General features: G+C 36.0%; 12 protein-coding genes and 6 long non-coding RNA genes across 28 annotated transcripts in view; 10 read left to right on the top strand and 8 right to left on the bottom strand.

Annotated features, from left to right (window-relative positions):
• LOC110861582 (microfibril-associated glycoprotein 4) overlaps positions 1-79 on the bottom strand; it is an 8,162-nt gene extending 8,083 nt beyond the window's left edge. For 2 of the 9 annotated variants that reach the window (XR_004833223.1, XM_035844835.1), the window contains exon 1: positions 1-62. This exon is cut by the window's left edge and continues 272 nt beyond it. The gene's annotated coding sequence lies outside the window, so the exon portion shown is untranslated. The other 7 variants (XM_035844837.1, XM_035844838.1, XM_035844839.1 and 4 more) reach the window with 5 other exon arrangements.
• A 20,594-nt stretch (positions 80-20,673) lies between these two features.
• On the top strand, positions 20,674-28,172 carry LOC110861657 (neuroglian-like). Of its 3 annotated transcripts, none has more exons than XM_035844854.1 (13): positions 20,674-22,142; positions 22,393-22,664; positions 23,229-23,396; positions 23,591-23,708; positions 23,786-23,807; positions 24,205-24,353; positions 24,433-24,539; positions 25,935-25,954; positions 26,035-26,092; positions 26,153-26,697; positions 26,790-27,061; positions 27,150-27,209; positions 27,678-28,172. In XM_035844854.1, the coding sequence occupies exons 1-7, from the start codon at positions 22,070-22,072 to the stop codon at positions 24,513-24,515; spliced, it is 885 nt and encodes a 294-aa protein (XP_035700747.1). In that variant the 5' UTR covers positions 20,674-22,069; the 3' UTR covers positions 24,516-24,539; positions 25,935-25,954; positions 26,035-26,092; positions 26,153-26,697; positions 26,790-27,061; positions 27,150-27,209; positions 27,678-28,172. The 3 variants fall into 3 exon arrangements, with proteins under 3 accessions (XP_035700747.1, XP_035700748.1, XP_035700749.1); XM_035844855.1 differs by having other exon boundaries at positions 26,035-26,697; positions 27,678-27,830; positions 27,904-28,172; XM_035844856.1 differs by lacking the exons at positions 25,935-25,954; positions 26,035-26,092 and having other exon boundaries at positions 26,539-26,697; positions 27,678-27,830; positions 27,904-28,172.
• A 2,237-nt stretch (positions 28,173-30,409) lies between these two features.
• On the bottom strand, positions 30,410-32,649 carry LOC110861639. The gene is made up of 3 exons (XR_002549072.2): positions 32,566-32,649; positions 32,346-32,461; positions 30,410-30,851 (listed from the first exon to the last, which is right to left on the bottom strand). It is a non-coding gene; the product is annotated as an uncharacterized LOC110861639 (long non-coding RNA).
• Positions 32,650-34,395: 1,746 nt separating this feature from the next.
• LOC118433154 lies at positions 34,396-35,115 on the bottom strand. The gene is made up of 2 exons (XR_004833210.1): positions 35,053-35,115; positions 34,396-34,973 (listed from the first exon to the last, which is right to left on the bottom strand). It is a non-coding gene; the product is annotated as an uncharacterized LOC118433154 (long non-coding RNA).
• Positions 35,116-38,207: 3,092 nt separating this feature from the next.
• On the top strand, positions 38,208-40,724 carry LOC118433184. The gene is made up of 9 exons (XM_035844871.1): positions 38,208-38,654; positions 38,743-38,934; positions 39,008-39,084; positions 39,177-39,313; positions 39,388-39,481; positions 39,556-39,882; positions 39,955-40,099; positions 40,178-40,308; positions 40,387-40,724. The coding sequence occupies exons 1-9, from the start codon at positions 38,567-38,569 to the stop codon at positions 40,720-40,722; spliced, it is 1,527 nt and encodes a 508-aa protein (XP_035700764.1). The 5' UTR covers positions 38,208-38,566; the 3' UTR covers positions 40,723-40,724.
• A 4,601-nt stretch (positions 40,725-45,325) lies between these two features.
• Positions 45,326-45,698, bottom strand: LOC118433162. The gene is made up of 2 exons (XR_004833215.1): positions 45,559-45,698; positions 45,326-45,435 (listed from the first exon to the last, which is right to left on the bottom strand). It is a non-coding gene; the product is annotated as an uncharacterized LOC118433162 (long non-coding RNA).
• A 653-nt stretch (positions 45,699-46,351) lies between these two features.
• Positions 46,352-48,421, top strand: LOC118433142. Its single transcript, XR_004833208.1, has 3 exons — positions 46,352-46,503; positions 46,576-47,363; positions 47,632-48,421. It is a non-coding gene; the product is annotated as an uncharacterized LOC118433142 (long non-coding RNA).
• Positions 48,422-50,236: 1,815 nt separating this feature from the next.
• LOC110861644 lies at positions 50,237-52,885 on the top strand. Its single transcript, XM_022110775.2, has 7 exons — positions 50,237-50,527; positions 50,741-50,858; positions 50,960-51,018; positions 51,221-52,003; positions 52,066-52,516; positions 52,598-52,713; positions 52,786-52,885. Exons 1-7 carry the CDS (start codon positions 50,258-50,260, stop codon positions 52,870-52,872), a joined length of 1,884 nt encoding a protein of 627 aa, XP_021966467.2. The 5' UTR covers positions 50,237-50,257; the 3' UTR covers positions 52,873-52,885.
• A 371-nt stretch (positions 52,886-53,256) lies between these two features.
• On the top strand, positions 53,257-55,304 carry LOC110861580 (zinc finger protein 287-like). The gene is made up of 6 exons (XM_022110710.2): positions 53,257-53,675; positions 53,758-53,826; positions 54,048-54,331; positions 54,439-54,522; positions 54,592-54,687; positions 54,780-55,304. The coding sequence occupies exons 1-6, from the start codon at positions 53,357-53,359 to the stop codon at positions 55,191-55,193; spliced, it is 1,266 nt and encodes a 421-aa protein (XP_021966402.1). The 5' UTR covers positions 53,257-53,356; the 3' UTR covers positions 55,194-55,304.
• A 2,964-nt stretch (positions 55,305-58,268) lies between these two features.
• LOC110861619 (probable glutathione S-transferase 9) lies at positions 58,269-59,702 on the top strand. The gene is made up of 3 exons (XM_022110751.2): positions 58,269-58,537; positions 58,904-59,089; positions 59,208-59,702. Exons 1-3 carry the CDS (start codon positions 58,393-58,395, stop codon positions 59,528-59,530), a joined length of 654 nt encoding a protein of 217 aa, XP_021966443.1. The 5' UTR covers positions 58,269-58,392; the 3' UTR covers positions 59,531-59,702.
• Positions 59,703-61,476: 1,774 nt separating this feature from the next.
• Positions 61,477-63,231, top strand: LOC110861617 (hematopoietic prostaglandin D synthase). The gene is made up of 3 exons (XM_022110749.2): positions 61,477-61,741; positions 62,022-62,207; positions 62,605-63,231. Exons 1-3 carry the CDS (start codon positions 61,594-61,596, stop codon positions 62,925-62,927), a joined length of 657 nt encoding a protein of 218 aa, XP_021966441.1. The 5' UTR covers positions 61,477-61,593; the 3' UTR covers positions 62,928-63,231.
• Positions 63,232-64,485: 1,254 nt separating this feature from the next.
• Positions 64,486-66,843, top strand: LOC110861600 (glutathione S-transferase 1). Its single transcript, XM_022110731.2, has 3 exons — positions 64,486-64,764; positions 65,545-65,730; positions 66,268-66,843. Exons 1-3 carry the CDS (start codon positions 64,617-64,619, stop codon positions 66,591-66,593), a joined length of 660 nt encoding a protein of 219 aa, XP_021966423.1. The 5' UTR covers positions 64,486-64,616; the 3' UTR covers positions 66,594-66,843.
• Positions 66,834-68,484, bottom strand: LOC110861601 (glycine-rich cell wall structural protein). Its single transcript, XM_022110732.2, has 3 exons — positions 68,307-68,484; positions 67,496-67,534; positions 66,834-67,346 (listed from the first exon to the last, which is right to left on the bottom strand). Exons 1-3 carry the CDS (start codon positions 68,398-68,400, stop codon positions 67,030-67,032), a joined length of 450 nt encoding a protein of 149 aa, XP_021966424.1. The 5' UTR covers positions 68,401-68,484; the 3' UTR covers positions 66,834-67,029.
• Positions 68,485-82,709: 14,225 nt separating this feature from the next.
• Positions 82,710-84,652, bottom strand: LOC118433145. Its single transcript, XM_035844798.1, has 8 exons — positions 84,647-84,652; positions 84,315-84,348; positions 83,913-84,071; positions 83,726-83,827; positions 83,461-83,649; positions 83,307-83,392; positions 83,012-83,234; positions 82,710-82,932 (listed from the first exon to the last, which is right to left on the bottom strand). The coding sequence occupies exons 1-8, from the start codon at positions 84,650-84,652 to the stop codon at positions 82,778-82,780; spliced, it is 954 nt and encodes a 317-aa protein (XP_035700691.1). The 3' UTR covers positions 82,710-82,777.
• A 3,785-nt stretch (positions 84,653-88,437) lies between these two features.
• LOC110861642 lies at positions 88,438-89,846 on the bottom strand. Its single transcript, XR_002549073.2, has 4 exons — positions 89,801-89,846; positions 89,213-89,281; positions 88,959-89,132; positions 88,438-88,883 (listed from the first exon to the last, which is right to left on the bottom strand). It is a non-coding gene; the product is annotated as an uncharacterized LOC110861642 (long non-coding RNA).
• Positions 89,847-94,951: 5,105 nt separating this feature from the next.
• Positions 94,952-96,837, bottom strand: LOC110861614. Its single transcript, XR_002549068.2, has 3 exons — positions 96,513-96,837; positions 96,367-96,428; positions 94,952-96,177 (listed from the first exon to the last, which is right to left on the bottom strand). It is a non-coding gene; the product is annotated as an uncharacterized LOC110861614 (long non-coding RNA).
• Positions 96,838-100,226: 3,389 nt separating this feature from the next.
• On the top strand, positions 100,227-101,471 carry LOC118433164. Its single transcript, XM_035844827.1, has 5 exons — positions 100,227-100,422; positions 100,517-100,749; positions 100,818-100,959; positions 101,030-101,302; positions 101,381-101,471. The coding sequence occupies exons 1-4, from the start codon at positions 100,260-100,262 to the stop codon at positions 101,164-101,166; spliced, it is 675 nt and encodes a 224-aa protein (XP_035700720.1). The 5' UTR covers positions 100,227-100,259; the 3' UTR covers positions 101,167-101,302; positions 101,381-101,471.
• A 14,001-nt stretch (positions 101,472-115,472) lies between these two features.
• LOC118433158 (SEC14-like protein 2) lies at positions 115,473-119,481 on the top strand. The gene is made up of 8 exons (XM_035844822.1): positions 115,473-115,611; positions 115,678-115,854; positions 116,089-116,164; positions 116,238-116,281; positions 116,346-116,460; positions 118,504-118,710; positions 118,810-118,890; positions 118,976-119,481. The coding sequence occupies exons 2-8, from the start codon at positions 115,747-115,749 to the stop codon at positions 119,212-119,214; spliced, it is 870 nt and encodes a 289-aa protein (XP_035700715.1). The 5' UTR covers positions 115,473-115,611; positions 115,678-115,746; the 3' UTR covers positions 119,215-119,481.
• The last annotated feature ends 5,146 nt before the right edge of the window (positions 119,482-124,627 follow it).

The raw sequence follows: 124,627 nt of genomic DNA, 5'->3' as shown, positions 1-124,627 counted from the left end.
TTCACTTTTCTTACTATACATAAAACTATAGGAGAAATACATATATATGTACATATCACAAATAATGGCATCCAAATGTGAGTACATAAAGAGTAAACGTATTTAATAGAACAAACAGAGACGATCATTAATCTTGCACAAAGTTGCAGAAATAAATCATTCTGTAAAAGGGGACAGTGACAATCTACGCTTTGTGTTAAACAGGAATCCTCTAGACAATTGAGCTAATGTACGTATGTACAGGTCTGCGCGGATTATAATATAGAGTTGAGAATGCATATTATACTTTTGTTCGATGTTAATATAAAGTAATAGATATGTACATAAATACATGCATACATGTCCCATCTATGTGTGTACGTACAATCTCTGAGGGGGACAACAAATCTGCTGGAGCAAGGTTACAGCGAAATTTTGCGACAAATTAACGGACCAAAGTTCTTTTCCATATTTGTACATATATGGATGCACATAATTATTTGGTAACAAATGCTTAGATGCTTTCTATCCATACTATGTACATATGCTTATCAATAAGCAATAACAAAATAGAGTAGCGGAATATCTTATAAAAATAATTCTGCCGTATTCAGCTAAAAATAAAACAGCGGAGGATAAAAGTAGAGATAAGTATGTATCAATTTCCGAGAAAACATTAAGCTGTCACTATAAATATACGTTTATATGAATAAATACATACATAAATGTGAATTCATATTTAAGTGTGTATGTATTTACATATGCCTGTAGTTACATACACACATATGTAAAATACAATTGTTTGGTGTAACTAGACCGGACTGACTGGCATCTACATACATATGTACATACATATATAAATATGTAAATTAGCAAGAGTAATACTTAAGATGATTAATGTCTGATTTAGTGATGTCTTGTAAACAACCCATTTGCTTACGCCTGTTCTCAACCAGTTTTTATCATGACATATGGGTCATCAATCCCATTTTAATTATTCTGAACATCTTGATATTCTCCGATTGAGCAAATAAATATTCCTTTTTTCCTCTTCCAGACCAATTACTAAAAATACCCCTATTATGGAAAGGGAACCTCCCTCTGAACGTGCAGAAAAGCCGGTAAAGCACATGCAAAAAAAAACATTCGAGTAGTTTCATACAAACATCAATTTAAATCATCTCTATATAGGTGCATTTTTTTCATCGAAATGCAGTGCCACATCCCCCAAAAGGTTTCTATTGTAAATAAATGCAGACATGCATATGTACATATAATTCTCGAATTGTATTGCTGAATTTGATTTGATTTATTTTATTCTTGTTCAGATTTACTTATTGCCATTAATCCTCTAAAAATTCCAAATTCGAAATATATTTAATTGGTTATGCACTGGGGCATCTGCAGTTGTGGGAAATCCCGTCTAAAATTGTGACTGAACAGTTTGGTCCAAAGGCGCGGCACGTTCGGTCGAAATTGTCAGTCGCCGGATTGAGACAAATCATCGAATCAACTTGGCACGCAAGTCTTATCCCATCGCAGGCTGGTCTCACTTGGGAGCAGAAATCTATTTAGAAGAGTTCGGAATTTTAGAAAATTATGGTTTTCATAAATTATGCATATCTTTCGAATGGCAAACAAATCAAGGGAGACCGCACGTCAAATGTTTTCAAAATAAAAGAAAAATAAATAGGTACTACTTTGGTGAAGTCATAAACACATGAATACAGATAGGTATAATTTTACTCGTGGATTTTTAATACTGCACTCATCAAAATTGGCACTTTGCCCCATGCTAAAAAAACTTGGGGGGCTCAAGCGTCAATATTTTACCTTCTGGATCCTGAGCAGCCGTTGCGAAGATCAGTGACATGACGAAAATGACGACAAGCCCGATTTTCATTTTAGCGATTTTCAATGTGGGAATCAAAGTTTTCCTAGGAAATATATATAAGAACGACAATTAAATTTCCAAAATCAAATGAATAATAAAACATATTTCTGTAAGATGTAGACGAAATCGCGAGTAAAGATTAATGCACTTACTTGATGGATGGATTGACGGGAAGATTTGGAATGATTTTCAAATGGAAATGAGGCTTATTTTTATACCCGGCCAGGTAGACTCAAATTAGCAACTATTATTACACTTATGACAATATGTACAATTATTTATATTAAATACGTGCAATTATCTAGGCGTTTGTAGTAGCATAGCTTAATAAATCTAAAGAATAGACATCTTTGTCAATTCAGTAATTTATTTGTACTTCCACTCGCAAATTTGAGTTAAGAAGGGTTTCGTAATGCTAAATAAAATTATCTATATTCTAGCGTGCAATTCTTGCGCCGTGGCATGAACTGGAATAAGATTATTAACCGCAACACTTCAAATTTTTGGACATTCATTATCGGATTAGTGTCATTTCTATATTCTCCACTGGAAATAAATTTGATTAAAAATTTTAATCCAGGTTTAGTAAAATTTGAGATGACACAACTGAGGAGTATGTAAAATGTATCCAAAATTTTTAGATTTTCGACCAACAATGAGTAAACTTTACCATTTTCGGATAAATATGTAACTATTTCAAATTGTAACCAACTTTCGTGTTCATACCTATAGGTATGAACACGCTAAAGAAAGTTGGTTTCAATTTGTGTATACATACATATGTATCTTAAATACGAATCACAAAGTTTTATGAATTTCCTAAAACATCAACCGGTTGTTAATGGCGCGTTTGGTACCGGAAAGAGTCAGTACTTTGATCATGACTTATGCAAATATAAATATGTATGTATGTACTTATGTCATCACGAACGAAATGAGTGCAAAGTTGAAGTATGTACAACATCAATTCATACCGATGAAATAAGGTGTTCCAAAAAATATGCAGACGTTTCGAGGTACAGTATAAGTACTTAATAATATCTATTTAACAAGGGATATGTACCTCCGAGGTGCCGGTTGAATCCAGGGTTCCCACATATACCAAAATGCGATTTATGACGTAAAGTGAGCGAATTTACGTGCAAAAATCATGGTTTCTGCACTTTTCGCCAATCTGTGACGATATTTATGACGAGCGGGTGACCACGGTTGAGAGTGGACCCAAACGACAAAGCCTGCGACTCGGAGATTGCGAAGAGCTCTGGCGTTCAAATTCTTAATATTAATTAATAATAATTTTACTTTATTCAGAACTCTGAACAAAATCATGTGGATGTGAATTAGTGTCGTCCTTAGTTAGTGGGTGGTGGTGGTATTCATCAAAAAAAGTATATAGCCGAAGTAGAGAATTAAATTAAATGGATTACAATTGCACATCTTTCCATCGGAAGTAAATCCATTTCGCACTTTTCATATGTTGATGAGAATAACAATGCCTGAACATTATAAATGTATCTATGTGACCATATTTATATGTATTTATTTGAATCCCATTCCAATGTGCTTATCGTTTCAAAATCATTCTCTCCAAACTCGCTGCATAAATCTTCGCTAACATTATGTAATTCAAGAAATTGCAATGCTTTCTCAGTATCTAATGTCTCATTACACATGCAGTTTTTTCCAATGGCATGCATATCTCTACTCTCAGATATTAAGCTCATAAATTTACAAACTACTTCGTCATCTTTTTCCCATGGCTCAAAACTGGCGATGAGGTCATTTGAATTCTAACCTGTAAATAATCAACGAGATGCATATGTACATATATGTACATATTTACTTAACTTTCGTCGTCGATAATATGAAATGCTAAATGATGCAACATATGTATGTATGCAATTCTTTACAGTCGTTAGCACCGATGTACAAAGTCCCCATCAGTAATTACAAATCTACGTCGCCCAAATCCCTAGTAATTTGCACTTCTTACTTCGCCAATGCCACATCTATCTTAAACTTTTTTAAGAAATAACGACAGTCAGTCTTGCACACATCAAATAGTATTGCTCAATTTGATTTATTTGATTTTTGCTCAGGTTTACTTATTACCATCAAGAAATTTCCTCAAGGATTAAAAATTACAAAGTCCAGATTGGGGCAGGTACACAAATTCCCAACCCCTTCTGACCCAATGCTAACTTCTGTTTGAACTGAACAACCTTCTCGCGTGGCGCGGCACACTTCGTCGAAATCGTCAGACTGCGGACCGATGCAGGCTGCGGTTTCCAGTTGAATGTTTTCGTTCGACGCACACTGAAATTCTGTCCCATCGCACGCCTGTCTCATTTTGGGACAGAAACCTGTCTCATTTAAAGAATCCGGAATGCAATAATTTTAAATTTTGAAAAGTAACAGCACTTTAAACTCGAAATGAAGTAAACTATACTAAATCCAGAGTAACGCTTACTTTAAAAAAAGTAAAATTATTTTTAAGAGTATGTATCTAACGTCTTAACAAATCATTCACATCTTTCACCCATAAAGCATGCTTCAACTAGATTTGTATATAAATTGGCCGCGGAAGTCGTGGGGACATTAACACGGTAGGATAGATAAGGCAATAATTTAATTAACATGCACAGACTGTGGGCGTTGGTCTTCCGGTGGGCGCTTGGTAGGTCAGAGGTGAGTGCAGTCGGGACGGACTGGGATGAATGTTCCGGAAGGTCACCACACAGTTTGGGGGCGTAAGGCCGTATGTACGATCGGCAGCCCCACTTATGATGTGAGATACACGAAAGTTAATGTTTTATCGGATTTAGCACTCGAAATCGGTCACCGAAATATAATATGCGTCACCCCGAGAGTTATTGTTTTTACATAGCAACTAGTTATCAATTTATTTTACGTAGCCGTAGGATTTTACATTTAGGTATTAAGAAACCAAAATATATTTAGAGGTTGTAGATATTATAGAATTATGGGGGACTTTTAGGATGGCAGTTGTGGAGAGAGGAGATACGTCTTGGTAGACGCCGGAACTCCGTCTGCCAGGATTCTTGGACAGAAGACAGTATATGTCCTTGTTGAAGGAGACGATGTCCTTCAGTCGATGTATGGATAATTTGGAGTGACTGGCCGGTCGAGATATCAATGTATGAATATGGAGACGAGGAAGAGATAGGAGGGGAGGATGCATATGATATGCATAGTTCCCTCAGGACCCCCCGGGAAAGTAGCGGTAGTCCCTACCGTGGAGTGGGGCCAAAGTTGAGAGGAACGGGGCGAAAAAATCGGACGTGTCCATGTGGAGTTGTCGTCTTGGGGCGGCTGGATGGCCAGTGTCACCATCGTGGTAGATAGGGATGCGGGGAAGATTGTGTTGTCGGAGTCGTCATCATCCGACTTGAGGAGATCGTCCTCTTCTTGGGGTGGGAGTTAGCTGTAAAAATTAAACAAGATTGGACGACCAAATTAATATGTATTATGGTCAAAATATAAAAAATTGTAGGGGTTAGTAATTTTCACACAGATTTTTCGTCTCTTCGGCAGTTTGTTTGTAAAATTGACATGTACGGGAAAAAAAGCAAAAAAAAATTCGGCATATCTGTGTGACAAGATTATTATGTATACACACCAAAATTTTCGGGAATGATTTAAAAATTGACTCTTTGAGTTAAAATACGTGTGTATACTTGCAAACACATTTTGTGTGTATAAAAATTGGAAAGTTAGTCTGTGTAGATAAAAAGTAGTGTGTGTACACTAAAAAGAAAATTGAGAAATAAAATACAATACATTGTGTGGTATTGAGTAAAAAAAAAATTAAGGTAAAATCAGGGATTTTACAGTCAAAAAAAAATTAAAAAAACAACGAAATTAACAGAAATTGGTTTAAAATTGAAAAACAAGTCAATAATAAAAATATAGAAAGTTTTTTATGTAAACAATTCGGCAAGATTTCGGCTTTTTTCATTTTTAACGTCTAAAATCGCCTGGAGAGTAGCGAGATCGAGGATAACGCGTTCGTGTGCTACGACGCAAAATTGTTTGCTCTAGCTCAGATTCGGCTTCAGAATCATCATCAGAAGAATTGGGGACAAAACCGATCATCGAATCTTCGTTACGTGGGGTACCACTAACGACAGTAACGCTGGGCGAAGTACTATAAATAGAACAAGCAGATTCAAGTGAAGAAGAACCTGAACTACATGTATGAAAATATTGGGAATTTTGTGAATTCGACTTCTCTGAACTACGGGCATCATCATCAATATCCATTTGGGAGTTAGAGGTGTGAGAATTTGCATGTGAAGAAGGTCGGGAACCCTGTCGCGAAGGTGGCGGGACTCCAACGGAAGAGTTTGACCTGCTTGGGGCTCGAAAAATAGGTTTCTTAGTTAATCTGAAGTTGCTTTTAGAGTGTACATTCAAGTCAATAGAAAATTCAAAGTCATCAACCGAATCGACAGACTCGTCGTCGTCTTGGTCATCTGACTCGTATTCTGAGATGTCACCCCTGTACTGTTCATGTGGGTAAGGTTTAAGGTCAGTACCCTGAACTACTAAAATTGGGCAGTCATAATCAGGGTTTTCTTTTCGTAGGTCTTTTATCCCATATTCTGTATCATGTTTGTTGATTATCCGAAAAGGACCTATCCATTTCGGTTTACGTGTCATACGAGATAATGTAATAACATAGTCTCCTATTTTAAATTTTGTCGGCTTATGGCTCGACTCAGAGACTATCGACATAACGGCAATCGGCATAAATTGTTCGTCATCAACTTTTAAAAATGGACTGATTACTTGAGAAGGTAAAACGGGATCGTAACCGTAAACTAATTTGAAAGGAGGAATTTTTGTAACTGAATCCGGAACAATATTCTCGGCATACGCGGTAGCTGGAATTACTCTGTCCCACGTATTTGGTGATTTACTCACAAATCTTTTAATAGATGTCTCAATACTAGCAATTTTCTGTCGGTTTGTAGTTAGATTCATCGTTGCGGGAACAACCCAGTCAAAGTTAATACCTTTCTGGTTCCAAAATAATTTAAATTTGTCAGAATCAAACACGTCATTAGGTTTACAAATAATTTCAAGAGGACAAGAATGTCTGGAAAATACCTGTTTTTCCACAAAGGAGCGTATAGACTGCATATCAGAATTCTTTGCAGGCCATACTTCTACATACGAAGAGGGGATATCAAGAGCAATAAAAACATACTTATTTTGATGTGGCCAGGACGAAGGAAAAGGTCCGAGACACTGTAGAATAGTTCTTTGGAAAGGAATTTGGGGAGGGTGGGGGGGGGGGGAAAATTACTGCAGGAGTTACAATTTTCGGAGTTTTGATAATTAGTGGAGGATCAGTGTTAGTACTAGTATCCGTAGTGAGATTCGGGTGGGTATCAGTTTGTTGTGACTTAGTTTCAAGGATTACAGAGGAAATTGGGATCGGAGTTTCAATAATTTCAGGGGGGTCAGTGTTAATACTAGCGTCAGTAGTGTGGTTAGGTTGGGGATCAGTTTGCTGTGACTTACTTTCAAGGATTATTGCGGATATTGGGACAGTAGGAATTTTTGGGGGTTCAGCAAAATTTTGTGGTACTGCGGCAACAACAGGTTGTTGCTTACTTACTTTCTTGGGGGGAGGAACAGGAATCTTTGCAGGAATTTCTTGAGTTTCAGGAACTTTTTCAGCTTCCAAATTTATTTGTGTAGGTTGAGGGGGAGGTTGAGGTATATTAGGATAATTGGTATTAACCATTGAGGGGTGAAGAGAAACAGGAATATTTTGTTGCCAATTTTTGTCACATTTAAAATCAGCTACGCCAAATTGTAACTCTCTTTTCCTAATATTAATGGTAACGTCGTACGCGTACATAAAATCTGTACCAAAAACTAAATCATGGGAAAGATTCGGACAAATAAAAAATTTCCATAAAAATTGTCGGCCTTGAATATTGATTATAATTTCTGCACTTGAATTAATATAATAAACTTCATCATTTTTAACTGAAACTTTAATACGAAACGGAATACACGGAGTAATCCGGTGAACTGAAACAGGAGTCAATAATTTTAAAATTTCTGGATTAATTGCGGAAATACCTGCACCAGTATCATGTAAACCTATTCTTACAATATTTTCAATTCGTACTGCAGTGTGCATTTGTATCGGCTCATTCGGCTTATCGTCAAAACGTCTGGGAAATTTTTGGCCTAAATGATAAGTACAAGGAACTGAGAGTACAGTGGCTCCAGTAGAAGAAACACTCTTTTGTTTAATTTTTAAATCGGCTAAATATTTAACATCGGCATGTGTGACATACGGCTTATCGAAATTAGGAGGAGGAGATTTGGATAGTGGGGGGAAATGATGAGGAGAAAGTCGAGAATGGTTAGTATTATTCGTATAATTTTTTGAAGAATTGTTATAAGAAGTTCTGTTATTAGGACGTCGATAATTTACAAATTTATTATTATTATTGACAAAAGGAGCTAATTTCGCCCGAGGGACCCGCGTACCCAGGCGCATTAGTTTTCCGAATGATTATTAGAATCATTCCGAATTCCCTGGATTTGTTGATTAGGAGGAGGATTATGTACAGTGTTGTTGTGTCTTGGCTGTCGCCAATTGTTGTCGTGATTTCGAAATTGTCCATTATTAAAATTACGATTCTGATTAACATTGTGTTGGTTATTAAAACGTTGATTATTAAAATGTGGATTATTAAAAGGTTGTCGTTGATTAAAATTTAATTGTTGTCTAGGAGTAAAATTGTTGTGTTGTTGTCGTATAAAGTGATTTAATTGGTGGCATTGTTCAGTTGTGTGTGTGTGTGTGGACCATGAAGGGCACAAGGAAGGACAGTGGGGGGTTGTGGGGTAGGTTGAGAATTTTTCCGAGCTTGGTGTTTCTGAACACCAGCCAGAATTACACTGTCAGCTTCAGAAGAAAAAGCTTTGGGAATTGTTAAACTGTGTCGACCCAATAATTCGTCAATTTTTCGTAATTGTTCTAAAAACGCGTGTGCATCTGCACACTGAGAAGAAGTAAATTGTAATTGAAGTTTAATTGGAAGTCCCTTAATTAATTGTTCAACAATTTTACTGTCTGTCATATTAGGATCAATATTGCGTAAAATACTCAATTTAGAAGTTACATATTCTTGTGGATTAGATTTCTCAGCATAAACCAAAGCTTTGTTCGCTTGCTTATGTGTACTAATTTGAGAATCATGATTAAAAAACAGCTTAAATTCAACTAAAATTGCTTTCCACAATTCGTCATAATCATTGTTACAAGTGGTAACTAAATTAGTATTGTATGTAGGAACCCTTGATTTGAAAAAATCTAATGCTTGACCTTCTAAAATTCGGTCTAAATTTGTAGAAATCCATTTATTTGTAACATGATGTTCGGCTAAATCGGCAGTTAAATGAGCAATAAACTCATTTACGTCAGTTTTCCCGTCAAATTTACGAAAATATTTGATAACCTTATTAGGGTGTTCGACTGCAGGAGGGTTCGACATTTTGAAAAAATTTCCAAATAAAAATCCAAAAAACCAAAATTAAATCAAACCACTATTCACCAAAATTCAGAATTATTTCAAATAAAAACGACTTATTTTTTCACTTTAACTTAACATTAGGTTGCCTTTGCCAGTTTCTAGCAATATTTCATAATAATGAAATAAATTTGCATGTATTTCCCAAATAGAAAGAGATAATTGTGTGTACCCTTCTTTCGACCATAATTAGAATAATGCGGCATTAGAACAAAGGAAGGGAGGGATAAGGATACTCATGAAGGTTGTCCCTCGGCTTGATTGCCAAGGCATACCCACAACTGCTCGCATACCCAGGATCTGCAACCATGAACCCGCAGGCCTAGCCTTCGTCCCCTGGCTCACGACGACACGAGCCGCCGCAACATTGACCACCGTGGTGTAGCTTGGGTCAATGTGAGGGACGGTGCCTTCTTCGGAGTTGAGTATGGGTAAGGTAGGTTGTGAAAAGGTAGGTAGGTAGGTAGGTAAGTAGGAAATGAATTCAGATTTAAAATATGTAAAAATGGTCCTAAATTGGAATTTTGGGAAATGTTTCGACTAACAAATGCATTGATGTGTAATAAAGTTCAACCAAACTTTGAATAAATGAACACAAAGCGTAATATGCATGCATGCCAACACACAATTTTTCTTTTCTTCTTCCTTGTTAATTAGCATAATTGTTAGTAATATTTAAATAAGTGACGCTATTCTGATGAATAGAACTGTCCTAACAAGAAGTGACCTTTACAAGGACAAGTGTACGTAAAATCGGCTTATTTTAAAAATATTTCGGCATATCGGCATTGTTTTCTGTAGAAAACCGTCAATCGTCAAAGGCATAATAAATTTGAATGTATGTAAAAAGATTTGAAGGAAATCGAGTCATAAATAAAAGTTTTAAAAGGAATTATGTATGTACATTTGTAAAAATATTCCTCTCTTTTGAAGAATATGTCATATTTTGCTTAAAAATGAAAATTGAAATCTGTGTTCCTTACACAATGTGTAAAATATATTTCTGGATGTATGTATAACATCAAAATGTAAAAGAAATTGTTAAAAACCCGATTTATTGTACGTATGTATGTACTGATTTACGAAAAGAGAAGCTGGAGGCAGCTTGAGATAAGTTTGTAAAAATTTTCTAAGTTTTGTGAGAGCACTGGGGCATTGTGAAACAGGTAAGAAAAATTTGGGCAGAGTTCTGTTTCGATCTGACCACTTTTAAAATTTTTTCAGAAGCTTCTGAAAGAAAATGGGGTAATGTGATACTACCCAAAAAAAAATTTCGAAGGATTTTGTTTAAAAATTGCCTTTTTTCATTTTTAATTTTCAAAAAATAAATCTCAAAAAACTCTCTCAAAAGTATAGCGTCAATTTGTTAAATAAAAATGTAGAAAAAATATTTACGGCACCTTTTTATGATTTTCATCACGGCTTAGAAAGATACGAACCAGAAAATCCGAAGTTTTATGGAGAAGACGGCGTGGTCCACTCGTTTGGGCAGAATGAGACAAAGGGGCGTCCACGAATTCGGACGAGTTTTCGGGCAGAGAGGGGCGCAGAAAAAGAACGAAGTCAGGACATCACGTCTGTGGCGATGGGTCTGGTGTAGAGGTACTAAAAACGAACGATGCTGGTCCTACCACGTCTGTGGGCGTGGATCTGGTGTTGAGGTGCAAAGAACGACCTCTGCCGGTCTAACCACGTCTGTGGGCGTTGGTCTTCCGGTGGGCGCTTGGTAGGTCAGAGGTGAGTGCAGTCGGGACGGACTGGGATGAATGTTCCGGAAGGTCACCACACAGTTTGGGGGCGTAAGGCCGTATGTACGATCGGCAGCCCCACTTATGATGTGAGATACACGAAAGTTAATGTTTTATCGGATTTAGCACTCGAAATCGGTCACCGAAATATAATATGCGTCACCCCGAGAGTTATTGTTTTTACATAGCAACTAGTTATCAATTTATTTTACGTAGCCGTAGGATTTTACATTTAGGTATTAAGAAACCAAAATATATTTAGAGGTTGTAGATATTATAGAATTATGGGGGACTTTTAGGATGGCAGTTGTGGAGAGAGGAGATACGTCTTGGTAGACGCCGGAACTCCGTCTGCCAGGATTCTTGGACAGAAGACAGTATATGTCCTTGTTGAAGGAGACGATGTCCTTCAGTCGATGTATGGATAATTTGGAGTGACTGGCCGGTCGAGATATCAATGTATGAATATGGAGACGAGGAAGAGATAGGAGGGGAGGATGCATATGATATGCATAGTTCCCTCAAGGCGATGGGGACATTGTCACTCTGGCCACACGATTTGGCTATCAATGGTACAAATGACACCATGCTTGAAGATGCGTTAATTTTTTAAAGGTAATAAAATTTCAAAATTAAACAAGTGGCAGACCATTTTTTTAAAATTTAGTATGAATTTTGCATTTTCATCCACAGATGAATTATACACTCTAAATAATTTGGATTGAAACGGTCAACCGTAGAGGCTCTAAATATATTGCTCTGTTTTTGGGTAATGATTAAGGAGACGACGCGCCATGTTTTGTCACCGATGTCGTGTACCAAACACACGTGACGTCGTTATTTAAAATAAATTGAATATTTTTATCTGTTACGATTTTTATACATTAAAATATAGGGCCGGAAATAAAGCAGCGATAGCAGAAAGGAGGTGGAATTTTACCGGTTAGATCATCCTGACCAGCCGTTGCGACGATCATCGACGCGGCTAAGATGACTACAAGCCAGATTTTCATGGTGACAGGGCTCGCAAATTAAGTTTTTGCCAGAAAATATGGGAACTGCGATTAAATTTTCAAAATTACATAAATTCTGCATTTATTTCTTGAAAATGTAAGATATATATGTATAGATGAAGGCAGAATAGTGACAAAAGATTTACGCACTTACTTGATCGATGGAGTGACGGGATGATTTGGAATGACTTTTAAATGTAAATCGGGCTCCGTTTTATACCAGGCATATTTGCTTCAACTAATAAGTATTACACTAAATATTTATCTGTAAAATTATTTATATTAAATACGTGTCATTATTTAAGCTTTTTTAGTAACATTACTTAACGCAAACCATATTACTGTCGATTAAGTAAAATTTGTATTCACAAGTGTGCATTCTTGTATTGAATTGTGTCAAGCAGGGTTTCGTATGGAAAAAGTCTTGCCATTATCTAGGCGTTTGTTTTAGGATTGCTTAATTAATATAAAATATGTGTATTTACATGCATCTTTGTCAATTCTGTATTTTTTTTACCCACAATACGTAAATTTGTGTCAAGCAGGGTTTCTTGAGGTTCAAATTTTTCTAGCGTGCAATTCTTTCTTGATTTGAAGAACTGGAATAAGATCTTAATTTCGTTTCTATTATGTTAGTAAATGGCGAGAAATATCTATTTGCCGCAAAATACATAACGCTAAATCGGCGATTTTTTTTAGCAATACCTTCAACTATAAAACCGGCTTCGCCCAGTTTTAACATGTGGCGCAAGTTGATCTGCGACACTACCGTCCGAGCCGTCCCCAAGTAAAATACCTAACCTGCCGCGTTACGCATTTGATTAACAAGTGCAACCCTTGCAGCTTTTATTAACAATCCAATTAATGTCATTTGCATATTCTATGTATGCTAGAAACAGCTCAGCTTCATATGTGAATTTCCTAAAACTGCAATAAAATCAAAAAGTTGTTTATGGTGCATTTGATACCAGACGATGTCAGCGCTTTTATCCTAACTTATACGAATGTGTAGTAACTCACGAACGAATACAGCGTAAAGTTGAGATACAAAATCAATTTTGACATAACGTATTAAAAAATATGCAGACGTTTCGAGGTAGTAAATTTGTAATATTATATTAAGCAGTATATGTAAATAAAAGTACGGTGTGCTACATTTTAAGCAAGGTTTCCTTTTTCCCGTCCAAAACTATATTTTATCTAACTAGCTATTAAGTATTACTATGTATTAATTATCAGTACTACCTTGGCATAGTCATATGTACCCCTCGCGTGGTATTAGATATACCTTAATACTGGATTTCTACGAGTGTACTTATCAGAAATTGCACCTAAATCCATGCTAAAATGGGCAGAGCAAGGTGAGAAAAGTAGACATTTTACTTAATGTTGATCTTGATCAGCCATTGAGAAGATCAGCGACACGTGAAAATTACGACAAACCCGATTTTCATTGTGGCAGGATGCGCAAATTAAATTGTTGCAAGAGTAAAATATGACAACTGAAATTACGTAAATTTCAAAAATCACATGAATTATAAATATACAAATTTCTCTATATATTTAGACGGGACAAATCGTGACAAAAAATTAATTTACTTTCTTGATCGATAGATTGAGGGGAAGGTTTGCTTGGAATGACTTTCAAATCTATGTAAATGACCCCCCTTTCTATAACCGGCCGATTGCATCCATCCAGTAAAAATTAGGAACTAATATTACACTAAATGTACTATGAAAATATGTAAAATTGTATATATTAAACACGTGTTATTATCTAGGCTCTAGTAATAAAATTACTGAACATGAAGAATATTATTGTCAATTCGGTAAAAAAAAAGCCTATATTTACGTTGAGTATGTAGGGTTTCGTTTCATAAATGTGCAATTCTTGCTCGATTTTAACAACAGGAATAAGTCCTCGAGATCATTTTTAAATAGTACATATTTTAATACTTAAATCATAATAAATTACAATTTTTATTGCCAATTAAACACGTCGGTCGTGCAATTAATGCATTTACATATTATGTAAATACCGTAAAACCTCTATTTATAGCCGGGGCTAAAATCCAAAACTGAGGGTCACGGACCCGGCTAAAATTAGAGACCGGCTATAATTAGAGACCCGGCTAAATTTTGTTGCTCCAAAAATTTTAGCTGTTACAAAATCAAATATAATTCATGTTGACGCAATTTGAGTTTTCTAATTTAGCAAGATAAGCCATAAGTAACCCATTCACTTTTAATCTACATCTTGAAACGAAGCTTAGCAGGTTTTTTAAATTTTCTGTCATGATTATATTCATAATTAACCTGAAATTAATAGGAAAAAATTAGTAGTTCAACTTATTCGTTGATTGGCATAACGTGCAACATTTTTATTTAATGGACTATGAACAGAGACACAGAGGACAAGACAGGTCATAATTAGAGACCCGGCCATAATTGGGGACCCGGCTAAAATTAGAGACCCGGCTAAAATTTTGAAATCTTGGTCTCTAGACCCGGCTATATTTGGAGACCGGCTATAATTAGAAGAGGGCTATAAATAGAGGTTTTACGGTAGTTATATACATAGATAAAATATTCAGCATAATTATCCTAGTTAATTGACAAAATATTGAGTATTCCCAAATATGTAGAAATTAAGTATTTGCATGAATTATTCAGAATAAAATCAACACTGTTTAGTTTTTTTGCCAGTATTTCATAACGTGTCAGACTACGCAGCCCTTCTCCTTTTGTCTACGAACGAACGTTAAATCTTGAATGACAAAATCAAACAGATCGAATTTCACTTTTGCATTTCATCTACCCCACAAAATCCTCCTTCCTACACTATTTCATAGCAAACCCCGATCTAAATTCATAAATTCGTCTCTTTCTTGCATCAATGGTCAAAAATACATTGCAGTAATTTTTGTACTCGTAATTTTTATGCACGTAAACTAAACCCGTATACATATTTATAAGTCTAAAAAGTGTAATGTTGAAATAAATATTTGATCTTCATGCATAGTACATGAACTGACCTGACAAAATTGATGAAGGATCCAATGCTGTAATCTGACATAATATTCTCGTCCAGTTATGAGTGAGATGTGATGACGCATATTTTTGAGTATGTGCAAAATGCTGCCCCACCCAATCTGCAGATTCGCTTGGCCCGGATATGGCTTCACAAAGGCAGAAATTCCTCCAGTATTCGCAGGTCATTCAAAATTCTAACAAACATTTTGCAATAAATTTAGAATTTTTAAATTTCGTAGTATGTATCTGTTTAAAAAAGGTAAATACACATTTTAAATTATTGTTTCCATTTCCCCTTAGATTGTGTAGATATATACACAGATTAATATTTTTTAATAAGTAAAAGAGAAAATGTACAGGTTATCTTACCAGTTATCTATACAGAAGGGTTTGGCACTTACGTGGATACGAATTTGACCTTGAATAACCCCGGAACGGTTTGTCGCAGCGGGTCAAAATTTTGGACAGACGAGCATGGTATCCTCAGATAGTTGTGTGCAAAATTTCAGCTCTCTACTTTCAAAAATGCCTCCTCCACAGCCCCCAGAACTTTAAACACTCATTTTTATTCTTTTCAAACTCGGTCTAAAAAATTTTATCTCCACAGAAAAATTTTATTTTCAAGTATCCGAACCCAAATAAGGCTGTTTGACTTACATCGGCGGACTATACAGGTATTTCACTATTCGAAATGATTTTTATCCCCAATCTAGCTTCAAGGTCCTTTGCATTATCTTGGGTGAACTTTGCCGTCTGGGAAGACGTTGCGTGATCATGAAAATCGCCATATTTATTATTTTACCGCACAAGTTAGGAAAACTTTGTACTAAAAGCGGTTTAAATACACGGTCCACATAATACTTTGCAGGTTCCTTCATTTTTCGGGGGACTTTGATAAGTGGGAGGACATCACGACCCGACATTGCACCAACAACCATAGACTGTTCAAAAAAGTTCTCCTCACTGAAAACCACCAAATTTCTTGAATTTGTTTTCGGCATTTGTCGTGTAGTAAGCTCTTCGAACCCAATTAGTAACTTGTAGAGAAAATAGTTCTTGGTCAAATGTCGCTAAAAACTCACTCTCATTCCTTGACAGAAAATTTAAATAATTGTTTTTGTAAACACGGGTAAGATTTTTGTTGGAAAAAGTTGAAATGGCTGTCTTAACTTCTAAGGGCTGTGGGGGAGGCATTTTTGAAAGTAGAGAGTTGGAATTTTGCACACAACTATCTGAGGATACTATGCTCGTCTGTTCAAAATTTTGACCCTATACAACAAACCGTTCCGGGGTTGTTCAAGGTCAAATTCGTATCCACGTACGTGCCAAACCCTGTATAGCTTTAATGAACTTCTTTACGGGCATATGTAAATCTAATTGGTTTTTTTGTGGACGTATTTAGTACATAAATAATGTGAAATTATTCGCGTACAACTTATGTAATATGTTCATGTCATTCCATTGGTATAAACCTTTACAATTAATTTATCCGTTTTTTGCAGCTTGATCCGAGTGTATCCCTGGAAATTTGACATGAGAAAACGATGGCCAAATCATTCATCATTGGACACCATTATTTTCTTACATATATGTAGGTACATATGTGCATACACAGGTAAGATGATAAGTGACTTGACCAAAGCAGAGTGAAAGAAAATGTATAATTTAACAAATTAAATATTTCTGTTCGATTCGAAGTTAGCTTACTGAAAATTTTTATGTTCATAAATTTGCCGTTAGTTTCTACATATGTACACCACACAATATTTCCACAATGAAAAAATAATTTAAAATCTTCTGCGTAGTGGAGTTATTATTATTTATTAAAAATTGATGTAATTTAAAATTTAGCTAAACTAATCGTTAAAATTTCAAGCTAGTGCAATTAAGCTACATATGTATTTATTTTCTAGACCTAAAGATGCCACATTCCACGGGAGGCTGTGTTGATGGAGTAGTGATAAATAATGTCCTTAAATTGTCCTGGAAAGCAAATCCAAGCAATCCCCAAAGGAACAATCGACCAAGGAAAATAGCACTGATTTATCGTCACATTTTTACCTTGCAGGTAAAATACATAAATTTTACATATTTACATGGCAATTATCTACCAAGATAAGTAATTTTGAATTATAAAGAATTCTTCAGGGATTTCCTCCTTCCTGGGAATACTTTGGATTGATCATTTGGATGGAAGATCTCCGATCGACGCAGGAAGCGTCAATTGCAGAGGAACCCTAAGACAAGTTGCCAAGTTCGTTTATGGAGAAAACGTATGTCTGAACCAAGGTTGCATCATGTGTCCAGGTTTAATCTAATTTATGAAGTTGAAGAATTAAGGATAGTTGGACTTGTTATTGAGATATATTGTGCTGCTTCAATGGTCAGTTAACTACCAAGAATTGGCCCTAAACTTTTTGCAACGTCAAACCCAGCGTAAGCCCCTATTAGACTCTGACCATTTAAATTACCCCATGTCCGAACAGTAAGGCGCATATAATTATACTCCAATGCATTTGCTGCCCCTTGGTAGTAAGGATGACTTCGCATCCTCGGAACACTTGGAATTATCCGACTTGGGATACCAATTCAACCATTACCCTCATATCATATCGTATATCTTGCCTATGTACGCAAAACAGCTGGTACGTGTTTTGTGGAAATAATTACCCATCTACGCCTGCATTTTATGGGTTGGCGAGGGATTTTGCCAACCTGTGAAGCTCAAAATGTATATAAGTACACGCATAATCATCATCTTGGATTCCCCAATTGAATCGGGAATGTTTACGTCTTTTTTGGAGGATTAAGCGTCCTCGCTTACCTTGTCAACGTTTCGGATAGTTTGCAAATGCTCCAGATGGTTAGATGTTGCACCTTCAAGGTATTACCAATTTCTTTTACCCCAGATATGTTAATTTTGACAACGCGTTTTTCCTGAGGTTTATCGTGTGTCTGATGAAGACCATTCGGGCGCCATTAGATTTTGAAGATTATATCCTTCCAACTTGTTCCACTACGCTTTGAACATTTCTTCTGGCAATGATTTGTCTCCAAACAGGCGAAATAGGCTAATAATCGTCGAGCACGTACCCCCAAACCCTTGTCTGTTATTTACTTCAATTAAGGTGATAAACCCATACATTTCCGCCTAAATAATGTGATGACAGTGTGAAGTAATTAAATGGTTGGAGCAGAACAATTCTCATTAACTACGCTCGCCGGATTTTTGTCAATGACTGCATCATAAATTCGGTTAATATATGCTTTCGGAGGTTCCTTATTTAATGCAAAGAATGTGGTGCGAAGGTATGTATGTGCGAAAATGGGCATTAGCAATTTTTTTCCGCACATCGATGTATATGATTTCATTCGCCAGGAATTATATCATTTGCGTAAAAAAAATGATTTGCAGACTTGGCAAATGAAGTCCATCTATAACAAAGCCACCCAGTAATTATATTTATCCACGGCTACATAAACATCTACCCGTTGAATCATGAATCTGTTTCACATGTGCTTGATTTCTATCAACCTTCGTGCTTGGGGTATTTTTGATAGTCCGTTCCACGAAAACCCTCAGCGATGACACTTGCCTCGTTCATATTCTACAGGAGTGGTCGGATTCTGGAGCGATCCATTTATCCACTAAGTTTGTCAAAATTTGTCCCTGGGTAAACATTAAATCTTACAAAATGCGTGCTGTTGTTACTACTAACTTTTCTGCCTTAGAGGAAAACTGTTTTGCTTCCTCGGAATTGATCATCTCTTGCGCAATATCCATTATTAGTTGATCCTCTAATGTTTGGCAAATGTCAATTTATTTGACGTTAGGGAAAGCTCGAAAGTATTGCAGCTCGTATTTGATCAGGTATATTCCAGAAGACGATGAATCCCGTTGTTTGTTGGGACGGTCCATTTTTTTGTGTATGTGGTTCGCAAATTCCATTTAGGGTGAAAGATTTTTAAAAAATTGGTTAGGTTATCTGTGCTATTCTTTACATAATTTGGCTCGTGATCAAGAGGATCGTATAGTTGAAGGGTTCTTGTCTTCATTTCGACCGTGGAAAAGTGATTTCAGTTTTTTTCCCGCTATGAATTAAATTATAGAGGATGCGTACTTATATCGCCGGTACTTCTCTTTCTCCTTAGCTACATGGTCCTTCCCTAGAGCTTTAACCCTTGTCCTCTGCTTAGCTAAAAGTATTTCCAACATTTATTATGCGAATTCATGACACTTGATTAATGTAAATTCTAAATGTCTGTATGTAATGCTACCCAAATTTCCATGTTGGTCAGTTAAGATTTCCGAAACTATATTTCGAAATTTACTCTCCAAATTGGATGTGGTAATTTCACCACCCTCAGTTCCGGACGAATTCTGCATTTCGGGTCTGCAAACAATTGGTAAATGTTTTATGGAACTTACAAAATGCATACAAATCCTTCGAGGTCGTTTATCCTGCTTGCGAATTTCGGGAGTTTCTACTAATTTAATTATTTTACACAATTTTATAATAAAATATTGCATCATGATAAATGAATTGGCTTTTATACTGGCATACCTTCGTCTTGTTTGTTTGGCATTCTCGCTTTGCATACTGGGTTTGCTCGAGTTTTTCAGGTTACTAAATAAGTTTCACAATTTTTTAGGTCACTAAATAAGTTTCACGAACTAGTTACTATGATATTTTAATGAATTTTTCCAAAATAAGTTACTTACTTGCTCTGCAGAGATTTTATTACGCTGGGGTCTTGTAACTTTAGATTTTTGATGAATAACTCTGCATCCTCTCCAAATTTTGCCAAAAACGGTTTGCGTTCCTCGGAGTTAATCATCTCCTTTGCAATATTCATTCTGAGCTGATCCTCTGTTTCATTTTGGTGGATTTCAATTTGCTTGATATGTGGGAAAGCTTGATAGTATTGTAGCGCGTATTTGATTGTGTAAATTCCACATGATGAATAATCCCGCTGTTTAGGACAGCCTGGGAATTCCACCGTCCATTTTTTTTTTGCTTGGGGTTCGCCAACTCTTCTCTGGATGAAAACTTCTTCAAACAAGTGGGTTAAATTATCTGTTATATTCTTGAGATAATTTTTGTCGTGATCCAAAGGATCATACAGCTGAAGAATTCTGGTCTTCACTTCGACCGTGGTCAGCAGCCAGTGGTCCCCATGACGTAGTGGGTGCATGATGTGAGTATGCTCTGAAGAATTAATTTTGGAAGAGACTTTTGGGACAACACATTGTGCTTATGGCTGTCCCAAAAGTCTCCTCCAAATTAATTCTTTCAACTCCTTGTAGTTCCTTGAAAAAAATTCGGCGACAAAAATAATTTACCACGTCACCCCCTACTTTTGCACGCTTTATTCAATAAAAATTATATCACAGCGTTAAAAAAATTATTCGGAAAGGTACGCGGTGCAAAACTTTACGGCCTTTAATTCCCCATTTGAATAACATGTCCCAAAAGTCTCTTCCATATGTCGTAAAGTTTTGCTTTTGACTGTATCAACAATATTGTCGCGAAGTTCTCCATTTGTCTATTGTAATTATATAATGGAACATGGATAATAATTATGTAAATATGAATGTAAGCAATCAATCAATAATGTACTGATTATGATAAATATGTTCCCATTTTCCATAATTATTTTAAAAACCGAGTAGCATTACTTATGCGTCGCACAAAATTTGTCCCAAAGTTGTGGGACAAGTTTTGTTCTTTGCAAGGAAAAATGCATCTACATTTTTACATGAACTTTTTGTGAAAATATCTACGCCAGCAGCTTGTTTTGCAATCTGGAAAGCTGTCATCATAATTCTAAGAAATAAATCTCCATTAAGTATGATATTGAAATAATAAATACATATTTACATACTTAGTACACACATGTGACGTGTGATTAGTAAATATATACTAAGAATTTTAAAATTTCTGAGGTTTTTTACGAAAAACAATAAAAATCACTTTTTAGTACATACATATTGGTTTGTTTGTGAAGAAAAATATCCAACTGCATATGTGGTGGCAATTAATTAATTCTACACCAAACTAAAATGAATTAGCGGAAGCTAGTCACATCTACGAAAATTAAACCAGTTTAATTTTGAAACATGAGGTTGTCTGCCATTAGCTTTGTATGCAAAAAAATCTCCTCTAGTATAAAACAAGATGTATGTATTTATGTAAATTAGGATGGTGGATAAGATTATTACCGTCCGGTTTAGGGACGCTTTGAAGAGATCTACATATGTATGTACATAGGTAGTTGTTCACGTAGCCTGTTTATCCGAACCTGTTTCTATCTGCAAAACTGTTCCATTAATTCTAATTAATCAAGCTGGACGTTCCTCGCTGATTTATTAAATAATAATCTCCTTGGACACAAATGCAGTGCTAAATATATTCTGTCTTGTCTTAAAAGCCTTGTATCTTAAACTGGTAACGAGTGTAATACGATCTTAATTGTATAATTTATGCTAATACTATGAACATATGGGCACGTGTGTATTTAATTATATGTAGTAAAGCAACATACAAATGTATGTAGGTTTGCTTATATGTATTTGTTAGCTAGATAATCCTCACTTGCAAGAGTGTTTTGGTCGTGTAAAGTTCTAAATAAAATATGTAGCTCATACGTGGAAAAAAGTATTTCACAGCGTAGTTCATTCTTACATATTTGGGTCCCATCCGATTTCAATTGAATTTCAATTTCCAGTTATTTATTTTACTCCTTAGTAAAGGATACATACATAGGGTCAAAGAGGAAAATAATTACCATTCGAAAATAAATATATTCCGCAGAAGAATGCCATCCTTAATATTACCTGCATTCCTAATTCTTCTAGAGATAATTGCCTTCTCGCAAGTTACATCGATGGGTACAAAAAATATTTAATTACCCAATTTAAAATAATGTTACCCCTTTGAAAAGTGCATAAATTCAGTCCAAATTTTATATTAAGCTATACTAAATCTAGAGTATAATTTACTTTGCTTAAGTCATGATAAAATGTATGACTTATTTAATTTAGAATTAAGATGGCGGTTAATTTTCAAAAGGATAGCATTATTTTTAACATTGTACGGAAATCCAAATTTTTTGTAATTGTTACAATTTTTTGCATGTAGTCCGATCACCTCCATCAATAAAAAAGGAGCCTCCTAACGACGAGCTTCTTTTCCAAGTCCCCCGAAAAGGCGAGACAGACCAGCCGTTCATTCTCCAATGCGACGCAGACGGTGATCCAGCCCCTGCCTACAGATGGACGAAGAACGGAAAAGAGTTCAACTGGCTGGAACAAAATGGTAGGATTTCACAACGATCCGGAAGTGGCACGCTGATCATCACTGCCCCCAAAAATGAGGATGCCGGGAGATATCAATGTTTTGCAAGTAACAAGGTTGGCCAATAATATTTAAATTTTTTAAATAGCTTATCGATAACTATTTACAGGCTAAATAATTTTGAGATAAATTGTCACCGGAAGACATAAAAAGCTCTATCTTTGAGTAATCATTACAGAAATGTTTTGTCGTAAATCAAAATGAAGTTAAAAAATCATGCACCAAACAGTCATTACGTCGTTATTAAATAATAAATATTTTTATTCTGGAAAATGGGGGGAAGAACCTACCAGAAAATTCGCACAACCAATTTCCCAAACATGGGCCAAGATTTTTCTAAAATGTGCTAAAATTCCAGACCAATTTCAAAAATTCTGAAAAGGTTCGAAAATATCTTTAAAATGGTCGAAAATTCCCTGAAACTTTCAAAACTTTTTCAAAGGGTGTTCTCATCCCGGCTTTGTTTAATCGTTATCCAAAACAAGAAAGCACTGTAGTGCATCCGCGGGTTACGACTTGTCTACAAGTTATTTAAATAGAAATGCAAATCTGACCATGGTCATGTTGGAATAATCAAAGTTTTGTAAACTATTTAGAGTATTTTAATAATTTCTTGGTAGTTAGGGACAGCCACAAGTAATTCAGTAAATGTGAGGAAAGCTCAAATGGACTCCTTCAACACGGATGAGGGACCCCTCACCACTACGGCAGAAGAGGGGGCTCCGTTCAAGATGACGTGCGATCCTCCATATGCATATCCAAAGCCTAGGATCTACTGGATTTTGAGTGTAAGTTTCCCCCAAAGTTCAGTATGCATTACGACAAAATATCTGAGTTAGCAATTCATTAATGGGCGTAACTTATTTAACAAATTTACAAAGTTAAAAACCACCAAAAACAAAGAAATTGGCAAAAACGATTTGTAAAACTCAAAATACAATCCAATTTGTTTTATGTAGTCTAACTTCCGTGTAATTTGTAGACCCCGCAAGGAGCCCTTCTAAGTATCAACTCGTCTCGGATGACTGTGGACCCTGAGGGAACCCTCTGGTTTTCAAATGTAACTCGAAATGACAGAACCTCCGAGTACTGGTACACTTGTACGGAAAGTATTAATTTTTTGTAAAGTGTACACTGATAAATTCATTCCATTAACTTCCTTTCGTCTAATTTACAGGTTCCGCCTATTCATTATTCGGGTGAGTAGAGGGATATTCCTTGCATCATAAAATAGGTGTCGTAAGATTTGTTCAAATAGCGATTTTATAACATGCTCACTTCCTTTTTTTGAAAAAAATGTAAATTTTATTCAATAGACGTAATAATTTTTTTAGAAATTGCAAACTTAGAATCTTAGTTTTTTTTCTATGAAAAAAGATAAAAGAATGAAAATTCTAGCGTCATAATATTGCAAACCTAAACACTAACGATGTGTAGATGAGATAAAATCATAGTTTAAAAAATGCATGGCGATGAACATATTTCAAAATCACCATTTGAACCTATGTAAATGGAAGATGGCAAAGTTGAGACATAAAACTTTAAGTTCAAAACCCTCATGCAATGGAATTATAACTACTTTTTTGTCCCATACAGAGGTGAATATCGACTCGGGAGCATGGTGTCGTTACATGTCTTGCACACCAATAGTTCCTCCACAGCTCCGAGTTTGCAATACGTCACGGAAAGAAACACTTCGGCCCTTAAGGGAAGCTCAAAGTCGCTTTGGTGCATCGTGGGGGAACGTGAGAAAGATTTATTTTATGTAGCCTTGACCACTAGAAAAAAACTATGGTATTAATTGTAACTGTTCTTGCTTCATAGACCCCTGCCAGAGATACAGTGGACGAAGAAGGGCGCCTTTCTTCCCATTGATGTCCAATTTACTAACTACGGGAAGACGATGACACTCAACAATGTCGATTTTGAAGGTAAACCCAAATTATTACAAAAGGCGTTAGGACATGGTTTTGACGAATTCGCGGGTGAATATCTCTGGCGGGGAGTTGAATTTTGAACTGATTTTTGGTCAGTTGCAAGATAATACTCTCAAAAAGATATGTTTAAAATTTTAGGCCGATAGCTTTATAAATGCCCCCTCCAGTGCCCCCAGAGTTGGAAGGAGCCAAAAAAACACTTTCCAAACTGAATTACTCATATAGCATGATAACCTAAGAGGTCAGAGGTGAATGATTATTAATATTACCACCCTAGATAATCATTGCATTTAATTATAAAATAATCCACAATGAATTACATAACGTTGGGCCTCCATCGTCGCTGATACTTTTTCATGAAAAGTAATCAATCGGACCGTGCATAGGAAAATTGACCTGCTGACCTTGAATGCGGATCCACTCGGTCAAATGAAGATTAAGGGCAAAGCTCTAAGTGTCCCAAATAATATTAAATTAAACAGTGAAGATTTTGTGTAAACAGTTTTGGAGCAGGAACCTAGCGAATCAGCTGTCGCGGAATCCTAAAAAACTCGTGAACTAATTTGGTAAATTAATGGTCAAATTTTTTCGAAAATAAATTTTACTAATCTTTTTGTGTCCCTTACTGCAGAACTATTTTATCTACAAGGTGCAAGTGACAAAATAATAAAATTATTGCGTTTTGGTTAGTTAAATTATTTCTGAAGTTCGACATCGAAAACGACGGGAACTTTTCCAATAATTTTACAAGGTCTGATGAAAACTCAGTCCGTGGGGTGTAACCACTTATCAAAATTTTGTCAAAAGTACTTACAGTGCAATATACTATATGTACCTTGGATAAAAACCACGTTAGGGATTTTTAGCATAAAAGTCGTAAAATGTGGGGGCCTTGAAAGTGGAAGAGTTGCGTTAAAGAGCGCATTCCATTAGGACAAGTATGAAATTAGACTGCAAAACGGACTTAAAAGATAAACATAAGGCAAACGTGGTATTATATAGTGAAAAGCATGCTAAGTCCCTTAATAATAGTCGCAAAGACGATTTTTGCATCAGGACCTCAGAAAAAAATATCTTGTTCAACGCCATTTTATAAGTACACTGGTTTGGAAAACTAAAAAAGGACACCTCTCCAAATTTGACCTTGCCTCATTTCGCAGAGTACACAAAATCGGAAGCCAGATATGCTTACCTATAGTTTGAGACATGGGCTTTCACATAAAAAAAGTTAGAAATCTCTACGACTAAAAACCATCCCGCAATTAAGGTATGAATTCGTCAAAACCATGTCCTAACGCCTTTTGTAGTTATAATTTGTCACTTTAAAAATGTTGAAACAGAAACTCGGTAATGAACTTGAATATTTTTTTTATGATCCTAAACTTGAAGATGAAGGAGATTATAATTGTGTAAGGAAAAACTTGCACAAGCACAAGTAGATAAATAAGTAAATATGTATATTTTTATCTCGTTTGTGTTACGTTCTCAGGAAGCCTCGAACGGAGTTGGTTCGCCCATATCCTACTCGGTCCACTTGACCGTCAACGGTTGGCATCCGACATTTTTTTATGGTTTAATCTTGTCTTAATAATTTATTTTTCATTTAGCCGCCCCGTATTTCATTGTTGCACCAGAAATACAGAATGTTGCGAAAGATAGCAAATATTTGTATTTGCCAGGTCTTGGTAGACTACACTCTTAGAAATCCAGTGTCAAAATAATCCCAAGAGGTACTTATTCGTGTATGACTTGGCCAAAGTGGTATCGATAAGCAATACCGTGTATGTACTACTACCTAATACTTTCGTACAAAAGTTTGACCAAATCGGCTGCAAATTTTACGGCCCGGTATAATTTTAATAAGAAGCTGTAACAACTTTAATACTAAAAAATTTATAGTTTACCAGATTTCTAATAGTGTAGTTTGTCCTTAAATTAAAAAACAATAAGCATAAAAATCAACATTTTATCCTTTATCTATTTAATTGCACAGGGGAAACGGTCGAGTTTCAGTGCAACGGGGGAAAACCGGCCCCAGAAATTAAATGGGTCCATAACGGAAAAGATTTAGCAGAAGCAGAACCTAATCCAAGGAGAGAGAAAGTTGGAAGTTGAAAGATTATTATTCGAAACATTGCGCATTCAGATATAGGTGATAGACTTTGGATTACGTAGTAAATACATAATTACGAAGGGCGAAACCGTCCGTTGAACTTTCATATGCTTATCACTCATTGTGTGCAGGAAATTACGGCTGCAACGCTACCAACATTTACGGATACGTGTATAAAGACGTCTATGTCAACGTGATCACTCCACCTGCAGAAAGTACCGAACAGTTACCAAATGTTCCCACGAGGGGCGATCTGGCAGTGTTGAATGCAACATTCCACGAGATATTGGAGCGTTTTAAGACAGACGTTAAAAATTCGGCAGAGCTACTCAAGACCAGGTTGGATGATTGTAAAAATTTCACGGATAAGAATCACTCCAGAAGTGACTTAATCTCCCCAGACGTGAGTTTGGGTCAAAATTATGAACTTTTTATTAACTTTGAAGCTCCCCGCTTTGAATTTTTAAATTCACAGATTTCTAACCTTTCAGATGGCAGATCTTGTAGCGTCAGATTACCGATTGGGCATACTAATTTCGGAAGTTCGAATGGTATGTGTATACGCGCGGTTTTTCATTTTAGGGATCTTCCATTCCATAAATTGTCACTCGAGAGGGGAAGGGGGTCCAATGATATCATGCTTTGACATAATTTATGGACGTCTCCGTAAAAGGAAAATGTCACGTCCTCTATTAATTATATACAGATAAATACAGACATCTTTATGGGTTCAAAATATCACCAAAAATTCTGTATGACCGCAGTGCAACAATATTTAAACTCTGAAAAATCCGGCAGCCAGGCATTACCATATTTACCATTGTTAAGTAAATTTGTTACTGACTTGTGGTAAATTTTCTGAGGCGCTGGTATTAAATGTAACCGTGGGGTAAACATATATTACATGGCAGTACGGTTACGGACACATTCAAATAACCAGTAGGCAGTGGATGTCACCTAATTTTTTAGAGCGCGTCTCAGAAATAATAAGTAATACCTTTTTAATTATGTATATACAGGCATCTTTAAATGAGACATGCCAATTTGTGAAACAACTTCAAAGGTTTCAGCTGGACCGGGTTGCAATCTTAGATGAAATAAAAAATATTAGTTCCACTGTATTTCAAAGTACGGGCGCCATCTTGGACGCCTATGAGGGTTTGAATTATAAGGTACTTAAGTAATGTTTATATTTATGAGAAATTTATCATGGTCGACAAAATACCTGGTCGAAATTGTTTGCAGTCGTTAGCAACGATTTCTAAGGAACCGATGAAGGCCTGTGGGAATCATTCTGAGTCTGCAAACTCCACCATACGATATGAATAAGTAATTAATTCACACTTTCCTATTTGTCAGGTATTTTTAAAAGTATTCAATTGTTAAAATAAAATCATCTCCTCAAATTATCGTTGATGTTCTTCGTTACATATCGTTAATCATGAAAGGGCAGCTATGCATTAACGGAAAATCTCATGAGACATGTGAATCGATATTTAATATTTATTAAATAACGCCACAATATTTATGAGCTATGTGCGAAAAAAGACCATAAAAATAAAAATCTTCTCAACATTTGTATTTCGGAATATATGTATGTACACTCTACACTATGTAAGAAATTTTATTACCACCCGGTAAATACAGTATGTAACTTATTTAATGCTACGATTTTTAATTTCAAATTCAACTTCAATTTTCTCGAGAACAGGCTGATATTTCAAAATTGTTTTCATACCAATTATTCACCATATATTGGACTACATTGATGCAAATTTTCAAAGTAATGGAGATAAAACTGTTAAATCGGCAAATATTTTAATATCAAAAAAATGCGAATTGCACGTTACATAATTAATGCTACGGGGGTATTAGCGGTTCAATATTTCGTCAGACCCCAATAACTGATTGAAATCGTTTGGTAATCTAATCCACAAACCCTTCGGTTACGCTACGGTCGATGTTTGTTAACTTTTCTGTGATGACGGGTGTGCCGGGGAGCCGTGCTTGTCAGTTTTAATGCTGTCACCAGACGCTGCAGAATTTTTGGGTTATGATCGATCGAGTTGAGGTCAAGAAATTTGAAATTCAGTCCAAAACCTTTGTATCATTGTCCTTGATGCATTTTGAGATGATTTTTGTAATATTTGTCTAATATGCGACGTTTCTGAAAATAAATCTCTGACCAAAGTCTGTCTTTGTTGAGAATTGGCCAATATTTATTTCTAACAAATCAAGGTAAACCTCTTTGGTCATGATCCCAGCGACGCACGTCAATGTTACTACACTGAGGCAACATAAACTGCCCCAAAACTTTATCTCCCTGCAAGATTTCGAAAGTTTCACATCAGGATTTGGCGGTACAAATAGCCCTGATTTCCTTATCTCTGCTATGTTTAATAGCTTGTCTCAGAAATCAATTTCTTAAGACTTATTTGGGCTCCTTCCGCACTCTTATCGTTCCATCTGAGCTAAAAAGTTGAATTAGGGTCTAATCTGAGAACAAAAATTGTTTCCGGTAGCCATGGGATCATCTTCTCTTTACATTGCCCACGCAAAGCGTTTCTTGTGATTATTCGCTAAGATGTATTGTGTGGAATTTGGAATTTCCCCAGATATTCCTGCGAATATCAGCCTGTGTCTAATCATTCATAGTTGTACAGCAGTAAAACGGTCACTTTGAACATCTTTCACAATTTCTGGCGCGGACAGACAAGCATCATTGTCACTGTTTTTACAATCGTCGCGTGCGGGTGTGGTGTTTTACCGGGTTTACGACCCTGACGGTTACAATTCGCTACAGGTCCTGTAGTTTCCGTTTCTCCGGTGAGCCTTGGAACAGATCCTGCGTGTATTTTAAATTGTATCCAAAGTTTCCTTAAAGTTAGGCGTTATTAATGGAGGGAGGTCACTTTCCCAATACTTTGATATTGAGAACGGTGTCCTTTGTAATTTATTTATTTTAATTCGGCAGATTATTTTCATTTGTAGCAGAAATACTACAGAATTGTTTATCCGTTCGAAATTCTGCTCTGTATTTAGGAAAGACTGCAAATTTGTACCGGATGTGTATCGTAGCATTAATTATGTAACGTGCCATTCGCAATATTTTGACATTAAAATATTTGTGTATTCTACAGTTTTATCTCCATCCCTCTGAAAATTGGCCTCAATGTAGTCCAATATATGGTGAAGAATTGGTATGAAAACAATTTTGAAATATCAACCTGTTCTTGGGAAAATTGAAGTTGAATTTGAAATTAAAAATCGTAGCATTAAATAAGTTACATACTGTATATATGACTCTACTGTGCTGGTAGATACTACTATTACTGAGCAGCAACAACCCAATTTTGGCATGAGACTAAATACTGCCTTAAAAGTTAATGATAATGATTAAAATTGCACGATAAATTCGCATATTAAATAAGTTTTTCCTTAATACATAATTTTAGGAACTTTGGTTCAATCTGCCCCAAAATCTTTAAAAACCTACAAAAACCTACAAAAACCCACAAAAATTCCGGAAAAACCCACGGAGTTGGGTTTTTCTGGAAAACACCCCGGGTTCCGAACCCTGCTAAAACCATCATACATAGTTCCAAACAGTAACCGAAATTATGCATGTATTTAATGTCATCGAAACGCATATAACGATTCTCTTCTTTCAATGTCTCATCCCCCAAAGGTTTTGTACAAATAAATGTAAACATAAAGTCAAATTACTTATGCTAGTCACCTCATTTGCATATTTGGACGCATTCGCGAGACAGATAGTTTATTTCAGCATGAAATATGTATTGACAAAAATGGGCACAGTGAGATTTATGCAAATGTGGTGACATTTGCTCGCCTAAGTACATAGGATGATACATATGTACATAATCGTCGAATAGTACGTACTGCTCAAATAAATTTATTTTATTTTTTGTCCAGATTTACTCATTGCCATTAATCCTCAAACAAGTTCAAACTTCCAAAGACAATTGGTCATTGACCTCTGCACGTGCACCAACGCTCAATCCCAACCATTGTGACTACACAGTTCGGTCCAAAAGCGCGGCACCTCGCGTCGAAACTGCCGCCAGACTGCGGATTGGTACAAATCACCGTATTGGATTGGATATCCCCGCATCTTATAAGTGTAACTCCACCATCAGCAAGGCAGGCGTCTGTCATCTCGGAACAGAAATCTAAATGAGTCGGAAAGATTAGAAATATGATACATTTTGCACATCCTTCACCTGATGAACATGCTACATATAAGTAAATAAACAGGCGGAAATTGCGCGTGAAAGTTTTCCCGAAAAAAGGAAAATATACGCTTATCTAATTATTTTTTAATTTGACTGAATCTCGAATTTTAATTTTTAATTTTTCTATAAGCACACGTAAACTGGGAACTTGAAACTGGTATAATTTCTTGAATATTGTACATTAAATTCTACACTGTTTTAAATCTGGTATGGTCCATGTACATGCTGAAGATTCTTGTGCACTCAAACTCCGCCCTGGCTTAGGAGGAGAGACCCTCTACATGTCATCTTCAGATCTTGATGCCCTTTGGATATGTTGGAGTACCCTATGAGTCTACTAACACCCTGAAGTGGTTTGATGCCATGGCCCCATTTGCGCCCGCCACACCCACTCAAAGGTGTAAAAAACACGAAAAAAGCCCTGTTTTCGTGTACTTCAACTGTCACCAAAAATCCAATTTTGCTCGGATTTTCATAAAATTTACATTTTTGTGATCCCAGATACTTGTGTGATGATATCCAGTGGCAATCTCAACTTTTTTGAAATTTTGAAAATTTTCGAATAATAAGCAGACCGAAACTTTGACCCCAAAAAACTCATTGTTCCGGTCATTTCTACTCGGCCAACAAAAGCTGAAAATGTAGCTCTTCTCAAGGAGAAAAATCTGGCATCAGGTTGTCAGACTAGAAATGACCGAAACAAGGAGTTTTTTAGTGATTTGTATGTAGGCAAAAAAACCGCCGATTTTCAAATTTTGAAACTTTTTCTGCATCAAAATGTTTGTATTTATGGGGGAATTAAAATGTCAAATACAACTTGAGGTCTAATTCTTTTTTTACGGAGGGTACATTAGCTTTCTCATTTTTCCCAATTTTTTACCCCCATTTTTTAAGGGGGGGTGGTTGCATATAATTCAAAAATAGCTATGGTAAGGTGATCCATGCAACCGCAGTTCATTTTGCAATTTTTTAAATTAAATTCGGTGGCATCGATGCGAAATACTATAACACCGTATCATTCATTTCATCTCAGGTGTACTTTGATAAGTCCATACTGCTTGGTATCAGTTAAAATTGTGTTTCTATGTAACAGTGCACGTATCAAAATGACATGTTAGCCAGTGTTTCGGGTGCAAGTAACCACCTGCAAGAAATAACCGCCAGAAATTGGTTTCTTGCAGCTATTTTTACCCGCAAGAAATGCAAAGTGCAAGAAACTCCTTCCCGCCGCCATAGTTCTGTAGGCGCGTCGCTAGATGGCGCTGTGTTTCTTGCACTTTCTTGCATTTCTTGCACCTTGCATTTCTTGCATTTCTTGCTTTGCAGTGCAAAAAATGAGAAAAACCCGCAAGAAACGAAACACTGATGTTAGCTCATGCTAAAGAGGGAAGGGGAGGGGGGTGCGGAATGATATAAAAATAAGGATTTTACCTTGTGGGACTTGCGCATCCGTTGAGAAGATCAGCGACATGGCGAAAATGGCGACAAAGCCAATTTTCATTATGACGGGATGCGGGAATCAAGTTTTTCCAGAAGTGAAACCGAAACTAAATTTACAAAATCAAAAAAATCTAAATTAATTATATCATTTTGTTTTATTTTTAGTTTAAAGCTGGGAACACAAATTTTGACAATCAATTAATGCACTTACTTGATCGATAGATTGAGGGAAGATTTGGAATGATTTCCAAATGCAAATCAGCCTCCTTTTTATACGCAGCTCATTAAATTCAATAAAAATTACCAACTAATATTATGCATACATAGTTTATTAATAATGACGATACACATGTACATTTATTTATATTAAAGACGTGTCATTATCTAGGCGTTTGTTGTAGCGTTACTTAAAGTACGTACATCTTTGTCAATTCAGTAATTTGTTAAGTATGGTTTCGTACGGTGAAAATTCTAGTGTGAAATTCATTTTAAATGGCAAGACTAAATTAATTAAATCATTTACACATTCTATACACTCAGGTTTAAACCTAGGTGCATGTTGTACTCATAATTATATATGAGTGTACAAGTTGTTTATGGTGCGTTTGGTACCTGGCGATGTAAGCACTTTAACACAACTTATGTACGTTTATGTGTATGCAGAAATATACATATGTACATACACGAATACATAATAAACGAAAAGCATGCGAAAACAAAATGCAATATAGTTGAAATAGAGCGTTAAAAAATATGCAGACTTCTCGAGGTACACACATTGTACTATTAAAATACCTAGAAATGTCCGCACATTTTTAAGTTAGTAGGTATGTGCGTTGTGCTATGTTTCACAAATGTATGTACATAGTTCATTTTTAATACATATGCATATCTACCAGTGTTTCCCTTAGAAAAACCACCCGTAAGAAATCATCTAGCGGACGAAGTGTACTATAAGGGATTTACCCTAATCAGAGGAATCCGTGACTCTCTAAAGATATTGACCCGTAGCTGGCGCTTGTTTCTTGAGTTGCTCACAGTTCTTTCCTGTGTGAAATAAATGCGCAAGTAATGCAGAAGTCTATTTAAAATCCTTACGAATGCATTATTTAAATATATGTAAAATAGATTTTATTTTCAAGCTGTAAGAAAAATAAATAATTGACGGTGTTACTAAATAATGCCGTCGGACCTAACCTAACCTAGCCAGCAATCATTTAAAAAAATGATTATTTTATATGAATAAAAGATTTTATTTTTTAAATAGTGGCGTCACCTGCATGGGATTGGGATTATTTGGTAACAAAACGTCTCCGTAATCATTAAAAAAATAGGGCGCTATAAATAGTACCTCCGCGGTTGATTATTTACCTCCTAATTTTATTACATAAAACAAGGGAAGGTTGAGACGCAAAAAATTCAAAACTAGTATAAGTATGTACAAGTGCATCTTAAAATACTTTCCCAATATGTACATACATACATACATAAGATCAATGCACAGGATACAAAATTACAAATGTCCACTACTCGCTTGCCTAAAAGATGTAACTTCTTCAACCAGGTCACGAGGATACAAGATTAATATAGTTTGTTATACTTTTATTGGGCGTTTCGACACACAGAGTATAGATTCATACAGACGAATCGAAATCATGTAAAATTATATGGAGCCTGTTATCATTTATCACATCTTATTGAGGTTCAAGAAGAGGGATTCCGTTAACATTCGTTAATACTATTTTCAGATTTTAAGCAAAATTTGGTAACATGCCGTATGTATGCATACAAAGACAATGTTTTCCCCAAAAGTTGTCGCGTTATCGAAATCCAAATAAATTAGCACTTTTTTTCCAAAGACCGTTCATAAATTACTTAGCGCACACATTTTTTTAGACCCCACCGAATTAAAATGTGTCCCATGATCACTGGAGCCTTAAACCCCCCTCCCCCTTCTCACCTAACGTAATTTATAAACGACCCAGAATGCCATGTCGGAACAAAAGTTCCTTACAAATAAATATTCTCGCATACACTCTAGTAGAATATTGCTCAATTTAATTTATTTTGTCCAGATTTATTTACTTTGCACGGAAAGGATTACATAAGATTACCAAATATGTCCCCTATTAAAGTGGTTTCACACCTGCAGATCTGTGCAATCCCATCCTTTTCAACTGCACAGTTTGTCACAAAGGCGTTACACGTTTGCTCAAAATTGTCATCCTTCGGTTCAACGCAAGTCATCGATTTCTCTCGTCTTGTTATACAACTTGTTAGTTTCTCCCGTGTCCCAGAACAGGCGGCGTTCATTATGGCGCAGAAATCTAAAAGTAGGTCGGATCGTTAGAAATACAGGTGGTTTCGACTTGTGGTGGAAACTCTTTTGTCGAAAAAACGGGAAAGTTTTTGAGAATTTTTGAGAAATTGTTGAACAGTTTTCGGAAATTTTCGAGCCTTTTTAAATTTTTACGGGTGTCCTTATCAAGCGTAACGCTTTAGTCACTGGATGAGGAAAACGGGAGAAGGAAATATTTGATGAGAAGATTTGATATAATGAGGATAAACCCGATTTTCATTATGGCGAGATGCGCAAATCAGGTTTTTGCCAGATAATACCTGTACGAATTTCAATTAAATTTCCAAAATCAGATGATTTATAAATTTCCTGGTTTAAAAAATTGAAAGATGCACTTACTTGATTGATAGATTGAAGAGAAGTTTGCAGAATGATTTTCAAATGCAAATCAGTCTCCTTTTTATACCAGGCCTAAATACATATTTGTTCCAATTTGCACAGTACAAGCTGCGCTACTTAACACAAAACACATTTAATGAGCTTTATCATCTACAATATTAATGTGGATTCAGTATATTTTTTTAACTAACACGCGTAAATTAAAGTGTCGATTTGTGTCAAGTAAGATTTCGTACGGTTAAAATTCTAACATTTAATTCTTACTGGAGTTCGCCAACTGGAATATCATCTCAATAAATCGTCATCTCAATCTTGTTTCTATTGATTAAGTTAATAGACCATGAACAATACTTATTTTTATTGCAAATTTAAAATCGCAAATTCTTTATACGTCGTTCAATTAATGTCAATTTCACATTCTACATGTAGGTATAACTTGAATCACTCAGATTTGCGAATTTCCTAAAACTGCACGCACATCAACAAATTGTTTAGGTGTGTTTCTCTGGTACCCCACGATGTCAGCAAATTAGTCGCAAACTTATAGGCGTATACGAGGGGGGACAAAAAGTAATCGGCCTCGCCTAGAAGGAGGGTCATTTTGCCCAACTTTTTTTGTTGGAGTGAAAGATAAACTCATATGTATCTCAGATCTCATAGCTTAAAAATTCACGGTCACGGCCGAGTCGAGGAGATCGTCTGATGTGATCAAAAACAGCGAAACGAAAAAAAAACGAAAAAATTGAGCCCAGGTTTGATACGTAGATTTGGACCTTCAAAACGGAAACATGTACTTTATGCATTTAGTCACTGGGTAATGAACCTAGGTTCATTGTTATGACCTTGAAATTAGAAAAAACAACAAACAGTGGAAGCACCCACCCATAAAGGAGTAAACCGGGAACAGAAATTGCTATGATGGCTTTGGCCACCGGTTTCGGCACTCAGAAGGACTTCTGCTTCTGGACGCTTCGGCTCCGAAAACGACGAGACCAGGTGCCTGTTGTACCTTAATTTTAAAAAATTGAGCCAAGCCGTTGGAGAGAAAAGACGAGAACATAAATCACGTTGCTCACGAAAACGCTCACGACGAATTTTCAGTAAAAACTCCAAACTTTTCAAGGGTTACCATTTTAAACCAAAAAATGTCAAAATTCATCCCCCTTACAGTCCACACCTGGCCTCCAGTGACTGCTGTATATTTCGAAATTTTCCAAAAAACCTCAGGGGAAGGAGATTTCGACGATTGATGAGGTGAAAACAGCGTTTTTGACTTTTTTTCGAAAACATAAAATCGGGATAGAGTATATGAAATTTAGCGGACCAAGTGTGTTGACCTTGCAGGGGACTACATTGAAAAGTTGTAGAGCAAATACCCCAAATTTATTACTGGATCATGGTGAGGCCGATTACTTTTTGTCCCCCCCTCGTACACATGTCAGACAGGCAAAGTAGAAATAAGAATCAACCCATCACGATGAAGTAAATTAAGTATTAAGTAAATATGCAGACGTTTCAAGGTACAATGTCATATGCAATATGTAAGTAAACAAGTAAGTACGGTGTCCCACATTTAAAGTTCTCACGTAGCTCTTTATAATTACTTACCAGGGTTTGCCATAAACAAAATTCCTACGAGAAATGATTTTTTGCAAGACTTATTTCTTGCAGGAGTGCGAGAAATGCAAGAAGTTGTAACCTGGGTTAAATTTAATGCACCACCGAATAAGCTGAAATCTACCACAAATTTTAGCTGAATTCGCCACCGGATGAATTTTTTCCAACTTTAGCCTTTTCAGCCACCGATTTAGATGGTGGTTACCACAAATTTAGATGAGCTGCTATCACCATATTTAATGAGCATAGGATTATAAAAGTAATATAATTTACAATAATATGATTTATTTATTTGTAGAATACGTCTATATACATGTCTCTTTTATAAATACACCTGAAATTAAATAACCTAAGCGCTTTTTTAGCTTTCGCAACCCTACATTCTTACGCTTTTGACCAAATGGAACGGTTTTGGCTACTGGTCTAACATCATAACGCGTATTCTGAACTTCTAAACCAATTATTTCCTTGTGTCCATAATCTACGTTTCATGTATTTACGTTTTGTGGGTTCGATTTGCCGTACAAACGCGAAAGCGGGGGAAAGTTTTCGGGAATTTTCGCTCCATCGTTAGGCTCTGATTGTGGGAATTTTCGTCCCCCGTTGTCCGAGTATACATATTTAACATACATAGGAATCGGACTGACTGTATATTTCCTGTTCATTTTCGTTTTTAAAAGCATTTTCACTTGTGATTTCTGCCCATTTATATGCAGCATGTTCTCCAAGCGAGGATGTGCATAAATAATGTATTATATTTCTAACATTTCCACTTGTTTTAGGTTTCTGCTTGACGATGATAACCGCCTGCCTAGGTGATGCTGGGCTACCACTTCCATTTGTCATGGAAATCGAAGCCAGTTCGGTTACTTGTCTCGGTGCAAGGCCTGGCAATTTCGACACTAGATGCGAGGCTTTTGGACCAAACTGTTCCGCCATGAATTCTGATAGTCTTGCACATGTTTGCAGGTGCACCGGTCAATGACCAGTTGCACATAATTGTGAATTTCTTGAGGATTAAAGGCAATGAAATCTGAACAAAGATAAAATAAATATGCATACATATTTGAGCAATACTATTCCACGATTATGTATTTAATTTACTATGCTCTCACGTTTGTACACTACGATGTTGTGAAGTGTAACCCTCCGGTTTGGTTGAAAATTTAAAATTATGTGGTCCAAGTCAATGCAACCAGCGTTTCTTGAGGCAGTTTGTGCGATGGTCGGAATTTGGCTAACTTATTCGAGGTTAAAGTTTAAAAATGATTCAAGGAAATAGGAGCGGGGTTTGCTTTCTCCGCTTGTGAGAAATCTCCCATATTTTTAATTTTCAGCATGGTTAGGCGCCTCATTTGCATAAATCTCACTATGCCAATTTTCGGGCTTTCCCTGCTGAATAAAAAATGCATGAATGAGAAATTTTGCATCAAGAAAATTAAACACTCGTTAAAATGATTTGATTCCAGCTATAAAACAATCACTCACACACTCTTAGCAAACTGGTAATAATTTAATAAAAAATATTATTACCGAGGGTTTGGTAATAACCATTAATTCCACCACGGTAATAAAATCATTACCAGCTTTTATAAATTTTGGGTAATGGACAATATCGGTAAATGGTAATATTAGTTTTCCCCGAGTGGCGATGACTCCACTCCGCGAGGAATTGAATCAATGCCATATTGTGCTGACAGTCAATGCCGATGTAATTTTACTAAAGAGTAACAAATATACACCAAACGGTGTAAACAATTTTCATAATTTGGTATTGTAATATTACTGGTAGAACCAAAACTGTTACCACATGGACGGAATATTCACGCCATAGCCATCATCATTCCTCGTCATCTACTTTGTAGTTACCTTGGCCGTTAAAGTCAGCGAAGTAAAAATGACCAAATTGGTCAGAGTTTGTAATTTAGCCAGGGGAAAGAAATTAATTATTTCTTCTGGGGATTATGAACAGTTCTTGCGTAGTGGTAAGTATCATTCCCATTAAATTGAGAGCGTGTTTTAAATTTGTGCATTAAATAACTCAAAAATATCTAAAATGTGTGTAATTATTAGTGAAGACCAAATTTCAAGTCGAGACTGACAACGACATCATTTTGGAAGACGACCATGGCGCTGAAGTTGATGAGGAAGTATTCCCTATTCTGTTGGATCAAGGCATAATCCCAGCAATAACATTCAAAATCGTGGGGGAAGACGCAGCTAGTGATGGATCGTACACCCCTCAATGTCAACAAATTTATTACAGTGAGTTTTATAATCTGGATAATATAATAAATAACAATGAAAAGCAAAAGAAATATGTAGCGTTTTTGTGTAGTTAATAGCCCTGCGCCCATTTCGCCTCAATCGCCAGCAACTCCAGCGTCGCCCCAAGGGGAAGACTATTTTAAACAGGTACATACTTACTAGATGTATTTATATGTATCCTAATGGAATTAAATAAAATGCGGAATCAAGTAAATTTTAATGATGTTGCAAATTCTCAGGCTTTAGAAAGTTATATTGAGAGAAAACCAGACTTGAAGGAATTAGTGTCAAATTGTAACGCAGAGAGATTGGTAGACTCGGCGGCCGCAACGAAACTCATAAATGATTTTGTCTCGGTGTTAATTGATTTAAGGGGGTAAGTTTTCCTTGTTGTTATTAGCAGATAATATCTGTCTATAAAATTAATCAAATTAACTTTACAATATATAGGGATTTACCATCCACCTCTGATCAGCTGCGATTTGCCAAGGCAATAATCGAAATTATTCCGTGTTGGAAATACCCGGATTCAATTGATGGAATTGTATGTGCAAAATTATAGCTTCCCTAGAAATTTGAATTTAAATATATGTATATATTATTATTCCCTTATTGCAGGATATTTTGTATGATACTGTGAACCGTTCCGGCTTAATTCAGACTCGTTTACGATGGATTCACCGAAACGTTAAAGAAAAAAACCCTCTAAAATCTTTGAAGCGACCCGTAGCGAGTGGAGCTGGAGCACCCATTTCCAATAAGCAAGACGGACATGTTCAAATTGCTGCTGACGATATCGCCATCGCGGAATTAAATTCCTCACTTCCGGAGGACGAAGTTAGGCGTCTCATGATACAAACCTTGGAGCACAGAAATTATTTGCGAGGCACTAATGAAAACTCAGTCCTCCGGGTGTATCGAAAATTCTTGGAATGCGGATTTCTGGTAATTACTACAAAGTTATTAACTGTATTTAGATTTTTTTTTACCTTAATTTATTGACACAAATTATGATAGATTAACTTCGAGTTCCAGCTGATGTTTCCAGCTAATGCGGCCAAATTTCTGGACACGTGGGAAACATTGAGGGAGCAAATATTAACAAACTGTAAAAGAATCAGCAAATCGACGGCTCTTCATAAATTCATAAACGATAATGCTGGTATGAATATAATATGGTTATAATTTCGTTAATTTTGCTTATTTCGTATAATCTGCTGGAAAATCAATTTATTTGCAGGAAATTGGGATCGGTCAACTGGCGCATTGTTGGCCCTGCTTTATTTAATCCCCCCGACAGCGCATGGGCGAGGGAAAGGTGCGCGGTGCAAAATTGAAGATGCGGAATCTAGACTTGTAAAATATTTTAAAGTACACATTTACAACATATTTGCTTTGAGTGTTTTTGTTTTATAGAAACATAACCTGTAAATATTCTTACTCTTTTAGAGTGGAACGCCATTGCAGTCAATTTTAGATACTTGGGATTCGGATATCAGTCAACCCACTTTGGTGTACTTGGGCGACGATAAAACAAATCCGTCGACATTTTTCATCATTTGTGACAAGTTGGCCCTTCCGCTGAATGCCAGTAATTCTACAGAGGCCATCGACTCTCTTTTTAAGGCTCATTATGTGATCGGGACAAAATACGACCAAAATTTGGATGGATTATGGAAGTTTATGCAAATTCACGTCTTCCAATTAGACATTCAAAACACAACTCTTCCGCGCAAAGCAAAACAAGTCCTCCAACAACTTTCAAGCCTTTCGGAAAGCAATTGACCAGTAATTTTAATAATATAAATTTCGGTAAAAATGTATTATTGTTCTGAGTGCAGAAATACGTTTACTCGGGTAGAAGATATTATTGTTCATACAAAATACATTCATAATATAGGTAGTGCAAATTTTAGGAAAAGCTTTTGCCCCTTCATAAATTGTTCCGTTCAACTTAGTTCTTGGAGTGGTTATCTTAGGCATTTAAAATCACACGATGTCTCGACCGCAATTAATGTTAGTGAAGTAATTAATGCGGTAGTTAGTCACGAAGCATTGGAATCTCTTCCGACGAATAATAATAATAAGTTGGATGAAGACGAAGTAGTAGAAGATATCTCAGTTGAACTAGGCATTCAAATTATGTCGGATATTTTAAGTAGCTTTTGTTCCTCACTTTTAGCAAAGGGTGTAACAAACACAACAGTAGATTTTGTAGTTCAGGAATTACAATTTAGTTTTACACAAGTAATTAGTTTAGTCCTAAAATTAGGGAAGAAGTTTTGTAAGGATGATTTTGAATTCTTCAGTTGTCAAACTAAAGGTTTAATGCAAGCTTTTGCCACAATTAAATCTTCATATCAAAGACAAAAAATGTTTGAGAAAACGGCCAGACCAATCTTACCCAGAGAACTGTCATTAGGTAGTAGAACTGAATTGAGAGTGAAAAATAACAAACGACAACAAGTAATTGTTCCCGATACATTCATGTATGTCCCATTGCTCAAAACTTTAGAATCCATTGTAAATTCCCCAAAATATTCAAAGTTTTTTATAAATTATAATTCCAATTCGCATGAGGTAAATGTTTACAAAAATTTTAGCGATTCTAAGTCCTTCAAAAATAATATTCTCTTCTCCAAATTTCCTAATTCGATTCAAATTCAATTATTCTACGATGACTTCGAAACAGTAAATCCATTGGGGTCGAAGCGTGGTGTACATAAAATTGGGGGAATTTATTTCACAATAAGAAACTTCCCGGACTATATAAATTCCAAATTAAGTCAAATTCATTTGTTGGCTCTTTTTTATACTGAAGATGCTAAAAAATATGGAATGAACGCTATTCTTAAATATTTAATTCCGGATATCAAGTTACTAGAAAGCAGTGGGATAAAAGTGAATGGGTCTGAAACAATTTACGGAACGATTTCTAGTTTATCTTGTGATAATTTGGGGATGAACTCTTTATTAGGTTTTTCAGAATCTTTTAACTCGCATTATTATTGTAGAATATGTTGCACGTCGAAGACGGAGGCACAAGAGGTGTTTGATCACAATTTGATGCACATTCGGAGTAGACCTGATTACGAACAACATTTGAGACAAAACAAATTTGGGGTTCAATCCGAATGTGCATTGAATGAGCTGCAATATTTCGATTTTTTAAATTCCCCATCAGTGGATATTATGCACGATTTATTAGAAGGGGTTGTGCCATTTGAGATCAAGATTGTGTTGCAAAAACTCATATCTTTAGGCTGCTTTAGCTTAGAAATTGTAAATCAGCGACTTATGGCCCATAACTATGGATATTTAGAATCCAAAAATCGACCAAATCCAATTCGCTTAGATAGCACCGGACACAAAATTGGTCAAAAGGCGGCACAGGCGTGGTGCTTAATAAGGCATTTACCAGTAATTCTGGCTGATCTAATCGTTAGTGAGGAAGGAAGTAAATATTGGGAGCTTATTATTCAACTTTTAGAAATAATGAGTCTAACGTTTTGTAGGAAATTTTCATCTTCTAGTTTACAAATTCTCGACCAGAAAGTAATGACACACCACAAATTGTTTCGTTTTTTGTTTCCACATGAACGACTAATTCCGAAACATCATTTCATGTGCCACTACTCTCATGTAATTAGACAAACTGGGCCATTAATATCTCTTTGGACAATGAGATATGAAGCAAAGCACAATTATTTTGCACAATTAGCTGCACATATTAAAAACTTCAGAAATATTTGTTACTCTCTAGCATTTAGGCATCAACAATACAGCGCATTTATGATGCAGTCCTCCGAATCAAGCGATAGTCTTAAAACTGATCATATATTTATTGTCAATCTTAGTAATTTTGTCGATTCATTCGATTTAATTGAGAGTTTAAGATTATTTGACTGTTATCAAAATTGTGACGGAGAAACACAAATCTATACAACCAACCAGATTTGGTATCGAGGGTATAATTATAAGACGGGGTTTGTAGTTTGTTATGAAATGGGTAACGTATTTCCAAAATTTGGAATTATTAATGAGTTTCTTTTGCCTAACGATAAAACTTGTTATTTGCTTCTTAAGGAACTAGATGTGGAGTATTTTGATCGCCATTATTTTGCGTTTAAAGTAAAACATAAAATTGATATATTCAAAGTTATTTCAATTACAGATTTAGTGGTTCATGACTGTTTTGAAATTCAAAGAAATTGTAGCAATGAATCGTTATATTTAGTTCTTAGACATCATTTATAATTTACACGAGTTGAATGTATATTACAAAATTTCGAGTTTTTAATTATATTGCATAATGTATTATTAATTCGAACATGTCATTGGTAAATTTAAGTTAGTACACTTTAATCGTTGTAAAATAATTAATTTTGTCATCAGTAAATAAATAAATAAATCCTCACTAAATAGTGTCAAATGTTAAGTGCAGGGGGTTATAAATTATTACCTCGAGAGTAACGAATCGATTCCAGATGAAGACAAAGTTGACAAAATTGGGTAATATTATATGTACCATTTAGTAATGAATAACACCAAGTGGTACTCACCTTCAACATAACTCAGGAATGTAACATAACTATTGGGTAAAAACTGATTACTGTGCGATGTTGAACGTGATTGCCTGGTTGCAGTTAAATTTTAACCGCATGGAGCTGAATCATCACTTTGTGGAATTTTTGTGAATCTTTACCACAATGTGCTGAAATCATTACCAACGCGGTAGAGTCATATATGCATTCCGCCTGGTAACGATCTGGTATCAATTTTTTTAAGAGTGCACATGTCAAGACGATAAACGGTTCCATGACAATGACAATATCGCTATAGATAACCACTAAACAGGCTTATCTTACTAATCAATTTCACTATACATACATATTTATTGTGCAACCACATTGAGCTGAGACAAATTTGAGATGACACAACTCGTATAAAATTTACCAAACAAAGGTAAAATTTGCTGAAGTTTAAGCGAAAATCCTAACACGTTGGATAAATCTTGCACAACATGTTGTGTCGTCTCAAATTTTAATCAATCTTGAGTAAATTTTAACCACATTTAATTAAGAGTGTAATTGCATGCGAAGCACCCCATTACCATGTAATTTATGTACAAATGAAAACCATATTTAAGGATCATATACATATATTCACAGATATTATATACATATGTGTATATAATCCATTTACAGTATATTTACTAAAAAAATCTATGCAAGTAGAATTTAGAAAAATGCTTTCCGTAAATCTAAATGTTTTGCAATGCTGGAATACGTACTCGGATTTACAGGAAGACATGCGGAACCGGATTTGCTTATTTAGCTTGGTTCAGGAGATAATCCACTACAAACTATCGAAATATTTGGTATCTCTGCGCGGTAATTCTGCGCGAAACACCTTCTCCCCTACCCGACTCCATGTTAAAAGAGGGAACAAAGCACTTTTGAACATTTGCGGATCTTATGGTACTGCCGAATCGTGCAAGGAATATGCACAAGCCCCGTTTCACTTGATTCTCTCATTTTTGGTACTACACAAACTTGGTGTTTTAAAAAAAATTAAAACTTATTTGCTATTTTTGCACACTAAATTTCTTCAAAAGCGATGTTTTTTCTAATTTTTTAAAACATCGAAGTTTTGTAGTACCAAAAATTAGCTTTACATTAAAATATGAAACGTCCCATTTATCTCAACACCAATGAAGTTGATGCCATTTTAGAAATTACATTTAAAGACATTGAACAAGGGTTGCGTGAGACTAAACACTCGATGGAAAAGAAATACTTTTACCCTCGGTGGACGAAGTTTCTGTTGCAGTTGGCGAATCCTTTTTTTGTTGTCCGTGGTTGAACTTGGACTGGTTTCAGGTGACGAAATGTTGGATTGAGGTCGAGGACTAGATACGGATGACGATGGGGAGCAAGGCGACTCGAAGCTTCCACTAATTTCCGACTGCGACACGTCCAACGACGGCGGTGACACGGCAATTGATGTTACTTCTTTTGGTAAAATAGGGATGAATTTAATACTGGGACTAGGTCGGATAATTTCACTGGGTGTAGAAGCTGTTAATAATTGCTCCTGCGACACAAAAAATCTTGATGGAAGGGCGGATGGTTTTAGTCTTCTTAGAATTGTTAAACTGATCATCCTTAAAATGTAGGTCGCAAATCATGGAGACGGGGGGAACATTTTGACAATCGAGATCCAAATACTCACACCACTTCTTGAATCTAAGCGATAGAAAATATTGCAACTTAATATTCTTTATTAGAATGCCAAAATTATTTTCCATTTAATTTATTAACACGCCTGACCTGTCTGGCTGGGATGGAAATTGATAAAACTGAGCTTCCGGATTTTTATTGTTCCGGTTTTGTTTTAGCACACCTTGGATATTTACAACAGGTTATTTTCAGTGTCCTTGGTGGTGGTGACCCCCACGGCTGGGTCACTTCATTTGAAGGCAGGGACACGTGGAGGCTGGAAAATATTAACCCAATGTATTTAATGTCTTAATTTTAAAAAAAATTGCTCAAGTAATGTTTACAGTACGTGTGCATGTGTGTTATATAATTTAATGTGCAAATAGATATGTGTACTTACCATGTACTGCCGAGGGGTACACTGTTTAATTGCAAGTAACTTTTTTAAATAATTAATTGAAGAAATTTAAGCTGGCTAAAAATCGATCGGACTGGAACTGTATTTTTCTTTGCCACGCAAAGGAAACCATGTGGTGGTGATTGAATTGCATCAGCTTTTTCTCATGCTGAAACTGCACACAGTTATTTGGCCGATCTGTTAAAGCCGCCCATTTGCAGGAAGAACAAAATAATATTAAGCTCCGCTGGTTGGCTGCTGAGCTCTTCCATAAGCTTCACTCAAATACATTGCATGAGTCGTTCCTCTTCCCCTAGTTTATTTCATATTCCATGCATTTGGCCCACCTGGGGGATGGCACCTCCGCATCATCATCATCACCACATCTCCTGGCATCAAAAAATGATGATGAAAGCACATAGGTGGCGGTGGCAGCCCCATTTGTGCACCAGAACACACCCTCGTAGAGCATCAAATTTGTGGAGACGCAGATCAGAATGATGCGGAGGTGCCATCCCCCAGGTGGGCCAAATGTACACCGAGTTATTTGGTTGGCTCTCCCCGTTCTTCCATAAGCGTCACTCGAATACATAAGATCGATTCTTCTGGTAGAATCTATATTCTGTGATATAAATACATACATAACAGCCGTCGTGATGTCCGGATGTAAACTTACTTTGTGTTCGCATGAAAAAATGCATGAAAAATTGAAGCCAGAGCCAAGCACGAGGACAAAGTTTCGTGGTGTACATTGCACATATGTACTTGAGGCGGGAGAAATTTCTCCCGATTTTGACCCGCATCGTTACACGTGTTTTGCTGGAGGAAGACAAAATAAAATATTTATTGACAAATTAAACTAGCTACTACTATTAAGTTAATGTTATTATTTGCAAGTTGTAATTTAATTTAAATTGCCCCTGCTGTGTAGAGTAGCCCATGCTGGAGGTAAGTTTGTCAAAAACCTGGAATTTTTAACACTTTAAAATTGTTCCCTGTCACATTACACATTATTTAAAGGAAGAAGATACCACGATGCCTACTTCCAGCCAAGATGACGCAACTATCGTCCAGGAAGAGCAGTTTCTTAATCCTGACGTAAAGTTTTCTCACTTGTATTTTTTTTACATTTTTCTCAGATAATTGGTCAAATTTGCAAACACCTCGCCACCCGGGACATAAAGACATGCCGACTTGTATCGTCCTCTTGGCACTACGGGTCCACCCCTGTTCTAAAATCCAGGACAAGAACAACCCTCGAACTTTCACCAATTTATGACGAGCATGGCGACCCGTCAGAAGGTTTGGAAGTTTCGGAGGTCTTGGAAAAGCTGAAATTCCGTCCTGCCAATATCTTCATAACAATTCCATACACCGAGGACGAAAATCTTGCTCCCCTCGATTACTCCAGATTTCCTCCAGTCAACAATTTTAAGTGAATTACTGTCCAGTTTCCGGTGTCCTTCTCCACTATCGAGAATCACTTCTATGATCAGAAGGAATTATGCACAAAACTGATCTTGTCGGCGGTCAAGTCGCTAGAAGAATTAAAATTGGATGGGACCGAGGAGGAAGACTGGGGGGAAGAGATTTCCCAAGATTTCCCCTCCCTGGGTGGCACCGTCTTCCCAAAACTGGTCAAGTTAGACGTCAATCATCGCCTTCATCCCGACGTTGCCATTACAAGATTTGGACAAGCTGTGACGACATCCTCTCCAAATCTGAAATATCTGTCGACAATGTGCGACAACATGGTGCAAATTTTAAGGGTGGAATTTTAAGGGTGGAACATTACCAAGTTGGCCACAGTAAGTTGAGGGGTTTACATAACATATTTTGCATACTTACGGCAACCTTTGCAAATTGAGTATGTATATCTAGCAACATATAACTTGCGAAGTTTTGTGGGATTTCGCAAAAATTTTGCTAGAAAAACAATCTTAAATTTAACAAGCATTTGGAAATCTTATGGAAAATCACAATTTTTCCGTTACGGACGTCTCACTGGGTGCTGGGGAATAATGAATTGTCTACATTGCTTTTATTCAGGTACATACTTATCTGATTTTATTTCAGATCCCTCACTTGCTTAGAGTTGAACGGAAATTTAACCACCGATGGAATGGAACATCTACTCAAAATTCCTGTCACTTTGAAAAAAACTTACTGTTGGGGGTTCATCCACTGACGTTGAAGAAACTACCCATCGCGTCGAGGAAGTTCCCACAATTTTGTACAAATTCCTAAAGAAACACGCCCCCACCTTGCAAGAACTTCGGGTCTACGTGAAATTCGTCACCAGTTGGCGCATGCTTACATGGAAATTTCCAATATTTCCAGCCTTGAAAAAACTTCACGTCGAGTATGGTGGCCTGGCAATAGTCGAGTTCGAGACCAACATTGCAGAATATTTTCGACCGATTGATTACGCCGTGGGTTTCCCAGTTTTGGAAGTCTTGCAAATTTTCGGTGAGTCTGTCAGGGGGGACTCATTCCTTCCTGATAATCGTCAAGTTGTCGAGTCTGTGAGGGAGGTTGATGTCAGAACTTTTAATCATGAGGAAATTACTGAAATGACAGAAATGGATACGGAGACCTTGTACGATATTAGAGGTCAGGCTGGGGTGTATGTCCGACTTTTGGATATTTTTCCTAATGCGAGAGATTGTGTTATGGCTTGTTTAAGGAAATTACTTGACATTCAGGAATAATTGGTGAAAGTACATATTAATAGTTCCAACATATGTTATCTCTTAAAATGATTGTGGGCGCAGGAATTGTAATTGTTTATTGATATTCAAATTATGGATTACCAAATGCGAATGAATTGCTAATATTTTCTCGTAAAATAAATATAAAAAAATGTGCTAAGTGGAGAAAATTGTGATCAGATTATTATTATTGTTAAGATATGCAATGCATATTATGCAACCAGTTTAATAGCATTTTTGTATTTTAAGCTCACAGGACCAGGGTATATTAGGAATAGACTGACGGCTTCGCGAGGATGCTTTTTGGAAGTGGGAAAACAACTTTTGAGCACTCATCCATGCCCACTCTCGTTCTGTTTTTTCTCCTCTTATTTCCTCAAGTCGAATAATTATACTAGAGAATTATTAAGTAGCTTTAGCTACTTTATGCGAAGACTTTGTCCGTCTGTCTGTCTGTCCGTCTGTCTGTCTGTCTGTCTGTCAGCAAGATATCTAAAGAACGGATCGAGATAATCGAAATCGGTTTTCGCCATCATACATAATACCCCAGGGGGAGGATCCTATCAACTTTTGGGGCCAACCGGACCACACCCCCGGGCGCCAGGGGGTGTGGTCGGGGCAAAATGAGATTTTTAGTGCAATTGAAGCTATGGATGAAATAGAGTGAAATTTTGTGTTCCCCTGTTGTGCCACATCCTCTGGGCGCCAGGGGGTGTGGTTGGGGCAAAATGAGATTTTTCCAAAAAATGCATCTATGGATAAAATAGAGTGAAATTTGTGTTCCCCTGTTGTGCCACACCCCCTGGACGCCAAGGGGTGTGGCCGGGCAAAATGAGATTTTTTCAAAAATTGAATCTATGGATGAAATACAGGCTGTATTATACAGCGAAATTAAGTATTCCCGCGATGTCGTGGGAGTGGTTGGGGTGACGTATTCTTAAGCTACTTCCTTATGTGCGTTTACGACGGTTTATTTATAAATTATAACAAATGTTCTAGAAAGCTTCGAAATTTTGTATAAAAATTATTTTTTGCCTCAGATTTTCATGAAAATGATTTTATACACTAATTAAACTATGCTGAACAAGAATATGAATGATTTTTTGAAAAACATTCAATAGTAAAAAAAAAAGTTATAAATTATTGAAATTTTGTATACAAATTTTTCTTTGATGGACGTTCCAGAGAATTTCAAGACTTTGTCTCACTTTCCCCCACTATAGGAATATTTTGTGATAAAATCAGATTTCGGGGTAAGATGATATTTCTAGTTTCCAGCTCTCCTAGGTAGCACTACTAGCTAGCTCTAGCTCTCCTTGATAGCACTATTAACTAGCTCTCCTAGGTAGCACTACTAACTAGCTCTCCTAGGTAGCACTACTAACTAGCTCTCCTAGGTAGCACTACTAACTAGCTTTCCTAGGTATCACAACTAGCTAGCACTAGTAGCTAGCACTCCTAGCTAGCTCTCCTAGGTAGCACGACTAGCTAGGGACAAAAGTCATTTTCATGAAAATCTAAGAGAAAAGTAGTTTTTATACAAAATTCCTAGAAATTTTATTTTTTGAAACCGTCGCGAAAAAAGGTATTTTTATGCATAGGGGACCTTAGGGTATTCACACAAAAAAATTCACCCAAATCCGAACTAGGACGCTATACTGCAATTTTACCATAATTTCTATACCAAATTTAAAAAATTTACAACTTTTGTTTTTCGAGACCGCCGCAAAAAAATTGAAAACTTATTTCCGCTATTTTGATTAAATTATAACCCATAAAATGAATGATTTTCGTTCAGATCATTTGTTGTGTTGTAATATGATGCACACTTTTCTGTGTGGACGTGCTCTGGTGTTAAGTGTTTGAAAGGGCGGTGCACCGCCTCTAGTTGAGGCAAATCGGGCTATCTATTTAACAAAGCAACATATCTCATCGTGTGTTTTAAGCTTTCATTAGTTAACGAAGCTACATAGGTAACCATAACGGAAATCATGAATTTGTGTCGTCGTCATCCAAGTTCATTTCACCACATCCACATTCATTTTATTCAAAAGTTCCCGTCTTCCATAGTTAAAAATATTTGTCGTAAATATATGTCGTCTTTGAAGACGACTATAAACCGCGACAAATTTCTCATTTCACTACCCGCTCAAAGTGGCTCAGACTTTTTACTTTCAGCCAGTTTCAGCCGACTTCTAATAATTCACACAAACTTCTTTTTTCTTCGTACAATATTTTTTGCACATATTTTGATAAGAACGGTAAGTAGTAAGTCGTCCTTATTCACAATTTTCTATTTCATTTGTTAAGTCACTCTCAATGTTGCGTGACCCTAAATGACCCTAATTATGAATAACAATCCAACTAAATATTTTGGTCCATTGTTAACTCTTCACTACACACTATTTATGTAATTAGTAATTACCATGTTTATGAATGTGTGATTAATTCATACCATTTCACATTTATTTTAGCATAAAATAAAAGTCGAGTATAGGACTCCAAATTCGACCAAGACAAATGCTCAGATGGATTCGGGTTTGAATTCACAGTCGCTATCGTCGCCGTCGTCGTCTAATTCTCCAAATTCAGGTAAATATTTTCTTTTCTTTTTTTGTCTTTATTAATTCTTAAATTATTGTTGAAGTCTTTATTGCATGAACGGATTTAATTTAATTAAACATTCATTCCAGGCCGGGAAGTCGAGACGATTGCAAATTTCGCCATGTCGACCGCCTTACTGAATCCGATCGTACGTTCGTCCGTCATCAGTCAGTGGCCGCGGAACCTGTGGGGACAGTAACATTTCATGATATCGGAGGGAGGGGTTTATATAATTAGCAAACGATAGGGACATCGCACAATGTACCTGTGTCCTCACACTTCCGCGGCCACTGTTTTTCATCACGATTGCACGTCAAACTTAATGTAAATATTACCATTTCTTCTGTCAGGCTCTGAACGCTATTTTCGCCCATCTCGGCCTCTCCGACTTGAAGACGGCCCGTCTCGTCTGCCGTGAATGGAGCGAAATTGGTGCCACCCTCTTAGGAAAACAGGGTCGTATCGAAAGTAACTCACTTTTCTGCTACCACACCTCGGATTTACACCTCATCACCCCCGTTCACCCCAAACTGATGGGGAACATCATCATCTCGAGTAGATTTGACGCCTCAATCCATTTTAAAAAGAGAGCTGCCGTCATCTCCAAGGTTTTCACCATCTTGTCCGAACAGAACACACGCGAAATTACGTTTATGTCGAGCGAGAAGAAATTTATCCCCGTCTTTCTAGAGGGGATGAAGACGCTGAAATCCACAAAAATCCAGACGATTAGAATCTTCCTTCCTCAACCCAATTTGGGCGAATGTGTCGATGAACGTCGAATTCAAGCGTGTGGAAAACTCCCCGTTCAACTTAGTTTGACCTCGCTCGAGTTCCAATCTTCTCCCGACCTTTGGCATGAGACCGGCCGAAGTGATGAATTTCAACCAGCCCTTCAAATTTTGATCGATTCTGCACCAAATTTGACCTCTTTGATCGTCGTGGCTCCATTCTACCCGAATTTGGAAGGGTGCACAAGTCTAAAAGTTCTGGAATTTCAATTCAAAATTTGTGATCATACTGCATGCGCTGATTTGAACTTGGGCGCAGTGATCAATATGCTGGCGCAGGTTAAGGATTCTTTAACCGTATTGAGGTTGTACACTGGAGGTGAACGTGTTTCCGTGTCTCAGGTAAAAATTAAACATGTACAAATAACGGGGTAAATTATTTATCATAAATATTTTTTTCGCAGGACAAGAATCTTAGCGTTCCCGTGTTATCAAAACTTACCTCAGTCTCCATCAATTTCGTAAAGGCGTACCTAATGGAAGGGTTTTTTGACGAAGAACACCTCCCAAAATTGAAACACCTCGATTTCAGCCACTTTCGATGCACTGCGACCGACCTGTCGAGCTATTTAAATCTATGGAAGCGACACCGAGGAGTTGAATCCCTATGGTTGCCACTTGGTCGGAGTTGTATGGAGAGCGGATTCGAATTTGGGCAAAAAATTGGAAAATTGTTCCCCACCGTTAAGAAGTTTGATTTCATGATGGAAATCCTGGACAATGTGAACCCCGCGGACGTCGAAAAGATGATTGAACCCTTGCAAAAGTGGGATCTTAAAGAGTCTCACGTTTTCGTGGAGTTTGTGGACACCAGCTTCTTAGGTCCAGTCCTTAAAAGTTTGTCAGCTTTGAAAGGTGTGACGAGACTTAATACGTATTAATAATTTTAATAGTAATGGTGAAAAATCTCGCTAAAAAGTATAATATTTTGGACAGGCGTCAAATCCGTCCGCTTCATGCACATAGAACACCAAGGCGTCTTTGCTCCCTGCGTTCCAGATATAATTCTGCACAGTAAAGGATTTAAGAGCGTGGAAATATGTGGGGTGCAGGTATGTGCGTATTAATCTGCATATATGAGAACTTGTTCTTAAATTTCCAATTACATAAATATGTAAATTCAGGACATTGAAGCTATGGAAGAAATGCGACCCATTTTGGAAGGCAGTGGTACACCCATTGATTTTACTCGGGGTTGGTGGTCCAACTAATTAATTAAGCAGGTGACAATCGATCGAAATTGACTAATTATTTTGTTCTTATCAATCCTAACATGTTCATTTTTACATTGTCAGGATAAAACATTTGTCAGTTGTTCCTAAATTTACAAAAATATACAGTAACAATTTTTCATGTTTCATGTTTCATGCACAATTTTTAAACACAATATGTAAATATGTATTTCCAACGGCAATATTATAAATTTCTGTAACTATGGCTTGAATAAATTGCAAATAATAAAAATAAACGAAATCTGGAAAGTATGATTCTCATTTTTCCCAAGTCATTGAAAACAGGAGTCAGCCCCGGAGATTTTCCTCGTTGGAACTTTTCACAATTTGCAATTTTGGAAATATGAAATATGAAACCTTTGAGTTTAAATTTGAACAATAAATTTTTACAAAACAAAAAACCAACTTTGAGATTTTTATAACTTTATAAAGTCCAAAAGGTTTCACTCGAATTTGCTTAACCATGTCAACTCCTCAAGCTTGTTTGTTTTGCCGTAAAATTGAGTGTCATTCAGGGTCAAAGTGCAGCTGCTCGGTTTACCTTCCGCCATTTTTAACTTATCTGAAAACTAGTAATGTCAAATATGAGGGTAATTTTCTCCGCGAGGATTTCCATTGCTGTCAAGAATGCGGCACTCGGCTGGAAAAGACTGCCAGACTGGTGCACAAATTGGAGCGAAAATTGCTTAAAATTTACACCATCACGTTCGAAAATTTGGGTAAAAACAAGCTAATCGAGGGGGAAGATGTTCTCGGGAAGTTGAGAAGACAGATTGTGGCTCGTAAGGCGTTAAAAAATACAGAATTAAGATTCAAATGGCTTCAAATTTAAGGAAGTTTTAAAATTATCGTTTTATTTTATAGGATTTGACCCTTCGCCCGCTTTCGACTCAATTTTTGAAGCACATCCACCTCAATTCGACCAAATGTCGGGTAAGTGTATTAAGGTGGACAACAAAATCTTACCAATTTCAAACCAGCATATGAAGATTTGTATTGTTTTGTAGTTTTACAAGTTTGTCACGTATTTTTGAAAACCTTACCAGGTTATAAACCTTATATTTTAATTTACACATGGTGGTTTTTTATGAAAATTTTTATAATTGAACTATTAAGAATTACAGTTAATTATTTTAATTACCACATTTCCATAGATGAATCCCAAATTGACGGAGCTCGAGTAAAAATTTCTGATGATGGAGACGACAATGACGACGACGTGGTAATAATGGATGAATTTAAAGCTGAAGAAATGGACCAAGAAGAAAGTGAAATCAATGCGTACGACGTATTGACCCTTGTCTATGGAGAGGAAAGCGATGTCCCGTTGCTCCGAAGTGACCACGAAGACGTTCCTCCCACCAAAAAGGAAACTTCGCCTACGCCCCCGTCGCCCAAACGAATTTTGTTCGAACAAACAGCAAATAAACGACGAAAGGTAATCTTGAATTTTCCAAAATTGGGTTTCCCAAATTTTGTTATGCCCCTAGTTTATTTATTCCCCTGCCCAAGGACAATCTTAACGACTAAATCGTATCTCTACAGGTTGACGTTACCCTTACAATCGAGAAGCAGGATACCAAACTAATAAACGTGGATGCATCAACTCCTCAAAATTCTGATTTTAATGTAAGTCAGAGATAGATAATTGACCTGAAAGGTGCGGCCAATTAATTACCTTATTAATATTTTCTCCAGGGCTCAAGATCTTCGGCTATGCCCCTACACCCGAAAGAGCACCACTTCCGCAGCAAATTCGCAGCAAGCCTTGCAATGTCACAGCGACACTATAATGTTAGTACGAGATAAATAATTGATTTGAAATTTGAGACTAATTACTTATTAATGATGTAACATTATTGTTATCTTATCAATATTTTCTCTAGGACCCAAAAACTTCCCACTCGAAGGAGAACCACTTTCGCTGCCATCAGTGTGGAAAGGAATGTAATTCTAGGGGCGCCTTAAGAAACCACATAAGCCTCCACAACGCCGACCCGAGGCCATTTAAATGTGATGAATGCGGTAAAGCTGTGAGACAGAAATCAAACCTGATAAAGCACAAAGAGATGGTTCACCTCAAGAGGAAGCCCATCACGTGCCCAGAGTGCGGCAAAAAGTTTGGACAAAAGTGTAACATGGTGTCGCACCTGAACGGCGTTCATTACAGGATCATGCACCCTTGCCTCTACTGCGAAAAATCATTTGCGAGTAAATCTGGTCTTACTCAGCATGTGAGAAAAAAGCACGGCCCTCAGAATCGCCCCGTTCTTGACCTGTTAACAGAGCCCAGCTTCTGACTAAATATGTAATTTTTTGATAAAAATGACTAAATCATTATTTTGGTATGTTTTCAAGTATGTATGAATTAATAATGTTATTGTTACAAGTTTATTCTTGGGTTTAGACATTTTAAGGACAAATTTATATGTTAAATAAATATTTATTTATAAGGATATATTTTTATTCGAATTATTTCGAATAATTTTAACGTTCCAAATATGCAGAAATTTTAGGAATGCATATGCTCAAAAATATTATTTGTTCAAATTCATTTCAAAATTTAAAAAAAAGAACTCGTTCATTGATTACTCATGTATTCCAAATTTGTGAAACAGGATTTACTATATTTATTCATTATTGATTAATTATCGTGTCCCCTCACAAATTAAGAAGTGTTCATTAATACGAACTGAATATTTATTTGATGTTCATTTATTCAAAAATATTCTTATTCATTCATTCAATTATTCATTTTTCTAAAGTATGAACCTATGTAGATATTGTTCCATGGTATGAACTCTGCCAAAGTGACTGACCATTTCACTAAAGGAGAAAAATCTCTTCCCGCAAAAGTAGCACTCATGTCGATTCGCTGAATTGTGTCGTTTCACGTGTCGCGCTAAATTAGACCTCACGTGACTTGTGTACTCGCACTTGTCGCAGGAACGGAAGAAATCCTTGTTCGGCGGATGCATAGTTTCCACGTGACATTTCAAATGACCCAACATGGTGAATCTCTTGTCGCACGAGGTACACGGATAATTCCTTTGATTTTCATGACAAACCAGAATGTGCTGTCTCAATGGAGGTTTCCAAGAAAATATTTATATGAGGACAAATGAGATAATTAAAGATTGCTCGGGAGACATTTTCAAGATGAGTTACCTGCAAAATAAACTGCATTAGTATATTTTTTACACCAGGGTTATGCTTGCGTAAAAATACATGCACGGAAAATCGGCCAAAAGTTTGAGTTTTTTTATAAATGCAATGCAATGAGGGTATTCATTATTTCTTCGGATCCTTAGTATTATTCGTATCGCAAAATGACTTACGACGGGTACGCAATTTTGTAAGCGTCATATTCACAAATGCGGTATTTGCCACTTGCCATACATATATACACACGTACATATGTATGAAAATGTCTCATGTGGTTTTTTGCATATGAAACTGCACTGAACGATGCTTATGTCATACGTACATATATTGACATGTCTAAAATTTATGCTGACAAGAGATGTATGGTGTATGGATGTGTGAATGTGTAACGTGAGGCTTCAATTTTGCATGCAAATCTGCATCGTTGAATTGAATGACGGTTCCCAATCAGAAGAGGTATGTTACAGCAACATTGCACCAACATATGAAACGTTGTACGAAAGTGAACGTGATATTTGGGTGACATTTTTTCCATTGCAGTTAATATAACTCAGTTAATATAACGTTCCTTAACTACGAAATTTCACAGTGCGCCCTAAAGTTTTAATCACGTTGGTACAACATTTATTACTGGAAAATTAACAGTGTGGTAGCATGAAATTGCCGACTGCAAGTAATGTGACTTTCACGTTGAACCAACGTTCCCTCAACGCAAATTGTCCCTTGCATACCGTCGCCATTCCAACCATGCCTTTACTTTCGATCGCCTGAGTTTTATTCCGATCATGACGGTGAAAAATTATCCCGTAGTTGAGTTTTCTACAGAAAATTCAATTACTGTGGATGTCATTCCATCGAATTAGTTGATTGGAAACACTAGTGTTAGTGGGCCTCTCGTTGCAATGCAAGAAATTTAAAGAAAATACGCTGTGACGGATTTCTCCCTCAGCCATTGTGAGGAAAGTCGGAAAGTGTGTATGTAGGATTCTAGGCGAACTTGGTAGGAATAAAATTGACTGGTGTTTCATACATTTTAATTTAAAGTTTTTGTTTTTGATATTTAAATACATTCAAAGCTGCTGTCGAAAGAGCCAGAAAAGCTGAAGACACCACCGAGCGGGAAAATAATCCAATTTTGCCAAACAAACGTGTTTCCAAGAAGAAACAAATTAATTCAGATCACGAGGACGACAAATGTTTGTCAATTTTGCGCACGCACGAGGTTGCTGCAACAGGTACAGTATTTACATAAATACGGGTCCTTATCATTTTCCAAGTATTATTTTGTAAATTATTATAATAATGCAGAAGGTACAAATGAATTTTCAACACGTTCCCAGTTCATTCTGAACAAAGTTTTCCTTGCGTAAGTTCGAAATTATCAATTTATGTAGTTAATCACTTATCTGTACGATGCCGGTTAATTTGTAAAAAGGATTTAAGTCTAAAACTTATATTATACTTCCCCTATCTGTAGAAAATGAGTATCTTTGCTTCCATTTTGTAGTGACGAGGGTGCATTGTATCTAATTATTATAGTAATAGTTTATGCATTTAGGCATAAGTTAATATTTTGATTCAATTGACATAATTATATATTTATGCACAAAAATTTTTAGTTGAGCGAGTAAATAAAATTGTAAAAATACTGAAAAGAGATTATAACGTTGATGCAAAGTTATTTTTCATTTGAATAACCATTCCAGCAACGTAGGTAGCACTTAGTGGGAACGTTGACGTCATGAATTGTATCGTGAGAGGAACGTTAATATACCGTTTGCCGTACGTTGTGTGCACGTTGGTGTCAACGTTGTTGACACTTTTTCATTAACGTTGTGTGCACACGCAACTTCCGGCCATCGAAATTGTTGAACAACGTTACAGTTCTAACAGTGCAGCCACCTAATTTTTCAAATATAATTATATTTATTTTGCCAGATGTTTGTGCAGACGGTCCATGCACCAGAAATGTGACCCATTTCCGAAGAACTTTTGCCCCATCTCGTCATAAACCTGATGCTATACTAATAATAGAAACATAGAAACTTAATATAACTAAAAATAAGACAGATTTCATGCGTATGTATGCTGACCACTCAAATCTTCAAAATGCTTTATGCACGGTCCCTGTGAAACCGGACCACAGTCAGTCATTAAAAACGAACCAAACGTTCAGTATAATAACCTTGATGTTTTTGCTTAAAACCCAAACCTGTCTGGACAGACAGTCTTTCAATTCATGTGCACACACAAATCATCTGTAATATTTATTCCAGTTGAACTCTGATTTGTTTACAAATTTTGAAAAAATTACATATTCCACACTTTCATAAAATGAGTTCCCAACAAGAAACTTATAAGCTGACATATTTAAGTCACCGTGGACTCGCGGAACCAATTCGGCAAATTTTTGCGTATGCCGGAGTCGCCTATATCGACGAGAGACTGACCCATGAAACGTTACCGGAACATAAATCACGTAAATTTAACTCTTATTTAATTTATAACAAAATATTGAGACGATGTGGGTGTCATTTTGTGAACATTATTTCATTTAAATAATCCATGTAAAAGCCGCATCACAAAAATCGCATGTGTGTAACCTTGCAAAATATACAAAAATGCAATTCACGCAGCCGAAACTTGTAAAATGCGTACGTTTACAAAAATACAAGGGCAAGTTTACAAAAAGTTTCGTTAGAAATGATTGTTCAAGTTGTAAAACTTTGTAACTTTACAGAATTTACACCATTTGCATACATGCGACGCGTGAATTACCTCATTAAATTTCCGATATAAATATGATGAACCTCTGCATAACTTTGTACATACAATACTTGATCAGGTCTCCCCTGGGGAACGCTACCCGTTTTGGAGGTGCGTCCTGGTAAAACGGAACCGTCCTTTGTGCTCGCACAGGTCGCCGCGATCGGAAGATTTCTCGCTAAAAAATTCGGACTTGACGCCAAAACTGAGGAAGATTCGGCCAAATATGACGAGTATGTGGACGCCTTGAAAGACTTTCAGCAAGGTAAATATATCCTTCGTTACGTCTTTTGCCAATTTCTTGAATTTTTTCAACGCCAATTTTACATTTTTTTTACTCTTACGTAAATTATGTCAAAATATTAATTAACTTCGAATTCCAGAGTTCGTCACCTGGTACCGTGCAACCGATGAGACGGTAAAATCTGCAGTCGTACAGGATATTAAGGAGAAACACGTCCCCTTGTTTTTTGGCAAGTTTGACGCCATTCTCGCCCGAAACGAGGCGGGTTGGTTGGTCGGCGACTCGCTGACTTGGGTCGACATCTTTGCCGCGAATCATCTCTACAACTTCGCCACGTTTTTGAGCTCTGGAGATAAAGATATTTTGCAAGAGTATCCACATGTGAGAAAATTAGCGGAGAGGGTTTTTGCACTGCATGGAATTGCAAAATGGATTAAGGAACGGCCTGTAACACAATTCTGAAATCTACGAATTATATACCTAGTATATTGAATTTTTTGGTTTTATTCGTTCGTAGTAAATGCAAAAATTTTGAGGAAAATGTGTCATACATAAATTCGCAAATATAGATTCTGCATTTCATTATTCTTCTTCCCTTACTGTGCAAAATTTGAATAAATTTAAATGCAATATACTTATCTTCTCGTTTATTGATTTATATCTTCTGAGGTAATATCACCACGACAATGTGATGCAAATATGTATATTTTTATTCCAAATTTGATGCCCTAAATTTTAAAATATTTATTTACTAATTTTTAACTGTATAAACGCGTGCAAAAAATAAAATAAATATAATTAAATATTTATTTATGAAAGGCTTGCCATACCTGCCTATTTCCACTTAAATCTGTACTTCCGAAGACAAAACGCGTAATTTTGTTCTTCGTTTTCCAATTTTGTAAGCTTCACCCAGCCTATATTTTTTTTAAAAGTAGAGATGCTCAGTATTTACATACAAAAGTGCGATTATACGATGCATGTACTCGTATGTATGTATACATATTTGTGAAAGCATCAGTTGCAAAATGCCATGTTGTGTATGTACTTGCTATAGGTTTGTATGTATGTACATACATACATATGTAGGTAAATATATACATATATATAGGTGTGGATCAACTTTTTTCAGGTACTGGTGACGTATGTAGAGCGCATCAAAATTTGAGATCGTACACTGTTAGAAATCCGGTATAGTCACGCAGGTATTGATTTCTCGGTATTAAAGTTGCTACCGCTTGGTATTAAATTTATAACCGTCCGTAAAAATTTGATACCAATATTGTAAAACTTTAATACCGGGTTACTACTACACGGTATTATTCAGCAATACCACGTGTAGAGTCATATACGAATACCACCTGGGATTATATTAATATTGGATTTCTATAAGAGTGTACTTAGACATTTTGATTTTACACTAATTCTTTATGGGGTGAAGTATTATGTATGTCATTTTTCGAAATTTCAATTTTTCGTAAAATTATCGCGAATTTTCAATTTTTATTTTTTTACGTTTTCTTTCAAATTAGGAATAAACCATTCATCAAAGAGAAAAATTTCCATATATTATTTTATTCGTATCTTCATTAAGACCCAATTCATAAATTCAATTTTTTCAATTTTTTTCGATTTAAACAATATTAATACAGTGAAAAATGCTGTTTTAATAGTCAATTTGCAGAAACACTTTCATTTCCCGAGGTAAAATTTCTGAAAATATGTAGAAATATGAAAAAAATCGATCTCGGAAAATGAAATCGTTTTTTAATTCAAATTTCCGAAATCGGAAAACTTGTAATAAGCTTTTATGTGGCGCATGTACGAAAAAACACAAAGTCACTTGGCAGAAAGTTAAGTGTCGTAAATCAACCAATTGATCCTTTAAGAAATGAAAGTAATCCAATTTTAATGAAACTTGAAATACATCCTTAAAATAATATTTATTCGTTTTGAAAAATTAATTTTTATTCCAAAAACGGGTTTGTGGGTGCACGAAAATACGCCACTGGGATAGTTAAGCTGCCTCAACACTACATGACTTTGAGTTTTGCAGAGCACATGAAAATAATTGATCCATGTGACTCACTAACGCGAGGTTTCCAGTTTGCATGCAAAATCTGCTAAATCATCGCCGGATAGTTGTTTTGTCTGCAGACAAAACCTCATGAGGTTTGCAAACTTCAGAAAAACGTTTCTGCTGACAAGGGTCCATGGGCAAGAAATGTGATAAATTTTTATCACCGTCTCGTCATAAACCTGATGCTATACTTATCATATCATACCCTGACCACTCAAATCTGAAACATGTTTTTCGCACGGCCCTCATAAAACATGACCACAATCAACAAAGTATGTTGTTAACCTTGAATTTATTTTGCTCAAACACTACATAAAGCATTCCCGTGTAGACTGTGCCATTCAGTCTTTCGGTCATTGTTCACCTGTAACCTTGTAATATTCCAGTTAAACTTGATTTCTTGGAAATTTTGAAAAATTGAATATTTCCACAATTTAAAATAAACATGACTTCCCAACAAGAAACTTATAAGCTGACCTACTTCAATTTCCGTGGACTCGCGGAACCAATTCGGTTAATGTTTGCGTACGCTGGAGTCGCCTATACGGACGATAGAGTCGCCCAGGATGACACTTGGCCGGCGAAAAAATCAAGTAAAATTTCAAAATTTACTCTTATTTGATTTAAATGCATATGTATATGTAAGTGTTTCATTTTGTGCACACAACACTATTTTTATGCGTGGGGGGGAATAAAAGTGAATAAAATCTATTGAAACGCAAAAAAGGAAAACATTCATGCACATAAATGCATGAAATGCAAGCCATGCATGGAATTTCATATTTTCAGGACATTTTATATTTTTCTAGCCAGTGAAATTAAGGCATGATTCATTCATGTACTAAACTTTGAATTATAATTCCACTAATTCAGGTCTCCCCTGGGGAACTCTGCCCGTTTTGGAGGTGCGTTCTGGTAAAACGGGACAGCCCTTCGTGCTCGCTCAGGCGGTCGCGATCGGAAGATTTCTCGCTAAAAAATTCGGACTTGATGCCAAAACTGAGGAAGATGCGGCCAAAGGTGACGAATATGTGGACGCCTTGAAAGACTTCCAGCTAGGTATTTACATATTTATGTCACTCGTTTTTAGCCCATTTCTTGGATTCCTTGCAAAAATTTGATTTTAAAAATAGTGCAGTAAGTGCACTTTTACAGTTCGGAAATTTTGCGCTTTTCCATTCTTGCACTATGAATTTTCTGATTTTGGGCACATGCCCATTTTGCCAAAGTATTGGGAAAATTCACGAAATCATTTGCAGCTTTGTTAACTTCGTAACTTTTGTAGAATAATTTTGCAAACTTTTACGAAATAAAAAGAAGTATTGGTCTGAGTTTGCAAAAATTTGCGATTTAGCTAATTTTCCATAGAAATGTTTGCGAAGTTTACGGAGTATACGGATTTTGCAAGGAATGCTTGCATTAAATATCTAGCTCACGGTCTGAATTTAATTTACAGAGTTCTTTGCCTGGTTCCGTGCGGCCGATGAGGAAGCAAAAGCCGCAGTCATACAGACGATTAAGGAAAAACATGCCCCCTCATATTTTGGCAAGTTTGAAGCCATTCTCGCCCGAAACAAGACGGGCTGGTTGGTCGGTGATTCGCTGACTTGGGTCGACATCTTCACTGCAAATCATCTCTCCAACTTCTTCAAATTTTTGAGTACCGAGGATAACGACATTTCGCAAGATTATCCACATTTGGTAAAATTGACGCAGAGGGTTTTCGCACTGAACGGAATTTCAAAATGGATCGAGAAACGACCTGTAACGCAGTTTTGAAATGTGCGAATTGCGATGTTGGATATTTTTTCGTTTCATTCTTATGTAAGAAATACAAAAGTTTTCATGTTCTGTGGGAAATTTGACATCGATAAATTGGCAAATACAAATTCTGCATTTCATGGTTCTCGCTAGCTTATTGTTCAAAATTCGAATAAATTGAAAAATACCATCTTCTCGTTTATTGATTGACATCTTCTGAGGTAATCTGATACAAATATGTACACTTTGTGCTTCCAAATTTGATGTCCTAAATTTTAAAACATTGCAAAAAATAAATAAAATTAAAACAATTAGATATTTATTTATGAAAGGCATAACAATGTTATTTCCATTTTTCCCCGAAGACAAAACGTGTAATTTTGTACCTCCTTGTTCAAGATCGTAAGCTTGATCCAGCCTATAATTTCCTAAAAAGCAGAGATGCTCAATATTTACAAAGGTGGGATTATATAATGTTTGTATATATATGTATGTACGAAAGCATCATTTGCAAAATGCAATATTTGGCAGACTGGCTATACATACACGTGTATGTATGAATGAGTAACATGAGTTTTCAATTTGCATGCAAATCTGCTTATGAAAATAAACCCTCCAAACGAATATAGATAAGTAGCGTCAGACCGATTCCAGTTTCCTTTAAAATTTCTCCATATATGACCAGAGGTCATAAGGTCAAAAATTTTAACGTCCTTGAAGTCGCGATCAAATTTCCTTTAAAATGACACCCCATATGACAATTAAATATCTTTTTGACCTGTGACCTCGTCCTCAAGGTCATGAGGTCAAAAATATTAACGTCCTTGAATTCGTGGTCAAATTTCCTTTAAAATGACACCCCATATGACAATTAAGTATCTTTTTGACCTGTGACCTTGACCTCAAGGTCATGAGGTCAAAAATATTAACGTCCTTGAATTCCTGGTCAAATTTCCTTTAAAATAACACCCCATATGACAATTAAGTATCTTTTTGACCTGCGACCTTGACCTCAAGGTTATGAGGTCAAAAATATTAACGTCCTTGAATTCCTGGTCAAATTTCCTTTAAAATTACACCCCATATGAAAATTAATGTTAAATTTAATTTGGACCACACCCCCTGGCGCTGTGGGGTGTGGTCCGATTGACCCCATCTTCGAACTCGACTGAGAACTAAAAATTAGAAGCACAATGGCGAAAACGGGGTTTGATTATGTTGACTCGTTCTGGAGATATCCTGCTTACGGTCAGACGGACAGACGGACAGACGGACGGACAAAACGATCACAATAAGTAGCTGACGCTACTTAATAATGGTTATGTTTTGTCTGACGTCTGTGCTGACAAAGATCCATGCGTAAGAAATGTGGTACAATTTCGGATAATTTTTATCACCATCTCGTCATAAAGCTGATGCTATGCTTATCCAAACCACAATGCTAATTTAACGTGGGACGATTATCCTATCCTGACCTATGTAAACCGTATTCAAATGTACATCATGCTATATGCATGGTCCCTGATAAAACCGACCACAATCAACATACGGATGTAGTTAACCTTGAGTTTTTGGCCCAAACACAAACTTATTCCCGTGTAGACTGTGCCATTCAGTGTTTCGATTAATGTGCAGTAACCTTGTAAAATTCCAGGTGAACTGATTTAAAAAATAATAAATACATTGAATATTTGCCCAATTTAAAAAATGAGTTCCCAACAAGAAACTTATAAGCTGACATATTTCAATTTCCGTGGACTTGCGGAACCGATTCGGTTAATGTTTGCGTATGCTGGGATCGCCTATACGGACGATAGAGTCGCCCAGGATGACACTTGGCCGGAGAAAAAATCAAGTAAAATTTCAAAATTTATTTTATCTTATTTTATTTATCAGTGTTTATTTCTGTGCGCATAATATTATTATGCGTTCATGGAGCATAAAAATGCATAGAAGCACGTAAAATGCATGAATAGGCATACGTACATATAACTGCATGAAATGAAATTTCATTATGTAAGGATCTTATTTACTGCATGTATTAAATACTTTGAAAAAATTTATATTTTCCTACTTTGTCAAATGAGGGCAACATTCACTTTTCTTATTTACACTTAAATAATTTTTATGCATGTTCAAGCATTGTCATGCAGTTAGTATTTGTTTGTGCAGATTTTGGTGGGTGTTATTAAACGATTAAAACCATTTGCGTGCACTATATAATTTCCGCCAGGTGTTTTTTAACCTATTTTTTTTAGCAAATTCACAGTGATTTATACATATATTGAGCATAATTCTTGCAACGTGTTGGTCACATTATTTTAGCGTTATTTTAGATATTCAAATATTCCATGCAAGATTTGTATTCGTATCATTCAACTCATAAAAAATATTTTGAACAAAAAAATACATTATTTTGTAATTTGACAAGGAAAGTTATATTTATAGCTTAACTTTATAATTTTAACATACGTAGTAAGTTTATAAAGTTGAGCACATCTGCACATGAGCACATGTGCGTTTTAAGTTAAAATTTCTCATGAAAATTTGGCCGATACTGGATAGCTATAACAAAAACTATTTAATTCCCGACATTATTGTGTGAATCTGTGCAATTTGTACCACATTTTGTCAGGTCTCCCGTGGGGTACGCTCCCCGTTCTGGAGGTGCGTCCTGGTAAAACGGGGGATTCCTTCGTGCTCGCTCAGGCCGCCGCGATTGGAAGATTTCTCGCTAAAAAATTCGGACTAGATGCCAAAACTGAGGAAGATGTGGCCAAATGTGACGAGTATGTGGACGCCTTGAAAGACTTTCAGCTAGGTATTAACATTTTTAAATAAGCTTTTAATCCAGTTTTTAAATTTCTTGCAAAATTTTTCATGCAAGAATCGTGCAAAAAATCGTGCATTTCGTGTACTCCTACACTGTGCACCCTTACGCTGTGTATATGTACAATTGCACTTCTGCCATTTTGTGATTTTTCATTTTTGCACTGTGAATTTTTTCATTTTGGATAATATGCAAATTCTTCCAGAATATTAGGGCAATTCACGCAGTCATTTGCAACTTTGTTAACTTCGTAACGTTTGTAGAATAATTTTGCAAATTTTTACAAAATAAAAATACTTCTTGGTCTTAGGAAGCTTGCAAAAATTTGTTTCCCATAGAAATGTTGGCAAAAATTTGGAAGCTAATTTCCCATGGAAATATTCGCAAAAATTTGTACGCACATTTCCTATAGAAATTTTGTAAGTTTACGGAATCTACGGTTTTACAGTGTTACATAGGGCTAATTGAATTATTTTAATTGTCTCATTACTTAACTGACGGTCTGAATTTCATTTACGTACTTTACAGAGTTCGTCACCTGGTTCCGTGCAACCGACGCTACAGCAAAATCGGTAAAAATTCTGGAAATTAAGGAAAAACATGCCCCCTCATATTTTGGAAAGTTTGAAGCTATTCTCGACCGAAACAAGACGGGTTGGCTGGTCGGCGACTCATTGACGTGGGTCGACATCTACGCCGCGAATCATCTCTCAAACTTCGCCAACTTTTTGAGCTCTGATGATAAAGATATTTTGCAAGAGGCTTATCCAAATTTGGGAAGCTTTGTGAAGAAGGTTTTCGCACTGAATGGAATTGCAAAATGGATCAAGGAACGACCTGAAACACCTTTTTAAAATGTACCCGTCCACGAATTGCATACACATATAAATACAATATTGAACATTTTTTTTAATTGGATGCTTACATAATTAATATATGCAAAAATTATCTCATTACGTGGAAACTTTGTCATTAATAGGAAATACATAATATGTAGTTCAATTAGATGTATATTACATACACATTAACACATTGTGCTTGCATTTCGTATGTACATAGCGTTTGCTGTGCAATTAAAATTTAAATAAATTAAATCGCATGGAATTCTGATCGTTTATTCATTTACATCTGCTGAGGTTTATATGGTTCTGGTAATTTCACTTTGGGAGTATTATGCAAATACATATCTTCAAGTTTACATATGCTGCCAAATTGGATGCCCAAAATTATAAAACATTTATTTATTCATGACTTTATTAATTAACGCGTGCAAAAAATTAACCGACTGAATTATCTCCCATATCCTCCCCCACCGCCAAATCCTCCCTTGTCGAAACCACCTCCACCCCCGCCAAAGTTGCCCCCACCATATCCTCCCTGGCCTCCAAAGCCGCCACCGCCAAATCCTTTTTGATCATAGCCCCCGCCACTACCGCCGAATCCACCTCCCCCAAACCCGCCACCTTTACCTCCTCCAGCGTATCCACCTTGTCCGCCGAAACCCCCGCCGCCAAAGCCTTTCTGGTCGTAACCACCGCCTCCGCCGAATCCTTTACCCCCACTGTAACCACCCCCACCAATGGGAAATCCACCACCACCCCCGTATCCTAAAGATTCATGATAAAGTCAAAATTAATAAGACGGGCCTTGAGTATTGGGCATGTTTACTTAGGGCAAAATCATACTTCGAATCACGACATACATGAGTACCCCCAATGTTAAATACATATTAAATTTTCTGGTTGTTTCAGCTTACCTGCACCGCCTCCACCCCATCCTTGTCGTTTCACCCTCTCTGTAAAAATCATACAATTCGTAAACCAGGAATTGTTTCTTTATACATAAGCTTTGTAAACTGTGGACAAGTTTAATGAAGGAGAAGACTGGAAAGTTTTTTAGCCTTGTAACACTGTAGACCCTAAATACGCAAACAATTTTAAAAGAAACAAAGAAAATCTGGTCAAACATTTTGAACGCATTTATGTTTTCAAGCAGTTTTATGAATGCATACATAAAACAGAGTAAATTGTCTTAACTATTGCAATTTAGTTTTAATAAATTTAAATCTCGACAGTTTGCAAAATTGGGGATGAAATTAGGAAATTTTTCCAGGTATTTAGAAGTACAACCATTTTCATAAGTAATTATCCAAATTTTGAAACATTGTGACGAAAGAAATCAAAGATAAAAAAAATTAGATCATATGAATACAAGTGTGTGGACAAGGGTATCCAAACTCAATAGAGAACTAAAAAAAGTTAATAATTTTAATTTATGTGGATTAAATTGCAATTTTTCTTTCTAATTGTGGGCGGTTTCAGGTATTTCTTCTCGGGGCGAGTGTTGCTGTTATTTAAATTATTATCATGATTTTTTTATCCTTGTAACATTACATGTACTTAAAATGTGGCAATTTCTATGCATCATGTAAAACATAGACCGAAATTTTGAGACATTTTAGCAAAAACATATTTTAAAAAGATTTCTCCAAATATTTCAATTTCTCATTTTGAATTTTATGCAGTTTACACAGTTTACACAAAATTGGAATATTTATTATCACTCACCTAGATATCTTCCCTCTCCCGACGAACTACTCAGATCCTGAGCATGTCCCACAATTATGCAACTTATCACAACTCCTACAAAAATCGTCTTCATTTTAATCTTTATTCTTTACTTCTAAATAATTTCGCACAGAATTTGCAACTGATCCCGTCTCCATCGTTATGTCGTCCTTTTATATCAAAATCATCTCCAGGCATGTCAATCCACGCTTTAATCTCGTCTACTTCGCAGTAAAACTTTCTGCCCAGTCATCCCCATCGGAGACCGTGTAGAAAGAATGTGGTCGGTTTTTGTGAGAACATGAACCATTTTAACAATGGAGTGACCAATATCGGACAGGAAATTATCACTCCAACAGCCACCCATCCAGTTGATTACATTATTTATGCACGGTCCCCCTTTCTGGACAGAATTTAATCAGAAAGCTTTACAAATAATGGTATTCTTGGCAAAAAAAACTTTCACAATGCACACCTGGGTAAAACCATATCTGAATGGGCTGCGGAATTTTGGGGACATCGGGGGTAATACTTTCCTAGAAATGAAGAAGCAATTCACGCAGTCACTGGTAACTTGGAAAAACCATACGTTTCGTACAATAATTTTATAAAATAAAGAGATGCCCTTGATCTGAGTAAGTTTCCAAAAATTTGTAAGCTAGTTTTCTTTAGAAATATTTGTAAAATTTTGTATTTGTAAGTTTACATGATTTACGGATTTTACAAAGTTACCAAGGATTGCTTGGATTGGATTTTCATATTCTTGTAAAGTGCTTATGTAACTCGTCCCTTTTCTAAATATTATTTTCTCCACGGTTCCCAAGTTCTGCTACCAATTTAGCTTACTTTGTTTTGCAAATCCTGCCCGGAGTACCATTCGAACTCTTAAAAAACGAAATGGCAAAAGAAATGAAATGAAGTGATGGGCAGGTTCATTGTTCAGGATGTAGCGATTCGCCACTAGCGAAGGTGACATGGAAACCATTGCATCATTAAGTTCGGAATAGAATGACGCAGCAGTTTTGTTTCAATGGAATTTATCTTTTCTTCCAGAACGTGATCCATTCTTTGCGAAATTAACCGTGCAATATTTTCCAGGAGACGTAATGTGTTACGAAGTACAAAAAGCAGAAGAGGTACAAATTTTTATATAATGTGAGAAGGAAAATTACAGCATTTACTGCCGTACGTGTTTTTTTTGTGGTGCTTCAATGAGAATAGAAACTTATTAATGAGGAGATGATGCTATGAATTCTCTAGTATTGCAAAAACAATATATTTACAGGATGGTTTAAATCAGTGCTTCTGCTGTTAAATAACACCTGCACGAAAATAGTGCACGAAAATGTTTTTAAACGTTTAATAACACCCACTAAAAATCAGGGTTGGCCAAGATACTTTTTTTCGAAGATACAAGATACAAGATAAAAAATATTTGAACGAAACCTTAAGATACAAGATACTAAATACAAATAATTAGAGTTACACAAGATACAAGATACAAGATAAATTTTATCTGCTGTGATCCCAGATACAAGATACAAGATATTTATTTGAAATAATTTTTTGAAGATACAAGATACTTTATTCGGAGCTTGCAAAAAAAAACATGAAATAACGAAGCACCACTTGATTTTTTGTATTGTAGCCGAGTAACTTGTTAATAAGGATAGTATAGACTCATAACTTGCATTATAATTTATAATGCAAGTCCTCACCCTCTGTTTATAATTTATAAAGAAATGAGGATTTCCAAAATTTGATATTTATGTGGTGACCTATACTGATTTTTTTCAAATTATTCTATCGAGCTGAAATTGTTATTACCAGTATACTCCGTTGAAATTAGGAATAATTGTTCTAATGGTGGTACAAATTAGGAATATAATGCAAATTACAAAATTTGCCAACGTGCGAGGGTTTATTTACTGTGGATAAATAAATATAACGACGTTATACAACAGAACCTTGCGTCCGGCTCGGCAAAGCTGTACACTGAGGTTTTCAAATCTTCATAATTCCAAGTTTTAATACTACCAAATATGCAAGTTTCCCGGTTTTTCACTAAAAAATTTATCTTGTATCTTGACTAGTATTTCAAATAAAATTTGATCGAAATAAATTCTCCAGATACAAGATACAAGATACAAAATACTTTTGCGAAACGTTCAGATACAAGATAAAAGATAAGATAAACTCCGTTACACAAGATACAAGATAAAGATATATCTTGTATCTTGTATCTGATATCTTGTATCTTGTTAAATTATCTTGGCCAACCCTGCTAAAAATCCGAAAAAGTGCATGAAAATGCACGAAAATGCACGAATATAATTTACATGCAAATAGTATTGGAATAATGAAATTTTTCTAAATATTCGATTAACTGAGGAATCGACGTGCTATTTAAGATATTTTTCTCGTCATTTTAGTATTTTAGTGAACAAATATTTTTTATTTTTCAATTCGAAAAATGAATTAAAATTTTGAAAATGAAAATGAATGAACATGACGATTTTTATGTACGGTTGAATACGGGCTTGCAAAACAAATGCTTGTAATTTGTTTGAAATTTTCTTAATAATTTTCTTAATAATTAAGAATAATAATTTCATGTTATTCGATATGTGTACAAATTCCAATTTGACAGGGTAGGAAAATATAAAATTTCTTGAAAATATGAAATTCCCTGCATAAGTTGCATTTCATGTATTATTATGCATTTTCGTGCATTTTTATCCGTTTTTATGCATTTTTGAGCATTTTTATGCACCGTGCATGCATATAAATAATTTTGTGCGCACAAAAAGAAACACTGGTTTAAATGTCTCTCAAAGGGAAAAGTTGTCCCTTTGGAAAGGGAAAATATTTGCAAATATTTACAATCGCTTATAGAAATTGGGGTACTTTTTGCGTTTATAAATTACATAATGAGTACATGACATGTTTATTATTTATTTTCTAACACATTAATACGTTGTTGTATATATATTTACATACGTATACATACACACACAGAAACATAAAGAATGTCCACTAACGTCGCGGACTAACGGAATAAAATGCTCAGAACTTTATACAGTTAATGCAATTTCAAAAAAGTTGCATATGCTTACTACCAAAGGGTTTGGATTGCAATACAGTTAAAATTTTAATGATTCAATTCCGCTATCTGCTACAGATTGCATTTTCTTCTTCAGATTTCGCATCAAATTCCGCCCATAGACTGCTCCTACTTTCAAGCTGATTTTCTTCCATCTGTTCTTAAATTTTCGTAAGGTCTCTGGCGTTTCTGAAAGCTTAGAATATTTGGATTTAGTCTGCGCTCAGAATTTCTCAATTGGTCGCAGTTGAGGAAAATTTGGTGGGTTTCCATTTTTTTGGGAATTGGTTTTTCTTTTGGACTTTGTCTTCATGTTTAACTTCACAGGGGTTGGAACTATGGAAAAAATGCCTTCCTGGAAGATTTGAAGTGTCAGCTGTGACGTGAGGCTCATCGTCCATGATGACCACTTTTCCCCAATTCTTCTTCAACAATTTCTTCCAGCACGCATGAATTCTTTCCTGTTGTGTTGGTTTGTATTTTGGTGCTGGTTTTCTTGCCCTGGCTATAATCCATAGTTTATGGACTTTGATTTTGCTCAGATAGCTTTTTGAAATCTCGACTTTACTTGCCGCGGCAGCCGTTGTCGTTGATGGATGATTTTTGAAGATTTTTTTATCCGATTTTTGACTTTTGTCGTTTCTAGCTTTACAGGTCGACCAGTGGTGACTTTGAATTTGAGTTCATTGGATTCCTCGTACTTTTTTATGTCAGAGTTGACATTTGAATGAGGAATACCTTCTTGCTTGAAAAAGTGCCAAGTGATTTTAGAATCATAGTTTGTTCGATTTTTGTGAAACTCAATTACTCTTTTTCCAACTCTTGCCTTTCAACCAAAGTATTTCTAGGCTTAGCCATGACTCAATAATTTGTGACATATATCAATGGAAAGCTTATAACATGGTCTATTCAAAAATTATTTTTTCGAAATTTAATTTCGCTCTTTTCCCGCCTACCGCGCCCTTTACGGGGGAGTCCGCGACGATAGTGGACCCTCTATACATAAGTATGCATAGAAAAGTTTTGTTGGTGATCACAAATGCAGCACGCACAGAACTAGTATGAAAAACATTTCTAAATACTGAATTCAAGTACTCATCTCGCCCTTCACACAGTAAAAAGAACATAATATTTAGTTAGATACCTCAAACCTAAATACATGTACATAAATATTTTCGTTTGAACATCATGCATTACTTGTTAATGGTTGGATTTTCTTCACATACATAAGTATTTTTAGGACAGCTGAAAATTTTGCATTTCGGTTTTTTGCTAAGTAATGTCAGCAGTGGATTATGTAGCATAAAGACTGATTATGATAATTTTCTGTAAAGTCAATTTTACATAAAGCTGCAAAATGTTAAATTTATGTTATTGTGCGCAATTTAATGTCTTTTTATTTGGCTAATTATCATTGCATTACACAAATTACACATCAGAAAAGCTGACTAACAAAGGAGTCGTACATTAAAAATCCCTAGCCTGAATAAAAATCGTAGAAATCATAAAAAAGTTATTGTGCTTAATTTAAACTACACATCCACAACCGTAACCATCCTTCAATATTTAACCTTAATCTTTAATTCTTCATTTAAGTAACAATTTAAAAAAAAAGTTTAAAAGTCCCTCCTTTAAAAGATGTTAGTATTCTTAACTTATCAAATTATGAGTTTGATTTACGAAGATCATAAAAAAATAATTGAGCAATCCATTCTGCCCAACTACTCGTAGAATTCGTGTCCAGGGTTGTCTCAAATAGGCAGTCTTCCTGCATAACCGGTGACTCTAATTGTAATAGCTTGCCCCGACAATTGCGCAAGTTGATATTAACCGCATATTTTTCCACGAGAATCTTGTCACTGCAATTGACATTAGCCAGCGTTACATTTTCGCCATACACAAGGATCTTGCTGCACGTACAATCTGTGGCGGTAAATTTGTTTGACTGAATTACCAAATCCCAATCATTTTCACCAGAGTTCGAAGAAACTAGATCATTTATACGGTTCGAATGACCAGATGAGCTAAACATGACACCGCAAAAGCGGTGGGTATGAATTGTTTTAGAAAAACGAATTTTAGTAAACTCGTTGTTCTTCCCATCGCACATGATTCCCATTGGAATATTTATCCCCGAAATGGTCTTTATCATATTTCCATCTGATTTTTCTGTCACATAGATACAAGTACCCTTAATGGAATCAAATTGTATGCCATCAAGAATATTGCTAGATCCTTCGATTTTAATAGATTCATCACACTTCGTACTGGATATATTTTCCAGTCTGTTTTCGTTTCCGGTAATAAAAATTCCCACTTTACCACCGGTAAATTTCACTCCGCTCACACAATTGTGGTTGCCAGAAAGCCAAAAGCAAGATTGATCTGCTCTGCAGGAAAACTTGATGTTAGAAATATTGTTATTGTTTCCTGACACAGTGAAATATTCATTTGATGTTTCAGCATTAACAAAAATTGCTGGTCCTTGCCCAATTAGTGTAATATGATCTTTGTCAATGACAAATTTTCCAACGTAATTATTTTCCTGTAGCCTGATTATTGATCCACTGTTTGCCTTTGATAAGCAAGTACGTAGCTCGTAGCTATTTCTAGCAATGAATTCGGTACGTCCTTCCGATGGTTCGAAGGTCGTGCTTACTTCATGTTGATAAAGGCTATATTTCGGCCGTACCCAATTCATGACGAGATTAGTGACCTCACCCATGTGTTGCGGCCTGTCCTCAACCTTTCGCTTGGTTAAACGCACGATTAACTGAGATGCGTTTGGAAAGGCGACATTATTATTCACTAAATCTACCTCCCTATCGTTGACAAGGCGATCGAAAAGTCTTTTCCTTGCGTTTAATGGAATATGTTGCATAACCTCCCATATGACGAGCCCCAAAGCAAATAAGTACGCCCTAACGTCGTACTCCCTCGTGAAGGTTTCTGGCGCCATATAAGCTTCCGTCCCAACCCGACTGGTTAACGAACTGGTTTTGCTTTCCGCCATGTGAATATTTCGAGAAAGACCAAAATCACCAATTTTTACCGGAAGTTCGAATCCCTTCTTTGAGAACATTATATTTTCCGGTTTCAGGTCACGATGAATAATTTTATTATCGTGTAAATGTTTCAAACCGGAAGTAAGATTTTTAATAATGGTAAATTGATAACTATTTAGAGTTCTACTCTTAGCAGGAAGATGACAATTTAGCCATTTCCGTAAGTTTTCGCCACACATTTCCATCTGGATACGAACCACAATAATTCCATCTTGTCGTTTGGCTGTATCAATATAATAACTTGTTAATCTTCTCTGCTCTTCGGTCTGTAAAATCGAATCAGAGAATATGGCTGTGAGTTCGGACAAGGAAAATTTGCGTTCATCAACTGTTTTCATTTTCACAATGTTTGGGTGTGGTGCTAGTTCAGAGGAAATTTTATACTCTCGAGCTATTTGGGTTTGTTCATTTGAATCTGATTGGTCTGTTGATGGAAATATAAACTTCACAGCAGTGGCAGATTGAGAGGTGTCTACAGCTTTTAATACTATGCCAAATGCACCATGGCCGAGCCATTTTTGGTAGTCTATATTTGACTCAGTTGTAGGCCGGGTAGACAATGCTGACATTCTGTAGAGGTCGCCATCTGGAAAAATTCCATAATTAAGAATTGGGTATACACAATGTAGTCTAATATTTCGGAGCTCCACGCGGCCGGTTTTGCAACAGAGCGCCAGCGCTTCCTGATATAGTTCGCCGGCGCTGGCAAAAATCGTTGGCGTGCTACGGCTCGCCGTCGCCGCAAGTATTTCGGCGCGCCGCAAAGTAAACAAATTATTTCGTGCAATGAGAATCTTAAGACTTGCAGGCAGGCAGTGGTGGCCGAGTGGTCATCACACTGTGCTTCAAGCCGAATGGAGGTTCTGGGTTCAATTCCCAGTACTGGCTGAGAGTTTTTTCCCTTGTGGTTTTCCTCTCTGACTTGTTGCACAGGTCTGTGCGGTGTCCATTGCACTACGGGCACCATAGTTAGGAACCTGTGACCATCTATTTCTCACTTATGTGAGGTTTGGTTCACTTGTAATTCAAATGTAATGGCTAAAATTGGGAATCAATAAAGACGACCTTTTTTTTTTTTTTTTTTATAAAAAACGGGTAAAAGTGTCGAAATTTAACTTTGATCGAATAATTTGTAACACGGCAATTCCTTCGTACATGTTTTTACCGATCACATAGGGACACTTGGCGTGTGTAATTTAGCGTAAAGTTACTACATACGCAGAAGTATAGGTGTTCGAAACAGATTTTGATTGGATTAATTATAGGTTGTTCAGAGACGACCAAAATCAGCAAGCAAATAATAAGCGGGGTTTTCGTATCGAAAGAATTTTGAAATCATTCAGGCTTGGTAAACGGTTGAGTAAAATTTGTCCACCGGTTGTGTAATTTTATTACGGTAGCCACGTAACATTGGTCAGGCCACCCAACAAATTTACGGTCGAGTACACGGGGATTGGATGAGCTGTGCAACTCACCTTGGGATATCGTACCCCGGTAAAGCTGGCAGGTTGACCATAGACCTTTTTCATGGATTGCCACATGTTGTTTTCTTAAACAGAGTACAACACCTCATACCTAGTCGTATACACTCAAGTGTCAATGACATATAGCTTTATTACTTTTGTAATTCTCAACTTAGCAGTTTTTGATTTATTTTATCGAAAAGCCAGATAAATTTCAAATCAAAAACAATTTTTAGTCTTAAAAAATTCCTCCTCCTGCGTTAATGCCACGCTGAAGACGAGACGATCACCCCTGGATGGAATTACGCGCAGATTCCAGGGACATTTTGTGGCATTCCGGGGTCAGAAATTTTTTCCAAGCCTCCGCACTTCTACGGGGCTTAGAACACACCTTTGCCCCTAACTTTGACCATTTGTCATATTCCGGTGATTCAAATCCAGCAAGGATGATGACCATTTCTGATTGGAGATAAAGACCGAAATTTGTTTTTTGAGCTACGCTTGGGTCATTTTTTGCACTATAAATTCGTGCTGAGTCCTGCTGAGAGGTCCTATCGATTCCATTGAATTGGATCTCACTTATTGGATGTACCACGGACTCAAAAACATATTTTAAGAAATTTGATCCCCCCACCTCCCCCCAATTTTCAGCAAAATGTAGAGGAATCACCCCAATTATCTCCCACCTGCCGAAATCATCAAAAAACCTGGCTAATGTGACTTTCTGACCTTTTGTCTATATCGGGGGATTTCTCTGACAGATTTTGCGTAGATTATGACAACTCGCTTGGTAAAAGATTTTTCCGATGTGAAAATCTCCTCATTTGTAAAAAGAATCCTGCTCACTTTTTTGGAGCGTACCGGTTGAGGTGCCTCCTGCATTCGTTTAATCTGGTTTTCCTTTGGGGTACGATCAGGCTGTGGTAAGTACCACATTTTAAAGCCTTAAGCCCAAGCTTCAATTTGAGCACTCATTGGATAATTTTCATCGACACCGTCAGCAGTGAGCCCGGTTTCCGTTGGAATTTCGTGAATTTCTTCGGATTCCAGGCTTTAGAGGCTTCACGATGGGTGTGGTCCTTGGAGGTTTTCAAAAAATTCTTCTTCGACTGTTCTTTGTCGATTCGATCCCCATGAACCTTTTTATAGTCCGTTGGGCTAAATTGTAGTACACCTTTGACTTTTTCAACACATGTTAAATTCACTATTTTTCTTGGATTTTTTTTGTGAAAAACTATCGCCGCCCGCTCCTCTTCAATTTCTTATATATTCATCCAGATGTTCAAAAATTACGAAGTCCATAGTGAATCATAATGTAAATCGCATGGCGAATCTAATGCACTTATCAGATTTTAATTCTGCGGCGTAGTTTTTTAGCAATAAGCTATTGACACTTGAGTGTATACGACTAGGTACAATCCCCGTGTACTCGACCATAAATTTGTTGGGTGGCCTGACCAAGGTTACGTGGCTACCGTAATACCCAATTTTTGTGTCATCTTCTTTTTCACCCAACCTTGGGTAAACGTAGCGTGAGACTCCATTAGTCACATCATACATACGTCACAACAACGACGTCACAACCGCACATTTTTAATTATTTCTCAGCTACCAGAAAGAATTTTGAAATTCTTTCTACAGCTATTTTAGATAATTCCGTTGTGGTCATACTCGAAGAAGAGAGATTCAATATTTCGGTGGTTTTTGAAAGCCGAGGTACAAGAAATATATAAAAATCATATGACCAACCGTTATATTAAATTTGTACCTCAGCAAAATTGGCTCATCGAAATTGAAAACTTTCAAGAGAATCTTATTAATCAGATAATTGTCTACAATAGCAGTAGAAAGAATTTTAAAATTCGATTTCAAAGTCTTAGAAAATAGCTTTAAAAACTGAAATAAGTGGCGTGGAAAAGATTTGTTATGTCAGGGCCACCCGCCAACTGTGTAAATATTTCATTAGATTTTAGTGCATTGAGTAATAACATGAATAGAACTGATTTTACAATAAATGCAATATGGTACATAGTGAATGCGTGTCCCCCCACTTTCTGTCATAAACAAAAAACAAATGACTTTTGGGAAAATAAAGCATGATGAAAAGATATCGCGCCGTATTTTTCCTGCGAAATATTTTTGAAACAACTACGTCGTGGAAGAAACGTTAATAATGATCAGTTTTAAGAAATTTGTGAGATAGGAATTATTATAATTAACTCTGTTCTCGTAATAATATTAATCCCGCGTTTATGATTACATACCTCCAGTTCCAGTTGAATCTCCAGCTTCTAAGTCCATGTTAGGAGCGGGAGGGACTGATGCATCGGCCGGGGTGGGTGTGGTCGAATCAATAGAAGAAGGAGTGATTGACGTTTTAGCGACAGAGACTGCGGTAGGTGTGGACCCTAACTGGGTCGTCAAGGTTATAGGAATGAATTGGCCTGAAGGGGTGGGTGTGGCGCAAGAGCAATTCACGACACTAGATACGTCAAGTTGTGCTAAGCCATCTTTAATTAAAGAAGTACAACTTAAATGTGCAAATTGTAATTTTTCTTCAAACCTCCACCCAGCAAAAATTACCTTAACCATTACTAAAATTTAGCCAAAGTTTCACCTTGCATTTTTTAGAACTGCGTGCATACCTGCGGCGCTCGTGATGTCTTCCATTTTTAAAATGAAACTACAAACGTGTATCTTTATAAGAATTTAATAATCAACGAGGGTGAGTATTATTTTTAACCCTTTCGACTGGTGGTTTATTCGTTATGACTTTGTAAACTGTGAAGGAAGTAGAACATTTGGCTATAGAATGAAGCAAATAGGAGATGAGGCAAACGGTAAGAGGCTGTTACCGGACGTTAACCTTTTGTAAATAAATATATACTTTGCGAGAGTCGTAGGTTTTAGTCAAGCTCAACAGTACTTACAAGTGTTGGATAAGTTCTTATCACAATACAATGCTCCTGATATGTAAATACATAACTATCATCTCAACACTAAGTTACCGAAGCCTCTCATATGACAACCATATTTGAGTTACATCAACATAGAGGGGTCGCCCCGGGATGTGGTGATCAGTTTGTAATTAGTAGCAGGGTAGTAAACAATGGTTTCAGAGATGTTAAGTACCAAAATTCGAGTTACAAGGCCCCGAAGAAGTCTTTGCCACATTTCAACAGAGAAGGGGGTGGCCGTGCAAAAATTAAGATATACATAAAAAAGTATGGAGAATCCAAAAATGTAAACTTCAAATAATCAGCTTGCGAAAAACCTATCATATCTACCCCTTGAAGGTGAAAAATGATTGAATCTTTTTTTGAAAAGTATCCATCTACCTTCGTGCCTGATGCGGCCATGAAGTCAATAATTAATAGAAACTATGTGTATCATATTAAGGCCCATAACTTGTGGGTCAAAGCGTATGCAAAAAGATCTGCAACAAAACATACGAAAGGTCAAGAAAAAACGGTGAACGCAAGGCTTCCCAAACCTTCCAACAAAATTTCACCAAAATAGTTGGTCACTGGCGACGAGTCCTACATCTTCAAAAACTTGACAGAAATTCCGGGAAGGAATTTTTTTCATGGGAAATATATCTCTAAACTGAGAACCGAAGAGAAATAAATTTTTTTTGGAAATTTCTAAAGATATCCCAGATTTGGTCGGCGTTGGTCCAATTTGGATATTTTTGGGACCCTTAAGTTCAAAGGGGCTTTGTGGGCGTACAGGATTATTTTCAGAAATGCGAGACGGACCGTCTGATTCCTTCCATCAAGGAGTATCAAAAACATAAAATGTAATATTTTGGCCCGAACTTTGCCATCATTCAGCACGCAATATCTGCGAAGGAAGAAATTGACAAAAATGTCAGTTTGGGGTTGGAAGATGAAGGTCTCTCAAACGTCCATCATCTTCACCCCAAAATTAGAATTTGGACTTCATCCAAGAAGAAATACTTCGAGGTTTGTGAAACAGGCGATACTTTAAAAAAATTTAAGTTCCGGTCTGAGAAAACTAACAATGAAGTTGCAAAGTCTTTCGGAAAAACATTAATGGCGGGCGTGATAAAAATAGTTAAATACAAGATGGACAATGGACTTAGGTCGTCGCTGTTTGCGGATATCTCACGATAGATATATTTCGAATATTCTTCATCATTTTGGCATTTTTGGAATCATGTTTTGACCATTTTCAAGGACAAATTTCACACCACCACTTCCCGGGGCGACCCCTCTACTTATCTACACAACCGTCGCCAATCACATCGATTTGAGTAAAAACAAATCAACACACATATGTATAACCGTCGTCGACCGCAAGTCACATGGATTTCAAATACAATCCTTAAAAAATGTTCCCACCGTTCCCACTCAAAATCTCCCACAACGATTAAAATTGAACAGATAATACACATCAATTCAAATTATTATGTATGGGATTTTTAATCTACGACTCGTTTATAGTCAGCATTTCTGATGTGTAATTTGTGTAATGTGTATGCAATGATAATAAGTGAAATAAATAATAAACCGTCGTAAACGCACATACGGAAGTAGCTTCAGACTCACTTCACCCCAACAACTCCCACGACATCACAGAAATACTTAATTTCGCTGTATTTCATCTATAGATTCAATTTTTGCTAAAATCTCATTTTGCCCCAACCACACCCCCTGGCTCCCAGAGGGTGTGGCACAACGGGGGAACACAAAATTTCACTCTATTTCATGCATAGATTCAATTTTTGGAAAAATCTCATTTTGCCCCAACCACACCCCCTATCGTCCAGGGGTGTGGTCAGATTGGCCCCAAAAGTTGATAGGATCCTCCCCCTAGGGTGCTATGTATGATGGCGCAAACCGATTTCGATTATCTCGATCCGTTCCCCCGTTATCCTGCTGACAGACGGACAGACGGACAAAGTCTCCACAGAAAGTAGCTGAAGCTACTTAATATTGAATGAATGTTTTGTAATTTAAACCAATTAAATTCGCTTAATTATTGTAAGAAAGTGCAGTATATTTTCCATCGTTTCTTAAAGAACAAACTAAGAAAACATAATGTGAAACGCGTAAGTGGACTTTATTAAGTAGCTTCAGCTACTTTATGCGAAGACTTTGTCTGTCTGTCTGTCCGTATGTCAGCAGGATAACGGGAGAACGGATCGAGATAATCGAAATCGGGTTTCGCCATCATACATAGGACCCCAGGGGGGGATCCTATCAACTTTAGGGGTCAACCGGACCACACCCACCAGCGCCAGGGGGTGTGGTCGGGGCAAAATGAGATTCTTAGTGCAATTTAATCTACACATGATATAGAGTTAAATTTTGTGCTCCCGAGTTGTGCCACACCCCCTTGGCGCCAGGGGGTGTGGTTGGGGGACAATGAGATTTTTCAAAAAATTAAATCTATGGATGAAATAGGGTGAAATTTTGTGTTCCCCCGTTGTGCCACACCCCCTGGGCGCCAGTGGGTGTGGTTGGGGCAAAATGAGATTCTTCAAAAAATTGAATCAATGGATGAAATACAGTGAAATTGAGTGTTCCCTCGATGTCGTGGGAGTGGTTGCGGTGAAGTACGTCTGAAGCTACTTCCTTATGTGCGTTTACGACGGTTTATTTTTGCCTTAATGGACCATCATGTATTAATGAAACCAAAAAAATCCAACGACATTCTACTCAACTTGGATTACTTGAATTTTTAAATAGCCATTTTTATGTTTAACATAAGTTACATATTAAAGAATAACTTGTTATCACCGTAGTAGGGACTACATATTAAAAGTATTTAGAATTATAAAAAAACATTCGAGTATTCTAAATGGCCTAACGTTTAGAAATCATTGTTTTCTGTGAATTGTCGCACAATGGCAATGAATTTAGGTTTCATGTAAATGTCAAGTTTTACAGGAAAATTAAAAAATGTTGGAAAAATGCGTACATCTATGATGGGCATTAAATAAAATATCTCTAATTTGTAGTATAATATACTATGTATGTATATTATATATAATTGTGTGTCAACTTGACATTGTCAAGTTCACTCTATTCGTACATGTAAGCTGATTCATCCTAATAACATAATATTTGATAGTGTAAACATTCAAAATATTAAGCGAACATTGTTGGATTATAGGATGTACATATGCACATATTTAGGTACTGAAGTTTATTTAATCTTTATAGTTACAAATTTTCATCAAGGTTGATATTGCAGATATAATTACTAAATAGGAATATATAATATAATAGTAAGTAATGCAAATCACCTTATGATAAGTAACTCTAGCAAAATTGACAAATTTAAAGACAAGAATTTGCATTTATCATTAAATAAGGATAGTGACATTCTTTATACCCATATTTAATGTCCGATGGTATTCTTGTTTGCCTTATCTGATATAGGTACCTATTCAGGCAAATTTCTGGCATAAGTTTGTGCTGTTGGCTGCAATCGAAAACAGTTTGAAAAAATCGAGCCATGAAATTAATCCTTAATCACACTGAAAACACAAACCTCAAAGCTAGGTTTGTCCCGTATAAAAATTTTACCTCATTTTATGCATAAAAATTGTGGCATTTTATGTTAGTAACGCGTGTCGTAAATTGGCTGGTTTTTATGGCAAATATATTATGCAGAAAGTATTTTGACCCAAGTAATTATGCATAATTAATTATGGCCAGTGTTTATGTCCAATATTTTATGCATAAAAGGAATATGTCGTAATTTGGCTGCTTTTCATGGCGAAAAAATTTGGCATAAAAAATTTGAGATAAAAATTTTCTTTATTTTAGGCTTCAGAAAATTTTTGTAAACAATTTTTGTCCTCATTAGTTAAGATTTACCAGCTTTTTCCTCACGAAGAAATTCGGAGAGAGATTTCACAATTTCCTTCCTGGTGGTATTTTTCGACTTCAAAAATATTTTATCCGCAGCAAGATTTCCTGTTGCTGGAGGTCCGTCGAATCCCTCTTCTTTTAAGATAAAGTCTGGAAAAGCACCAAAATAATTACAATTTTTTTTAAGTTAAATCGTTTTCATATGTAATTAATTAATTCCCAAACATACTTATTACTGCGTCCCGTCTGACAGAGTCAATTGCTGGCAGCGTTGCTTTGTCCTGATTTGCATTGCATTTTTTCCCCTGAAGCGAGTGGCCTGATAGCTCGGCTGCTGAAAAAAGTCGACGGAATAAATTTCTCGCCTGTATCGTTGGCTTCGGCGACGCCATTTTAGTTGAAGCCAAATCTGATGAAGCGAGGGTAACGCCACTTTCAGGATACAGTTCCACCTAATAACACAATATGTCAAAATAACGGGTTTGAAATATCTCTACACAATTAAATGCAATTAAGCACCATACCTCATTAGTTTCTGGAATTCGTTGCTTCAGGTCTCTGTATTTGACTTTGAGCCTCTTAAACTTAATTTTTAGAGCAAAATACTTTTCTTAAAATCATAAAGACAATTATATTATTAGTTATAAAAAAAATTTACTATGAAATAAAAGTGCACACCTTTATAATCATCCACCAGATTGTTATCCGTACTAGCATTCTCGTTGACTATACCATTGGTGTTTTCATTCTCCTCAATTTCCATTGGGGGCTCGCCTTCGATTTGGTTTCCGATTCTTTCTCTTTCTTCAATTCCAGCTAGCACTTGGTCAATTTTTACGGCGGTTTCTTCATTTATACGTTTTTTACCTAAAATATAAAAGAACAATTATTTAAGCATCGAATCATTAACGTAAGCAAATATTGATGCCATGCATATCTTTACCTTTCTTCTTCCCACCAGTCGCCGTCTTCCGATTGGTTAGATTTTTTGCAGCTGCTTCTGCTAAGCCATCTGCTTCTTCTGACAGGTTACCCTCTTCATCACCTATTAAAATGTTGCACAACATTAAACGAAGAGTTCACTTAACCAAGATATATGTATATGCATATATTATGAAACAATAATTTACCTATTTTCAGCACTAGTCCTGGATATATCTTTCCTCTCGTCCATACGATCTGAACAATTTTACCAACAGTTTGTTCTGGTTGACAACGATGACTATTGTCGACTAATTGGTCCAAGCTCACAACTGAATATTGCTTCGGAATATCTTTAACCCATTCAACTAATAAATATTTCATTTTGAAATAAACTAGATTTTGTTTAAAAATTTATAAATATTTTAAGAGAAGATAGGAAGAGCATGTGGGAAGAATTTGAGAATGAACCCAACTGCTCGCTCCACTCGTATTCATTGGGCAGCATTTAGCATCACATTAGTGCGAAATAAATAAAATAAGTTTATCTTATCCAATTAACTTATCAAAACCGTAAAATAATGTCAAGGTCTACAAATTATAAATCTTACTTTTCACCGCAAGGAGTTGGCGAACGACGAATTCCTCAACGAACAAGGCATCGAATCAATTTAAAGGTAGAAATAAACAAAATTCTTTTGAAATAACTTCGTTGGCTAAAACTATTCCTTATATTTACCTTTAGAAATTGGCGTTCGTGGGAGGATCAAGGTCACAAACTGAATCTTCTGAAATTAGAAGTGAGGAAAATTTTTCAGGTGGAAATGCGCAGAATGATAATGTCGATTTACCTGACAATGATGCTACTTCGTCTGAGTGTTCCAGTGAAGGAGAAAATTTTGATGATAGCCAGGTATTACAAATACACAAGTTACCAACTTGCCTTCATTACCATGAAATTTTAATTTCGTTTACTATAATATTTTAGAGCGCAACTCCAATATATTCAGGGGCCAGAATCTCAAAGATGGAAAGCTCCTTGCTTATATTTGCCATGGCTTTACGACATAATGTAAACAAGACATTATTACATGATCTGCTTACACTTATCAACTTCCATTTGCCTAATGGTGAATCTATCCCGACATCGGTATATTTACTAGAAAAGTCCCTTGGAACAAAGCTGAACGCAGCTCAAAAAATTCCCTACTGTAAACATTGCGGAGAAGTCATCAAACAAAATCATACTGAATGTTCATTATGTAAAGAAGAAGTGTCCCAAAAAAGTGCAATTCATGACGGGGACTTCTTCATTTCTTTTGATGTTGCAGAATCGATTAAACAAGTACTTCAAATTCAAGATGTACAGAAGTCCCTGATGAAAAATATTAAAAAAAGATCAAGTCCAACGCCATCGTCATATTCCTCAATTTTGGATGGTGAAATGTACAAAAGTCTGAACTTACAGAAACATGATATTACATGCTGCGTTAATACGGACGGAGTCGCAATATTCAACTCTTCGAAATTCAGTATTTGGCCAATATTGCTATCAATAAACGAACTGGATTACCGTTTACGAAGAAAATATACAGTTTTAGCTGCGCTTTGGTTTGGACAAAAAAAACCTAACTTCGACACGTTTCTCGGAAGATTTGTGGAACAGGCTTTGAACTTAGCAAATAATGGTATCTCATGGAAATATAAAGACCAACCCCTTAAAAGCAAAGTTTACTTTCCAATGTTAGCAGCGGATTCTGTAGCGAGGTGTCAAATTCAAGGAATAAATCAATTCAATGGAGCATACAGTTGTCCATGGTGTTTAAGTAAAGGAAGAAATTACAAAATATCTGAAAGAAGCCACAAGTGGATATTTGACTCGTCTGAAAAAATTGAATTTAGAAATCACACCTTATTTGTTCAACATTTAAACGAATTAAGAGAAAAACTTTACAGTAATTATCCAACTTCATCGCATTATGGAATTAAATCTGCATCGAAGCTTCTGTGTCTTCCAAAGTTTGATATTGTCAAAGGATTCGTTTTTGATTATATGCATACTGCCCTGCTGGGAATTGCAAGAACGATGCTGTTTGCCTGGACGGATTCAAAGAGCAATAAAAAGCCTTATTATATCGGCAATAAGCTCGACGAAATTAATGGTAGAATTTCAAAATGCAAGATTCCTGCGGAATGTCAGCGCATTGTACGAGCCATTAGCGAAATTAAGTTTTGGAAAGCAAACGAATGGAAAAATTGGATTCTTTTAGCAGTCCCAATATTGAATGGAATACTACCCAATTGTTTTCTAAAACATTTCTCCAAGTTTGTTCGTGCTCTTTCAATTTTAAACCAAGATTCCATCACTGAAGGAGACCTATTGAAGTCCACCGCTTTGATAAGGAAATTCTGCAAGCTAATGCCACAACTTTATGATGAAAGTTTTTGTTCATTTAATTTGCATATTTTTACTCACGCTGTAGATTGTATCAAAAATTGGGGTCCTTTATGGGGATATTCTCTTTTTCAACTTGAAAACTATAATGGTTTTTTGTGCAACAGCTTCAGTGGAACGAATCAAGTTCCTTCACAAATTTCTCGACGGATTTTGTGCGCCCAAAAAATGTACACGTTAGCAGATTCACAATTCAACTGCTTAGTAGCAAAAGATTTTTACCAATCTTTAATTCATAATCAACGTCTTCGAAAAAAACTCCACTAAAATTGGAAATGCTACTTTGCTGGGTTCGGGAAAACTTTATTTTTTTAGCGACAGCGAAAAGAAAGAATTAATTAAAATTGGATTGTCGCATTGTCAAGGTTTAGGATTCAAGTCTTGTATCGTCTCCGGTAAATTATATAGCACAATCTACAACTCAACTAAAAACAGGGCTAATTATATCATTAAATCAAATAATCAATATTTTATAGTTTAAAAAATTATTTATTTGGACGATCAGCAATTTTCAATATTTTTAACCAAAAAATGTACCACTTCTGAAGGCAAATATTCTGTAAAAAGTGTTAACGTCGTACGTATAAGTAAGAAAACTAAGATAGTGCTTAGTAATAATTTAGAAATTTATTTGTATGTATGACACCAATGACAATTTGTCAATAATTTCTGAATTAATGAATATAGTAGAACTTGAATAAACCAATAAATTAATTTGATGCTTTTCTGGATGTTTTTCTTAATATTTTATGGCAAGTCTGGTTAGAAAAATCGTGCATATTTTTTTGGGGTTCAAAATGCGCATAATTATCCAAGCCTTTATTGTCATAAAACCTTGGACAGAAATGCTATGACCAATTGTACACAATAATTTATGCCCAAAATATAGAGCCATTTTTGGGATAGTTTTATGCATAAAATGCCACATGTTTTTATGACAAGACGACTGTGCACGGTGAATGTTTAGGATTATGCATAACCAGACAGAGGCATTTTTATACGGGGTATACTTTTCATGTCAGAAGATATTATACTCGTACATATACATAAATGTGCAAATTAACATTATCAACTTAAAAGTATATAAAATAAATGCAGGCACATGTATATTTGATGTATTAGAAATGACCTCGCAAGAGATGTACTGATACAAGGAGCACACGTCCGGCTAGGGAGTGAAAGAAGCCGTTAAAAGGTCAGCTATCAAACATTACGCATACAACGGTAACAACAAGTCATTTCTTCACAGCCGTACAACTATGAAGAGGGTGGACGATGGTGAAACAATTATTTCATTACAGATATTGATATTGATCGGGATATATGAAGGTTTTCGCCAGATATCCGCCGAGCTCTATGTTGCGGGCACAGCTTTGAAAATTATAACCGGAGTAAAGAATCTACTTAAATTACAGTTTTGAATTGCTAAAATTTAAACAAAATAAATTGCTGGATGAAACGCCCAACAGAGAGCATGGTCACATTTCCACTTATCCATTATTTTTAATGCGTTGAGTCATTTCCGTCGTGTGAAAATGATCCCGATCTCATTGTCGGTGCACTTACCATTAATGATCAGCGCATCATATTACCATGGACGTGATTTTAACACATTATTTATCAGAACTCTATCAAAACCTTCAATATATTAAGGCTGAGGCTAAATTTCATATTTCATGACATGCTTTGCTTTTACACGAACTGTCTCAACTTTACATGATTTGTCGCGACGTTACATGCTTTGTCTCAACTTTACATGATTTGTCGCGCCTTTACATGCTTTGTCTCAACTTTACATGATTTGTCGGGACTTTACGCGACATTTTGCAATCTCAACTTTATAATCTTACCATGATTTCTACTATTTACTCTATGCTTAGTAGTGTCAACCATATACCACCTGATTATCAATACCAAGCGTAGAACGATGAGCCTTCCGATAACAATTTACAACCAATACACTTTAATTGAAATATACCCCGTTTTAGTTTCCAGGGAAGGAAACTTTCTCGTTGGAGGGATAATTGAGATTACGTCTTTAATCAATGGTTGCAATGCGCAATTTATATTTGATGACATAGTTATGAAATAATGCTCTGATCGTAACTACTGCTCACACTTCTTAACATTACACGCGTTCGTAGGTTAACATTTTTATAATGACATGACAAGATATACCTTTTCCCGTTTGCATTTTTTCGTTTGTAAATCAGGAGGATATTTGAATAGATTGTTTGCATTATCATTTCACATTGATTTAGAAATTAGGCCATAAAAACTAGGCTGCAATTTCTCATTTATGTACATATGTATGTATATGTTCATAACGTTTTTTTATAACATCAAGTCATACAATCCCAAATAAAGGTGGGCATAAAAAATAGAATTCGTGTGACCTGCGGAATACTGGCTTTCGTTTTTTATTTGCTCCAATACCTTCTTTACTTAGTTAGTGTGATGCACCTGAACTGAAAGTTCATCTTGGGTGGAATGACGAGACGCTGGAAGAATCACGGATAGGGTCGTCCAGAAATGATAGTGATGGAGCTGATGAAGTGGATCGTAGTTTTCACATTTTGTACGTGTGCATATATGTACATACATATTTCTTTTCGTGGAAATCTTCCAGGCCAGGTTTATAAAATCTTTGTCAAATAACAAACATCGATTTTGATCGTTATCAGAGTGTCCCAGCAAACCGAATCTAAAGGGTTTTACTATTTTCCTTAAGTAGTACACAAGATTTCAACTCATCAAGATAATGCTACAAAAAACGTCCACATAAAATTGGCTTACCTACATAGGGTGCTTAATTCCAGGGCATCATTTACTGAGCAAAAGTTGGCCAATTACATAATTTCGCCATACATATGTACATATATGTATCTCAACATGTATGGGTGTTTCACATGCTGCAAGTAAAAGTGTCGTAGAGTTTTAAATAGTTCCCATATGTGCATGATGATTTTATTATCTAAGGAAAATAAAAATGTACACAATTTAGAATTAAAAAGGAATAGAATGCATAATTTGTTGAAATGATTCGAACTTTACATTTTTGTCAAAGGGTGGGATTTATGCAGGTAGAAACAGACAGCAAAATTGCATGACAATGTTCTGCAGCTGGAAAAAGACACAACTTACAATTACAGTCGACTCAACGTTGTTACTTAAAAACGAGAATATCTTATCTTTTATTACATGAACTAGAAATTATGTATGTGAACCGTTCATTTTGTACATGAATTTAGTCACAAATACATAGAATAAGTTTCAACCCAATTAAATTTACTAATTGAGTACTACGCATCGTCGTCAAATTTGGGGATTAGTGATTATCCACCATTATCGTATAAAATATTTTTGCAAACTCATCTCAGCAAGTATGAAATTTATTAATTACTAAATAAAAGAAAAATCAAGGTGTCAAGTTTCGTAAAAATCTTAATCATAGTAACGTACTTTTAAATGACAAAATCCTATGACAAAGTCTCGTAGCCATCGTAACTTATCTTACGATACGAATGCATTAAGAGGTAATGAATACCCTCAAAATTTCTCCAATTATAAAAGTTAATTAACCACAAATTAATTAGTATTTATTAACCAAGGAGAAAAACAACAAATTCAAAATGTACTTACCACTTGGATGAATTATTTTTTAACTTGCGAATCTTCACATCTCTGCTAGAATTTACAGCACAAGAAGAACTTATTAACAATGTAATACAATTCTTCCTTATAAAAACTATTTATTACTCGCCAATTTTATTTTGGGTATTCACATGAAATTGAGAAATGCTGAGATCATAACGAAATAAATTGCCACGGGTGGTAAATGACGGATTTCTCGAACGATCCGATCCCCACGAGCATGGTGGGCAGAGTAAATTACAGAAGCTTAGTTACAAAGTTTTTGGAGGTGAAGAGTTCTAGGGTGGGAAATGTTTTAAGCGTATGCAGCAGTACGCAGGAGCCATATGGGGAGGTACAGCTGGTCGCATAATTCGACATCGATTCAATTAGTCAATCATTTTTTCATTCTGCATAAATCCGTCGGGAGAAGATAACATTATAAACGTAGGAAAACAGGAAAACTATTTTAAATGATGTACAATGACACAGTTTGTTAACAGCCCCTCGAACAAATAAATATATTCATGCATGCATTTGTATTTGGTATATATGTACTGACTGGATGCATATTTGTACATCAGGTAGATACATATGTACCAAAAAAACAATGTACAAAATAAAAACACACCGTGTCCCCAAAAAAGCAGTGTTCTTATGTACATATCTAGCAACTAGTAGCAACCTTGCCGCACGGGACCTAAATCGTTAAAAATAATATCCGCTTTCCTCTAGTTCCCGTCGAAACGGGAGGAAAAATACATGGACAAACACGTGGTCGAATTATTTATGTGTATCCTAGCTGTAGAAGTATGATCTCTGTGGGGGTATGCACATATAGATTTGCGGATTTTTCCAGCCCACGGACCCCAGCCCGTGGGAGTCCAGCCCACCATTTCCAGCCCGTGATTAACTCCAGCCCGCGATCTCCAGCCCACCAACTCCAGCCCTTAATTATCTCCAGCCGTAATTATTTCCAGCCCATAAATATCTCCTGCCCCGATACATAAATGAATATCAAAACGGGGTTTCGAGTATTCTTAGTCCTTGTGCCACCACACAAGCTGGAAAACCAAGTCGTCAGCAAGGGAGCCACACCCATGTACCCCGTTTTGGGTTATAGTGCAAAAAGCAGTCATTATGTACATCTGGAGAGAAAATCCAATCGAGCTGAAATTTGGCAAAGAGGCTGCTGTTGACCCCTAATAAAAGAATATGAAATGAAATTGGTAAAATTTTTGTCTAGAGCGACCCTATGGGGTGAACCATACCGATTTTTAGAAATCGTCGTAAGAAGTTGAAATTCGGCAGGGTGATAGTTAGTGGATTCTCATGAAATAATATGAAGTCAAATATGAACAAAAGGTAACCAGAGGTACTAACGGGTGACCAACACCGATTTCTAAGAGTTTATACATTCAGCTCAAATTTAGTATGGAGTCGAAAAATAAATTGCAAATTAGAATATAGGAGGGTTGAATTTCAAAATTTTTGAAAAGAAAATTTTAAGAAACTTGAATTTTCTAATAAATCCTGGTTCGAGCTAAGCAATGCTGTACGGATAGGTTTTTATACACGGGCAGGAGATATTTATGGGCTGGAAATAATTACGGCTGGAGATAATTAACGGCTGGAGTTGGTGGGCTGGAGATCGCGGGCTGGAGTTAATCACGGGCTGGAAATGGTGGGCTGGACTCCCACGGGCTGGGGTCCGTGGGCTGGAGTCTTCCGCACACCGCACATATATATTTAAATATGTAATGTATTCACACGCATGCATAAACATTATGAAAACGAATATCTGTTTGTGTTAGAAATTCATCATGAACATGCATATTACTGACTTTCTGGTATGTATATACATGTATTTGAATATACGGTATTTGAATGTGTTGATTGCATATAAGTACTAGCTATTAAGCCCGCCTTCGCCGGGCCATGAATTTCACACTTCGAATGCCTGTCAGCAACGGAAGTAAATTAAATTAAGATAATTTGCGTAATTACTATAGCACATCAAGAAAGAATCATAATGGTGATTAGTGGTGGTAATCGATGTTCAAATGTACTTTTATACTATCTATTTATTGTATCAGCATATACCTAGTAAACCCATCTGTACACACCTCAAGCCAGTAAGCATATGTATAAGCCAAGTAAACCCACCAGCCAAGTAAACCCATCAGCCCAGTAAGTTCAGCAGGGTAGTAAACTCACCAGCCCAGCGTTGAATTGCCTCTCGTATTGCAACCTCTCTTGCTATGTATTTCAATACGACTTGCCTTGTATAATACGAATTGTCAGTCGCATCGAGATGCTCTTGCATTTCAATACGACTTGCAATACAACTTGTCGTGTTGGTTTAATTGTCAATCGTGTTGCAAGACGACTTATAAGTCGTCTTGCTATTGAATTTCAAATCATCTTGCGAGTCGTTTCTTGCAATACGTCTTATCTAAGTCGTAAGCCAAGTAAACCACCACAAAGCACCAGTAAACCCTTTATCCCATAAAACGCTACGGTCCAGTAAGCGCAGCATCCAAATAATCCCAGCAACTCAGTAAATACACTATCAAGCTGTCATCATGTTGAAGTGCCGGTCGTATTCCTAGACGACTTACTATTGCATTTCACGTCGATTGTTGCAATACGTCTTGTGGTGGCAACTTTAATTCGAAGTGCACGATGACTTGCTATTGCATTGCATATGATCTTGCAATAGTCTAATCTATCCGAATGTAGTCTTGCAAGTCGACTTGCACTTCGACTTGAAACTACGAAGTGCAAGAGTCGAAGTGCAAGATGACGTGAAATGCAATTGCACTTCACTTTGTACTTCGACTTGCACTTCGACTTGAAACTACGAAGTGCAAGAGTCGAAGTGCAAGATGACGTGAAATGCAATTGCACTTCACTTTGCACTTCGACTTGCACTTCGACTTGAAACTACGAAGTGCAAGAGTCGAAGTGCAAGATGACGTGAAATGCAATTGCACTTCACTTTGCACTTCGACTTGCACTTCGACTTGGAACTACGAAGTGCAAAAGCATATTCAAGAGCTTGATAACCAATTTTCGGATAACACCTTTAACCAACCACAGATAACCAGAATAACCACCCATAGATAACTATGTACTACCAAGATAACCATCGATAAAGATAACCACCCACCAAAATAACCACTCACCAAGGTAACCACCCACCAAGATAACCCCCCACCAAGATAACCCCCCACCAAGATAACCCCCCAAGATAACCACCCACCAAGACAACCACCCACCAAGATAACCTTCCATCAAAAGAACTACCCACCAAGATAACTATGCATCAAGATAACCACCTTCTGATAACTCCACCCACAGATAACTTCCCCCAAATTAAGATAATCGCGCACATCAAAGATAACCCCTCACGTACCCCCACCCTTAGACAATCACACGAAGACGATTACCGTCAGATAACCACCATACCATTAGATAATGACCCTTTTAAAACATATGACACCCCTCCTCCAACGTTTAAAACATGTTTTGAATTTAATTCATTTTGAATTTTTGCGCCACTCGAAACTCCACTTTCCTCACTTTCACTTCCTTAACGAACAGAATTTTGGGACGGAAAATTTTACTTTCACTTCCGTTGCCAACAGACATTCCCTCTTATAATATAGATTCATTTTTTGTAAAAGCGTCACCAGAAATTTGCACACTTGTCAATGTCTGGGATGTAAAATTTTAAAATTTCACGCCTACCTATTTCATGACTTATGTATGTATGTACATATAATAATGTGGGTATTACATATTCATGCTATCATAAACATTAGAAATAAGACATGCTTCTCTCCAACACATCTCAAATTGATGCAATTCTTAGTGTAAGGTACCATTTTCATGAAACCAACCCAACCTTGAGTAAATTTTACTTATTTTTATTTAGAATGTACTGCTTTATGGAAAAATGAGTTTAGATTTGTGCCACACTTTATAAACCATAAGGGAAATAAATTTGAAAAGAGCGAACTTTCATAGTGCAACGAAGCTTTATTTATGAAATATTTATCATATCACATTTATTTATTGTCATTTATCATGTTAAATCCAATTGTATAACATTAATATTTAACACTTTGATTAAACATGTTCGTATTTAAGATATAAGTATTATATATACATATGTGAACATAAACCGCAAAATTATAACTTATTACCATAGGGCGGATATGTATGTACTTAAATTCCTCAAAATATGTATGTAATATGTGCTTAAAAAACACGAAAATATGCACATAAAACATATTTTTCTATTGCAATTTTCTACTGTATTTAAATTTAATTGTCCAAACCTTTCAACTTTTTAACACTCTTATCAACGAATTATTAAATATATCATTTTAATCTTCATCTAATGACCCATAATGCGACATTAGTTACATTCGAAGATTTTCAGGGGTAATTTTTTGACTTGCAAAATGGGCAAACTGGATTTGCTAGTAGTTCATATTAATTTAACATCATGATCATCATGAAAATCTAATTTTGACAAAACTTTAATTTCTGAATAAAGAAAAATATTTTCACATAAAAAACCTCGAAATATGTATTCAAATATTTATTTTTAGAAAAAGGCTCGAATATGTAGGAAAATATGTGCATGTACGAAAAAAACTCAAAATATGTATGAAAATATGTATATGTACGAAAACCCTAAAATATGTGAAATATGGAAAACAATGTTTGAATTTTTGAGATCACGCTTCGATGGGATGATAGTACGATTTGATTTGATATGAAAAAGTTAGAAATACATACATATCCGCCCTCTGCTTATTACAGAATCATATTAAATCAAACGTTCAATTATCTAGTAAATATGTAAGTTAGGTGACATTCGAGTAATTGGAAAAACAGATTTGAAACTAGGCGTAATTAACCCAAAGCGGATAACGTTCCAGCAGATATTACTGAAGTTAGTAGGCATGTACATAATCCTTATTTAGGACAACGATATAGTTCCAGATAATGCAGTTGAAATCTACGAGGAGATGCAAACATGTAAACTAATGTGTACTTTTTCTTGTCATAATTTTACTAATGCATGTATGTTCGCAATACATCTGCGCACATGCTAACGAATCAACCTGATTATACAATTATCAATTATATTGTTATTATACATGCATTATTACTCTTTTATTAAGCTAAATTTTTATTTGGTAAGTATAGTCCGGTTTAACACAATACATACATTGTTGTGGTCCCCAACATTTTAACATATTAATACAACAAATTAAAACCCGAAAATCTAATGATTATATTCGAGACAAATGAAACTCGAGGTTTGACCAGCAAATGAATTTGAGTTACTTATATCCACTCAAACAAGGAGACAACAATAGCGATTTAATAGTAGATTAGAATCAAGAACCTGGAATATTTGTCCAATCTGTGTGTTCAAATATGCACGAAACTCAATACTGTTTGGAGATAAGCAGCTATCAAATTTACGATAAATTGTGAAGTTGTGTAGTACTAGAGCTAGATTCAACTGGATCACTAATTTCAAAACTTCCAGAACCATACAATGATAAAATGATTTATTATTATTCCATAGTAGTAAGTTTGGAAAGCAAAACACCACCTATACCATTATTGGAATATGTGTACAACTCTCATTCTACGGTACATATTGTAAGCATCCTTCATGAGTTTTTCCACCAGTAAATTAAGCGTGCCTAAATAAAATGCAGCTGAATTGATTCTTAAAGTTAAAGAAATAATCCGTGGACAGGTAATCATTGATTGCATAATAATTATTCCATAAAAAACAGTAACGAAAGCGTGATGTTATTGCTAGACTGGGCTCGATCTAACAACACGGATGAAGTTTAAAATCATTCTGTAGGTTAAAAAACTAGTATTTACCAAACTAGTACCTACGTTTCATTAGATTAAAATAGCAATTACAAAAATAAGGATAAGAACTCTCAACTCTCACTTCAATTATGCTTAACTTTTTGAGAATTGGGGGAATTGATTAGATCGATTGAAATAATAGAAGCTGATTTTCTACTAACCGGGTAAGATTTTGGTATAAATCGGTATGGATGCAAATACATACAGAGTTAATCTTAATTTTGTATCAGACACATGAAATTAGTCTAAAACCAGAGATGGGAGGTTACTTGTTTCTACTTGAGATAAAATTTTGATGGTAGAAAGACGATACGCCAGAAGAATTATGGAGGGCGAAGGTGATATTATAGAACTGATGATGTGAATAATTTTCATGTTTTCTACGTATGTATTTACATATATGTATATTTAGATGAGTGGAAGTATCCATCTTCGCCTAAGGCAGGCGGCGCAGGCGAGGTTAATTGAATCTGTCGAATAAAGAAAATTTAACTTTGCTGCATATCTAGAAACAAATGTCACTGGCCGTGCAAGCAAGATGTAAAGCAATTCACTCCTTCCCTTAGTACGTACATAAATGACATTGTAAAAAGTCGAAATATAAAACAAAGCTACGCAAATATTTAGAGAAAAGTTTTTACATTACCGAGAGTACTTACATAAATCCAGGACATCATTTATGTACATTGCAGAGTTGGTTAACTACATAATTTATGTACTGCTGTAATTTCCAAAGGACTCGGTATCATAAATTAGTATGTATTCATTAATCGATGAGGCAAAATAATGTTCATGAAGTGCTTACCTCTTGGATGAAATACTTAATAACGTTGCCCTCACATTTCCGCTTGAAGTATACGATGAAATAATTTAAACTATGACAAAATTCTGCCTTAAAAGACTCTTGTTGGCAAATATTATCCTATGTATCCTAAGTGCTTGTGTTTTAATGATAAATTTAGACATTATAATGCGAAGGAAATTTCCATGGGTGATAAATGAAGGACTACATCCTTCTGGAATGGTCAGTCACCAAGTGAATGTATTGTAGAAATAGTAAATTTTGTACGACAGGTAAGTTATAAAACTTTGAAGGTGAGGGAGACGAGTGTGCGAAATGTTTATGCAGCAAAAAGTTGTTTGGGCGTCGTCGGGGTCAGGCACATACATAATGTGCCATTAATTCATCCTTTTTGTTGATAATTCCTAGCTTGAATATAACATTAGAAACGTAGGAGTACAGAGTATTTTTCCAGTCATGTCTGACGACAGAGTATGTGAATAGCCCCTTGTACAACAAGTATACATACCCCAGCAAAAATACAGCGTAGGTTCCCATCTGCCTATTAATGCCACACATGAACCTACTAGTGCCAACTGGAACCTACGCTTTTTCCATATAGGAATTGTCCAATAGGAAAATTCGAGCGAAGGATCCTATTTGACAAATTTCCCCCTATGGTTTCCCACTGCTACCTATGGGATCCACAATTTTTTTTCAAATATGCCAACGAAAATTCCATTTCGAATTGGAAACTTAGTGTATTTATTCTTATCGGAAATTAACCAATGAGTAAATATGATTTTGTGCATATATATGTACGTATCTGAAAATCAAAACTCTTGTATATAATTTCATGAAAATTATTATTTTGTTAACAACTTTAAGTAAATTTATTCTTGTGATTAATCTACTTCGAACAAATTAGGGACTTCAATATAAAAATATTCGTTATTTATAACACAACTAAAATATTTTCTCGGTACAATTTCGTTAAAATTCATTATTTCGAAGGTTGACTTAACATTGCGTTTGCATTTGTAGATATGCGGGAGCCCAACCAATTCTGTCACTTTAAAGCTTGACACTTGTACGAAATAATTCTCAGAAATGATTTCATCAAGTCGACTTGTTACTTTAAAGAAAGCTTGCATCCTACCCAGCACGCCTGCGCGAAGGAATATGAGATTATCGCAACGTTTTGATGTAAATTTAGTAGAAAACGAATAGTAATTAATTATTGCTCGTTTACTTTTACTTAAGCTAAAAAACGTATGCCCTTGGGGTATCATGTTCTCAAAAAAATTACACGATGCAACCGACTTCGGATTTTTAATTTCATGCAAATTTTTTTGCAAAGCGCCTGACTTGACCCCAAAACAAATATTGTTACTAGTTTTTGTTAGCAAATTATTGACTTGAAGTTCATTAGCAAATTTCTCACACACTTGACATAAAACACCTGTTGCACTTTTGACATAATTTAGTAGTTTTCCATTAAACGATTCGAATTGAAAAGCAGAACTATTCCACAAAGGTCCCCATCGCCGGACAGTGTTACTAAGGTGTTCCAATTGATGAACATTAAAACTATAAAATGTTTCTCCGTACAATGCTAGACCGTCTCGTAAAAACTGCAAAATGCAATTCTCACTTTCGTCTAACTCAATTGAAGTGAAAGACTGTTTAGAGGAAATGAATATAGCTCGGCTGAGACATGAAATGTGAGCTAAGTAAGGTTCGGATAAGATATTTTTTAATATCACTGGGACCAGAAATAACCAGGTTCGCCATTCTGATGCCTTCCAATGTGTTCGAGCCATAATAGATCTGCAAGTGCGGACGACTTCTGATGGCGACTTAAATCTGCACAAAATTTCGTCAATTTTATCTATGTGCATGCCAATTGACCAAGCTTTGCCAATGCCTTTTAACCATTTGTTGGTCAAGCTACGAATGACACCTAGGAAGACGCAATGCATGCAATCAACACTAAATCCGTGTACAATATCAAATTGTTCTAAATTTAATAATGGGCTATAAAATTTAATACCCTTTTTAAATTTCCCTGTTTCTGCTAAACGCCGATATGATTCTGGCGTTCGCTCTTTATATGAAGTTGAACTAGGTAAATAAGCACGACAGTGACCTTTGCCTTGCGGAATAGTTTTACCTGGATTTCGACACCAATTGCAGCCATACTTCCCATTAAACTGCGTGTGACCTTGTAGCATGCATCTAGCTACAGAATCAACCGAGCACAAAGGGAAAAATACCTTACTAACAATTCTAATCCCTTCATGTGAACTCCAAATTAACGGAACTTTACTTAAAGAGTTCATTTCATCAATGACAGCTGGAAGAAATAATTTCATATTTGGTTTTGACTGTCCAAACCAAATTCCTGCAAGAAGAATGTTCTTCTTCCTAACCCTAAATGGAAGCTCGTTTATCGATATTTGAACAGGCCATAAAGACGAATTGCTGCTATTAAAAACCGGAACCCCATCTATATTAAATGTGCATGTAAGATCGTAGGGCGATTTGGACAATTTCATGTAGTCGAATCCTGATTTGATACTATTATAATCGGTATCTAGTGATAAATTATGTGCGGAACTAATAATCAAACCTTTAATCTGACTATTTTCTAGCAACGTTAAAAACTGCTTGCGAAGATCCATAACAATAAAATAATGCCCTAATTTTTTGAGCTTTTTTCTAGTATATATGGTATTACAAATCTGGCAACGGTCGTAACAATCTAAAATTTCTTGACATTGAACGCAGAAGTAGTGCCGTTTTGTCCAGTTTTGCTCAAGTGACGCTTCCTTTTTTAAGCGATAAAACGACGACGGATAGTCAGCACCATGAGGAACGTGGCAAGCAATTAGTTTGACGATATCAGCCGTCGCGGCTTTGGTCAAATTATGTGCAAGAGAAAGTTGGACGACGGCTGCGACAGTTTCCTCTTTTGAAATTGAAGAAAAGGGGTGAATTGGGTCAGCAACCTGAAAAAGCAGTTGACGATTTATGACATGAATTTCAACACGGCGTATAATTATTATTTAAGTTGACTAAAATACCGGGCATTTGCTTCCTTCGTCATCATTAAAATCGGAGAAGTTGAAATCTTCCAGGCTGACCTCGCTTCCACTAACGCTCGACAGGTCCCACTTAGGTAGTTCCGGATGCATTGAGTCTGCAGTTTTAAATAAATCAATAAAGTGCGTCAAAAATATAAAAATTGCACCAATTCCTGACACCTTCTTTGTGTTCACTGGTGTAAACCCTTTCTTCTATTATTCCTTCTTCTGACTCAGACGAATCAGTGAATACATCATTCATTTTTCGTCGCTTTCCATGCTCCGATGATATCTAGTCAAGTACGTCAAAATTATTATAATTTCGATGAATAAAAAGTGAAGAATATTATGATGCTTTTCATTATTGGCTTACCTTTTTAAACAACGAACAACTGACTTTCCTGGAAATCTCCTGCCTTCTCTTAATTTTGGTGAATGTGTGTTTGAAGGTATTCATAATTTTTATATTTGATCTACTCATTAAAAATAGTTACTTTTAAAAGTATTACGAGAAACTGGAGAGTACTGGGCACCGGCTGTAGTGTTGCCGGACGGGGCCAATTGAGACACGTGGGGCGGCAAATGTCGGTGGGAACAACATACATCTTTTGATTCACAAATTCCAACGTGACGGTTACACCATTTTTATTTTTAATTATTAGCCCTTGTATGAAAATTTCTGAAAATGAAAAGTTTTGTCGTCATTCATTGGGTAGAAGAAAATTCGTACTCACTCGTATCTCTTAAGAACGTGGAGCTTGGGGAGAAGACCGTCGATCAGGTGATCCACAGTACAGTTAATGTACGAGTCGATAAGCAAGTACTCGAAGGTGTAGTGATGGGTATTGGTAAGCGCATTTCTTAACTTGTATGTAGTTATCGGAAAGTAAACTTTGAATACTTCATAATAAGCATTTAATACCCTTGCTAATTCAATTTCAGGGCCCAAGAATCAGATGAAGAATATGCAGAATACTTTGGCAGAGGAGGCGGCAAACAAATCGTTCTTGGAAAAAAGTGACAATCTGGCAGCAAGTGTGGAGCAAGACAAGAACAAGGGGAACGGCACCCGGTCACGAAAAAGAAATCGTCAAAACTCTGAAGGCGAAGAGGAGCAGCATAGCCTGATTCTTGCTCCAGGTTCCGGGACGTCTGAAGCTGCCATCAATAGAGAGGTAAATGAGGAACATGCTGTGGCGTTTTAAGTAAAAATTATGAATTTAATTAACTTATTGCTCCCTAGGAATCACTGTCCAACAACAACGACGAGGAGGTTGAAGTCAGTAGCCTTGAGGAAAGAAGAACAAATTTACTGAAGGACCAACAAATTGCTCTTCTTCTAAAGGAGAATTTTGAGTTAAAGAAACACGTGGCATCCTTAAAGAGTATGTAATTTTTGCATAATTTATCTATTGGCCTTTCATATTATATATTGTGGTTATTAAATTAGGGAAGGAATTGTCAAGCGAGCATCGTCAACACCACAACCTGAAGGGGTAGACGAGGTTATTGAAATTGCGGATGGGATTTTCTTAAACCGTTCATTGATCGAATTATCGAAGATCAGTTACATCAACCGACCTTCCGTATAGCGAAAGCTGTTGTTCGAGGGAGGAATTTTCACGTTGGAAGAAATTGCTTCTTCTTCTTTGACTGGAAAAGTATCTCCACTATTTCCAGCAACTCAGCGATGTGCAATGGATCCTGTTAGATTTGGAGCTTTAAAAGGTACGAATCTTGATTTTTAATACCTTCAGAAAGACATCTCGAAATGTTGAATTAATTTTGTTTTTTATTATGCATTAGAATTTACTATTAGGACTTGCGGACTCAAACCAAATTCAGTTGAGTTCATTCTGTTTGAGCAAAAACTAAAAAACATCCCTGGTGATGCTAGGAAAAAACTTTCACGAGCAAAGTAATTAATACTTAACTTGTACTAATGTTTCTACTTGTTTATACGCTAATTTCTTTATAATTCAATCTGTCGAATAAATGGTACATACATATATCTGTAAGTCATACAATTGAATTTTCTTAATTGTTTTAGTAAGAATTTAATAGAAAAACAAGTGGGAATAAATTTCATTTGCCAATGGGAGTGACGATGACGCACCTATATGAATATAGAAAATGCACCAGTAGGAAAAAATAGGTAGTGACATGAGTTTACACATAGTTCATATGGGAATTTTGACATGGGAACCCGTATTTTCATAAAGGTTCCGGATATCTGGATTGTTTCCACTTTCATAAACATTTTCCCACTGGATCTTACATATATGTACCAGTTGGACTGTTTTGCTCGGGTATTCATACACATATGTATGCGCTTGTATTTGGTTCCACAGACTGAATACTGAATACATAAGCTAGATATGTGTTCTTATCATGCAGGGTTCTTAAAAATCTGTATTGTTCAGCAAAATCCATTTCTCAGCATTACCTTCGAATCAGTTGTTACATATGCATCACGTGCACACTCATTATGTATGTACCATAAATACAACAAGTAATATTCGCCCCTGTTCAGAAAATAAGTTATGCTCGGATCAAAAACCATTTACATACAAAACTTTTCGCATGTAATTAACAAAAATTTGTTATTCACAAATATCCAATTCAATAAAACAAAATAATGAAATTTTCATGCACATTTTATTAACATATGTACTTTATAATCATTTTTACATATAACTACGGGTATCCGCAACATATGGCATACCACATATCGTCTCGTATTAAAAAACTTCAAGATCTCCGGATAAAATCCAAGTGCGCATTCCCTCTGACTTCTGAGGAAAAAAACAGGTTACGATGTTCAACAAAAAACAAAAAAATAAAATCAACTATATATCAGCAACCCTGTTACCTGGAGCATTGTTAGAAGTAAGATCCACTTCTCATTAGTTCTCATCCATTTCCCGTCGAAACGAGAGGAAAATACATATAAATATGCACACACTGGTGGTCGGATTGTACCGTGAAAATAGAGTAAAGAGATTTGTGTGGAATACATTTACGTAATGTGCACAAGCATAAATGCATATTTACAGATGAGTACTAGATTCATTATGAAAATTAATGTACGTTGAAAACTAATCGTTCCCCTACACATTTGAATATAAATATTTATTCAATGCAAAATGGTCATCAGAATTTATGTATGCGGTTATCAATGCCCAGGTTAAGTACTTTATAATTTTCATCTTTGTGTAATTAGCTAGGTATGTATATAAACAGTATTTACTAAATACGTACTTTACATGTAGCATATGTAGGACTGATAAATTGGACGAAAATATACACGGTAACTTATGTACATAAGCATGCTAGTGTGAGTATTACATATCTATATGCAATGCTCACAGCGTTGTTAACGCTGTAATTTGCATTTGAAGTATTGCATGCGCTACTAAATACGTACTTCAAATCGACGAAATCCGTTTTGCAAGGTACAGAATTACAGAATTAAGAAAATGCAATGATTTTGTAATGTCCTAGATATGCACATGTCAATACCCAAGCTCGTTACAATATGTACATACAACCCCAGAAAATAGCCCGGAAAGGGTTTGTCTTTTTAACAATTAACGAAAAACGTACATACGAAGAAATGCGTTTCCCATCCTGAATCATTTATGATAAAAAAATTACTGAAACGTAAAAAATCCCGTCACCGTGGCGTCCATGCATGAATGCAGGAACGTCGCTTTTGTCGACCTCTTCATCATGTACAACTTCACGCCAGCCATGCTCGCGTAAACTCGGTAAGGTCTCAAGGCTCCTGTCGCCTTCTTCCTAGCTCTAGATTCACACATCCCGCCTTTTCTTGCACAATCCCACGATGTAACGTCTCTCCAGCTTAGGAGCAATATGACACTCTTATCATAACAATTGGACGCTCTGGGCAACAACATGAGCACAAGGATCGGGACGAAAACGGCAATCGTGGGAAATATGAGATAAAGCGGCATCGGAATTACGCCCCGCATTCGGATCGTAGCTATTATGCAGATAGCCGCCAGCATTTGAGAAAGCGCCATCAGCGCCGCTGTGGTCGGTCCTTGAACTCCGGACGAAAATTCGATAGCGATTCCTAACCCGACATAGAGCGCTCGGAGTCGCACGTTCCCCCAGGGTAGTATCATCCTCCCCCTAATTGAATGAAACTGGTCCACCACGCTGGAAATGACTTGGAGCTGGATGGTAAAATACATCAGGAGAAGGGTGACGATCCGGACAAATTCAAACGATGACAAGATCACGACGGGAATTCGGATCACGTAGGAAATCAAGGAAAGTGGAGTGTCCCCTGGAAAAAAATTGGTAAGAAGGAAGTACAAAGGGTCGACATTAGTCAAGACGACAAATAAAGCAGCAACATATTGAAATCCGGACGTGAAGAGGACAAACTTGCTGATCAGTTGGCCAGGAAGATCGGAGTGAATTTTCGCATCTTTGAGACGTTTGGAGGAGGAGAAAAATTCTGAAAATGGAACATATTTACATATTAGGATTTATGTAATTAACGAAACGACCCCCTAAAATTATGCATTTTGCCCCTTAATTTGTTTAAATGTACCTCGATTGAAATTTTTATCCAAATTCTTAAATTGTTTTTTACCCCTAAAAATTTACCTAATGACCTATTAACTTTCTAAAAGTAGACGTGTTCACCCACAACATATTTACATGTGCCGATAATTATTGCAAAACGTAATAAATTGAATTAACATCCACCTCTTTTATTGAAAAGTGTTCATTAATAACTTACCAGATTTCACCACAGCTTCCATCCCCACAATATTGTTGAACCCTTTCACCGTATCGGAATGATACAACCAAATGAAAATATAAATAACGATGGTAAACGAGTGGACTATTATTCCAAACGCGACGTGCAACAGAGTCACTGAATAGTTGTCCCCTGGGGGTGGAAAGGCTCGAAAAGTTAACAGATACGCCGGCACAAGGACGAAATTGGAGAAAGCGGTGAGAATCGTGGCCACAGAAATCCACACTTTTCTTCCCCCGTTGCAGTACATAACTCTCTTTGTGGGATTTAGCCCGATGGGGAATATCCCCCCAGACGGGAAATAACGGGCATGGTAAGAAAATGCTTGCCAAAGTAGATCTGTTGACATTTTGGGAGTAAGTTTTAGACTGGAAGAGTGTATTTCTTTAAATGTTTTCAATTTTTCAAAATTTCGAAATTTGTATGTATGGCTTTGTTTAATCTGTGAAATGTTGTTGAGGTGAATCTGCCCAACGTTCATATATGTAGGTAAAGTTGTTCTAGGTAAAGTAGAACGGATAAAAAGTAGGAAATTACCAATTAAAGGAACTTTACTACTAAAAAGTTAAGCTCTGTTCCGCATGGAGTTAAGTTTCAATACATACATCTAGAAGTAATCTGATTTATTATTTAGATAAAGCTAACTTATAGCTTTAGAGTTTCAAAAGAAATGGGAAATTAAGATTGCAAAAACATTATACATAAGCAAAATTAGGAGAAGTGAGTAATCAATATTTTAACGTTTTGAAGGAGTATTTATGTATACATACATATTTGTATATCGGTAATAAAAATATTTAAACTCTTACTGAAGAATTTAGCTCTCTCGAAATGTTGGAATATCCCATAACTTCGGTTTTATTCGAGTATCAATAACGTCCAATCGGACTGTACAAATTATTTGTGTAATCAGAAATAAACTTATGTATATGCTTTCATGTACGCTTTCGTATAGTGCATAAAGTAGGTTTGTACGTATTAACTTTCAGGTTTCAATTCTAGTGATAAATTTGACAGATTATAAAATTGTAGCGGATAAGATACATACATATATACAGATGCATTTAGGTTCATTTTGAAAGTTCACATCACGATTTCCTTAAATCAATATTATTGGCAATTAACTAATTCAATAACACACTGTAAATAATCTGGTAATAAACATTACCGAAAAGCACAAGTATATGACTCTACCAAAGTGTTAATGATAAGTTGTACTTGTGGTAATGTCGTAGTAATAAAGTTTTACCATCATGGTAACGAATTTTTACTACCTGGTAAAATATTATTACCAAATTTATTACCGAGAAATCATTACCTGCGTGACTTTACCAGATTGTTAAGGGTGCATATGTAAATATATGTATGTGTATATATGTATAGTCACTGTAATGACCTATCTAGTTGCCAGATTTTTCTTAGAGTACACTTATGTAAGCTAAATAATTGAAAGTATTTATTGGTAACACTTATTCCGCAAATACAAATACAATAAAACTTTTTTTGCATTATATAAAAGTCCTTAATTATCACCCTTTATTTCTATGCTTTCAAGCATAAAGATAAAAAATGCAAGTTATGCAAGTGAAAACTTGCATAACGTTATGTCTGTAATACTGTAATACTATGCGATACTGTCATGAAGGAAGAGAATTTGATAGCTGCCTTGTAAACATAGCTGTTCATTTCATCTCACCACAATCCACAAAACCACAATCCACAAACCAATCCACCAACTACAATCCACAAATCCACAAACCACAAACCTTTCCACAAACTACAATCCACAATTCCACAAACCACAAACCCTTCCACAAACTACAATCCACAATTCCACAAACCACAAACCTGTCCACAAACTACAATCCACAATTCCACAAACCACAAAAAAATCTTGTCCACTTTCCACACCACAGTCCACTTTGTGGATCCACACTTTGGTTTGCACATATGCTAATTACTAGTAATTACATACATAATTAAACACGTGTTTCAGAATTTTTCATAATGATCAGTTGCAACGAAGTTATAACGTTATACGTGAGCGACAATTCGCATTTTTACAGCGAAATTTTAAGATCCAAATTCCCGCTTACGGATTATAACATGGTTTTCAGTGTGCATTTTGAAAAATCATGAAACGTGTGTTTAACTATTTATCTAAGGCTATATCATTCACAACAATGCCTCAAAACTTAACCATAACTATAAACTACAGACCTGTCCACATTGTGGACCAGTCTGTGGTTTTGTGGATTGTAGTTGTGGACTCCACAACTACAATCCACAAACCACAAACTTTTCCACACTCTACAATCCACAAATCCACAAACCACAAACCCTTCCACAAACTACAATCCACAATTCCACAAATCACAAACCCTTCCACAAACTACAATCCACAATTCCACAAACCACAAAAATATCGTGCCCACTTTCCACACCACAGTCCACTTTGTGGATCCACACTGTGGTTTGAACAGCTATGCTTGTAAATCTCACACTATAATTAATCAACAACTTACAATGCAGATCTTTTGAATGTAACTCTAAGATTTCCATGTGACCAGTTTTATTGTGTTTAAAACAAATAAAATAAGCATATTTGCATGCTTCGTATTGCACCAATTTGAACGCGAGGCGCGAATCTTAAACAATTTCCAGCCACATATACAACCTTGGGTTTTCAAAATGCTGAAAAATTTAGGATTTTGATTTTAGTACGATCTAAGAAATTCAAGAAAAGAATGTATTTTTTTCAGAATGACTTGCTTGATTTATTTAAAATCAACGTGCAAAACATGTTTTCAAAATTTCAAAATTTGCAAGTTTACCATTTTTCGTATTGAGGAAAATATTATGGATTTCAAAAACGGGAAAAATATTCTGAAATTAAAGTTTTACGTACCACCATACATATGTACTTGGTAAGCAAGGTATTTAAATCCATCTGGTGAAATATGATTTAGAATTTTTGAATTGGCTGCTAATTTATCAAAATTTTCGGGATTTTGGAAACTTTAGGTTTTGGCTTGAGAAAAGTTTAAAATTCGCACCTCACGCTCAGTGAAATTGATGCATTATGATTATTCTGAATAATGCAAAAATACGAGTATTCTTATTTTTTGTGTTGGACACAATAAGATTGGAAATGTGTTTCCCTATGGAAATCTGAGTGTTACATGTGAAAGACCTGCATTATTATTAGTTATGCAAATATGTTATGCATGTATACGTGCGAATCACAAATTGCAACTCACTAGTGAAGGTAATCCGTAACCGATCCTATCCTAGGATCGTAAAAACTTGGATAGGATCGGATTTTCACACGGATCGGATAGAGGATCCGAGGATCAGACAATCCGATCCGATCCTAACCGATGAGATCCTAGGATCACACAGGATCCTCGGATCATCCGATGTAAACTCGTTTCACATTTGGTGAGTTCATCACATGGCGTACATTACCCGAACGAGCCGAATTATGTTATTATTCTACACCAGTTATTTTTATTTTGGCGTTCAAATTATTCAATTTAGTATGATTTCAACGCCAAAATAAAAATAACTGGTGTAAAATAATAGGATAATTCGGCTCATTCGGGTAATGTACGCCATGTGATGAACTCACCAAAAACCGTTCCAATAAATAAAGAAAAGCAGCTGGTAAAGTATTTCCATAGTTAGACACAAGGTGTCTCACACATATCATCCGCGGATATCCTACGATCGGATCCTAGGATCGGATCGCATCGGATTTCGAGTAGAACCGGGAGCCGATCCCATCCTAAAGCGAGCAAATCCGATCCGATCCGATCCGATCCTGTATTTATCCGATCCTATCCTACGGATCGGTTAATTTAGGATACGGATTACCATCCCTACAACTCACCATTTCCCAGACGACAAGGTCAATCCCCGCACGCGAGGACGATCCAGACGAACTTGCAAAAATAGGCGTGACAGACAGACTATTTTTTACAAAAACATATTACGTCTCATTCATCTCAACAATTACCATTATTATGAATCTACCATGTATTTGCTCTAATTAACCTTCATGAATCCAGTTGATAGTATGGTTTTTAAGAGGAGACCACACCCGCCATAATATTTGCAGTTATAAAAAATGTCTCGTTTAATGCATTAAATCATAGGCTGATGCATACATATGTTTACATAGTCTAGACATGTCTTGGATGCAATTTTTTCAGAGACTGTGCAGATTTTGAGACGACTTCATTAAATTTTTTCCCCTGTCAAAACCGATCAATTGATTTAAATTAAAATGTGTACCTTTGTCTTGCTTGTGTTTTTCATACTCAACGGGATTCTTGTCCAGGCGCAAAACGACGATTTAACGATAAGTTGGGAACAGAAGTTAAAGTTAGATGAGGTAAGCTTTCGGTAGATTAAAAAAAATTAACGGGGAAAATTTTAAGTGGAAAAGATTAACCTTCTAGAAGATTCATGATAAACTAAAATAAATTTATTTTGTCAACGTGTGTAGTGATCAGTTTCGAGGAAATTAAAATTCATTCGAGTTTTTAGTGTTTTCTGATTAATATTTCTGGCTTTATGTGGAAATCAGAAAATGCTTCTGAAAATGTATGCATATATAATATTTACTTCTTACAAAAACACATTCAATCCATTTTGAAATATATTTTTAATTGTCATTTATGAGAAAGGATTTTGATGTGGGACATTTTTCAAAAAAATAAGACTACGTTTTGTGAAATCACCTTTCATAACTCTTAGAATTTTCTCACTTTAATTTTTTTTTCATTTTTTTGGGAAAGTATAAAATAATTTTATCAATCATGTTTGGTTTTTACAAACTTTCAACCTCTCTTAACTACCTTAATAATTATGAATATATAATGAGGATATTTACAATTGTCTTCGTATCCTTAGCATCGTAAAATATGTAAGTTTACGATGAAAAATAAGATTCATCATGCTTAATCATGCCTCGTAAAAATCGTAACATGACACTCTTAAAAACCTGGTGTTGATCGTCACCAAACGGGGAGCCCACATGACTTAACCAAATTGTGATAATGTTTTACCCCACATTGTGATAAATCTTCCCCACAATGTGTAAACGTAACACTAGATAGTGAGGATTTAACACATTGTGGGGAAGATTTATCACAATGTGGGGTAAAACATTATCACAATTTGGTTAAGTCATGTGGGCTCCCCGTTTCTCCCCGTTTTGCTAAGAGTGTAGTATCTCAATTTTCGCTGAGAAAATCTTACTCCGCTTACAAATCTTCGAAACCGTCGTCTCGTAATTTATTTTACGATACAAAGGATACTAAGGATACGAAGAAATAAAGAATACCCCCAATATTTTGAAAATAATCCTAGTTTAGGAAAATTATGGAGCCCAACCTGCCTCACGAGTACATGAAGGAAGACATCTATCTCATACAATGGTTGAAAGGTTCGTGTATGTACTATAAATTACATGGGTTATTTTGTGAAGTTAAAAATGTAATGAACATCTTCATCGTTTTAAAAAGTCCGAAACTTTGATCTTCCCGCCGCCACCAACATGTTACGTGAGGTATGTAAATAAGTGTAGATAAAAACAGATTATGAAAATATTAACAACATGAAAACTTCACTGGCTACATTCCCTAAGAATCTGCTGTGGCGTCAAAAATACAAAATGGACACCATTCTCGACGAGGATTGGACTGAATTTAACAACCAATATCGTTTCACACTCGATGGCTGCGATGGAAACGGAACTCCAGGTATGCGAGAAAACGTGTCAATAAAGTTAGCACTGTTATACACGCTTAGAAATCCAGTCTTAGAATTGTACTATGCAGTATTCGTATACACATGTATATGACTCTACCAAAGTGATAAATACCACTTTGGTATTTACCAATATGGATCAATATTGGCCCAAATGTAATGTGGTGTATTTAGTAATAGCTCGGCATTAAAGGTCTACCATATCGCTACCAAATTTTACGGGCCACTAAACAATTTTAATACCAAGCGGTAGGGACTTTAATACCGAGAAATCAATACCTGCCTGACTATATATACTAGATTTCGGACACTCTATGGAAAAGGCCTGACTTATAAACTGCTCTATAAAAAATTCTTCATATACACATTCTGTTCTGCAGTTTTTATTATTTTCGTGGGTGAATGGGACCTGCGCAAAGCCGTTCTGGCAGGACAGTCGGACAAAATGCAACGCTACTTTGACAAGTGTTTTGAAGAAGCTGCCATCGTGTTAAGAAATATGCAAGAAAATGGATCCAACGCTACTAGGGCATCCCTACTTATGGACGGGGCCTTGTTAAATATCCCGCTTCAATTTTGTCCAGGATGTAAGTCTGACTTGAATACCTATGTATGTTCATAAGTATTAACGAACACGGGATTAATTAAGGGTCAATTTTCAATCTCAGACTGAGACCCGTAATATTTCAATATTCATCTCATCCTACCCCTGTTTGATTTTTCTTTAAATCAAAATTTCTAACTCTATTACATTTCATGAGTTTTAAATGCAACTTATTGAATTCTATAAAGTTATGGGCTTGAAGAAACGTAGACTGTTTTGTTACTTGCCACTTTCAGAATACATTTCCGTGAAAACTCAACCTGATTTTTCAACCTGAGCGTTTCGTAATGACAAAAAATAACTTTTGCCAAGATGCTTCTAGTTAAAAAGAGGTTACATTTGAAATTAAATATATCTTTGAAACTACCCAATAAGCACATTTAATTGGGGCATGATACATACGATAAGATAAAAACTGAAGGACGCATTAACTTGCCATCAGAGTTGAGTCGGATGTCCGTTTATTCGAAGAATTCTTGACTCCACGCTATAGTTCCGAACAGATCAGATAATCGTGTATCTGATCTGAAAATTTCAGATATGCAAAATCGTTCTCCGATCTGATCTGAAATTTTCAGATCAGATAAATGTCATATCTGATCTGAACATTCAGATATCTGATTTATCTGTTCAGATTTCAGATATCTGAAATAAAATTGTCAATATTGCAAACACTACTAAAAACATTTCAGGTTAAATTATTTATTTGCTTCTTTTTATTTTCACACATTGATAAAGGAATAGTAAAGAAGTTACTACTAAAGAATATTATTATTTGAGGTCGAAATATCATAAAATAATTTTACATCAAATTACCCAAGCATCAAAATAATTATATCCTCTAGCAAATCACGACTGTTACTAATCTGAAGTAAAACCATCAGAATTCTGTGGTTAATTGCCTCGATGATTTTAAGATAACCCGATCACCTCAGTCTAACTTTAGAATTTTTGTGATTATTTCAGTTGTATTATTCGAAATTTTTATTCGAACTCTGGATATTTAAATCAACGGAGACACCAAGAATTTGGACTATTTGCAAGTTTATTATAGCTGCACGGTATTAACAAACATTATAAACGCAGTTTTTCTGTTAAAACTTGCGGTTTTGACTCGATTGAATCAGAAAATTACCAAAAACCAGATATCTGAACAGATATCAGATATCTGAAAAAAAAATTCAGATCAGATATCTGATTTTACGACTGACTATCTGATCTGATCTGTCATCTGATTTTTTAATCAGATCAGATATTTTTGGTATCTGATCTGGCAATTATCTGATCTGATCTGATATCTGATCTGAATTATCTGATCTGTTCGGAACTATACTCCACGCGATCCGATCAGTTTGACTCGGATGGGATGTTTTAGACCCAAAAACGGACCAGGGAATTTTTGGAAAATCTAAAAAGCGATAGGTTCTGTTTTACATCAGAAAAATGTATGGGGTCGAAACAGATTTTGTTTTTACTCCAAAAACCGACTGGTTTTTTTTAAATCTATGGCTCGACTCAACTCTGCTTGCTATGTAACTATCCCGAATGCATATAGCACCTTTCCACTCAAAATTTTGCAGGTATTCCTTTCTACCTCTATCTCGTGCAGACGTTGGGTGCCCATTTCCCAAACCTGCTTAATCTTGCGATCGTACTAAATAGTAAGAACACATATGAACCACTTTACCTCCATTTTTCGGAAGTCATTAAAATTTTGCACCTTGATTTTATACGCAGCTCCAGACTTTGTAATCCCCATCTGGACCAACCTGATCAAACCATTTGCACCTTTAGAGGTCCGGAAGATCATCGAGCTCTACGGAAGGAAGAAGAGTGATTGGCGGGATGCTTTGGTCACCAAGCATGGCATCGATTGGACTAAACTTAGCCACGAAATGGGCGGCGATGGGCCTGACCCTGTCGACGGTAACGAGCTCAGAAAGAGGGGACACTGGTATAAGTGCTCGGTTCGTTAATTTAAATATGCCAATATTTTGATATTAAGCCTGCTGGTATCTTTGTTTTCTAGCATTAAAAATATAAATACATAGTTTCCCATTGACAATTTAAGTATTATGTAACAAACGAAATATTTACAATTTTTGGACTTTTTTTATGTAATCCTAAAAATGTTATGATACGTATATAAATATATATGAAATCGTAATAAGTATCACGCACTTAATAAATTCATAGTTCTACAGTGTAGAATCTAAACTATACGTATGTACATATTTGGGGCTGTTCATAAATTATATAATACAAAAATCGTTTTTTTCTACATACTTATTTAATACATAACATATACATACTATTCGTTTTAGACTTTCCATCCACCCAATATAGCTTTGGATCAAGCAAGTCCGACGTCGAAAAAAGGCGTCCAGGCACGACGTCCAAAAATTATGTTAGCCGAGTCAGCCGAATTATCCTATTATTTAACACCAGTTTATTTTATTTTGACGTAGAAGTCATTCAATTACCCAAATTCTTGACACGAATTGAATAATTTGAACGCCAAAATAAAATAAACTGGTGTTAAATAATAGGATAATTCGGCTGACTCGGCTAACATAATTTTTGGACGTCGTGCCTGGACGCCTTTTTTCGACGTCGGACTTGCTTGATCCAAAGCTCTTTTGGGTGGATGGAAAGTCTAAAACGAATAGTACATACATACCTATCTAGGCTCGTTTTGGAACGTTACATCGCTATTTTTTAATTATTGTTAATTAACTACCTTATATATGTATGTTTCAAGCAACTAGGTATGTAGGTCCGTGAGAATCGTGTGAAATGTATCTACATACATATTAACATTATAAGTACATACATATTTATGTATTTATGTATTTATGTACCCTAATTCCCTGGAAGAATAAACCTGTATTCACATCAAAGTCGTTAATTATTTATCACCTTTCATTTATTTGCTTAAAAGGATACGTGTTCCAATACTCCAGTTATGCAAATTTGCACAAAAAAAATTTCGTTTTCCTTATTAAACGGTTAAAAAACTACTCTATTAATCTCGCACTGTCATTTAGAAATACCTCTGTATTTACGTATGCACGCATAGTAAGATGATAGCATCGCAAGGTGTGATTCGCCATTTACGAGAGGACAAGGTCAATGTCGAACACGAGGAAGTTTCATAATATGAAACTATCTTCATGCAAATAATAATAGTTGTGGCAGATATGCAAAATCTTGCATGTAAGAGATAAATACATACATACATACATTCTGTCTCGTCTCAAGAATTTATTACCATGGTACCTGCTCCAATTAAAACACATCTTACCTTCGCAATTCCAGTTTAATCACATGAGTCATCTCGACATGACATGGTTAGAAATCTAGCATAGTCACTCTAGGTATTAAGTTACTACCGATTGGTATTAAAATTATACCGGATAGTAAAAATTTACTGCTCACAAGGTTTTACATAAAGAACGTCCGGGAATGAATGGGAATGGTCTGAAAATGTGGTCATAAAATCACAATGAGTTATCGGAATTTTAAACTTTTTGCATATGTATAATACCAAATACGTACCTACATAATTTAATTAATAGCTAAGGCCGCCACACCCCCGTTGGCGACTAGTTCGATTTTCTTGCGAAGATTTTTCATTAAATTTTTTCCCGAAGTTTTTGCCACTTCCGAGGTGATTTTCTTCCATCGTCCTTTGAATTTTCGAAAGGTGTCAGGCACATCTTGAAGCCGGGAGTATACTGACTTAGAACGTGCCCAGAATTTTTCGATTGGGCGGAGTTGGGGTACATTAGGTGGGTTGATATCTTTTGGTACGAAATCAATATTTTTCTTTCTGAGGTACTCGGTCACTTTCTTTGCATAGTGACAAGTGGCGAGGTCAGGCCAAAACAAAACTTTATCATTTTTGTGAAACCTATTAATAAATGCTTCCAATCCAGCCTTGACGCAATTTTTCAGATAAATATCTTGATTGATATTCCCTTCGAGAACTACCGGGTCTGATACATGTCCGTGACTGGAGATGCATTGCCAAATGCAATATTTCTTTGGAAATTTGTCTTTTTTTCGTACTTTTTCTTCATAAGCCACTTCAGAGGGATCCGAGCTATGAAAAAAATGACGCCCTGGAAGATTTGAAGGGTCAACCGGAACATACGTTTCGTCATCCAGGATCACTACTTTTCCACGCATTTTCTTCAACAATTTTTGACAGCAATCCTTGATCCGACTTTCTTGTACGGGCTTGTAATTTGGTGCAGGTTTTTTGGTCCTTGCTTTGATTCCTAATTTATGGACCTTAATTTCCCCCAGGTAGCTTTTGGAAATTTTGACTTTCCTGGCAGCTACAGCTACTGACGTTGATGGCTTGGTTTTGAAAATTTTTTCAATTCTATTTTTCACTCGAGTGGTCGCTAGCTTCGCCGGACGACCAGCTGGCTTCTTGAATTGCACATTTTCGGAATCCTTGAACTTTTTTATGTAGGAATACACATTTGAACTTGGAATTCCTTCCTGCTTAAAAAAGTTCCAGGTCACCTTGGAGTCTCGGTTGGCTGTCGTGTTGTAGAACTCCATCACTCGTTTTGCTAACAGCTCCCTTTCAAACAAGCTTCTTCTACCCTTATCCATTTTTGAAATTTAAGAGTGATATACCAAATTGACCCTAATGAAGTGGGCTTTCAGAAATTTAAATTATTATAGTTCGCGGGTTTATTGATTTGTCAATATACTCGCTAGAGCGCGCATTCCCATTCATTCCCGGACGTTCTTTACATACACCTTAATACCAAGCTATTATTAATACTATATACATCGTATTACCCATAAGCGTCAGTTTGTCAGAGTCATATATGAACACCGGTTGGTATAATTTTAATTCTGGATTTCTATATAGGAGTGCATGTATGTAAGATTTCAGTTTTTTAGATATCGTGCAAATTTTACGACGACTGGATTCAGTACTATTCCACGACAAGAGCAAACAATTATAGCAAAATGTGTACACCTGTCTTGCTAGTGTTCTTCATACTTAATGGAATTCTTGGCCAAGCGCAAAACGAAGACTTGGTAATAAGTTGGGAACAGAAATTAAAATTGGATGAGGTAAATTTTCATGGTCGTAAAATTTGAAGTTTTTAAACTATTCTGGAACTGTTCAATATTAACATCAAAAGCATTAAGAGTTCTCAATTTTGTAGAAAAGATTAAAACACAGTCTTCCGAATCTTGTTTGTCATTTATTGGCTTCCTAAAAAAACTTCCTTACAATATATTTTAGCAATAGCTTAACAGTGATTTGTAAACATACATAAATAATACGCTAAAAATTATCCCTAGTTTAGGAAAATTATGGAGCCCAACCTCCCTCACGACTACATGAAGAAAGACATATACCTTGTAAAATGGCTGAAAGGTTCGTAAACTATAAATACTTCTTTTTGCCGGGCTCAAAATGTATATTGAAGCGCATTTATTTTCTAAAACAGCCCGCAACTTTGATATTCCCGCCGCCACCAAGATGTTACAAGAGGTATGCACGTGTCTAAAATTAAAATATTACTGTATAATAACCTCCATGACCTGCTACCCTTAAGAACCTGCGGTGGCGTCAAGAAACTAAAATGGACACCATTTTCAACGAGGATTGGTCCGAAACTAATACCCAATATCGGTTCGCCCTCGATGGTTGCGATAGACATGGAACTCCAGGTAAAGCCAAGTACATACTCAATCCGGATTTTTATAAACGAGCGAAACGGAAGTTCTTTGAACTGTGTTAAATTTGTCCTTCACTGAAATTAGTGGAATTTCGCAACAAAGTGTACATACTAGTCAAGAGTGTGCGTTCAAATCAATTGCAAAACGCTACTTATGGACTGTCCGGTGAAGTTAAGTGTCAAACTATTTTGACCTGCAGAAAATGAATTCATGAATCAAATCTAACGAAACTTTGGTGGAATACGAACTATGGAAATACCAAAGTTTTTCAACCCTTCAGTGGTTCAGATACCCCTTCCGTACCGGTGGAGAGAAAATTTTGCCGAGGACCCCTCACGAGCGCTTTGCCACTCGTTTGACAACGCATATGACGAATTTATCCATAACCCGCCGAAATTTTTTGGTGTCCTTTTTTCATGAGAGTACTATTTCTCAATTTATGCCCAAAATCATTCAATCGGTCGACACTGAGGTACTTTTGGGGTGCTGTCTTTCTCATCGACGAAATCAACTTTTTTTCCTCGAAAATATTCTGTCACTATTTTCGTGCTATGGCACGTAGCCATGTCCGGCCAAAACAAAACGCGTTTGTTTTTGATAGAAGGGGTTTATTGCTTGATGATAAATACACTCTTTGAAATAAAGTTCAAAGTTCATATTCCTTGTGGAAGCGAATGGATTTGAGACGTTCCCATTTTTGTCAATCTCCGGCCATCTTATGCATTTCATCGGAAATTTTGCTAGGTTCTGAATTTATATTTCGAACGAACGTCATTTTTACTTCTACATGAGTAGAACTTTACTAGTTTGACCATTCGAGGTCAACGGAGCAATAGTTTTCATCATCCATGACGAGAAACTTCTAGGAGTCTATTTCAACATTTTCTCAACAAATTTTCGATAAATTGTTAAAGCTCCGGCCTCTTCATCTTCATTGTATTTTGGCGCGGTTTTAATGTTTCAAGTTATGAAGCCCATGTTATTGGCTTTGATTTTGGGAAGATAGGTTTTTGAAATTTTTAGTTGTCTGGGTGCAACCCTCAGGGATATGTTGGACTTGTCTCAAAAATATTTTTCACGTTTCGCATGAGTATATTGGTCTCCTCGCGGACAGGTTGACAAGGCCAAATTTTATATTTTGCATTTTCACGATCCTTAGATACGTCAAGTGTGTGATGAATTTTGTCGCATGCATCCCTTGACGGATAAAGTGGTCACGTGCCGTTTTCCGATCAGAAAAAATCATTTTTCGCACTAGTGGCAAACTAATTTTTCAACTTCCTTTAAATTTTGTGCTGTCATTTTTTAACCAAAAGAGATAATCAAATTCTGTTTTCAGTTTTAGAAAGCTTATCAAATTTGCCAGTTTTTATGCGTTTTACATGTGCATAATTCATTTTTATCTGGGTGAACCAATAGAGGGAACCTTGACACTATCTTTCACCGGACAATCCATACATAAATTTCTTATTTCCGCTTTAATAAACTTGCTCACATGAAATCCGAGTGCTGGCCTTCAGTACGTTGACGGATCATGAAAGGAAAACTAGTACACACTCTACGTATGTAAATACCTTGGAAACAAGTCGTCAGTGGCGATTTGTCACCCGGGGGTACCTTTATGCTCTAATGATTAGAGGGACGCTTTCTTTACTCATTACCCAAAAATCAGTAGACAACTGATGCGCCAGACAAACATGACGTCGTAAATATTTAAACAGTTAAGCATTTGAATTATCTGAACAAATTACGGGATTTTTTTATACATATAATTGTTGAATTTCTTAACAACGACGTTTGTTATGTTTGTTTGGTACATGATTTTTTTTACTTATTTTCCGTTGTTGACAAATCATGTCCGTAATCATTACACTAAAAATAGATCATTATATGTATCTATGTACCTAGTACCCCCACGGGTTACGCTTTGTGTCAAAATTACATATGTAGCGCGTGGGAATCTATTGAAAAAGCCTGATTTTGGAACCGCTTCTTTAAAAAAAACTTTCAACTAAAAAATTATAATTTTTGCAGTTTTTATTATTTTCGTGGGTGAATGGGACATGCGTAAAGCTGTTCTGGCCGGACAATCGGACAAAATGCGACGCTACCTGGATAAATGTTTTGAAGAAGTTGCCACGGTGTTAAGAAATATGCAGGAAAATGGATCTAACGCTACGAGAGCATCACTAATGTTGGACGCGGCCTCGTTAAGTATCTCGCTTCAATTTTGTCCAGGATGTAAGCCTCATCTACATAATACATACATCTATCGTACATATAAACTCTCCCATCCGGCCCTCCTTACGTCGTACTCCGCTTAAAAACTTACAATTACAGGTATTCCTTTGTATCTCTATCTTGTTCAGACTTGGGGAACCCACTATCCAAACTTGTTTAATCTGGGCGTCGTCATAAACAGTAAAAATACATATTCACATACATAAATATCTTCTAAAGGCGCTAAGTTTTTAAAATTTTGTCCCTTAATTTTTAATATGTACAGGTCCAGACTTTCTAGTCCCCATCTGGACCAACTTGATCAAACCATTTTCTCCTTCAGAGATTCAGAAGATCGTTGACATCTACGGAAGGAAGAAGAGTGTTTGGCGGGACGCTTTGGCCACCAAGTATGGCATCGATTGGACTACCCTTAGCCACGAAATGGGTGGTGATGGGCCCGACCCTGTCGACGCTAATGACCTCAGAAAGGCGGGGTACCAGTACGAGTGCTCGTCAAGTTAGATGGATGCAAATATATGAAAATATATGAAAATATTTATCATGCTACATAAAAGGCTATCTTTATGAATATGGATTCCTGCATTAAAATAAGTAGTGAAAATGTATGCATCACGGGAAATAAATGTTTATAACTTTTTTGATTATACTAAACTTAATATATGTATAAGTGCTACGGTACGCATGTACATATGCAATCGTACGTAATTCGTCTGCTGTATGTAACAAATAAATTCGTATCGTTTTCGGTATGGTATCGTCTCGTATAAATTTGTATTCGTAAAGTTTCTTTTTCAATATGTATGTCATAATCGAGCACAAATTTAATTAATACGAAATTTATTTACAAATACTGTATGTGCATTTGCTATTGTAGATATTTACATACCTACATACGTGTAGAATTTGAAGTTATTTGGTGGTAATTTATATATCGATGTGAGAATGAAGCGAAAAAAAACATTATCGCCTATCGCTTTGCTCCTGACTGTGGGCATGTACATATTTTCACTGATTAAAGTAACCTGCAAATTCAGATGACCCATAACTGATTGCACTTATGGATGATATGGAGAGGTTTTAATTCTGTTTATTACCGGAAGTCATGGTTTGTAATGCATTGGAAAATATGAAATACTTGTCATGGAAGGCATGAATTCACTTTCAGTTGAGATTGGACTTGTCAAAGGGTCGCATTTAATGGAGACCCTAAGTGACAGAATGAGATACCCTAAGAACGAAACCCTACGGTGGACTGAATGGCCGTCCCTAGCAGGTCGAAAATAATAGCTAACAACTGAATCTCGACCCTAAAGTTCTGATAGTTCAAAATCGTTGATGTACATCAATTTTAAGGCAATTACATCTCGATTATCTTTTATTGAAACCATTTTTTAGAGTTGGTTCTTAAATTCATAACAAATTAGTCAACAACAAGGGCTCGCTTGCAATTATTTGGGGTCTCTGGTCCAGATTTTAACCCAAGAGATACATTTTTTTCAATATGAGAGATATCAAAATCTCTGCGAGTGTATGCTAGTCGGATTAAATGCTCACAAATATGCAGCTTTTGAAATAATTTACAATTAGATGGAGAAATCAACCAATTTGATTATTGTTCTTTTATCTGTGTATACGAACTACAGACACTCTAAATAAAAATAAGTACAATTTACTCAAGGTTGAGTAAAAAAAAGTGGATGACAAAACCAAAAAGTATAATTTATCCAATCATTGTGCAAAATTTGTCCAAAGTTATGTACGTAAAATGTCCAACGGGTGGGTAAATTTTGCACAAAGTTTACTATTTTTAACTTTCGGTAGTGTCATCCTCTTTTTTTACTCAACTTTGAGTAAATTTTATTTATTTTTATTTACTGTGCATGATTTAGTTAAATAAAATATATTGGGACATTAGGGAAAAGTTTAAGATAAATAAGAATGGTTATTGGTAAGTTAAAGAAGGCCATTCAGCCCACCGTAGGGTTTAGTTTTTAGGGTAAATAACTCGTTCAGTCATTTAGGGTCACGATTAATATTTGCCCCTTGTCAAATGATTTGCATACGTACATATATACGTATGTACCTCAAGCAAATACTGATAACAATTCTCGCAATAAAACTTTTTTTGTATAACAATAAAGACTTTATTATAGGTAGTTATTAACGTGTTATTTAAATTATAACAATTTTGATTAAAACAACCCCTTCTTAACAAAGATTTTCAGTATACATTAACAAAATTTATTAAGGCTATATAGGGTAACTAAATAACTGAACAAATACATATAAATCTATTCTAAATAAATAATTTATTCAATGTGTCAAGCAAACTTTGAGATTATACAAGATGAATACAATCTAGCGATGCATGCATTTAGGTAATATTTACTCCAGAATGAAACATGGAATAAATATTACACTTGCCATGTCAAACTTTTTGCAACGTGGGTAAATGTTAATCTTATTTAAGTATAAATATTCGTGAATTAATTACCTATGAATATCTCAGTGACAACACTCTAATCAAATGTATCTTGGCACGAGTTTAATATTGCATAATACATATTTATTTCAACAGCATCCTTAATACATATGTCACTGAGACCCCCACAGCATTAAATTGTAGTCTACATACGTATGTATGTACATTTGTATATGTACATATATTTCTTGCGAGATTAGTAAAATTAAACAGAACATAATACACTGCAATGATACATATGTAAATATACTTATTTGTATTAACTCAGAATGAAACTAGATTTTATGAAGTTGAGTTTTTAAATAAATAAAAGCTGAATTTTAATTATTATAACTCTTTGCGCAATTATTGTGAATTTCCTTGTGCAATCAAACCAGGATAATCCTCGCAGAGACCCTGGGACCCAAAAGAGCTACTTTTGTACGTATATCATCCTGCATTATGTATGAAGGAGGAAAAAAAGGGTACTGGAACTGTCAACAAACGGGTACAATCGTCCGGTTTCATTTATTCTAAAAGGGCATTGGCGAAACCATGTGACCGCACAACTATACCTTTCAGTGTGGAATACAACAAATTGTTTCTACTATGAAATAAATAGCATGCAGTTTAATTTGCTGATGAAAGTCGTCTTTACTAAAAAAACAAAACTCAACACGATAAATGGCGATGCCTAAGAACCTCATGCGTGTCGCCAGGCCCATTATGACTAGACAATTTCAACAAGAATTTTCCATATTTACCGATTCGTGCATGTTGGCAACACAACCTGGTATGTATGGCGATGACAATTTAGCGAAAATACATTATTCTACTAATTGCTATTTGAATATTAAGTAGTAGAGAGGGTAAGAGGGTATCATTAAAGACAGTGTGTGTGTCTACAAGCAGCCATCATAACTGATTATCATGACGATGTAAATTTTTAAGAGCTTGTCAAGTGGATAAAGGAAAAAGTGATGCGCACTTTAAAAAACGTAAGAGCAGTTTTGTGCAGGGAATTTAAAAAAAGTTTTGAATAATTTTTGTGTAGCAATTCAAATCGAGTAAATATCACTAGTATCGCCCCTAAAGAGGAACATGTATCACTGGCTGGATAAAATTAAATCTAGGCCTGGCTTGGTGGTCAAGCTAGGACCTATAAAGGACCGTCCAATAAGTTTTAGCCAACTATCAGAATAATGACTTTGAAACCGCAGGGGAAGAAGTCCATGTGTAGGACGAGTAGGGTTGATGAATTTGGAATCGATCATATCGGCCACATAACAAAGGACTTTTACAACTACAACCAAGCTCATCTACTTGATTCAAATTACAACGAGCTAATTGCAGATGTCATAATAGAAAATCAACGATAGAAGATGCAACCGAATTGAACTGTTCCAAATTCTCGGCTTACTTACGTCTAACTTACAACGATGAATGGTATTCATCACATGATTCAGTCAGCAAATGTGGTCTAGATAAGTATTCATTTTCAGAAGGGAAATGTTTAGTAGATCAATTGACACCATTGTGCTACAAGAAGATCCATGAAGCTATAACAACATGTATTATTACTATTTCCTAACGATATTATCAATTATTATAAATTCTTAGTCGCAAAGTTATGTATTCAAGTTTTTCCTTTTTTAGACACCTCAAAAGTATTGGAATTTAATAATCCACAATGAAAAATAATAAATGCAAGCAAGAATTTATAATTTATATATGTACAACACCACATGCACAATTTTCTTGGGGTAAAAACTGTACAGCTCAATTTTGGCTATAAAGGCTATAACTCCAATGGAACTGGGAAATTAAAAACTTAGTTGTTGTGTAAGGAGAATAGTTGGAAATGCTTGACATACTAAATGCTACCCTATGCTACTGCTACCCCAGTCAACAAGTATGCCATTCGAGTAAAATTTCATGTTTGTTTTACAAGAACAAACAGAACGCTACCTAAGTCTTTTTATATCAAAAAATCACATTCTTACCAGGAATTTTGGAGACAACCCAATTCGCTGCTATTCGTGCATTCGACTGCTTTCACAAGAGCAGTGTTGTCATGAAGCCATAGGAACAGTCCAAAAATCAGCGTCGCATTTTTATCATGCCAAAGGTCACTTATACGACGACTGCTTGATTATGTGAACTCGCGAGCATACGTACGTCCATATCTACGTTTACGAACACACGTTGTCGCGACAAGACATACCCTCGACAAGGAATATTTTGGAGAAACTTCTTTTGAATCGAAAAAACGTTACGCAGAAATGCCCGGAGTAGTTATGGAGTATGCAAACAGCATCACGCCAACAAAATTCGAAACTTTTTTTTGGTACCCCTGGTGAGAAGTTACCATACGCTATTGTCATACAAGGCAGCGCAAAGCAACAATCTTCAGTAACAAGCCTTGTACTCGGACGATAGGTTACAAAACTCGAGGTGGAAATAACCAAAGAGTTGGAAAATACAATCAGGGATCGCATTGTCGACGTCGTGGTGTACTCTTTGCCAACAGCCATCACCTCGTGAAATTTTTTCCAAAGCGCCTTGGTTAACAAAGGAAGTTCTATTCTCACATATTATAAAGTAAAATTGAGTGGGATAGAATGCCCTTCATCTCCTACTCTCTCCACAAGGAGAAAACGTGGAACAGACAATCACATCCACAAAAAACGAAGAAAATTTTAAAGCAAATCTTTCTTTCGAGTATTCGCACCACCATAGCTCCAACAACTCCATTATGCACGGTGAGGAATTATGTCGCTGAGCTACGGCAGAATTTATGTGTGACACTGATTCCCATCAACACCAGTTGAATCCCGAGGTTCATCCAACATTCAAGCTGGCGGGTTAAAATCCACCTCTCAAACGACGGCGCTAAGAAGACGACGACTGCTAAGAGCCCTGAAGGCAGATGAAATTCTATGCATGGACGCAGCCCTTAACTACAACCCCATTAAGCTTGTATAGTTGATGGAGTTATGGAAACCAAATAACGCCAGCAACATTAACCGATATGTTATTTCCAGTCTCTAACGACTTCGACAAAACATCTGTCCTCCACCCGTATTCTGACTGGTTTGGGCACATCAAAGTCCAATATAGCAAAAAGGAGCCCTTTCAAATAAATTCATGTCAACCTTTGGCCTAAAATTCCTGATTTCGACCCTGCCTGATGAAGGGCACGGGTGCACCGCATTCTCATTGCCTAAAGTAGTTGTGAAAATAGTCTACTACTGTGGACTAATTAGTCTAATTAACCCATATGATTAATCAAAGTGTCATGCATGCCAAATTACCTGCAGAAATTTTTATGAATGGGAAAACACAAAATTAAGAATTTTGCTTTTCCAAAAACTTTTCTCTATACCTTTTCTATCAGTCATTTAAAGGAAATTCTACTAAATTACTTGAACAGAACATACGTACATATTGTGC

The sequence above is a fragment of the Folsomia candida genome, unplaced genomic scaffold, assembly GCF_002217175.1.
Source record: "Folsomia candida strain VU population unplaced genomic scaffold, ASM221717v1 Fcan01_Sc043, whole genome shotgun sequence".
NCBI lineage: Eukaryota > Metazoa > Arthropoda > Collembola > Entomobryomorpha > Isotomidae > Folsomia > Folsomia candida.
The sequence above is the reverse complement of the archived record's forward strand: the minus strand, read 5'-3'. Positions and strand labels throughout refer to the sequence as shown.

Excerpts from the sequence above, each read along its gene's own strand:
- LOC110861657 (XM_035844856.1), top strand. The coding sequence starts at position 22,070 with ATGCCATCCTTAATATTACCTGCATTCCTAATTCTTCTAGAGATAATT. Across the intron at positions 23,397-23,590 it reads GGATCTACTGGATTTTGAGT|ACCCCGCAAGGAGCCCTTCT; the intron begins GTAAGTTTCCCC and ends TGTAATTTGTAG. Across the intron at positions 23,709-23,785 it reads CTCCGAGTACTGGTACACTT|GTTCCGCCTATTCATTATTC; the intron begins GTACGGAAAGTA and ends TCTAATTTACAG.
- LOC118433184 (XM_035844871.1), top strand. The coding sequence starts at position 38,567 with ATGACCAAATTGGTCAGAGTTTGTAATTTAGCCAGGGGAAAGAAATTA. Across the intron at positions 38,655-38,742 it reads TGAACAGTTCTTGCGTAGTG|TGAAGACCAAATTTCAAGTC; the intron begins GTAAGTATCATT and ends TGTAATTATTAG. Across the intron at positions 39,883-39,954 it reads TCTTGGAATGCGGATTTCTG|ATTAACTTCGAGTTCCAGCT; the intron begins GTAATTACTACA and ends AAATTATGATAG.
- LOC110861644 (XM_022110775.2), top strand. The coding sequence starts at position 50,258 with ATGAATTTGTGTCGTCGTCATCCAAGTTCATTTCACCACATCCACATT. Across the intron at positions 51,019-51,220 it reads CCGCCTTACTGAATCCGATC|GCTCTGAACGCTATTTTCGC; the intron begins GTACGTTCGTCC and ends TTCTTCTGTCAG. Across the intron at positions 52,714-52,785 it reads TGGAAATATGTGGGGTGCAG|GACATTGAAGCTATGGAAGA; the intron begins GTATGTGCGTAT and ends ATGTAAATTCAG.
- LOC110861580 (XM_022110710.2), top strand. The coding sequence starts at position 53,357 with ATGTCAACTCCTCAAGCTTGTTTGTTTTGCCGTAAAATTGAGTGTCAT. Across the intron at positions 54,332-54,438 it reads CAGCAAATAAACGACGAAAG|GTTGACGTTACCCTTACAAT; the intron begins GTAATCTTGAAT and ends GTATCTCTACAG. Across the intron at positions 54,688-54,779 it reads TGTCACAGCGACACTATAAT|GACCCAAAAACTTCCCACTC; the intron begins GTTAGTACGAGA and ends TATTTTCTCTAG.
- LOC110861619 (XM_022110751.2), top strand. The coding sequence starts at position 58,393 with ATGAGTTCCCAACAAGAAACTTATAAGCTGACATATTTAAGTCACCGT. Across the intron at positions 58,538-58,903 it reads GTTACCGGAACATAAATCAC|GTCTCCCCTGGGGAACGCTA; the intron begins GTAAATTTAACT and ends ATACTTGATCAG. Across the intron at positions 59,090-59,207 it reads CTTGAAAGACTTTCAGCAAG|AGTTCGTCACCTGGTACCGT; the intron begins GTAAATATATCC and ends TTCGAATTCCAG.
- LOC110861617 (XM_022110749.2), top strand. The coding sequence starts at position 61,594 with ATGACTTCCCAACAAGAAACTTATAAGCTGACCTACTTCAATTTCCGT. Across the intron at positions 61,742-62,021 it reads TTGGCCGGCGAAAAAATCAA|GTCTCCCCTGGGGAACTCTG; the intron begins GTAAAATTTCAA and ends CCACTAATTCAG. Across the intron at positions 62,208-62,604 it reads CTTGAAAGACTTCCAGCTAG|AGTTCTTTGCCTGGTTCCGT; the intron begins GTATTTACATAT and ends TTTAATTTACAG.
- LOC110861600 (XM_022110731.2), top strand. The coding sequence starts at position 64,617 with ATGAGTTCCCAACAAGAAACTTATAAGCTGACATATTTCAATTTCCGT. Across the intron at positions 64,765-65,544 it reads TTGGCCGGAGAAAAAATCAA|GTCTCCCGTGGGGTACGCTC; the intron begins GTAAAATTTCAA and ends ACATTTTGTCAG. Across the intron at positions 65,731-66,267 it reads CTTGAAAGACTTTCAGCTAG|AGTTCGTCACCTGGTTCCGT; the intron begins GTATTAACATTT and ends CGTACTTTACAG.
- LOC110861601 (XM_022110732.2), bottom strand. The coding sequence starts at position 68,400 with ATGAAGACGATTTTTGTAGGAGTTGTGATAAGTTGCATAATTGTGGGA. Across the intron at positions 67,535-68,306 it reads GGGAGAGGGAAGATATCTAG|AGAGGGTGAAACGACAAGGA; the intron begins GTGAGTGATAAT and ends TGATTTTTACAG. Across the intron at positions 67,347-67,495 it reads ATGGGGTGGAGGCGGTGCAG|GATACGGGGGTGGTGGTGGA; the intron begins GTAAGCTGAAAC and ends ATGAATCTTTAG.
- LOC118433145 (XM_035844798.1), bottom strand. Across the intron at positions 83,828-83,912 it reads AGGACTAGTGCTGAAAATAG|GTGATGAAGAGGGTAACCTG; the intron begins GTAAATTATTGT and ends ACATTTTAATAG. Across the intron at positions 83,650-83,725 it reads GACTGGTGGGAAGAAGAAAG|GTAAAAAACGTATAAATGAA; the intron begins GTAAAGATATGC and ends TTTATATTTTAG.
- LOC118433164 (XM_035844827.1), top strand. The coding sequence starts at position 100,260 with ATGAAAAGTTTTGTCGTCATTCATTGGGTAGAAGAAAATTCGTACTCA. Across the intron at positions 100,423-100,516 it reads AGGTGTAGTGATGGGTATTG|GGCCCAAGAATCAGATGAAG; the intron begins GTAAGCGCATTT and ends ATTCAATTTCAG. Across the intron at positions 100,750-100,817 it reads AAGCTGCCATCAATAGAGAG|GAATCACTGTCCAACAACAA; the intron begins GTAAATGAGGAA and ends ATTGCTCCCTAG.
- LOC118433158 (XM_035844822.1), top strand. The coding sequence starts at position 115,747 with ATGTGTACACCTGTCTTGCTAGTGTTCTTCATACTTAATGGAATTCTT. Across the intron at positions 115,855-116,088 it reads AGAAATTAAAATTGGATGAG|TTTAGGAAAATTATGGAGCC; the intron begins GTAAATTTTCAT and ends AATTATCCCTAG. Across the intron at positions 116,165-116,237 it reads CCTTGTAAAATGGCTGAAAG|CCCGCAACTTTGATATTCCC; the intron begins GTTCGTAAACTA and ends TTTCTAAAACAG.